This window comes from Cupressus sempervirens, chromosome 10 (assembly GCF_028749045.1).
Source record: "Cupressus sempervirens isolate cs-2001-9-10 chromosome 10, ASM2874904v1, whole genome shotgun sequence".
Taxonomy (NCBI): Eukaryota; Viridiplantae; Streptophyta; class Pinopsida; order Cupressales; family Cupressaceae; genus Cupressus; species Cupressus sempervirens.
The window spans coordinates 14792883-14934074 of record NC_143127.1 but is presented as its reverse complement, the minus strand read 5'-3'; the positions used below and the strand labels follow the sequence as shown (position 1 = coordinate 14934074).

Below are 141192 nucleotides of genomic sequence, written 5' to 3'. Positions count from 1 at the left end.
AGTTTTGTGCAGAAGAAACGAACAAGAAAATATGTAGCACAACTAGAGATAGATGATGAGAAGACAAAGTCTGAGAACACAAGTTGGTTTAGAATGGTAAGTCATGCTCCCAAACCTGATCTTGAAAACATTTGTGATAATGTTAGGGATAATGCAAATTTGACACGATTGGAAAAAATTGAATTTGACAAACTTGGTAGAGAAGACTAGAACATGATAGAAGAGTTAGTATATGCCATGAGGGAAAAATTCAAAAACACTCTTCTTGACTTTGATAATACAATGCCCAAAGAATTGTATGCAATTGTTGAGAATAAGTGGCATTATTGCCTAAACATGAAAAAAGAAATAAGAGAATCAACATTAGCACAAGTGATGTTAGAGTTGTCAAAGGGACAAATAAAAAAGGCCAATAAGAAATATGGTAGCAGATTTGCACCAAAGTATAGGGCATTCAACATTTTGCATAATAGAATTGAGGATGTTGCAAAGAAATCCACACAAATGTGGAAATTGATATATGACCTAACCACAATCAAAGTAGGAGATATAGATCCCTTTGAGGGAGGAAAAAATGAGGACAAAGGTGAGGACAAGGAAGAAGAAATAAAAAAATAAAAAGAAGACACCATTGTGGAGGAGACACAACAGAGGGAAGATGAGATGGCAATAGCTGATGAGCAACAAACAAGATAGAGTGTGGAAGACTCAGAACTGCTAGCCATGAGCCCTTCACATAACACAAACACACCTACAAAGACCATAATAGTGAAAGATGTTCTTGATAACTCACCTCAGAACATTAATCCATTAATTGCAGAGGATGTGAGAAAGATACTTGACCAATCCACATTACAAGAAAGACTATATGAAAATCCTATATTGGTCAGTGTGGATGAACTTCAAAAGGTAGTAGCTGATATAACAAGAGAAAAGGTGAACACACAAGAACCACCTTCTACCATCCCTACAACTACCAGTGCTTAACCAATAATACAACCATAAAATAACTCTACAAAGGTTGACATTACTAAAAAATTTGATGTTGTTAATACAACTTAGACTATAGAAGTAAAGAAGCCTACAAAAGAAAAAAGCATGACAAATAGATGATTCTGTACCTAATGCACAAACACAAGGGGCACCTCAATTGATTGTAATGATCAAGGTAGATCTAATGAAGAAAAAGATACACCCAAGGAGAAGGAGCATGAAGCCATATAGACATTGGTAAACTTACTAACATCTGGCACTCCTACTCAAGTCCTTTAGAGGCCAAGCACTAATGCAATACCATTGCAAATTTCAGCACCAGGCTCTAGCTCAACAAAGGTTGCTAAGGTATTTCACTATGGTGATGCACTTTTAGATGAAGAAATAGTGAAGAAGCAAGAAGCTTTAGAGAGAAAGAAGAATCAAGAAATACTCAAGAAAGAGTAGAAATAGAGGCAAACACTTTAGGAGATCAAAGACATATTTTTGGATTCTTTTAGCTTCCAAACACTCGTTGAATCTAAACCTATATTGGAATAAAAATCAGAAATTGTTGAACAGGTGACTAATGAAGACTAGGATACTAATGTTGAACTTAGGGAATTGTCTAAAAAGAAATTTTATAGGAAAGTCAATGAGAAAATATTTGGTGAAATAGCACTATCACAAGTTGAATTGGCTAAAAAAATTGAGAAAGTGAAGAAAGCACTTGAGAACATATTCTCATTGTATACAAAATTGTGTGATCCCACACTCTTCACACAAGAAATGACTCATAGAATTCTAAGTTTGGAATGAAACTTGAAGATCTCAGGTATACAACTACCCCAAAATCTAGCTCAAAGTGAGAAACACTTTAATTCAATGCTTCATACACAAAATCAACTAGTTGTGTTAACAACAGAAGAGGCTAACATAAGAGCCAAGTTGATTAATATACAAGCCTCACTTACCCTTCATATGGAAATACTCCAAAAGGAATTAGCATGTGTAGAAATATTATTAAAGAAAGATCCCAATCTTTCAACATTAGATGGACTAGTTGATCTTGCAATAGAGATAGCCATCCAAATAAAATCTTTAGATGTTGCATTAGACAACTGGGATGCTACTTTGAAGATTATAATGGATGTGCACAAAAACTTTTTGAACAAATACACAATTAGTATATAGACCCTTTTAACATTTGTGTCAAAAAAGGGGGAGATATTAAAAAATAAAAGGGGGAGACAAATATGAAAGAGGGAGATAACCCAAAAAGGGAGAGAGCAAACAAAGGCGGAGCAAAAAATCAAAAGAATAGAAGCAGAGTAGATCAGACAGAAATAGAGTCTTAGAACTTTTGAAGAAAAAGAGTATCAACATGAAGCAAATAAGAGAAGAAATTTTGGACATAGAATGGGCACATTAACTCAGGTGGAGTTACAAAATTTCTGGAAAAAATTTGAGGTATATGAGTCTATTATAGAGTTTCAAAAATTTTGAAGTCTTGTATATATATGCCGAACTATGTATATATTATACTCGAGGAAATTAGATTTGTTATGTATAGTTAAGTGTTCTTGACACTCATGTCAAAGGGGGAGATTGTTGATCTCAGATTGGTTTTGACAATTGAGTGTCAACACACTTAAGATATTTACTAAGTTCATGCCAAGCTAGTAACACATGCTAAGTATAATATGTAGAGATGCCAAGCTGCAATGAGTGCTAAGTCACTCATGTGCCAAGCAATTCGTGCTAAGTCACTCATGTGCCAAGAAATTCAAGTGCCTAGTGAACAGTTGATTCCGAGAAAGTTCAAGTGTCAAGCAAGATAGAATTATAGTAAGTGTCAAGCATTAGTATGATCAAGTGCTGAGTAACATAGAATGTACCTAGTTTTTTGTGATGGCACAAACAACTATGTAAACCATTTTTATGTTGACTTATGGATGGATCTCAAAGCTTTGAAGATAAGATCAAATCTATTTGGTTTTCCTATGTGATCAACATGCAACCAATTAGAAAAATGAAAGGACTAAGTGGGAAAATGAATTAATCTTAGTTGTAGATTAATACCTAACCCTAAGCCACAAAGTCTTATTAAGGAAGATGAAACCCCATAATTTAGTATGAACAAGTAAGTGATGTGAGAAAAGAATTAAAAGGATATAAAAGGGGTGAATTTATCAAAAAACATTCAAGGTGACCTAGAAGTGTGAAAGGATTACAAAATTAGTTTGCAGAATAGAGGAGAAGATATACGACATTGTTATAATAGATCAAGAGGATCAAGATGGACAAAACTATGATCTAAAATCAGCAAGGCAAAGTTGTTAGTTATCATATCAAACATTCTACTATTACTTTCTAACAACTATATCAGCAAGGTGAAATCCTTTGGACTAAGGTTGATTTGACAGTCATTGTAAAATCTTTTAATAGGGTGACATGTCAAGTGAGTGTTTTAAAGTCCTTTAACTAGGCACACTTCTAATAAGGTGTTTCAAAATCCTTTGACAAGGTAGGATTTAAAAATCCTTTGTAAGCATTTAACAGGGTAGGCCTTTCACAGGGAAGATCATGAAAATGGTCAAACTATGTAACCTTAATAGGTGACACTTTATTGTTGTAGTAGTGAAAAATTGTGGGTGTCATCCCCACCCCAGTTTTACCTTCTCATTGGAGGGTTTTTCGGTAATCATATCTAGTGTCAAGTGTTTATGTTGATGTATCTACTTTACATATTATTTCAATATGTTAATGTATGTTAACCAATAAAACTTTTATCTTAAAACAATATATACATTAACATATTGAAATAACATGTAATGTAAATGCATCCACATAAACACTTGACACTATATATGATTAAACAAAAACCCTCCAAATGAGAAAGTAAAATTGGGGTGGGGATGATACCCACAATTCTTCACTACTATAGCAATAAAGTGTCACCTGTTAAGGTTACATAGTTTGAGCATTTTCATGATCTGCCTTGTGAAAGGCCTACCCTATTAAAGCCTTACACAGGATTGTTAGATCCTATGCTATCAAAGGATTTTTAAACACCCTTTTAGAAGTGTGTCTAGTTAAGGGACTTTAAAACACTCACTTGGAATGTCACCTTGTTAAAGGATTTTATAATGACTGTCAAATCAACCTTAGTCTAGAGGATTTCACCCTGTTGATATAGTTATTAGAAAGTAATAGTAGAATGATTGATTTGATAACTTACAACTTTTCCTTGCTAATTTCATATCATAGTTATGTCCATCTTGATCCTCTTTATCTATTATAATAATTTTTTATATCTCCTGCTCTATTCTACAAATTGATTCTGTAATTATTTCACACTTCTAAGTCACCTTGAATGTTTTCTGATCAATTCACCCCTTTTCTCCCTTCAATTCTTCACTTGCATCACTTAATTGTTCATATTGAATTATGGGGTTTTGTCTTCCTTAAAAAAACTTTGGTGGCTCAAGGTTAGGTATGAATCTATGACTGAGATTCATTCATTTTCCCACTTAATCCATTCATTTTTCTAATTTGATGGCATAGGAAAACCAAATAGATTCGATCTTAGCTTCAAAGCTTTGAGATCCATCTATAACTTGGCATAAAAATGGTTTACATAGTTGTTTATGCCGTCACAAACAACTAAGTCCATTCTATGTTACTCGACACTTGATAATACTGATGCTTGACACTTACTATAATTTTTTCTTGCTCAACACTTGAATTTCTTGGCACATGAGTGACTCAACCCTCATTACAACTTGACATCTCTACATATTATACTTGGCATGTGTTACTAGCTTGGCATGAACTTAGCAAATATCTTAAGTGTGTTGACACTCAATTGTCAAAACCAATCTAAGATCATAAATCTCCCCCTTTGACATGAGTGTTAAAAAACACTTAACTGTACATAAAAAATCTAATTTCCTGGAGTTGAATATATGCACAGTTCAACATATAGAAGACTTCAAAATTTTCATAACTCTATAATAAACTCATGTACTTCAAAATTTTGCTCAAAATTTTGTAACTCCCCCTAAGTTAATGTGTTAATTCTGTGTCCAGAATTTCTTCTCTTATTTTCTTCATGCTGATACTCTTTGTCTTCAAAAGTACTAACACTCTATTTTTGTTTGATCTACTCTATTTCTATTGTTTTGATGTTTTTCTCCCCCTTTGTTTGCTCTCTCCCTTTTTTGGGTTATCTCCCCATTTCATATTTGTCTCCCTTTTTTATTTTTTAATATCTCCCCCCCTTTTTGACACTAAATTCAAAGGTCTATACACTGAATGTGTATTTGTCTAAAAATTTCTTATGGACCTCCATTATAATCTTTAAAGCTATATCCCAATTGTCTAATACAACATCTATAGCTTTCATCTATATGGTTGTCTCTGCTGCAAGATGAACTAGTCCATCCAATGTTGAAAGATTGAGATCTTTCTTTAATACTATTTATGCATATGCTAATTCCTTTTGGAGTATTTCCATATAAGGGGTAAGGGAGGCTTGTATATTAATCAACTTGACTCTTATGTTAGCTTCTTATATTGTTATCAAAGCTAGTTGATTTTTTGTATGAAGCACTAAATTAAAGTACTTCTCACTTTGAGCTAGATTTTAGGGTAGTTGTATACCTAAGATCTTTAGGTTTCATTCTAGACTCAGAATTCTATGGCTTGTTTCTTGTGTGAAGAGTCTGGGATCACACAATTTTGTGTACAATGAGAATATGTTCTCAAGTGCTTTCTTCACTTTCTCAATTTTTTTAGCCAATTCAACTTGTGATAGTGTTATTTCACTAGATATTTTCTCATTGAATTTACCTTAAAATTTCTTTTTAAACCATTCCATAAGTTTAACATTAGTATCTTGGTCTTCATTAGTCACATGTTTAACAATTTTTAATAGTTGTTCTAATATAGGTTTAGATTCATCAAGTGTTTGCAAGCTAAAAGCATCTAAAAAGATGTCTTTGATCTCTTGAAGTCCTTGTCTCTATTTGTACTCTTTCCTAATTATTTCTTGATTCATCTTTCTCTCCAATGCTTCTTGCACTATATTGATCTATTTCAATGTCATTGTTGCATAATCATATTTGGGTATCACAATTTCTTCATCTAAAAGTGCATCACCATAGTGAAATACCTTAGCAACCTTTGTTGAGTTGGATCTTGGTGCTAAAATATGCAATGATATTGCATCATTGCTTGGCCTTTGAAAGACTTTAGTAGGAGTGCCAAATGTTGGTAAGTTTACCAATATTTGTATGGCTTCTTTCTCCTTCTCCTTGGGTGTGTCCTTTTCTTCATCAAATATACACTTGATCAATTACAATCAATTGAGGTGCACCTTGTGTTTGTGCATTAGGTATAGAAACATCAATCTATCTTTCTTGTTCTCTTGTACACTCCTTTACTTCTATAGTCTAAGTTGTATCAAGTACATCAGCTTTTGTAGTGGTGTCAACCTTTGTAGATTTATCCTCTAGTTGTATTATTGGTTGAGCACTAGTAGCTATAGGGATGGTAGAAAGTGGTTCTTGTGCATTCACCAAGGGTCAAATAACAAAGGCTAGTAAGAAGCATGGGAGCAAATTTGCACCCAAATACAAAGCCTTCAAAATTTTGCAAAATCAAATTGAAGATGTTGTGCAAAAATCCACACAAATGTGGAAATTAATATATGGTTTAACAATTGTAAAAGAAGGACAAGAAGACCCATTTGAGGGTAGGAATGAAGAAGAAGAAGAAGAGAATGAGAAAGAAGATGAAAGAGAGAAAGAAAAAGATGAAGGAGAGAAAGAAACAAAAAAAGAGATAGTGGAGTAAGAACATGGTGAAGAGGCAACAACTGAAGAGCAACAAACTGAACAAAGCATCCAAGACACCCAACTGCCACCACCAAGTCCTCCACATACAACACTTGTAGTTATAGTCATTGTAAAGGATGTTTGTGACACTTCAGCTCAGAACATCAATCCTTTAAATATAGAGGATCTCTAGAAGGTGCATTACTAATCAACATTACAAGAACAACTTTGCACAAATCCAATTTTGGTGAGTGTTGATGAGCTGTAGAAAGTTGTAGTAGAAATAACAAGGGAGAAGGAAAGTACATAAGAACAATCCTCACAACCTCCCACATCTATAGCAGATCAACCCAAAGAGAAAGAATAACAAGACAAAATTGCTAAGGTTAATTCTACAATAAAGGTAACAATAACTACCGAGGAGCCACCAAATGAAAAATTAGAACAAGATGTTCCTGTAGCACAAAGCCAAGGTGAACCTCCTCAAATTTTCATCATTGATCAAGGTAGTAGACAAGAGGAGAAAGAAGTAGAGAAAACCCCTAAGGAGGAGGAGGCAATACAAATGTTAGTAAACTTGCCTACATTGGGGACTCCCAATTAGAAGTCGAGCACTGATGCAATATCATTGCAGATATCGATACCAGGGTTGAGCACTACCAAGGTTGAAAGGGTACTTCACTATGGAGACCCTGCACTTAAGGAAGAAATGGTCATACCAAGCTATGACTCAAGAACCATGAACTTGTAGAAGATAAATGAAGTGCAATAGGCACTAGAAAGGAGGAAGAGGCAAGAGATATGCAGAAATGAGTATACATAGAAGCAAGCATTGGTAGACATCAAAGAAATATTTCTTGATGCAATTAGCTTGCAAGTACTTGATGAAAACCAGCCCATCATGAAACAACTATCCAATATTGTGGACCAAGTATAGAATGAGGACCTAGAAACTAATGTCAAATTATTGGAATGGTCAAAAAATAAATTTTAAATGAAAGTAAATGAGAAGATATCAAGTGAAATAGCACTTTCATAGGTTGAATTGGAAAAGAATATTGAAAAAGTAAAAAAGGTACTTGAGAATGTATTCTCATTGTACACCAAATTATGTGATTCCTCATATTTCACACAAGAAACCAACTAAATAATAATGATCTTAGAAAAAAATGTAAAGATTTCTAGCACTCAATTGCCAAGAGATCTAGCTCAAAGTAAGAAGCATTTAGTAGCAATGCTTCACACACAAAAAGAGTTAGCTGCGTTGACAGTAGAGGAGGCTAATATTAAGGCCAAATTGATGCAAATTCAATCCTCCATAACTCCACATCTGGAAGTACTCCATAAGGAGTAGGCCTATGTATAAAATGTACTAAAGAAAGACCTGAATCTTTCTACTTTAGAAGGCCTTGTTCATCTTGTAGTAGAGACAGCCATCCAACACAAGTCATTGGAAATAGCTTTAGACAATTGGAATGCTTCTCTCAAGATGATTATGGAGGTAAATAAAACATTTTTGGCAAAGTATTCTATTCATCCTTAGGACCCTTTGACATAAGTTTCAAAAAAGGGGGAGAATAAGAATATTAATTCATAATTTATTGCATCTAATAAAAGGGGGAGAATATACTTAAGGGGGAGTATAATTCATTGAATGGGGAGATTAATGTTACATTATGCATTCTTTGATGGAAACAATCAAGAAGATGTGAGAGAGAATAGATTTAGAAATAAGGTACATAGATATAGTAAAGGAAAATAAGGAAAAGAGTATCAGATATATCAGCAAAAGACACATTCAGCACAAAAATTTACATTCAGTAGAAAATAAGTTCTTGAAGTCTTGTACATATGCCAAACAAAATATGTACTATACTCATAGAGATCAGATTCATAATTTTTGGTTAAGTGTTTTTTCCACTCATGTCAAAGGGGGAGATTGTTAGTCTCAGATTGGTTTTGTCATTTGAAGTGTCAACACACTTAACCAAATTCTCAAGACAATGTTAAGTATAATACAGAAGCTGAGCTACAATGTATGCTAAGCTAGATAATTCAACAAGTGTTGAGTGAACTTTAGGTGTTGAGCAATCTTCAGGTGCTAAGTAAAGTTCAAGTGCCAAGCAAAGTATAGATGTTGAGTCACTATAGATGCTGAGTGAAACAAAATTGCTCTAGGAGCCAAGTGAGCTAGTTTTTCTATATATGCAAAGCATCAGCAACTAGTATGTGTCAAGTAACATAGAATTAGAATATAAGTTTGTGCCTTCAAAAACTCAGATGTAAACCATTTTTGGAGCCGACATGGAGTGAATCTCGAAGGATCTCAAAGATAAGAATGAATCTTTCACATTACCAATGCAATCATCATGCAACCAATAAGAAATTTGCAAGTAATGAGTGGAAAATGAAGATTTAATATTGATCATAGATTCATACCTAACCCTAAGTCTTAAAAATCTTTACAAGAAGGATGAAGCCCTATTATGCGAGAGCGAGGATGTGCAGAAGAAGTGTATGGGTGAAACATAGCAAAGTGCATAAAGGTAAATGACTTAGTGGAGAATAGAACAATATTGCATAATCTAGTTATTGAAGAATAGAGTATTAGAACCATGCATAGTGTCATATCAGATCAAGTAAGGATCATATCAGCAAGAGTAGAACAAGGATCTAGAATCAGCAATTGAAGATTGCAAAACTAATAGGTCAAAAGCTTTCTAATACTCTCTAGCAATTGTATTAGATATGGAAATCCTATCGACTTAGGTTGGCTTAGCAGCCATTTGTAAATCCTTTAATAGGGTGGCATTCCAAGTGAATGTATAGAATTCCTTTAATTAGGACTACTTTTAGTAGGGTAGTGAAATCCTTTAACCATGTCACTTTTGATAGTGTAAAGTCTTTAACAAGACATGCCTTTCACAAGGTAAGCCATTGGAAGTGGTCAAACATTGTAACCTTGAATAGTTACACATTGTTGCAGTGATATTTTGTGGGTTTCATCTCCAACCCAGTTTTACCTTCTCATTTTGGAGGTTTTTTGGGTTACCAAATTTGTGTGTTGTCTATTTTCATACATGTCTTTACTTTTATGTTTATCTAGTAAATTAGATGCATGTGAATGGTTTTAGATAAATGAATTTAAAAGGGTTAAAATTAGTTACTTCTGATTGACCCTCCCTCTCAAAAGAAAATCTCTTGACTTGTTATTCCAACAATCGGTATCAGAGCTAGGTTCTTACAAGAAGGATCCTTACAGCTTGAAGAAAAGATTTGGAAATGGAAGTCTACAAACTTGGGAAGATCATAGAGAATCAGGCAATTGACATACAACTTACTTTACACACTTTGGAAGAAGCTAGAGGAGAACTCAGGAAATCCTTAAAAAAAAAAAAAAAAAGTTGCCATAACTGAGAATGACACAAAGTATAGGGAGATTGGCACCTCAAATCTATATTCAAATGGAGATTCCAAAGAGTTTGATGCAGTAATAGTAGATCTAATGGAGAAAAATAGAGTTCAAGTAGAAGAAATCAGAATAATCAAGCTTGAACAAGAATCACAAGCCATGATGCTTTGTGAAGTAACTAAACAAAAGAAAAGAGCCATTGAAGACAAGGTTGTGCTAGAAGAAGACAAGAGAAACCTTGCCAATAGACTAGAAGAAAAATCAATTAAACTTGCAAGAATCTCAAACATGCAGCTAAACACCCTGAGTTAGATGATGAATGCACATCATGAACTAAATGCCAAGGACATTGAGATCTCTACACTAAAGATGCAAAATGATCTTAAAAGATAAGAGGAGATTGCAGAAAGCTTCAAAAAACCTAATAAGGCCATCAAATACTTTCAGCAGCTATTGAAATCACCAAGGGCCAATAATGATACTTTAGGATTGGGTTACATCAGCACTGAACAAGTAGAGTCCTCCAAGACTACAAAGGAAAGGAGTAACAAAGGTAAGAACACTAAACCTACTTGTCATTTTTGTGGTAAAAATGAACATACTTCTAATGTATACAGGAGAAAGAATGCCCATCAACATGACAAGCCTAAGAATGCAAGTTATTGTCATAAGTACAAAAAGCAAGGACATCAAGCACATAACTATAGGACTAGGACTATTAGAACACCAAATTTTGAAGTTCACTACTACAATTGCACTAATTATGGACATAGAGCTTTTGAGTGTAGATCAAAGCCTATGTGGACATCAAATTAGGTAGCAAAGGAAGGTAACCATGGTCATCACTAAAATTGGGATTATAACACCAAGTATAGCTATCATTACTATTAGGAATATGGACACATTCCTGAAACTACATAAGGACACATTTTAGAGGGAATTATAGCAGATGGTTGAGCCAAATCACATGTTTCAGTTGCTTAAAGACTGGTCATATTAGTAGGAATTTCCCAACAAAGTCAAAGGCACCCAACTCAAAGAATGACAAAGGTAAAGAGAAGGTAGATGCTAAACACATCAAAGGAGAAAAGAACAAGACATGGAAGAAAAAAGATGGGAGTACCAAATCAAATGAAGGGATCACTTCACCTAATAGGTCAAGTGGTCACACTTTATCAAACTAAGAAAAAGGAGGCACAAGGGACTAATTTAAAAAGTTTCATCATGCATTAGTTCCTAGAAAAGAAAATACTAAAAAAGAATAGATCACCATAAACAAAGATGCAAAACTTTAAAAATAAAAAAAAATTCAAGTATTGCCAAGTTGCCCCTAGATGCTGAGTAAAATTTAGTACAAGTTGAGTTGATTGTCAAGACTATAAGAGTCATGATTGGTTGAAGCCAAGTTGGTAGAGGAAGTCGAGTTGGTAGAGGAAGCTGAGAGAAGAAGAAATTTTAGTTGAAGCTGAGTAGTGGAAAGACAATGGAAGCCAAGTAATTTAGAATCCTTTAGAAGTTGAATGAACAGTTGTAAATGTACTGAGCATTAAATGCGATGAAAATGGGGTATAATATTGTATTTTCATTCATTTTTCTTCTTCAAGAACAAAGAGCAAAGATGAGAAAGAGTGTAGAGCGAATCCAAGGCAAAAAATTCAGCATACAAGAAGATTTCAATATTTCAAGCATGATCTCATCAATTTTAAGGTATTTTTGACTTTTCCATGCTACATAATTTCGTTCTTTCATTGTGTTGAAACCCTAGTTTGAGTAAAATGGCATCTAGCTCAAGAAAAGCTTAGGAGAAGGAAACATTTGAAGTCCAATTAGAATCAAAAGAGGTTAGGAAACCTAATTTTCATCCAATCCTAGAGGTTGCATACAAAAATGACCCAACCAAAGCCCTTTCCATTATACCCTCAAAATTTGTGATGGTTCAAGACGTAAGGAAATGTTATAACTGCAAGATAGGAGCCATAGGTGATATGGAAATGAGGGAAGCATATGAGAAATTGTGTGACAATGGAGTGTTGAAGGAAGAATACAAAATTGTTGAGAGGAATGGTTTAACACATGCCCTAGAATTTCCTACCATGTTTAAAATAAAATGGATTAGGCTAGTGCTGAGTCGAGTGCATGATGGTAGTTTATAGTTGGAAGATGACCCCATAAAGATCATAAAGAGGATTGTTCATAGAGTGACAGGGTACCCAACCCTAGATCGGTCAAAGACCCTTAGAAGTGACTCTAATGAGGCAATTGAGAAGAATATAGGTGCAAAATGGAATAAAAGAGAGATGACAATTGAAGTAATCCAAGACCCTCTAGTTGACTTTGTAGTAAGGGTCATTGTACACAAATTCTACTAGTCTAGTAGACTCAACAATGTGCCTTGTATTGCAGTGGATATAGGATATAAACTGGTGAAGAAGGATCATACATATGATCTTGCAGAGTTGCAACTACAACAGATCAATGAAAATTGGCAACAATTAGAAGAAAAAAAGGAGCACAGTGTAAATTTGGTGCAATTTTGATATGTATTTTCTTTTGTGTATAGAATGAATTCCCTTCTTTTGGAAAAGTCGCATGGAAGAATGATAGGTCAATCATAGCTCAAGTAAATGAATACATAGAGAAAATGGGAGCCAATTTTGAGACCTTGATGACTAGTTATTTTGAGGATTTTAAGAAATCAATGAAACAAAGGCTCATAATTCAAGTTTATTTGGTAGAGAAACATGTAAATGAAGTTTTTTTTCTTGTAGATATTGATTGCACATACATACAAGCGTCCATACCAAGAGTGAGATGGTTAAGACCTCTTCGATATGAGATAAATATAGATGAAGCATATATAGCAATAACTACTTTATTAGTAGAGGAGATTGACAAGGATGCACCACACTTTGGAACATATGATGTGGTGAGATCCAAAGTGGATATGGAGTTGAAGACTACCTCCACTTTGAAGAAGAAAGCCAAGCTTTTCAAGAAGCTTAAAGCAAAATTTGGAGAAGGCACTGCAGAGGAAGTAGAGGAAGAAGGTGAAGATGCTGAAGGTGAAGAAGAAGAGAAAGATCAAGGGACACTTTATCTAATCCAAGGTATGGGAGAAGAAGTAGATGAAGAAGAAGGTGCCAAGCAAGAAGCACCAAAGGCTAAGAAAAAGAAAAGAAAAGATCAAAAGTAGCCAGTTGCCCAACCTAAAGGGAAGAAGAAGAAACCTGCAAAGCCAAGTCCAGCCAAGCCAACCACAAGGGTTGACACCAAGGCCACAACACAAGGGGAAAAAGAACAAGAAAAATAGAAGGCAATAGAACAAGGAGAGAAAGTGGAGCAAAAAAAGAGGAGGAAGTATTTTGCACCTCTAGAATCAAACAAGGAAAGAATAGAATCTGATGAAGATCAATTTAGATTGGTAAGACACTCTACCACATCTAAATTAGAAAATATTTCCAATAATATTAGAGATAATACAAATTTATCTAGTCTAGAGACCATATATTTCAATAAGATTCAAAAGAACAACAAAATATAGTGGAAGAGTCTATCTACACTATGATAGCTAAGTTCAAGACAACCCCACTTGAACTAGACACTTCAATGCCTAAGGAGCTAATCTCATTAGTGGAAAATAAATGGCATTACTATCTTAAGATGGAGAAAGAAAGAAGAGAGTCTACATTGGCTCATGTAATGCCTGACCTCACCAAGGGTCAAATAACAAAGGCTAGTAAGAAGCATGGGAGCAAATTTGCACCCGAATACAAATCCTTGAAAATTTTGCAAAATCAAATTGAAGATGTTGTCCAGAAATCCAAATAGATGTGGAAATTAATATATGGTTTAACAACTATAAAAGAAGGATAGGAAGATCCATTTGAGGATAGGAATGATGATGAAGAAGAAGAGAATGAGAAAGAAACTAAAAGAGAGAAAGAAAAAGATGAAGGAGAGAAAGAAACAAAAAAAGAGACAGTGGACAAGGAACATGGTGAAGAGGCAACAGCTAAAGAGAAGCAAACTAAACAGAGTGTCCAAGACACCTAACGGCCACCACCAAGTCCTCCACATACAACACCTATAGTTATAGTCATTGTAAAGGATGTTCGTGACACTTTAGCTCAATACATCAATCCTTTAACTACAAAGGATCTCAAGAAGATCCTTCACCAATCAACATTACAAGCACAACTTTGCACAAATCCAATTTTGGTGAGTGTTGATGAGCTATACAAAGCTGTAGAAAAAATAAAAAGGGAGAAGGAAAGTATAGAAGATAATCCTCACAACCCCCCACAACTATAGTAGATCAACCCAAAGAGCAAGAAGAACAAGACAAAATTGCTAAGGTTAATTCTACAATAAAGGTAACAACAACTGTTGAGGAGCCACCAAAGGATCAAACAGAACAAGATGTTCCTATAGCACAAACCCAAGGTGCACCTCCTCAAATTGTCATCATTGATCAAGGCAGTAGACAAGAGGAGAAAGAAGTAGAGAAAACCCATAAGGAGCAGGAGGCAATACAAATGTTGGTAAACTTGCCTACCTTGGGGACTCCTCATAAGAAGTTGAGCACTGATGTAGTACCATTACAGATATCAGTAACATGCTTGAGCACTACCAAGGTTACAAGGGTACTTCACTATGGAGACCCTGCACTTAAGGAAGAAATAGTCATACCAAGCTATGACTCAAGAACCATGAACCTACAACAAATAAATGAAGTGCAAGAGGCACTAGAAAAGAGGAAGAGGAAAGAAACACTTAGAAATGAGTATAGGTAGAAGCAAGAATTTGTAAAAATCAAAGAAATATGTCTTGATGAATTTAGCTTGCAAGTATCTAATGAAAACTAGCCCATCATGGAGCAACTATCCAATATTGTGGACTAGGTACAGAATGAGGACCTAGAAACTAATGTCAAATTATTGGAATGGTTAGAAAAGAAATTTCAAATGAAAGTAAATGAGAAGATATCAAGTGAAATAGCACTTTCATAGGTTGAATTGGCGAAGAAGATTGAAAAAGTGACAAAGGTACTTGAGAATGTATTCTCACTATACACAAAATTGTGTGATTCCTCATATTTCACACAAGAAACCAACTAAAGAATAATGAGCCTAGAATAAAATCTAAATAATTCCAGAACTCAACTGCCAAGAGATCTAGCTCAGAGTGAGAAGCATTTTGCAGCAATGCTTCACACACAAAAAGAGTTAGTTGTGTTGATAGCAAAGGAGGCCAATATTAAGGCAAAATTGATGCAGATTCAATCCTCCATAGCTCCACATCTAGAAGTATTCCATAAGGAGTAGGCATATGTAGAAAATGTACTAAAGAAAGACCCAAATCTTTCTACTTTAGAAGGCCTTGGTCATCTTGCAGTAGAGACAACCATCCAACACAAGTCATTGGAACAAGCTTTAGACAATTGGGATGCTTCTCTCAAGATGATTATGGAGGTAAATAAAACATTTTTGGCAAAGTATTCTATTTATCCTTAGGACCCTTTGACATAAGTGTCAAAAAAGAGGGAGAATAAGAATATTCATTCATCATTTATTGCATCTAATAAAAGGGGGAGAATATACATACTTAAGGGGGAGTATAATTCATTGAATGGGGAGATTAATGTTACATAATACATTCTTTGATGGAAGCAATCAAGAAGATGTGATGGGGAACAGATTCAAAAATAGGGTACACAAATACAGTAAAGGCAGATAAGGCAAAGAGTATCTAATATATCAGCATGAGTCATATTCAGCACAAAAATTTTGGTTACAGGAATGGAAATGGCACATTAGCTCAGGGGGAGTTACAAGATTTTGAGGTATAAAAAATTTTTGAATAATTTTTTCAAGTCTTGTACATATGCTAAACAAAATATGTAGTATACTCATAGAGATCAGATTCATAATGTTTAGTTAAGTGTTTTTGCCACTCGTGTCAAAGGGGGAGATTGTTAGTCTTGGATTGGTTTTGATGTTTGAAGTGTCAACACACTTAACCAAATTCTCTAGACAATGCCAACTATAATATAGAAGTTGAGCTACAGTGTATATCAGTCTAGAGAATTCAACAGGTGTTGAGTGAACTTCAGGTGCCGAGCAATCTTTAGGTGCTGAGTAAAGTTCAAGTGCCGAGAAAAGTATAGGTTATGAGTCACTATAGATTCTAAGTGAAAAAAAATTGCTATAAAAGTCAAGTGAGCTAGTCTTTCTATATGTGTTGAGCATCAACAACTAGTATGTGCCGAGTAACTAATAATGAGTGTAATAACTAGAGTCCACAACCTGAAGTTGACCTTAGTGTTAACTATATGATTGTTGATAGTGATAAGGAGCCTAATGAGCTTGAAGCATTTGAGGAATTTGAAAAAAGCACTATTTTGAAAGATATTGGTGAGAATCCAAAAGATCTTCCTTTTGAGGACTATCTAAAGTTTGGGCAAGAAATTGTTGAGGAAGTAATGGAAAATATCAATCAAGGTGGGCTAGATACATTGGCCACAGTAGCAACTGAATCTAGTAAGGAAGAGAATGTGGTGACAAAATTGTCATAAGTGAAGGAGAATTCTCCACACCACAAAGTGTCAACAAAATTCATCATTTGACATCTAAATGGATAGACATTTTTAACCACGAACCATTTCCACCACCCAATTTTCCCACACCTTTGTCTGTGGGAATCAATTTGTTTCAACAGTTATTAAGGGAAAGTGCTCAATCAAAGTTGGAAAAAGAAAAATTGAAACATGTTATTAATGAATAGAGCTATTAGTTGAAATAGAGCTCAAGCCATAATGAAGTTTTGAAAGGGAGGATTGAAAAAGTTATAGGATTGATTCTTGAACTAATGGAATGCAAATCACCACCATTAGTGTATGCATTGTTTCTCAAAGTGCAGCTTGTAAATTTTAAGTTGACTAGAATTATGGAAGGGCTTAATCCCTCTATTGAAACTTTGCATGAATTATATGATGCATTCCAATTTATTCCAATGCCTTTAAAGAATTTATTTTGTTAATTACATCTCCATTATTTGGTAGTGCCTAATGACTCAAAGTGGAACTCACTGTTGTATATAGGGGATGCATAGTTGAGATTAGTGATGTCTTGGATGCAAAATGATATAATTAGGGAACATCAAGCTGTGCCTTATATGAATAGTGAAATGACAATACCTCTACTCATGAGACTAGAAATTCAACACTCTAGACGAAAATTTCTAGATTAGATTTCAATTCTAGGAAACCCTGCTAGAGTTGGTAAAGTATGCTCAGTCAAAGAATAAGCTTTTGCAGATTGGGAACAACACTCCTCTTGAGATGTTGAGATAGCTATTGTTTCTTTAAGAAAAGATGGACACGGATGCCACATGACCTAAAGATAAGAGAACCCCACTCTCCTCAAATTTTAACTCTTGCTACTATTAGGACTCCATGGTATATTGATTTGGGAAGAAATCACTCCAAATATTGGCTTCCATTAAAGTATCAGCCCCCAATTCTCCTATAGCCACAACGAGCAGTAAGCGACAATGTAGAGGATCATGCTATGATAGCAAAAGTTTAGTGATGGAGAAGGCTCAAGGAAAACTAATGGTGCTTTAAATATGTTAAGAATGAGACAAGGAAGAGGACAACCAATGATTTGAGAGTTTGGACTAGAATTAGAAACTCCATGGTTGTTGGGGACCAACAATAGCTCAGTTGGGGAGAATGATGGACCTCTAAAATACCATTGTTTTAAGATCATTTTATCTTTTTTTTGTAATTATCTTGCATAAACAATTATGACTTTATGGTTTTGAGAAAATGAACTTATGTTTTCATGTGTGTGTGTGTGTGAGATAAGACGTTAAGTAGAAGTATGGATAGTTCAAATATGCTATAATTGGTTGAATCTATGGACAAAAATGATATAATCAAGTGGTGTTGCATGCTGATAAATGTTTCCTCATTTATGCTATGTCTTGGGTAGCTTTCCTCTTGTAGCCATAGGATTTGCAAGAGTGGTAATTTGAACTTACACATGTGTGTGTGTGTGTGTGTGTGTGTGTGTGTGGAAGTGGTGTGCATATTTAATTTTTTTTAGGTACTTGCCGTAGATATTCAAGGGTCAACACCTTAGCATTAAAGTCAAAGCCAGCCAAATTATTGAATCATTACGAGTGGAGCAAGTCATTATATGCTTTCTATTGGAACAATGCATGAATGTAGATTCCACAACCTACTATATTCCTAGAGGATTTATTCATGGTTAATGGTGATTATGTTTCAAACTTTATGAGTCTATAATTCATCCTCATTAATGGAGTGATCATAGAGTTAGGGAACAGTTGTAGTTTCCTTTTAAATAACATTTTTTGTAGCTTTAAGGGAAATTTTTGGAAAGAAGAAGATAATTTCATTTTCATAGAAGTGAAGTATGATTCAGTCTTTAATCAAGTGTAATTCCTTCACCGTGAATGAATAGAATGATCAGTTCAAGTTCATTTCTCTTATCATGATTGTATTTTCTATAAGTTCATCCAAGGGGGGGCACTTGGTGAGTGAAAAGTTCCATTAAAATAGATTTTGTTTCCTTTTTTATTACCTTTCAAGGTAGAATTATGTTGCTCCTATAGCCATTGATAATAGAATCAATTGTTCCTACAACATAAGTGAATAGATAAGTTTACTATTGTAGTATTACTTTCAAGATTTAAGTAAAGTTGTTTCAGTTGCTACCATAGAATTCCTCCAACATTTCCTTCACATTAGTTGTAATGACTTAAAGGAGAATCAGAGCATAGAATTTGTAGCCATCCTCTCAATTTTATGCTCCCAAATTGACAAATTAAATAAAGTCAATGTATTATTTTAAGTAAAACACATGATGTTGTCTGACCATGGAATCACTGTGAAAGAATGTCCAATCCTTTGTTATTAAGGTAATAAGCTGGCTAGATAGTGTGCTCTACCATATGAATACAACTAAATCCCATGCATTCATCTAGTTAGGATGAGTTTAGATTAATCATTATCTAATTCACCCTGCTTTATTCTGATCTTACCAACAAGTCATGCAAGGCCTTCTTTTAAGCCCTTTTTCTTCCCTTTTCCTTCCTATGTCTATTTTTGAGAAAATGGAGCAAAATATATTCCTTTTAAACCCTAATTCCTTGGGGGGCACCCTCCTCCCTTTTTGTCACTATGGCATGAATCTTTCCACTCCTCTCCTCGCTAAGGCACACTATGTTTTCTTTTCTTTGATGCAATGTCGTCCTGACACTACATCAAAGAGGGGGAAAATGTAGACACTTAAAATCGTCCCAAAACACTATATTAATTGATTTAATATCCCCCTTGACACTATAATTAATTATTAATTAATTAATTATATTTTTTGTATTCATCTACTTATTTAATTAAATAGGTTCACTTCCCTAATGTATTTGAATTTATTTTAAATACATCCCTCTAATGTGTTAAATTTATTTAATGCATAGTGTTCCATAAATCCCCTTTTAAATAAATTCCAATTTATTTAATTTCCCTCCACTTTATTAAATTGTATAATCCTATGATTAAATTAAATCCTATTTGATTTAATCCCAATCCCACCTAAAGCCTAGCCTATCACCCATCACTCTCATCCTTCTAAGTCTACCCACTAGTTAATCTCACTTTATTATCCTAAATATCCTCTTAAACACCTTTTAGCCCCTAAGTGGTTTCTCACACATGTGTGAGAAACTCAAATCCCAACAAGCCCCCCTTTCATTAATTCCTCAAAAAAGCTTCTTACACACATGTCCCCAATTCCTTTCTCCAAGGTTGCTCACACATGTGTGAGTACACCTTGAGCCATCTTAATCACAAAAAGACTTATGTTGACCTTTACATGGCTTGTCCCCTTAGCCAATGTGTCTCTATTGTGGCACCTATGTGGATGCCACATATATGCTATGTACTCAAGGCCTCTCTCAAGTTAATAAATAGAGCTCTTGTCTCAAACATTCTTCATCTCCTCCATTGCATTGTTATCATGCTAGTTTAAGTTTAGAGTTTTTTAGAGATTATTGCTAACCCTTTGGTAGTTGTTTAATTTCTTGCATTTTTCTTGCATTTTCACTTAGTATTGCATCATTATATTTACTTCTTGCATTCACCTTTACATTCTTGAATGATTTCAAGAATGGTTTCTGCCATAGTCATTCCTTTAAGTGTTCTTCACTCATGTTAGCATAGGTTCATTATCTCCTTTTCATACTTCCCTTATTGTGGGATTCAATCATAGTTGTGTTTGAGGAGAGTACATCCACATTCCTCATTATTGAGAACACCAACAAGGCATCTTGTGGGCACCCTTGTTGAGCTACTCTAAGATTGTATGAGAATTCTTATCTTTCGGTTGCAATAAATTTTAAAACTCAAGTAGAATAGTTGTATTTTGATTTACTTCAATTGTTGATATACATGTACAACTAATGTTTCCTTGTTTATGCATGCTCCTAACAAGTTGGGTTTTCACATATACAAAAATAATGTACTACAGACATACAAATTAAAATGCATTAAAAGATGTATTTATCTTTGGGGGAAATGAACTCATCCAAGTGAACTCAAATTAACATCATCATGACCACTCTAACTTTGCATATGATCATGTAACAAGCCAAATTAGTTAATTATTCATTTGTTTAATAAATAAACATATTCAATCGAATCAAATTAACATACAAATGAATATACCTCTACATGAGTGATATGATACCTACACTTATAGTCCAATGTGAAAGTTGACGCTTCAGCACAAAACTAATGGACATGGATAAAAGTATTGAGTTAACCTTTCATATGGTTACATTATAAATAGATGTATTAATTTAAATGAATACATCGATATATATATATATATATATATATATATATATATATATATATATATATATATATATCTATATATATATACTTTTGGATTCATCAATGTGGCATTAAATGAGGCATGAGGATCAATGCTAGTGCCTACAACACTTGGGCCCTAAATTTTTAACAACATTAATACATAGTAATTTATAAGTCATTCATGTACATATGAGATGCTATCAAAATAATTTATAATATAATTATTTATATTTACCTATGTATTGATTCCAAATGTGGTGTTGAAGAAGTTATCTTCCATCATCCCATTATCACCATCCTCTCTACTTGAAGTGCCAAAGGTGCATATAGCTCCACATGACATGCACATGTGACTAGTAGTCTGATGAGGCTCATTTGCAACCAAAGTAGTAGCACACTAAATGGGGATATAAGTAAAAGCTCTAGTAGTGCCTAGTGTGTCAGCCTCTATGTGTTCCTTCACAATAGAAGGAACAACAACATGCTCCACCTATGGCTTGCCAATAGGTTCCCTAACAAAATTAGGGTCACAAAGCTCCTCCAACCTATCAAATGATGATCCCCCACCTCTACCATAAGAAGGAATAATATAAAAATAATTGGGAATCTCCCCAAGGATAAACTCACAATATAATTTCACCAAGAAATACATTGGAACCTCAAGATTGTTACAAGGAGGGACATCAAACACCATCCACCATCTATCCCAAAAGTTATTTTTAATACCTTCATGAATGCAACAATGGATGAGGAACCTTTTAGTTATAATTCTCAATGTGTTTTGTTCTCTTGGATTTTTAAACAAAGCACATATGTCATCTTTGGTAATCTTTTTATTTTTTACATCTTCACACGATGATTTATCAGCATATTATATTTTTTGTTCTTCTCTTGTATTATATCATAGATTCGATTGACCACTAACTGATGTTACCTAACCCACAATGGTCTCAAGGGATTGTGTCAATTGTGCTCTACCAAGATTATATTGAAGATAACTCTTTAATCTCCTAATAATTTTTCCTATATCATTTTTTCCTCTTTCAATTTCATTAAAAAAAAAATTATGGGTCCCTAAACAATGTCTTTCAATTGGTGAAGGTTGTGGAAGTGGTGTTTCTTCATTTTGAGGGTTTTTAGGTTGATCCTATGTAAGGCTTGGTGGCAATTTTGTGGTGGATTATTCATGAGGATTAGGGGGTAAATTTTCTACCTTACATGACAATTAAATAATTCTTATTTAAAAAAATAAATAAACCCAAATCAAACTTCATAAAATCCATTAAAAAACATAAAATTTTTAAAAAAACAAGAGTTAAAATTCATACTGCTTTGACCAATTTTGGATTTCTGACAACATGGAGCCATTTTTTATGCAAATTGGGGTTGAAAAATACTATGAACATATTGTACATGCTTCTTGGAAAATAAGAAAATGCCAAAGTCACTAGAGAGAAAATGGAGAGAAATGAGAAATGACTCTCTAGTTGTTTTTTTATACAAATTTTTCAACAATGTAACTGTGCAATCTTATTATTTAATTTTTCAAATAGAACGATCATTCTATAGCATGATTGCACTACCATTTTAATTTCACAAGCTATAGTTGCACTATTGCCTAGATAGGAAAAAAAAATGTGGCATATGTTTGGTACCACAACTTCATGCACTTACCCAACAATTATTATTAACTTCTTAAATAAATAGGATATAGATGCTAATAAAGAGTTGGCATCCATCTTGAAAGACTATTTACTTAATGTAAATTGATTTAATTTGATAATCAAGATTTAATGTTTCCACGTCCAAGATTTTGTTAAATTTAGTTGGAGGAAGATGTGAAGACCAAAAGTTTACCCATTCCATATTTATAACTTATAAGTAATCAGGACCCTCCAAATCATTACATAAATATAAATAATATTTTAGAGCCTCTTTATCTGATACTTAAATTATTCAAATGCCAATTTTACTTAGAGAATTAATAACATATTTTTTCTTATTGAGCTAGGGATTTGAAAAATAGATAATGATTCAACATGATAGAATTGATGCATAACATGTTGGAAACTTACAATTGGAACAATTGTCATTTTTTTATTGATGTCAAATCTATTGATAAGACATATTTCTTCCTAATTTAAATGTCAAATATATTTTATTGATTAAGAGGATTTGAGAAGTTGCTCATAATAATAGTACATAGAGGAAAGGTTAAGTTATGAAGAGGAAGTTATAATGGACATTCCATTTGATAGACTTTGATAAAGCAAAGTGCTTGTTTATGTCAAGAAAGTTAATCCAAGTTGATAAATAGAGTAAAATTCTAAGGAATGTCAAGTAATGCTAGTGTCAACCGAACTATAGTTGGTGTTGTACAAATCTAGTGTTGACCAAGCATTACTATTGATCGAGTGAGATAGTTGATGCCAAACCAAAAAACATTACAGTGATCAAGTAATTCATTGATAACTGAGTGTCATAATTTAGAGATTGTTGAGTGAAAGTGATGTAGTGGATAAGCGTGATGGGCCAAAACAAGTTCATAATGCAATAATTGTAAGGGAAATGTAAGGTTCCCCAAACCTACAAAACAACAACTATCCCTTCCAGAACTCCAACACCCTCCCAAAGGCTATGGTAGATGTGTTTCACCTACCCAAGATGGATTCAAGAGGTTTCAAGTGGTTTTAGGACCTCTCAACCCACTCCTAGCACTCAAACTCTCAAATATTGCCTAGTTATAGCCCTAATTGCCCCGAACTAGATCTCCAGTGAGAAAGATGTAAATTTTTCTAACAAAATTTCCATAGGACTTTACAAAAAATAGGTTTCCATCTACCCATTTCAGTCTTCTTCAAACTATCTCAACCTTCCTATAGGTTGTTTTGGACTAACCATCATATCCTCTAATGGTGCACCCTTTTTAGGCATAAAATGGGGTCATTTTCCAAAGAAACTACCAATTTTACTTTATTCTAGCACTCAATACTTTCAATAGTCTCTTCAAATGGTTCAAATCCAAGGAATATCAAATCAATTTGATACTCCAGCATTTGCAAGTAAGAAACCATTAAATTAGTCTCCTACAAACCCTCAAATCTAGGGCTTCCTCAATGTGTGACTTCCTAATCCAATCTGAATAAAATAAAGGTTTATTCACCATATATAGTACATGTATATACATCTTACATTGTAAAATCATACCCTCCAATTGACAGATCTCATGTTGCTACTTGAAACCCATGTATTACATGCACCTACGGTCACCTAGAATTCATTAGAGGCCACCAAAATTACAAAATCCTATTCAAACATAGTTAGGATGTTTAATTACATAGAAATATAGGTTCATTCCATGGGAATCAGACTCCTACATCCATGGAATGACCAAATGCTTCCTAGGTGCCCAAAACCTTGCAAGAAATGTTGGAAACTTACTTACAATCAACACTTTTGTAAAAAGAAAATCCTATTTATCTTAATGCACCAAAGATGGATTAAATACCATTCCAATAGGTTTAAAATATAATTATAGCACTATAGGACCAATCCAATCAATAGATCAAATACAAAATTTCTCAAAAATGGAGTTTTATTGCATCCGCTAACACCAATTCATACAAATGTTGATGGATCTATACTACTGCTCTCCTGTATTGATCATATGCCTTTACTAGGATATATAGGATGTAATAAAACTTCCCAACCATATTCCATTGGTTGGAATCTATTAAAAATGTTAAATCATTCAAAAACTTGTTTTCCCTCCTAACTAGGATATGATCGTTAGGATTCAAATTTTGAATTTTAAACGTTATTTAATTACTTTATCTCCTAACTCATTACTTCCTACCACTTATGACTTGTTCTAGTATTCCCCTAGGACCTATTTGACTCCTCTAATCAATATAGATCCCTTGTTGGCACTATTGGCCACACTTACATCATTTTTGTACCTAAATCCCTTATCAGGACTTTTAGGAATTTTAAAGTTTAGATTAAATTGATCATTACATATTGCTATTATAGGCTTCAATATATTTGAATCCAATTTTAGGGATGTCACTAAAACTTTTTCTTTTCTTAGAACCAAAGTGTACCTAGATGTTTTCCTAGGTGCTCCTACACCAGAAAGTATGAGAATGAATTCGAAAAAACTGTGAGATCAAGAAGACATGGCTGATTTCTTGGGAACTATAAATCACATTGAAGATAAGATTGATGATATAGATCATTAAATTCAAGGAAAATATTAGTTAAAGACCTAAAAAATGGATTCTAGAGAAGTTTCTATAAGAAGATCAAGAATATGGATAGATACAATGAATCGAGTTGAACTTGATCGTAAACCCTAAGATCTATGGTGGATGTAGAAAATGATAAAGCATGAATTGCCTATTTAAAAATATATAGAGCCAAAAATTTGGTGTTTTGTGTGTGTGTGTGTGCAAAGTGAAAGCATATGTGAAAGAGGCATATAGAGAAATGATTATTAGAAACACACAAGTGTGAGTGAATGTGAAGCTAAAGGAGAAAGCTTGTAGAGATGATGTTGATGTTGATAAGTGAATTTGAGAAAAAGGCTTAAGTGTTTTTTAGAAGAGTAGACTGATTGCTTGAAGGTTTTCCAAGAGAATCAAAACTATATCTCTTCTAGAAGATATAATAGGATTAGTAGAAACTTCTTTCCATGCACTCTGTCTCTGCACTGCTCTCAATAAATCACTTATAGCTTCTATACATCTTCAACTTAGACTCTGTGCATTTAACCTCATCATTAGGGCATAGGGTACAAAGTTTCCTTAAATGTGCTTCACTTGTACATCAAAACTATGTTCATACAAGTATGATCTATGTCTACTACTATGCCACTCTTCATAGACTTGCTGGTATGTTGACATTAATGACAAACCTATAGAAGAACAAAGAAGGAAATTTCTTGTACTAGAAAAATATGTGAGAATACATCATAAACTTGAACAAATAATGGGTGATTTTGAATCAAGTGTTATGACCAGAAAAAGTCTCAAAGATGATACATGCTGACTTTGTGAGTTTGAGCCCAAAATAGTAAAGGATGCTTTAGATAATGAAGATTGGATTCAGGCAATGAACAAAGAAATGGACAAGATTGAGAAGAACAATACGTGGACCTTAATGTTAGACTTAAAGACAAAAATTTCATTGGGACAGAGTGGGTTCTTAAGAACAATCTCAATGAGAATGGAGAAGTAACAAGAAACAAGGCAAGACTAGTATTCAATGGTTATGCTCAAGAAGAGGGAATTAATTATGGAGAAAATTTTTCTCTTGTGGCAAGACTTGAAGGAGTCAAAACTTTTCTTGCATATTTAGCCTATAAGAATTTCAAGGTATATTAAATGGATGTCAAATGTGCATTTTTAAATGGTATACTAGAGGAAGAAGCATACATTGAAAAACCTGAAGGATTTGTGGATCCAAACTAGAAGAACATGGTATGTAAACTAAACAAAGCCCTTTATAGATTGAAGAAATCCCCATGAGCATGGTATGAAAATTGCATAATTATTTCCAGGTGAAGATCGATTTTGAAAGGAAAAATGATAATAGCAACCTATATTTGAAGAATGGTAAGAACAATGAAGTAATGCTATCTAAAATATTTGTTGGTGATATCATATTTGGAAGAAGAGAAGCATTATGAAAATTATTTGTTGATGAAATGAATAAGGAATTTGAAATGTGTATGTTTGGTGAAATAAAATTCTTTTTTGGATTACAAGTATGTCAAATGAAGTTTGGTATTTTCATTACACAATCCAAATATATCAAAGAGATACTAAATAATTTTGGTATGGAATATCCTATGCTAGTGAATACACCTATGTCTATAGAACATAAGCTATCTAAGACTGATGATTCTACTGATGTGAACCAGACCCTATACAGATCCATGATTGGAAAACTACAATATGTTGTTTACAACAGACCTTATATTGCTTTAGCACTTGTGATAGTCGTTAAATTTTTAAAAAATCCTAAATAGAATCACATGATGGTAGTGAAAAGGATCATGAGATATCTGAAAGGTACAAAAGACTATGGATTCTATTACAAGAGAAATTATAAGTTTGAACTAAGAGTGTTTATTGACTCAGATTTGGCAAGAAATATTGATGACAGAACAAGTACTAGTGGAGGTGCACTCTTTCTAGGAAAGAGATTGGTGTCATGGACAAGCAAGAGAAAAATTGTATTTTCCAATCAATAGTTGAAGTCGAGTATGTGGTAGCTGCACTAAACTATTCAAATATTATGTGGATCAAACAATTGTTGAAAGGTATGAAAGAAGAAATTATAGATCCAATGGTTATCTATTATGATAATGCAAGTGCTATCAACATTTCAAAGAATCTAGTGATGCAAACTAGGACAGAGCACATCGCTATCAAGCATCACTACTTGAGGAAATTAGTTCAAGACAAATAAGTGAAGCTATAATATGTGAATACTAAGAAATAGATTGCTAACATGTTCACAAAACCCTTACCTAAAGATGCTCATGAATATCTTAGAGGTAAATTAGGGGTGATTCCCCTAAACAAAGCTACTTAAGAAGACAAGGTGCATTTCATCACATGTGTTAATCAAAATATCCTACACAGTGATGTAATATGGATCTACTTTGGGAAATGCCTAAGGTAGATAATTTTATACAACATAACAAATCAATCATAGACAAATGGTAGAAATCAGCTAGACATGCAAAATCTACATAATTCAGATGTATGAAATAGCATGCAATATCTCCTTTTTATTATCAATGCTACTTATGAATGAATTAGGACAATTAAATTTGTTAATCAATGGAAGCTCCCTACTAATACTAAGGTCCTAGCTAGTTATAAAGATTATTTTTTTTTCTATTCATAATCTACATACATTGATTGGAAATATAAAATTGAATATCAAAGAAAATCCCCATATATCAAAGGATTTCCCCCAACCTTTCAAGCTTTGATTCAAGCAATTAGAGGTTCCCTTTGATCAATATACCTAAACTCGTAAGCTTAAATATTTTATTCAAGCAATCAAAAGTTCATCTTGACCAATAAGAAAACCTTCTATACATTTTTTACTAACTATTTCCTTGCTTATTACTCTTTGTATGCAATTTTCATTGACTGGATGACATATAGTCTCATCTTTTCCCATATATTTACATAATGCTAATGAAAAGTATAAAAGAAATTAATTTTGATGGGAGTCTCTTTGTTTCTATTGTTTTTATTTTCTTATATCATTCTGGGACAACAAGTAGAAGCTAAGTTACTAATTCTTGCTCAGTAACATTAGATGTGGATGCCTGGTGGATTTGAAAGTCATGTGGATGCCACCAGGATGCCACTCATAGGCACCTAAAGTCTAGACAAGGATTTATGTGCTTTCTACTTGATGATGTTGGCATCTTAAGAGAGAAATTACGAGATTGAAGATCTTGTACTATGTCATATTGTGATAATATGTCTAGGCAAACTATGAATTGATTTGTCTATGGTATTGTGGTTGGCCAAACTATTAATAATTTTATAACTTTCCTTCATTGGCTAGGCATCTAGCTGTCTATGGTAGTTGACAATTCTAGGCAGTTATTTACATGTTATCCAATGATACTACACACACATAGAGAGGAACATCATACACATCTATTTTTGGTTCTACATCTGAATCGGTAACTTAGACTAAAATTATATATAATATATTGAGAATTAGAAGTGTGAAGATTATATTTATATGTATAAGGGTGTTGATGTAGATGAAATGGTTCTCCATATCAAAGCTTCTTCTATTGTAGTTAGAGAAGCCAACTTCTTAATGAAGAGGGAATAAATGATACAGATCTCTTGAATATATTTTTAGTTTTTTTTGCTCATTACTCCTTGCATGTAATTTTTCTTGATCAAATAGCACATAGTCTCATCTTTTTATGTCTATTTACATTATGCTAACGAAAAGTACAAAAAAATCAATTTTAGCATAGTAATCTCTTTGTTTTGTCTTTTTTTTGTGTTTTCTTATATCATTCTTAGCTGACAACCAAAAGAACATATAGTATATTAAGAATTGGAAGTGTGAACATATAACACATTAAGAATTGGGAGTGTGAAGATTATGTTGTTATGTATAGTTGGCTATTAAGGTAAAATTTCTTTCATCATTCAAAGTTTAGAAGTTAAATGTGAGGTTAAATGATATTTTATAAATCATTTTATTAAATATTATTTTTAATCTAAAAATAATAAAATAACTTAGGTTTATAAGTCAAGTTGATATACATGGAGATTAAAATTATATTGTAAATCTTATGTAAGTACTTTGAGGAGTTGTAGCATTCATGTGAGAGCTTTTTAGTCCTTTTGGGTTGGAGAGGACTTTGAATTTACATTAGTCTAATTTGAATTTGAATTTAGTTCATCCCTTTTCATATATGACTCCCTTCAATTTTAACCAAAGGGGAGTTTCTACATACCTGAAGAGAGAGAGAATGGTGATCTTTTAGTTCCAATTCAATTGGAGATTGGTTCCTTTATTTACCTCCACCTCTTTGTGGATTTGAGCCTTTTATTTTAAATTTGAAACAAAAAGAAATAGAGAAATGGTCATTTATTTAGTCAATTGTGCAACCAATTATTTAATTATTCGTTTACCCAATCACCAAATTAGTCATTTGAGTTATTAAAAAAACTTAGAATTTCATCATTTTTAAGTTACAACAAAAATTAAATCATTAATAACAAGTTGAAGAATTTTAGAAATGATTTATAACAATCCTCACATCAAAAGACTTTTTTGCAAATTATATGTATTCAAATCGACATCCAATTTCAGTACAATCCTAACAGCCCCTAAATACTATAAATATATTAATTTCAAAATCTTCAAATGAATTTATACATAATAATTAAAACAAAATTCCAAACCTAAAACACTAGTACCGAACCCAAAAAAATTGATGAATATTAAATAAAACAAAATCTATAAAACAAAAACTCCGGCTGAAACACAAATGAAGAGCGAAATTGTCAAAAAGGAAAATAACATAATTTGCGCCTTCATTTATGCAAGAGAACAATGACCAACGTCACTAAAGAGAGACATGGCATTGTTTAACTTGATGAGCTGCTGACTTTCCTTGAATTATTCTTTGATGGGGAAAACAAAACTCTACTGTCCATTCATATTGCTTTTTCCCACTTTAATGTGAATGCTTTTGCTCTTTCCAAGTTAGACTGGATATGAAGGTTATTTTGTCACCATCAACGGCAGTATGGAATAAGAATTTAAGGAAAATTCAAGACCAAAGAACAAAGAAAATGGGTGCTTCTCATCACCGAAAGTGTGGGAATATTATTGTTATGTTGCGTTACATGCACGCTCATCATTAAAACCTTTCTAAAGAAATCAAGAAATACAGCATACTGGTTTTTGCCCGTTTATGGTTGCTAACAACAAGTGATAAAAAAGAAATGCAGTGCCTCATGGGACCCTGTTCTCCATATCTGCAGCTGCAGACTCTGTGTTCCAACTTAGGTGAGAAAAAATAACTCCTCGTTATCTATTCAAATGATTTAGATGCACGTCTGTGTCTGTGTCTGTGTATGTAGTTAGTTAACTGAAAAGGAAAAGAAAAACTGTGGTGTACAGAGATGGTGGATTACATTGGACTATTAAAAGTGCGTGTAAGAGAAGGTAAGAATTTGGTGAAGAAGGATTTCATCAGCAGCGACCCTTACGTCATCGTTAAGCTTGGTCATCAAGTGAGTTGACTCCCCTCCTTTCCACATTTTTTGGTGTTTGAACAAATATATTATTGTTATCAATCATCTATTTTGCCTTTTCTTATCAGAATTTTCTTGAAGTGGTGGACTGTTGGAACGTTTCATTCATAGTATCCATAGGAGTGCAGTCTAATAGTCTTATATTTTTACTTTTTATGTATTCAACTTTAAAATTACTGATTTTTAAAGTTAAAAAAATTATAATTCAAAAGTTGATTTGTAAATTTCATATATTTTTAGTTTTCTTGGTTAGTATTAGGATATTTGTAAATGACTATTAAGAAATTTGTTTTGAAGTACTAGTAATTTTGAATACATGATAATTGGGGAATTTAAGTAGTTTTTTTTTTGCAGATATAATATGTTCAAAATATAGTATCAATTTGTCAATTCATCAACTTGATCATTCCAGGATATTTCTTATACAAAAAAGGGTCTTATGGTTGAGCATCATGAATACATGTATAGATTGTGACAAGCAACTTTGCAATACCATCATTGTACATGAATAGTAGATCATATACAGAACTAGCATCAACAGTGTAGAAGATAACTCATTTCCATCTCAATCCACCCATGTCACCCATCCTAGTTGTCCCTTTATCGATCTAAGGGTGCAAAACTCGCTTAGAAACTAGGACCTAGATTGGGGCTAGAGGAATGGAAGCTAAAGGGATTGATGCAACTGGAAAAATTTGTTTCTCTATTATGTCTCTTTTTCTGGTGGTTCAAGACTACTTTAAAATTCTCCAAAGCAATTTGAAATGGAATTCTTTCCTGTGTCCATCTAAACCAAGTGTGCATGTGAGATATCTCTCACATCCACACCCTCAACATGTCATCTTGTAGTAAATTGTCAAACTTATTTTTATCCAATCTCAAGGTAAAAAAATACCTACATATCAACATTATAGAAAATGAGTCTCCTTTGAGACTTGGTAAGAACTTTAACCCTACAATTGAAAAGAATGTCATTTCTAAATTTCCAAAAAAAACTCCACAAAAAAAACAAGATAATAAAACATTAGAATTTTTCCCAAGGCTGATCTAAAATTTCCATATACTAACTTAAACATACTAATATTTTCTTTATAGAAAAGCCAATTAGGTTTCAAATCTCTCTAGCAAGAAACACTCAAAGAACAAGTGGTTCAAAGTATCAACGATTCTAAATTCTATAACGAACTACTCAAAAGTTAAAAAATATTGTGTAACTAGCTAAATTTGTCAAAATATTGTGTAGTCTAAGCTTTGTTGGCACTTAAAGTAAACTATAACAATTACTCTATGCTTCCCCTATTATTATTGAAGTTGTCTTCTTTAAAAAAATATTTCTAATTATTTTACAAGACCGACACGTATTAATTATATATTTTTTATAAAATGTATAATTTTATATATTTTAAATGAAAATTAAGTTTTTTTTGAAACTCTCAATTTATATAAATATTAAACATTTTATAGATTTATTGTATGAATAAAATTATTTTTATTATCATGTACAATATTTAAATGAGTATGTGTGATATTTAAAGAGTTTTAAGTAATCTTGTGATATCAAATTTGAGTGGAATTTCAAATTCTTGTCAATCCTCTCAGAGTTTTGAGCCTTGAAATGGCTAGGGTTGATAAGGTATAGAAGAGAGCTACCTTCCTTATTTTGTACAAGCAATCAAGAGATCCATTCATATCCATTATCAAGCAAGAAAATAATGTCCAAGCATTCAAGGAGAAACTAAGCACTCTTCTTCTTCAAACATTGTACAAGCATTTATCAATCACCATATTAGCATGTTCTTTTATGTCCTTTTAAGTCTTTTTGGAGTCATGCTATTGTGTTAACCCTTGTGACCTCATTTCAAGAAAAATTTACACTAATCATGGTATAGTTCTTTGTCAAGTCTCTACTACTTACAACATGCTTGAACTTCTTTATGCAATTTCAATTCAAGGCTAATTTCTATTCATGTTTTTAAACTAAGCTCCTTTCAAACCAAAATTTTCCTTTTATTTTGTGTGTAGGTTACAAGATATAGAGCTATGAAGTCAATAATAAGCCTACTAACTATCTACTTCATATCCTACCCCTTTTGATTAGTTTTTGGCACTTCAAGAGTGCCTCTAGGGGTCAAGGGTGACTCCACCTACCTCCTACATTCAAACTCATCATTGACAATCCATATTAGGCTTAATTTTATAGCATAGGAAGTTGCCTCATTTTTCCTTTTGAATTTGTAGTCAAATTTTAACTACTAGTTATTGTTTGTTCCACATAATTAGAAAGTCTTCCTTTTTTTCATATCATCTTGTTCCATCTCCTTTCAATGCATCTTATCATTCCTAATGTAATTGGGCAAGGAAATAGTCCTAAGCTTCACTACTATATCGTCACAATCTATTAGTGAACATTATTTTCTTCACTACCAAATTCAATCACTATAAATAATTAACTTGATTTTATGTTTCATTTACTACATATATATACATTTAATTGCGATTAATAGTCTAAATATTGTTATGGTTTATATTATTAAATATTAATCAAGTCAAAAGGAATGGGTGTTCAAGTTTCTTAATTTTCATAATTTACCTTTAAGAATGTAAAATATTTTCTTGCAAAGGAAAAGGAAAGAAAATTGAATTGTCAATATTCTACAAAGTAATGGAGATTATATTGATGAGATGAAAAATACCTTTGAGGTGTGATGTCCCCAATTTAATAAAATACTTTAAATAATTAATGGCCCCAAAAATTAAACAATATTATTTGGACCTTTAGTTATTTAATAAAGGGGGGCAATTTTTATTAATTATCTGTAAATGTTTGTCATGTCAGCATTCTTTTGTAAACCCTTGGACTTTTCTCTGAAGGGTATTTATGTGCAGCATGTAGGAAGTTGTTAGTATGTGATTTGGATTATTTCTTTGTGCTATGAATTCATATTAGACTTCTAATTTGTTTGTCATTTTGGAAGTGGAAGATCTTCCCTACTTGGCTATTCTAATTTTGGTGGGATTCAAGCCTCACCCAATTCCATCTCTAGATTCCTTTGCTTTGGATTTGGCACATCTGGAGCACCATCTTTATCTGAGAATATACTCTCTTTTTTAATTGGAATGGAATATACATTTCTTAACTTGATTGAAATTATCTATGCAATTGAAATTTATCAGTATGATTGGTGAATGTATTTCTTATATTATTACTTCCATCTGCACTAGGGCTTGACATCATTGATGACTACGTAGGCCAAGTCTAGTTTATTCATCCATTTCCTTCAATGTATGCCCATCCACTTCCTTACCTATACATCCATCTATTTCCTTCCTTGTCCATCCATCCACTTCCTTTCACATACGACCATCTAGTTACTTCCCCATATGCTCATCCAGTTCCTTCCTTAGACACCCATTCAATCCCTTCCCCATGTGGTCATCTTGTTCCTTCCTCATACCTTCCATGTGCACCCATCCAGTTCATTCCCTGTATGACCATCCACTTCCTTCCCTATACGACCATCTATTTCCTTCCATGTGTGACCATCCACTTCCTTCCTTGTACAGCCATCAAGTTCCTTCTTCATATGACCATCCACTTCCTTCCCCATACAACAATCCACTTCCTTCCTTGAATGACCATCCACTTTCTATTGTACAACATCTTTGAGCTCGATACAAAATTAGAGATGCATCCTATCAGATTTGGAACATTACAGTGCTATCATAACCATTGATCTTTACATTTGATGGGGAGGTCACCTTCCACCCTGAGTCCTAATCTCTTCTAGGACTTCTTAGACTCACTATTAGGTCCCTAGGGTTACTACCTGACCCAAGTACTAGGGGAACTAATCTCTCCCACTTCTCAAGGATTCCTACCCAACAAAAAGACTATCAAAACACCACTTCTCATGATTGATAAAGATCAATCATGCACTCTCCTCTCACTTCTCCTCTCTTAGCAAGTTCCTAACTAAGACATGCCTTGCTTGCATAGACCTTGCTTTGAATTTTGAGCTAGCTCCATCACACACACAAACAAAAAATAAAGGAACATATGTGTAGAGGATTCTTCTTGACTCAAATAGTCCATTTGACTAAACATAGAGATCAAGAAGAATTCATTTATTGAGCTCTTCCCACATAAAAAATTCTACTCTACTAATCTCTACCAATAGAAAAAAAATTGTAGACTGAAATTGATTAACACACTAGAAATATCTTCTATTGAATTCTAAAATTACATTACATTCAAGTAAACTCTATCTACTAAAATTTACACTCTACTAGCTTCTACAATTCTTGTTCTGTTGATTCTCTAACTCTCTAACTCTCTTGTATCGTTGAGGGCCTTCAACTTTTATATCCATGCTAGCTTCATTCAACAAATCATCAAGATTCATAGAGATCAAGAAGAATTCATTTATTGAGCTCTTCCCACATAAAAAATTCTACTCTACTAATCTCTACCAATAGAAAAAAAATTGTAGACTGAAATTGATTAACACACTAGAAATATCTTCTATTGAATTCTAAAATTACATTACATTCAAGTAAACTCTATCTACTAAAATTTACACTCTACTAGCTTCTACAATTCTTGTTATGTTGATTCTCTAACTCTCTAACTCTCTTGTATCATTGAGGACCTTCAACTTTTATATCCATGCTAGCTTCATTCAACAAATCATCAAGATTCAACCTCAATGACCTTCTTCAACTCTGCAACTTCTTTTTTCATTTGTAATAGCTTCTTAGCTGATGTGTCATTTTTCTTACTCCGCATATTCTCTTTTCCTCTTTTTAATTTTCTAGCTTGCAACTTTGCAAACAAGTCTTTATTTCTCCATCACATCTCTTTCTATGTTGACTATGTTCCAAGTGGCAATGTTGCACCTAGCTGTCTTCTTAATGTTTCCACACCTTCATGACTTATCCCTTAACTTTCTACTTCATCATTGTGATGTTGTGAACACTAGTCACAACTTCACATCACTTCCTTCTAACTATCTACATAACCTTGTGATCATGCAAAAATAGGTTTGGTGCAACTTCTCAACTATCTTCCTTAATTGTCTTTTTCCTCTTGCAACCTTGTGATCCTTTGAGCACATATTCGCCATGGTTTACCTAACTTAACATTTATGGCTTATGAGGATGCAAAACCATCTCTTTGCCTTTGATTGTTGTTTCGCTATAGTTATGTTTCCTTAACCATTAGCAGTTGTGATGATGTGATCTACTATCTTTCCTTCCTTTGCAACTTTTTTGTCTTTATTTGATGTTTTTCATTTCAAGTTACATGATCATGTGCTAAGCTTCCATCTTAACTATTTTACATCTTCACATGTCTCATTTTCTATTAGCCTTTGATGGTTGTGATTGTGGATTAACCCTTGTTCTTCACTTTCTTGCCACTTCACATGCCTTTCATAGTTCATCTTGCTAACTATTGAGATCATGCAAAACCTCATTATTAACAGTTGTGCAACTTTGCATAGTTAATGAACTTAACTGGTCTAGCTATGAAAATGCAAAATAAAATGAAAATTTTAAAGTCCTCATGACACTTATTTGAAATGCTTATTCAATGTGATCCAATCCTTGAACATGAGCACAAAAATAAACTAGGGCTTGGAGTAAAACCTTAGAGTGCTCCACACCATTCTCCCCTTCTACGAAAAAGAGTTTAAGTTGGCTTAGTCGGCAACAATGTCAGACTAATGCCTCATTTCTTGAAGTCTTCTTCATCAATACAAGTAGATTCTATAATAGGTAACCCTTTCCATTGAACAAGATACTCCATGTATATTCAATGCCTTGCCATTTTCTTTACTCTAGACTCCAATATCCTTTTTGCTTGCAGTTTCTGTTGTACTAGTATTTTGATCTCTTCAAAATATTTCTCCATTTCTATTTTCTAAGTATCCTCTCAAATCTCAGGTCTATTGTATGCAATTAGGTCTTTCACATTGAAGACTAGTGATAACCATAAGTCCTTAAGTAAATCAATTTTATAAGCATTTTTTCCATAGGTCTCTCCAGAATTCTGCAAGGGCCAATTCTTCTCATCTACAATTTTCTAGGCATTCCTTTCAGTAACCTGGATTTATTCAAGTGCACTAATACCAAGTCACCAATTTGGAATTGCACATCCCTTCTTCCTTCATCCACCTTTTCCTTCAATTTCTGATTTTCCTCTATCAGAGTTCTCTTGACCTGATCATTTATTTCTTTCATGGACTAAGCAAAATATTTAGCATGTGCATTGATTGATCTTAGTTTTTAATTCTCTGAGTTCAAAAACTCCTCTGGGGTGTTTTCCATAAATAATCTAGAATGGACTCTTACCAGTAGTTCTATTGATATTGTCATTGTAAGAAAATTTTGCCTATGATATAACTTGATCCCAAGTTTTTGCATATTCCTTTATTGGACATCTGAGAATATTTCCTAGTACTTTTTTTACCACTTAAGTTTGACAATTAGTCTAAGGATGGTATGCAGAGCTATTGAATTTTTTTTTTCCCAATCTCCTCCATTATGTTTTCCAAAAATGACCCATGAAATTCACATCTCCATCAGACATTAAATATTGACTAGTAATCCATGAATCCTAACTACTTCTTTGAAAAACTATTGTGCTATGTAGCTTACATCATGAGTGGTTTTACATGGTATAAAATGACTGATTTTATTGAATCTATCCACTACTACAAACACACTATCAAAACATGTTTTAGTTCTAGGTAACCCCACAATGAAATCCATACTTAGACATTCCCAAGGTCTATCAGGTATGGGTAATGGTTGATACAAACCAGTATATGATGAGGTTCCTTTTTCTTTCTAAAAAATGACACATTGTTTAACATACTTTCTTACATCTCTCTGCATCCTATGCTAATAATAATATCTACTTACAAGCTCTTGGATTTTTTTTAATCCAAGGTGTCCACTCAAACATCCATTAGTCTTTCTTGGATAAGGTTCTCTCTCATTGAACCTTTTGGAACACAAAGTTAATTTTCCTTAAACAATAAACCATTTTGCAATGTCTAATTAGCAAACTACTATTAAGATAATTTTCAAAAGATGATCATACCTTCTAGGCTTATGAGAAATCTTCATCTCCTACATAGAGTTCTTTGAATTCCTCTACTGCAATGCCTTTTAACTAAATTTCCTATGCTTTCAACAACCTTCTACTTAAAGCATCTACTACTTTGTTACTAATACTCTTCTTGTTCTTAATGGTGAAAGTCTAGGATTGTAAAAATTTGATGCAAGAGCATCTAGTGGTGTAAGGGCAATCTTGTATCACCCAAAAAATATGCTTAGTTTCAATTTTTGTTTAAAGTTTTTTCATTTCTAGATACCCATTTGGGTCAAATAAAGGTTCCAACTCTCATAGTTCCACTATTGGTTTTCTAGGTTAGAGTTTTTAAACACCTTGGGATATGTATCAATATAGAAAATTGGTTATTTTGTAATTGAGTCATAATTATGATGAGTTAGAGGGTGTAAGTTGGAGGGATTATTACATTTTTAATTTAAAATACTCCACAAAAAGAATTAGGTCAAAAGGCTTTACGGTTTGAAAGTTATTGTAGTTTAAAGTTGCTTGGAGACCCGTAAGAATGCTTTTGAGTTAGATTTGAGGCATTAAATGACCTCATACATGCCCAAAAATGGGGGATGAGAAAAGATGTTCCATAAGGCTATAGATAAATTTGAGAGCTTTCCAAAAATGTAAATGGTTTATCAATTAGAGTCCCAGATCAAAAGTTATACCTCCTAGAAGTTCAACTACCATTTCTAGATTCTTCTAATTTTACACTAGCTTCTAACATGATTTCTAGAACCTTTTTTTTTGGTAGTGGATTCCAAATGGAATACTCTAGAATTTAATCCTAACCCTAAACCTAATTAGGGTTTATTTAAGAACATTTATGGCATTGTAAAGGAAATTTTTGGTGGAGTTTGAGAGAAGGTACTATGAGGAGGATTTTTCTCCAAGATCTGACCATTGTAAGCCCACAGGGCATGTATTTGGGTCTGTTTACATGTACTAAATGTAGTAACATATTTTACTAATAATAATATTTCCCTTTTCCCCTATTGCATTCATTCTAATTGTGGTTAGTGTCTTCATCAAGTGGTATTAGAGTAGGTTTTCCTGAGTGTGTAGACAGAGTGCCGACTGTGAGGCAGTTTGCACCAGGACTGTGTGGTTGTCAGTGTAAGACAAGAAGATTCCTCCATGAAGGGAGCATGGTGGATGGGCTGGAGTTATTAATCTTGAGGTTAGAGCCCTCTAGAGACAAGTCCAAGAATTGTAGGAGGTGATCCATAGAGGGATGAATGTTGCCACAAGCAATGAAAGTGAGGAAGAAAATGAAGAAGAAGGAAATAGGGAAGGAGACAGAGAATTCCTAAACCAAGTAGAGGTGAGACATTTTAGGGCCATTTCTAAGCTTGTAAAAAGACCTAAAATTGATGTAGGTATGTTTTTGAGAAGTCTAAACCTAGATGAGTTGATCGACTGGATCAATGAATTAGAGGAATATTTTGAGTATGAGGATATTGGGGACCTAGATAGGGTTAAGTTTGAGAAAGCCAAAATGAAAGGCCATGCAAAAATCTAGTGGCAAGAGGTTTAGTTGGAAAGAAATAGAAGAGGAAAGGAGAAAACCACAAGATGGGATTGCATGGTGGACAAACTAAAGAAGCAGTTCATTCTTGTTGATTGCGAGCTTGATTTGTTCAAGAAAATGCAAGGGTTAAAACAAGTAGGAAAACCTATCCAAGAATATATAGAGGAATTTTACTAAGCTCTTATTAGGGTAGGGCATGCAGAAGAAAAAAAAGAGAAGGTTTCTCGTTACCTTAATGGGTTAAGACCTAGCATTCATGAGGAGTTAAGTCTGGTTAGAATGACTAGTATTGAAGAGGCATTCCAATTTGCCTTGCAAGTTGAGGAGAAGCTAAACAAAAGGTTTGATGGAAGGCAAAGAGGGCATAGTCAATGAGGAAGGGGTGGTGGTAGGTCATTTGGAGGCCAAAATGAGAACCAGAGGAAAAATGAAGATGTGGTTACTAGTCAAAACTAGAGGAATGAGGCTTTCAATCGCTCCCATGATCAAAACTTTGGAGATTAGATATGAAGAGGTAGAGGATGTGGAAAAGGTTCTAGAAGAGGAGGCTTTTGTGGCACCTATTTTCACTGCAATGAACAAGGTCATCGTGCCTTTGAATGCCCTCAATGCCAAGGAAGGATAGATAGGAGAGCTAATGGACAATCAAGGGTTGCTCATGTGGATGAGGATGCATAGTCATCACATTCAAAGGATATAGAAAGAGGAGAGATTCTAGTAAATTAAAGGGTCTTACTAAGAAATGATATTCAACTTGGACAAAGGAGGAGTTTGTTTCGTACCAAGTGCAAGTGTGAGGGTAAATGTTGTGATTTGATTTTTGATGGTGGAAGCACTGACAACTTGGTGTCAAAAGGGATGGTTTCAAAGCTAAAGCTCAAGAGGGAGAAACACCCCCAACCCTATCGGATTGCTTGGGTGAAGGATGATCATAAATTTTTGGTTAGTGAACAATGTCTAGTGAAGTTCAATATTGGGAGTTACAATGATGAGGTTCTCTATGACATCATCCTAATGGATGTCTACCATTTATTATTGGGAAGGTCATGGCAGTTTGATAGGCATGTTGTACATGATGGTCATACAAATACATACTCTCTAACAAAGGATGGAATTTTCCACAAACTAAAGCCCTTGATAAAGGAAGGTGAAAAGGTATGTGGTAGTGCTAGGGTATGTTATCTTGATGGAAGAAAATTTTTGGATGGCATGAAACATCAACGTATGTGTTATGCTTTGATTCCTAGAAAAGATAAGGAAGGAAGTAGTGAAATTCAACTTGAAGTTTTAGGCGTATTAAGTGAGTATGGAGATGCCATCTCTGATAATGTTCTAAAAGGGTTGCCTCCAGTAAGGCAAATCAGTCATCAAATAAATTTAATCCCTAGAGCTAGTTTGACTAACAAGGCTTCTCATAGGATGACTCCTACTGAAATTGAGGAGCTAAAAAAAAAGTCCAAGAGCTGTTGAGGAAAGGTTTGATTTAGGAGAAGCCTGAGTCCATGTGCAGTACCTACAATGCTAGCACCAAAGAAGGATGGAGAGTGGAGAATGTGTATAGACTCTCAAGCTATAAATAGAATAACCGTCAAGTATCGGTTCCCTTTTCCAAGAATGGATGATCTTATGGACTATTTGAGTGGAGCTCATTACTTCACAAAGATAGATCTCAAGAGTGGCTATCACTAGATATAGATATGAGAGGGAGATGAGTGGAAGGCTACATTCAATACCAAGGAGGGTCTATATGAGTGGTTAGTCATGCCCTTTGGACTGACCAACGTGCCAAGCAGCTTCATGCAACTTATGAATGAGGTACTAAAGAAATTCTTGGGAAAATTTGTTATTGTATCTGGATGATATTTTAATTTTTAGCAAGTCTTTGGATGAACATTTATTGCACATTCATAGTGTCCTTAAAAGGTTTATGGAAGAGAAATTGTTGATTAATTTGAAGAAGTGTAGCTTCGTCAAAAAGGAGTTAGTCTATTTGGGGTTTGTTATATCAGCTGAGGGTCTCAAAATGGATCTAGAGAAGGTAAAGGCCATCTTGGAATGGCCTACTCCAAGGTTTGCTTCTATTGTGATGTTATTCCATGGTCTAGTTATATTTTACATGAGGTTCCTTAGAAATTTCAATGGCATATGTGCACTCCTGACTGAAACAATGAGGGGCGATAGAAGAGAATTCAAGTTTTGAATTGTTGAAGAAGAAGGTGATAAAGAACAACCTTCTTAAGGTAATCAATTTTTCAAAAGAATTCCTTTTGTGGAGGCATTTTTGAAGATTTACAGACAATGGGAGTTGTCCAAGAAAATCATTATGGACAACCTTCTTAAGGTAATCAATTTTTCAAAAGAATTCCTTTTGTGGAGGCATTTTTGAAGATTTTAAACTTTGAAGATTTTATAATACCATGTAATCTCACAATATCACAATGATTTTATAATACCATGTAATCTCACAATGATTTTTGAAGATTTTTCTGTAATTAACTTTCTAGGAATTGGATTGAGATACTAATGACAGTGCTATTGGGGCTGTGTTGAGCCAAGAAGGTAAGCTTATTGCTTATTTTAGTGAAAAACTGAATGATGCAAAGAAGAAGTATTATGTTTATGATTAGAAGTTCTATGCAATAGTTCAAGCCTTAAAGAAATGGAGGCATTATTTATTACCAAAAGAATTTGTCTTGTATACTGATCATCACACATTGCAGTACCTAAATAGCTGAGGTAAATTGAATCAAAGACATTTGAAATGGGTAGAGTTCATGCAAAGCTATACATTTGTGTTGAAACATAAAAGTGAAATGTCTAATAGGCTAGAAAATGCATTGAGTAGGAGATAGTTTTTGCTAATAGTAATGTAGGTTAAAGTGGTTTGGTTTGATGAACTCAAGAATCTATACCCTGGGGATCCTAATTTTGCTAAAGCATGGAAGGTTTGTAAAGAACTTGTTACTCTAGATAGGACCAGGTGGCTAGATTATTTGATTCAAGATGGTATGTTGTTCAAGGGTAGTCAATTATGTATTGCAAGGAGTTCCATGAGGGAGAACTTGATCAAGGAGAAATACACTGGAGGAATGGTAGGACACTTTAGTCAAGATAAGACTATTTCCATTATTAGAGAACATTATTTTTGGCCTCAATTGTCATAGGATGTGAAGAAGTTTTTGCAGAGTTGTCAAGTATGTCAAGCAACCAAAGGATTTATTTACAATACTAGACTTTATCAACCATTGCATATTCCATCAAAGCCTTGGGAGGACATAAGTATGGATTTTGTTCTTGGATTTCCGAGGACACAAAGGGGAAATGACTCAATATTTGTGATGGTTGATAGGTTCTCCAAGATGGCGCATTTCATTCCATGCCACAAGATTCATGATGTAGTACATATTGCAAATTTTTTTTTCAAAGAAGTGGTGAGACTACATGGTCCCCCAAAGAGTATTGTTTCTAACGTAGATACTAAATTTGTGGGGTATTTTTGGAGGACTTTGTGGAAGAAGTTGATGATGGAATTGAATTTTAGTTCTACACATCATCCATAGACTAACAGACAAACTGAAGTGGTGAATAGAAGTCTAGGCAATTTGTTGAGGTATTTAGTGGGAGATAAGCCCAAAGGATGGGATTTAAGTCTACCAAAAGAAAAAAATTCTTACAATAATTCTATAAAAAGAAGTACTGGTAGATCACCATTCCAAATTGTGTATGGGAATAGTCCAAGGACTGCACTAGAGCTGAGAAAGATGGAGCAAGGCGAGAGGACAAGTGCTGAGGTAGAAGAATTTGCTGAACATGTCAAGAATCTACATGAGGAAATACATGCACATATTATCAAGATGAACCAATAGTATAAGGCTAGGGAAGATCAAAAGAGGAGACATAAAGAGTTCCAAGTAGGAGATCTGGTTATGATATACTTGAGGAAGGAACACTTTCCAGTGGGTACCTACAACAAGCTGAAGATGAAGAAATTTAGTCCCTAAATTTTTTTGAAGAAACATGTCTCAGGCAATGCATATGAGGTGGAGTTGCCAAATGAGATTCAGATTTCTCTCCTATCTTCAATATTGTAGACTTAACAAAATATCATGATGATGGTGTAGATAAGGGGTTAATGCTAGAGTCATGTCCAATTCCTACTTTGATTAAGGAAGAGATTGAAGACATTTTGGATAGTCGTGTGGGCCAGAGTACCAAAAACATGCAGTATGAAGGATACTTGGTGAAGTGGAAAGGACAACCAATAGAAGACTCAACTTGGATATCCGCAACAAAGTTTTCCCATTTGGGTTTTCCTCTACTAGCTATAAAGTGATAGGGTCACTTTTCAATCTACCCTAGGTGGTTGATGCAAGAGCATCTAATGGTGTAAGGGCAATCCTGTATCACCCCAAAAAATGCTTGGTGTTAGTTTCTATTTAAATTTTTTTTATTTTTGGATATCCATTTAGGTCAAATAAAGAATCCAACTGTCATAGTTCCACTATTGGTTTTATGGGTTAGAGTTTTTGAGCACTTTGGGATATGTGTCAATGTAGAAAATGGGTTATTTTGTAATTGAGCCATAATTATGATGAGTTAGAGGGTGTAAGTTGGAGGGATTATTATATTTGAAATTAAAACACTCTAAAAAAAAGAATCAAGTGAAAATGCTTTACAATTTGAAAGTAAGATTTGAGGTGTTAAATGACCTCATACGGGCCCAAAAAATGGGGAACAAGAAAATCTGGTCCATAAGTCTATAGAGCACTCTGAGAGCTTTTCATAAATGTAAACAGTTCATCAATCAGAGTCCAAGATCAAAAGTTATGCCTCTCGAAAGTTGGACTACCGTTTCTAGATTCTTCTAATTCTACACTAGCTTCTAACATGATTTCTAGAACCTTCTATTTTGGCGGTGGATTCCAAATGGAATATTATAGAATGTATTCCTAACCCTAAACCTAATTGGATTTTATTTAAGAATAAATCTAGCATTGTAAAGGTAGTTCTTGGTGGAGTTTGAGAAAAGGTACTACAAGGAGGATTTTTCTCCAGGATCTAACCCTTGTAAGCCCATAGGGCATGTATTTAGGTTTGTTTACATGTACTGAATGTAGTAGCATATTTTACTGATAATAATATTTAACTTTTCCCCTATTTCATTCATTCTAGTTGTGGTTAGTGTCTTCATCAAAATTCCATCCATTTTATGTGCCTCAAACTTAGTGTCTCCTGTGAATTGATGAAGCTTAAGGCCTGATTGTCTATGAAGACTTCAAATTCCTTGGGAAATAGATAATGTCTCCATTTCTTGAGTCCTTGTACTAATTCATATAATTCAACATCATAGGAAGAATAATTGAATTTGGTTTCATTCAACCTTTCATTGAAAAATGCAACAGGTCTTCTTTCCTGACTTAAGACTACTCCAACAAAAATGTTGCTTGCATCACACTCTACTATAAATAGTTTCTCAAAGCTAGGTAGTACCAAGATTTAGTCTTTCAAATCCTTCATCTATCCTTTTTGTCCACACAAACTTTGTCTTCATTCCTTCTTTGATAGTGTCCATAATAGGATCACATATCTCACTGAAGTTTCTAATGAACTTCCTATAAAACTATGCTAAACCATGAAAAAATCTAATATTTGTACCTATCTTTGGTGTAGGAAAAGTTAAAATTTCTTTGACCTTGTCTTTATTTATCTTTAACTCACCCTGTGATACAATAAAACCAAGGTAAACTAGTTCCTCTTTCATGAACTCACATTTCTCAAGGTTAATGGTTATCTTTTCTTCTTGTAGCCTTCTCAAAAAAATTTCAAAATGTTTCTAGTGCTCTTCCTTACTCTTACTATAAACTAGAATGTCGTCTAGGTAAACCACCACAAAATTACCAATATAATGTTTCAACTCTTCACTCATTAGTCTCATAAATGTGTTTGGTGCATTTGAGAGACCAAATGGCATGACTAACCATTCATATAACCCTTCAGTGATTTTGAAATTTGTCTTCCACTCATCACCTTCTTTCATTCTGATTTGGTAGTAACCACTCTTCAAATATATTTTAGAGAAGTATTGTGCACTGCTTAGACAATCTATTAAATCTTTTATTCTAGGGATAGGAAACCTATATCTTATGGTTATCTTATTTATAGCTCTAGAATCAGTACAAAGTCTCCACTTACCTCATTTATTTGGTGCTAGCACAACTGGTACTATACATGGACTGATGCTCCCTTTGATCAATCCCTTATCTAGCAATTCTTGAATCTACTTAGCAATCTCCTTGCTTTGTTCAAGAGTGATCTTCTAAGTAGCCTTTTTTGGTAATGAAGTGCCTAGTATAAAATTAATTTGATGATTTACTACTCTCTATAGAGGTAGTGTGGCTAGTGTGCCATCACTAAAGATATCTCTAAATTGATTCAAAACAACTTGTACCTCCTTTGGAAAAATACTAGGTTTCTTCACCTCTTCTTCTCTAGGCTTCAACATGACAACAAACCCGATTTCTTCTTCTTTTATGTCCTTTAGGAACTCCTTCCTGCTCATCAAAAGTATTTTTGTAGTAGCCTTTTCTATCTTCTCTTCCTCTACTATGGTCTATATCCTATAAGTGATTCCATCCTTCTTAAAAGCATACTTATTTTCCTTCCCACAATCTACTACCTCTCTATCATATTTCCAAGGCCTTCCAACCAATAGATGACAAGAATCCATGGGGAACACGTCACATATAATTTTTTTCTTATACTTCCCAATAGTGATGTCTACCCATACTTGTTCATTCAATAGGATGTTCTACCCTTTGTTCAACCAAGTCACTCTATAGGGACACACATGTGGTATCTTTGTTAAACTAAGCTTTTGTATTGCTTCCTCTAAAATTGCATTGTCATAAGGCCCTAAGTCTATGATTTCCTCTAAAATTACATTGTCATAAGGCCCTAAGTCTATGATAACTTTGGGCACTTTACCTAGGATTTTTCAAGTAATCCTAAATAATTTCCTTCCCTACTTAGGTTCCTCCTTTACTAGTCCTTTAACTAAGACCCTCCTTAACATGAAGTTTTCACCCTTTTCTACATCAAGATCCACCTCACTTGTTTTTTATTATTTTCCTCTTGGATGTAGTAAATTTTCTTCTCTCTATAAGATGATGATGCCTTCTCTGGACATCTATAGGTAGGATGCCCTAACTTGACATAGTTATAACATTTCATATTACTAAAATGTTAGCCTTTGCTATTGTTGTTTCCATTTTTACCTCTACCACCATTATTGAATCCTCTTCCTCTATTAGAACCACCTCTATGATTGGTTTTATTAGTTTTCTCTTCCCATTTGGAATCATTGAAATTTATTTTCTCATTGGTTCTTCTATTAGAACCTTCTCTAGAGCCTCCTCTGAAGTCTCTACCACTACCTCTATTCTTGGAACTTGAGTCCCCTTCTTTCCTCAACTTATCTTCCACTTTCCTAGCCATTTTTAATAACTCTATAATGTGGTGAGACTAAACAAGCTCAACTCATCTTGAATAGAATACTTAAGTCCATTCAAATGCCTTTCCACCTTGATACTCTTTGTCTCCTATACCCTCAACCTTAAAGCCAATTTTTGGAACTCCTTAATGTAGGTAGCCACATCAAGGTCCTTTTGTAGAGATTCTACCTCTACTTGTGCAAATGAATCTCACAATCCTCTAGAAAATAGGTTTCTTTTATATTTGTTGACATAGCCTTCCAACTAGCTATTGGTTTCTTCCCTTCACTTTCTCTTTCTTCTTGCACAAACTTCCACCAAGTAAGTTCTTTTCCTTTCAATCTAGATTTTTCACATCTCACCTTTTGTTCCTATGTTGTCCCTTCACATTCAAGGTATTTTTCTATACTCTCAATCCATTCTTGAACCACCTTAGCATCCATATTACCATGGAACAATTAGATATTTTCTAGGCTCTTTCCTCCAAATTCCTTGAGGGCTCTGATGAATGGTTCTCCTTCACCAAGTGGAGGATCTGGCTCAGGTATTTCATCCTCCAAATCTACCTTCCCTTTACCTTTTGTAAATTATTAATCTTCTTTTTCTTGGAAAACATCTTACATCTCTTTCAACTTGTCTTTCATCTCTTGTATGGCCTCATCAAGGATCCTAGTCTCCTCTTCTAGAAGTTTCTTTTGCTCATCTACTTCCATAGCTAATTTAACATTGGTCACCATTTTTGAAGACTCACTTGAATCTATAATATACAACATACCACACAAGCTACAAATCTTATGGCTCTAATACCAATCTTGTGGTGAGGTCATGTTCCACCCTGAGTCCTACTCTCTTCTAGGACTCCTTACTATAAGACCCTAGTACTAGGGGAGCTAATCTCTCCCCCTTCTCAAGGCTTCCTACCCACTGAAAAGATTATCAAACCACTATTTCTCATGACTGATAAAGATCAATCATGCACTCTCCTCTCACTTCTCCTCTCTCTACAAGTTCCTAACTCTGACATTCCTTGCTCGCCTAGGCCTTGCTTGAATTTTGAGTGAGATCCATCACACACACAAATAGAAAAGAAAATAACATATGTACAGAGGATTCTTCTTGACTTAAATAGTCCATTTGACTAAACATATAGATCAAGAAGAATCCATTTATTGAGATCTTCCTATGTATCAAAATTCTACTCTACTAAGCTCTACCAACATAAAATAAATTGTAGACTAAAATTGATTAACACACTGGAAATATCTTCTATTGAATTTTGAAATTACATTACATTCAAGTAAAAACTATCTACTAAAATTTACACTCTGCTAGCTTCTACAATTCTTCTACCACTAATTCTCCAACTCTCTAACTTCCCTGTGCCATTCGGAGGCCTTCAACTTTTATATCCATGCCAGCTCATTCAACAAATCATCAAGATTTGGCCTCAACCACCTTCTTGAATGATGTATCCTTTTTCTTAATCCATGTATTCTCTTTTTCTCTTTTTACTTTTCCAGCTTGCAATGTTGCGAACAAGTCTTTATTGCTCCATCACATCTCTTTCTATGTTGACAACATTCCAATTTGTGATTTTTCACCTAGCTCTATTCTTAATGTTTTCACACCTTCGCAGCTTATCCCCTAATTGTCTGCTCCATCATTGTGATGTTGTGAACACTAGATGTGACTTTGCATCACTTCCTTCTAATTGTCTACATAACCCTATGATCATGCAAAAATAGGCTTGACACAACTTTGCAATTGTCTTCCTTAACTGCCTTTGTTCTCTTGTGACCTTGTGATCATTTGAGTGCATCTTCATTGCAATTTACCTAACTTAACATTTATGGATTCTAAGGATTTGAAACTATCTCTTTTCCTTTGATATTTTTTTGCTCCAGTTATATTGCCTAAACCATTAGCAGTTATGATGATGTAATCTACTATCTTTCCTTCCTTCACAACTTCACTGACTTCATTTGATGTTTAGTCATTTCAAGTTTTGATCATGTGTTAACCCCTATTCTTCACTTTCTCATCACTTCGCACACCTTTCACATTTCCTTGTTCTGACTTTTGCGATCACGTGAAACCTTAATATTGACAATTGTGCAACTTCACACAATTAATGAACTTAAATGCTCATCTGGATGTGAACATGCAAAATCAAATGACATTTTTGAAGTCCTTGTTACACATATTCAAAAAATTTATTCGTTGTGATCCACTCCTCAACCACAAGTAGGAAATTGAACTAGGGCTTGGATTAAAACCCTAGGGTGCTCTGCACCACTAGCCTATTAGGTATTGAGTTTCAATCATTATATCAAGTGATGGGTTGGTTGATGCACTAAGATAGCTAAGAAGAAGTTAACAAAGTCTCCATAAACTGGAAAAATAAGCAGTCAACCTCTTGATGTACACAAGGCCATCAATGACAATATTGATTCCTAGTGCAGAATAATAGGAAATGAAAATTCCCATGTTTGTAGAGACATTGAAGAAAATCAAGCAAGATTGGGTGTTAGTGGATGAGAGAAAGACATATCTATAAAGGATTATATAGAATTGTGAAATAAGTATCCATCATCTCAGTACAATAAACTCTTCAACAATGTTCAAAAAATGGATAAGTGGCTGCATGATGAAGTCACATAAGCACAAGAGGAAAATGAAGACTTGCATGAGGATTTGTAAGATTTTGTTTCTATGCCTATAAATGGAGAGCACCTGAAACTTCAAGATGATAAAAATGGTGAATGAGATGCCTTAAAACCAATACTCATCAATGAACTTGATAGAAATTCTCTACCAAAAGTTTTTCAACTTCATAATGATGTTATGAATTATTCCTTGTAGGAGAAACCACAATTGGTTCAATATAGAATTTATCCTTCACTTGTGTCTGAGTCAAACATGACTCCAATTTCTTCATGGAAAGGGCTCCTCATAAAAATAATAGGATCTACATAGGATATGAAATTCCTACAAAGGTAAATGATTACATGAAGATTGTGGATCTAGGCATTGATGTAGTTTATGATTGGATTCTTTGGGATCCCAACGACTTTGGACATGACAATGTAGCACAACAAAAATTTGACAGGAATGTTTATAGAGTAATAGAAGCTAGTGTCAGTCTTTAATAGTGTGATGGTAGTGCTAAAAAATATGGGTACAGTGATAGTGGTAGAGAGTGATGTGCATTGATGTAAGACTATCCTCATGGAAGAGGAAAGATTCACTTGACTGGTGAGACACTAGAGGAGATTGGTGTGTGTGATCCCATGAAGGTTTTTGATTAGAGCCTTGATATGTTTTATGGTTTCTTCCATGGGGATCCTGGTGGATTTGGACATAGCATTAGCATTATTTATATCAGAGTGCCGAAGCAGAGGCTTGGTGGTGGTCTACTCATCTCAATTAAATTAAATTATACTTATGTTATCCTAAAGGACCATGGAGTTTGTAGAAGATATAGCTATCTATGTCTGCACCTGGTTTGGGATCCTAGAGTTTGCAAATTTCTTGAGGAAAAGAAATCTTTGGGTAGTGAGGATTGGTAATGTCCCCAATTTTAATAAAATACTTTAAATAATTAATGGCCCCAAAAATTAAATAATATTATTTAGACCTTTAGTTATTTAATAAAGGGGACCAATTTTTATTAATTACCTGTACGTTTTTTCCATGTCGGCTTCTTTTATCAATCCTCGGAGTTTTCTCCAAAGGGGTATTTATTAATGACATGTAGGAAGTTGTAAGTATGCAATTTGGATTATTTATTTGTACTAAAAATTCATGTTGGAGTTCTAATATGTTTTCTATTTTAGAAGTGGAAGATCTTCCCTACTTGGCTATTATAGTTTCGGTGGGATTCAATCATCACCCTATTCCATCTCTGGATTCCTTTGCTTTGAATTTAGCACATCTGGAGTATCATATTTGTCTAAAAATATACATTTCTTACCTTGATTAAAATTATTGGTATTGATAATTATCTGTGTGATTGGCATTTTTTAGTGCGAGTGGTGAATGTCTTGTTTATATTATTACTTCCATCTACACTAGAGCTTGACATCATTGATGACTATGCACTCCAAGTCTAGTATCTTCATCCATTTCCTTCAATGTACACCCATCCAATTCCTTCCTCATATGGCCAACTAGTTCCTTGCACATCTGACCATATAGTTCCTTTCACATACGCCCATCTCGTTCCTTCCCTATATGCCCATCCAATTCCTTCCCTATATGCCCATCCAATTCCTTCCCTGCATGCCCATCTTATTCCTTCCCCATATAGTCATCAAGTTCCTTCCCTTTATGACCATATATCCACATCCTTCTACGTACAACCATCCAATTCCTTCCCCATGTGTCCATCCAGTTCCTTCCCCATATGATAATCTACTTCTTTCCCTATATAGTCATCTATTTCCTTCCATGTATGACCATCCACTTCCTTCGCCACAAGGCCATCTAGTTCCTTTCTCACACAACCATCCACTTCCTTCACCATATGACCATCCACTTTCTTCCCCATATGTCCATCCTATTTCCACTGTACGACATCTTTGAGCTAGATACAAAGTTAGTGACCCCTTCTACTAGATTGGGAACCAAATATGAGGAGACAAAAAAAGACATTCATGAAATAAAATGACATTAGTTGCTTGAATATTATATTGAAACAAAGTATTATTTGTCACATTTTAGCAAATGACCATTATTTATGGTCAATGTAGATAATATTTATGTGATGAACCTAGTTTAAAGTAAATATTTATATTATGATATATTTTTCAAAAATCATAATTTAAAATTACTTTCTTTGTTTAATTTTTGTTTGTAGTAAACACATATTTTTTAGCTTTTCGAAAAACTTAAACTTGTTATATATCATAGATTTACTTTTAGTTTTTATTTGAAAAAGTATCAATTGTTTATCAATATCTTTAACATTTTATTTTATTTTAAAATAAATTTAGAATAAGTATGTTCATAATTATTTTCTAATTATCTTGAATAGCATTTTTTGGTTGTAGATGGTGAAAACAAAGACAATAAAGAGTTCTCTTAATCCAACTTGGAATGATGAGCTCACAATTGGTGTTCCATCTTCAATCCCACAACTAGAAGTGGTATGATATCTCAAACTTTAGGTTTCCTTCTAATCCTAGATAATAAATTTTAATCTTTTTTTTGTGTTTTTCTTTACTAAGAAATTTATTGGGATACAATTTAGCTCTAAACCCTATGCAACTATTTTCTTTCATCAGCTTAAACTTTACAATTTTTATATAATCATGTTCAAGATTTGTAAATAGATTTAAAACTTAAGAACATATAAAAAAATTCAACAACTTTAAATTTATTGATTTAAAATTTTAGTATGCTATTTTTTAAAATTAAAGCTACTTAAATGTTAATTTTTTATAATAAATTATTTGTTGCATAAATTCCTTATATGAGTATTATCATAATAACTATGAAAGGATTAAAATACATTAAAAGGTTTTAGAATATAAATAATCAATAATCGCATATTTGACTCATCAATACATGAGTGAGAAATATTTATATTAGAGGCTACAAAATAGTGAAAATGGTCTACTACTAGATGTGTGTAAAAATGTTAGTAAGAGAAGGGATAAATTATCCTATTAAGAGACCACCTAAGAGTAAATGGAAAATAAGGAGGATGATCATGGACTTCCCAACTATCTTGACATATATGACCAAGTAATAATAGTACCTCATAAGCTAGTGGTGTGTTGAAAATTGATTGATATAAGTATGAGAATGTGATTCAATCATTATTTTTTCACTGATATCAAACTTGCTACTTGTTGGTAAGACAATTTATTAGATTATTTGAGTACTATCATTTTTTTGATTGATGAAGAGGATTTGGTCAAATGAGGTAACAATAACACCTAGAGGAAAGGTTGAGTTATAATATGGACAATGTTAGGATTAAACCATGGATAGAAAATAAAAATTAGATGCAAATATAAACAATATCAAAAAATAATAGATCACACAAAAAAGAACACAAGACACCAAGATTTAATGTGGTTCATCCAATCCCTCGACTATGTCCACCAAACAGCAAGTCTGATATTATTACAATCCAGTGATTACAACCCAATTATAATCTATAATCTATTATAGCTCAATACCACCGCAAGAACCAATTTTTGCATCACAACAATGAAACAATCCCTAACCCTAAGCCCTTTTATACAAGAATTTTTACCATTTTAGGGTTATAATTAATAATTACATGTCAGCCCAAAATCTTGATAAAATAGGGCCCAAAAATATATTTTTTCAAGGCGATGCCTCGAGCCCCAAAGAATTTGTGAAGTATGTACAGTACTTTCTTGATCAGTCACCACAAACTAATAGAAAAGAAGTACAAAGATCAATTAAGATAGCTGATATTATGGTGCATTTATTATTTACTTAAGGTCGCAAAGGATGGATACACTAATCAAGTTCAAAAGAACAAGTAAAATGAAATATGTTTACCAAGCTTAACAATTTGCACAATAGGTGCTGAGAAAATTTGGTGTAAGCTGAGCAAAAAATTAGTTGTAGCTAAGAAAAGTTAAATTTTAGTGTATGCCAACTAACATAGTGTAAGCCGAGTAAAGTTTAGTTGATGCTGAGCACCAGTAAACTTTAGTTCATGCTGAATGTTTTGATAGTGGATGTTGAGCAATGTAGTTTGTGTTGAACATCAAAAGCAAGTTAATGCTGAGTGTTAGCATTATGAGAAAGATCATGAATTCGATAAATCTAAGCCAACAAGATTGATTTCTTAGATTGTGTGAACCATGTGGAAGCTTAAGCTTGATGAGCTAGTGGCACTGGATTCTAGAAGAACCATTTTGAGGTGATTTTAAAGAGGATTAAAGGAGAACTTTCTAGAAGGGAAAAAAATGAAAATATGGGTAGATTCATTGATTCCTACCTAAATATAAAATGGATAATAGAAGATGAATGAAAACAAATCTAAATTTTCTATTTATAGAGATAACTAGTCAGAAGCAAAGGTTGTCACACACAAACCTAAGATAAGGAGTCTAAGATATTGCTTTATTTAGTGACCAAAGAAAAGAGATTGTTATTGGCAAGAAAAGAAAGAAGGCTTAAGGGTATGGATGCTTGAAGGGTGGACAAGCTATTAAAGCTGAAGTGTGTTAAAACCAAGTAGAATGGAGGATAGAAATAGAGATCTATAATCTAAAAAGTGTGTTGTAAGTTGTTATTAGATCGAGCCTTATTGTTACTTTCTAATCATTGTACCAATCTAGGGTAAATCCTTTGGATTAAGGTTGACCTAACAGTCATTTTTAAATCCTTTAACTAGGTGACACCTTCTAAGAGACACCTTGTTAGAGTATTTTACAATAATCTTTCTAATGAAGCTTTCCCTATTAGGAGCTTAAAAATAGATGCAATGGTAAGAAATCATACTAAGTGTTTGACCTAGATGTTGTGCTAGTTTTTCATATAGATTTCTTATTTGTTTTCTAGGAAGATGCATTGATCTTCTTTCTCTCTTAATGAATGGTCTTTTTTTACCTCTTCCTTAGTTTCCTACAATAGTTAGTCACTTTTCTCTTCCTATTTTTTTCACTTGCTTCCACTACATCTCTTTTTTTGATACTTGATGTACATATCTCCCAATTGATTTTAGGGAACATTTTCTCATATTCAAACTATCTCATTAATTTTTGAATTCAAAATTTGAATTCCAAGCTTTCTTCTTTCATAGAGGACCTGTGAACCCTAGGCCTAGGGTCTAGGTTGGTAGTGTTGTGACTCTCTTCATGAGCCAATGGTGGCATGTCATCCTTGTTTAGTTGTGTCGGTCATCTTTTTATCTTCTTAATCAATGTTAATTAATCAAGTTGATCACTTGGATCAGTTTTAATTTATATCTAATTTCTTATGCCAATATGGGTATGCTAGAGTGTATGATGGTGTGTTTCTCAACTAGTACCTCTAGAATTATTTATTCAACTACTTCCTTTGATTGCTCACCTATTTTTCCAAAAAGATTTTCTTGGCCATTAATGACAACACTCAACACTTCTTTTAGTCTTGTTGCTGAAGATACATATGAGTTCAACAATCTCACCCTTTGGCATTGATGGAAAAACATTATTTACCATCATTCCCACTCTTTGAAAAAAAAATTAACATGCCTTTGCATGTTTTGATAGATGATGTCGGTAAATGGATGTGGTCACCTTTTTTGGAAGCTTCCCCTAACAATTCTTGTCCCTTTTTGTATCATTTTTTTCTATGGCTACTATTTTATTGTTCTACCTTGTTTCTATCCTTCACCTTCCTTGTTATGTATTCTCCCCCTTTGGTATGCCTCTCTTTCTTTTTCTATTTTCCATTTGTTTCCTTCTTCTTCTTCTTTTAATTTTTTTGTCTCTCTCTTTCTATTCTCCCTCTTTTGTCTCTCATTATCCCCCTTTTTGTTATCAATGAGAAAGGTGGGTGTAGGGTGACTATAGGTTGTTAAATATATCTTGATATTAATCATGTATGGTGGAAATATGGGTATCCCAAGATGTTTTTATATTTGTGGGAGCAATGATCTTACCTTTCATTTCTCCCAAGAGTGTGTTTAATAGGAGTTGGTTGATGATTGCTTCTACTTTTGCAATTTGCATCTAAATGATGCATGTCATTAGGGATAGTTTCCACTACACTTCTATAAGATTGATGATTCTTTTCTCCTACTCATCCTTGATCTCATGTATGAGGTACGATATTCCTTGATTTTTAGAAAAATTAGTTAGCAGTAGGTCAATGACTACATTGTAAGTAACTTTCAGATTTTGTAATTTTTGGTGAGTTTGCTAGTTTTTTTGTTCTAGATCCAGAGATGGGAAAATGCATGAAGTTGTGGTGCCAAAAATATGACACCTTTTTTTATCAAAATTTCTAATAGTGTGCATAGGATATGGAATGGTTTTAGGCTTGTGGAGCCCAATCTATAGCACATGCGTGCTATTGAAAATTAGATAAAATAACAACCCCTACTCTCTCTCTCTCTCCCTCTCTCCCTCTCATATCCTCCCTCTCTTTGCATCATATCATGTACTCTTTCCCTCATCCCCCCCTTTCTCTCTCTCTCTCCCTCTCTCCCCCCTAACCCATCCCCCACTCTCCCAATTTCTCTCTCCCCCTCTCTCTCCCTCTTTCCCTATCTCATCCCCTCTCTTTCTCTCTCTTTGCACCATATCATGTACTCTTTCCCCCATCCCCTCTCTCTCCCCCTCCATCCCCTACTCCATATCCCACTCTCTCCATCTCTCTCTCTCTCTCTCTCTCTCTCTCTCTCTCTCTCTCTCTCTCTCTCTCTCTCTCTCTCTCTCTCTCTCTCTCTCTCTCTCTATGCATCCTATCCCATGTACTCTTTGAACACTCATCCCCTACTCCCTATCACTATCTCCCTCTCTCTCTCCTACCCCCTACTCTCTCTCTCTCTCTATCTATCAATCTATCTATCTATTCTCACTATTGAAATGCAAGGCTTACAAAGTGTGTATGCACAATAGTGTGTGTACGCTATAGTGCATACCCACTATTTAAGCCTTGAATTTTAAAATGTTTTCTATAGTGTACATGCACCATTGTGCATACACACTGTAAAAAGCATTGGATATCAACCAGCCTAAGGCTTGGATTTTCCTTGGGGATCCAATCCAAAGGTTTGGAGGCTCTAAACTAGTCTAAGACATGTTGTGTAGGAGGCATACAAAAAATGCTTGACTTTTCTTCTATGCTCTCCTTCAAGTTTCCTTGTGGTTGAGCATCAATAAAATCAGGTTACATCATATTGTAGATCTTTGTATTATCTATATAACCATATAATTTATTTCAAATTTATACTATTTCAAGCCTTTCAACTATGATTTTTTTTTAATGTATGTCCATTTTCTCTCAAAAAACAACATGTACTAATTGGGGTGTAGATTTTAGCTCGTTCATCAAATTTTACAAGTAGTTAGATATTTAGAAACTAGACTCCATTCTATAAACTTTGAAAAAAAGAAGTTTTGATTTTGGATTAGTTTTCAATAATTTCTATGTGGAGCACATAGATATTTTACATTTTTGGGGTGTGTCCACCTACAAAATTCATTAAAAAAAATACACATTATAAATTACTCAAAAGATCTGGGATAAACTACATGGTGTCAGGTAACTTTTGACTAGAGCAATTAAAGAATTTCAAAAAATAAGCTAAAATTTGAGGTGGGGCACACTTTACACTATGTTATATTTTTTCTAAAAAAATAGTACCACTTTCTATGGCCCACTTTTTTGAGGGCCTAAAACTAAACCATTTTCAAAAAAAATGTAGTTTAGAAACTAGATTCAAAGCACTACTTTTGTTTTTGTCATATCTTAAAATTTTGAGCATAACTATCTTCAAATTCTTGTTGAAGTTTAGAAATTCCTAATCCCATTAAAAAAGTGGCCACGTATACCACCCTTTTAGCACCACAACTTTTTCAACTTACCCAAAGTGTACATGTATATTATGTCTTCTTCATATATTAGGTTGAGGCCTTAAAGGTTTCTTTTAGATTTCTATGTTTTCTTGTAGGGTGGTCCAGTTCTTTGCCACTTGTCCTTGCAAAGTGTCCATTCTCTTGATCTTGGTCTTCTTTTTGACCAACACTTCACTTCCTTGGTCATCTTTTCCCTTGTCAACCAATGTGGAGAGTTGGTTGATGAGATCTATATTAGGATCATATTGAACATCATAAGCTAGTTTTTCAATGATATTTATAATGATTACTAGTGTGCTAGCTCATTGTTCCTTCTTGAGTTTTTCTTTCCTCTTTAGCTTCTACTTGTACTCATTGATCTCTTGTAGATTCATGTCTTTAATATTTTGTTTCTTTTCATCAATGAGCGCATTCAATTTTTCCTCTCACTAGGCTAGTCCCACCACCTTTTCATAAAATGATTCTTCATCTTTGGAACTTGAGGATGAAAAAATTGACAATCTTGTCATGTGCCTAGTTGGCCTTCTCTTCTTCGTAGCATGTTATCTACCTATCATTCTAGATATACTTGGTACTTTTCTTTCTTGTTTATGTGTATTACCTTCTAACACTCTCGATGAAGATGTAGGTTTCATTGTCATGCCTAGTCCTTCTCTTTGTAGTTCTACTTCCTCTTCACTTTTCTTGATTGGGGATTCTATACCCTCCTCCACTTTTTGGGATTTCTCCCCTAGAGATTCTTCATCTAGTATTTGTACTAGTACAAGTGATCCACTCTTATCATCATCATCTTTATTTGGTAAAGATTCAATGGATATGGCCACAATCTTGATTTTTTCATCATTTTTTTGTTGATTTGCACCTTGTGGTAACTTTACTTTCTCGTGTATGGTTCTTGGTTGTTCATCCTACTTTATTTTTGTTCTGTAGCTTTTTTCTTCAGCTCCCTTTGGTGCAATATACATCTCTTGAGTCACATTGGTCATTTTGTGCTCTTCTCCTTGAGATATTTCTTCCTCTCTTTAAGGAGTGGGAGTTTCCTCCCTTCTTCCTTTCTCTTTTCTCTCTATTCTAACTCCAGTGCTAGTTGTTTCTTATGTTGGTTTGGTCTAGTCTATTCCCTTGTTTATTTCTCTTCAAGTAGATTTTCATGTTTGGATTGATCTACTTCATATGTTGGATTATAATAGCTTGGGTTTTATTCACTCAACTTTTTATAAGGTCTATAATGTCCCCCATGTCGTTATACCTTCTTTTGAGGCTCGTTCATCTTCAGTCTCAACCTAACTAGAATGTCTTCCATGATCTTTACTTCTATACTCCATTTATCACTTTCCCAAGTCTCTTGAAAACTACAACCCAACATCATATGGTCTTCTTTCTATTATCCTTAAGTAGATTAACACAACACTTGTAGCTTTTTCTTTGTTTTCTTTAGAAAACCTTGTGAATCTATTCTTCAGACTAGTATAATCATGTTTCTTTACAAATGTATTCACAACTACACCAATGGAAATTAGTTTAGATTTATTCCTACCTTTTCATGGTGTTGGTGACACTTATTCTCCCTCTACTTCATTAACCTACATGATCACAACTACTCCTACTACATCATCATCTAATTCTAATTCTTTAGTTTTTGGATCTTCTAGGGATGATTCCTTTCTCTCTAGTGCTTAGCCTATGTGAAGTGGAGTTTTTTCTAACTCTTCATCCATTTACTTACCACTAATTTCTTTGTAGGAGTTTGGTCCTTCGTTGCTTGTTAATCTTGGTGGTTTTAACTTTTGTAATGCCTTTTGTTTCATAAGTAACCTTTTTCTTATTTCTATATAGGTACCAAACCTTGCTAGGATGTCAATTTTATTTGATACTAATAGCTTCTCTATGTAGGGCCTTAGTAGTCATGTAAGGTTGGTCTAATCACAAAAAATATTTGTGAATTCTACAAAGAATGAATCTTACCCATTACTCATGGAAGAAATTGGGTATTTTCATCACTCTATTTAATGTAGACTCCACTAGATCATTGTGTTCTTCTTTTAGGGTGCCCTGTGAGTAGAATGCATCATACAACTTCCTTACTTCATTATTGCCAATATCTTATATCTTGACTTCTAAGTATGAACTCACATCTTTTGTGAGAAAGATGTCATTGCGTAGATATGATAACATGGTTTCATCTTCAATATATTTCCCTCTTGTTATGATTCCTTGGTATTCAAGATGATTTATTTCCCTACTAATAATCAGATTCACCTTGTTGATCTCTTCTACCATTGTCACACTTGATTTAAGATTCTTTACTTGTGTAGATCTGTAAGAATTTATTCTTCCAACTAATACATTTCACTTTTAAGCTTTTAATATTTTACAATATGAAAGAACAAGTGTTTTCACAATCCAAATTATCAAATGACTCTCAATCCTTGTATTTATATCACAAGACTTGTGTTGTTAGGGTTATAATAGTCAGAGAAATATTTACCCATAGGAAATGTGCCACTAAATCTTTGAGTCATTTTGCAATGGTTACTTCTTCACCACCTTGATCAATAGGCTATGCATTATTTTAGTGTCTATACTCCATCCTTTTCTGAAGCATTATTACCAATTTGAAATTACAGGACTAGTTTCCAAATTTTGTCATTTTCTACTAACCCCTCTAATATTTGTGAGCTTAGTCATTCTATGAAGTCTCATCATTGATCAGTGAGCTTTCCACCTTTTCTGGCTTTCCTTCAACCACTTGAATCTTCTTTGTCCACTTGGTGGTGAAGTCTTTCTCTAGTTGTTTGATAGTCATGGTCCTCTCCTTTCTGATTGGGGACTTCTTGTGTTTTCTTCTACTACATCTATAGTCTCTTGCAGGATGTCCTATCCTATGGAAGATATAGCAAGTCATTCTAGTACATTTCCATGGTCTTTTGTTGATTCTTGGATTTATCCCTATCTTTCATTAAGTTATTGGGTGACCTTCAATTAAATGGGTCATACAAACTAATGTTGGAAACATGTCCCTTCCAACGAGGATCATTTACTTAGGAGACTTTCAATTGTCTCAAGCTCAAGTTCAACAATATCCTAGTCTATATCCATATTAGTTGCAATAGTAGTAACTTCCATCAATTTTTTTCTCATAAAAATGAGATATACACTTATGTGTAGTGTGGCCATAGAGATTGTAGTTGTTACAATACCCTTCATAGGTACATTTTTGAACTAATGTAATCACTTTAAACCAACACACACCATATGTTTGTCTTTTCTTACCACAAAAAATTGCAGGTGGGTTTTGCAGTACCCTTAGTTTTCAAAGTCACACTTCTTGATCTCCCATTGTTTAGGTTTTTTGCTTCATAGGTCTCTCCTTTGTAATTCTTACTATTACCTTGGTAACCAAGACTAGTTGTACTTTCCTTTCCTTGTCTGGTCCTTCATTTTGTCATCAATTTTTTTAGATCTCTCATTGAATCTCCTCAACTTTTCATTTCTCCTATTTTTGCTTATCTTTTCTTCAGTTAGCTTGAAAAATTGTTGTGTCAATTATATTAATTGTTTCATGTTGTGATGGTTTTTCTCTTCCCTTTTGATCTCATCCACTCTCCTTACTATTGTAATGGATTCATCTCTTGTTGAACAGAAGCATCTCCCTCTACTTGAGGTTTAGTAACCTCTCTAGTCAGCTCTACTTTTTATTTTCTGGTAATTTCTCTTAGTTGGTATATTTTTTTCATTAGGTTAGAGATGACTTTCTTTGACTCTTCAAATCCATTGTGTTGACATTTAATGACTTCCTATATTTCTCTTAGTTTATGCATCAACTTATTTCTTTAGGCTAGGCTTTTCAATGGTGTGCAGAGCTTCCACAAATTTCCTTCTTAATTATTCTATTAGATCTTCCCTCAAATTGTTAGAATTTTTATGACATGGATCTGTGCTCTTATACTAATTGTTGGTCCTAGCCAATACTAAGAAGGGGGTGAATTAATACCATTCACAAAATAGGTTTTTCTTCTGATTCCTCTTACTAACCTTACCACAACCCATTTTATGCCTAGAATAAGGTAAATAAAGTAAGATAAAAATATGATTACTCTCACATAAAATAATTCATCAAGTTAACTCAAATATTTTATACGTGGAAACCCTCAATATGAGTATGAAAACCATAGTGTGGATAATATATCCACTAACCCTTATAATGCATGCGAAGGAGTACCATATTAGTGTTGAAAACTATAATTAGAAGAATTGTTATGTTGTCATTGATGTCAACCCTTAGTAGAAAGACATTTACTAATAGTGTAGAGTGTCATATCTATGGATTGATGAAGAGGATTTGAAAAGAGAGATAACTAGATGAACTAGTGAAATTGTTGAGAAAAGAGGAGTAAAGATGATGGAATTAAAATGGGCAATCGATCAGTTAGTATTTCACAAGATAATATTTTGTTTAATTTTCATATGAAGAGAAGAAGATAGTTGAGTTGGAGTACAGAAGACTAGAGTTAAAACAAGTCAAAAGGTATAACATTGTCGAGTTTTAATTATACTAGACTACAAAAATAGAAAATTAAGGAACTTAAGAGATATATGTGAAAATAATATAAGCTGAGTGTTAGTTATGGTTGAGCAAGATGAAGAAGAAAATGTAGTAGCAACCTAGGATAGTGAAGACTGAGAAAGGCAGTATAAGTCGAGTGAGATAGAATAGAAAGGACTAAGTGATCCACTGATGACCAAGAAGAAGAACATAGTGATGAACAAGTGTCATCAAAATAATAGTTTATGAGAGAGTCAAGATTTGAGGCCAACATAGTTGGATTTTTAGATTGATCAATATGTGTGAAAGTTAAGGATTGATGAGATGACATATTTAATGCAAGAATTGAGTTTGTCAAGTGATCAAAAGAAAGGATTTAAAGAGAGGTCAAATTCAAAATCCAAAATCCAATAACCAAATTCATTGATCTCATTTCCAAAAAATACACATTTCTTTGCCTTAGCTTCCAGCTTGGTTCTATTTTCAGAATCTATATGAGAAAATGCTTCACAATTGAAGGTTTTGAGAAAACAATAACTCACCTTCTTACCAATCCATGCTTCCTCTAGAATACCAAAACCTAAAGGAGTAGAGGGCCTCTATTAATCAAATATACAATAGTATTAATAGCCTTTTTCTACATGTTTAAGGGCAACCCAACATCCAACCTCATGCTACTTGCACGCTCCATTATAGTCTTGTTCATGTGTTTAGCCACTCCATTTTCCTATGGAGTTCTTGGAATAGTTTTCTATCTAAAATATACCATTAGTGAAGCAATAATCTTCAAATTCATGACTAAAATACTAACCACCATTATTAGATCTAAGATAATTTAATTTCCATTTCTTAAAAGTTTAAAATACTTCATATTTTTGTCTAAGGAAATAAACCCATACTTTTCTAGTTGCATCAAAAATAAATGTAACATGATAATGAGAGCCACCAAGAGAAGATACCAAGCCAGTCCCCATACATCTGTATGCACAAGCTCTAATTTCTCACTTTTATTTTCCTTCCCATTCTTCACAAAACTCACTCTCTTATGTTTTTCATACACATAACTTTCATAGAAATCCATATTAACAAATTTTAGACTTAGTAAAAGTTTCTTTGAATGAAGTACTTTCACACCTTTCCCACTCATGTGCCCAAGTCTATTGTGCCACAATGTTGTATCGAAATCTACGACAACTATTTGTTCTCCTTGCTCAATTACAACAACTATTCCTGAACATTCATTTTTCTCTTAAAAAATTAAAGTAGAATAAATAATATGACTTGTATAAATATATAAGGTGCCTACTTTCGCACCTTTTTCTACTACAATGGAACCTTTTGAAACCTTTCCAAATTTTATCAATATAAGTAACTACACAAAACTCATCATTGAGTTGCCCTACAGAAATTAAATTCTTACTTAGCCTTGCAAAATGTTTTACCTCATGCAGTAGCCAATGATTCCCATTCTACAACTTAATCTTAACTTTTCCCTCTCCGACAATCTGAAAGGGTTCATTATCCCCCAAATAAACAAGCCCAAAATCCCCTTAGACATAATCAACAAAATAATCTCTATGAGTTGTAGAATGAAATGAGGCACCAAAATCTAAAACCCATGAATCATCAACACTTTCTGAAGAAAAAAGCAAAGAATCCTCTTCGAATTTGTTACTAGCCACATTTGCCTCCTTGTCTCCATCTTGCTTTTCCCCTTCATTTTTCTTTCAATTTCAATATTTTTTCCTTTTTATGCCCTGGTTTCCTATAGTACCAATAGTCATTTGGTTCTCTCGATTGAGACCTCTTCCCTTTTGACTTTCCTCTTGATTTCCCATGATTTCTAGAATTACTTCCTCTATTAGTTGTTCTTCATTAACTTTGTGTGTTCAAAGCACTTCTAGATGTAGTTTGGCCTGAGGTTTTCCTATGAGTTTCCTCACTCAAAATAACATTGATCACATCATCATATTTTAGATTATTACACCTAGAAATGGAATTACTTGCAACCATTACTAAGTCATTCCAACTTTCAAGAAAACAACACTAAAAAATCAAGAGAGCCCTAATTTCTTCATCAAAATTAATACCCATAGAAGATAACTGACTAGTAATAGTATTAAACTCATTTATATGATTTGTAACAGATCCACCTTCTGTCATCTTTATATTAAAAAAATGCTTCATGAAAAATACCTTGTTTGAAGTGGAGGGCTTTTCATACAATTTCACTAAGGTTTCCATCAACTCTTCTGTCATCTTCACTTTTGTAATATTAAATGCCACTGATGATGCCAAGCATAATTGAATGCTTCCAAGTCATCATTTTTCATAGATCCCTGATTCTTGACTTTTACTTCCAATGGCTTCCATAAATCCTTCTAATAAAGATAGTCTTCTATTTGCATCTTCTATAACTGAAAGTTCTACCCATTAAACTTGTCAACCCTTAGCTTACCCTCATCTTTCATCGCTCCCACTCAACCATGAGACTTCCACTCAATTGTGAGACTTTCCTATAGAGGATAATTGAAAAATAGCCTCACTTTGATACCACTTGTTAGGATTTAACCACTAACAGAAATAAAAATTACATGCAAATATAAATAATATCATAAAATAATAGATCACACAAAAGAGAACAAAAGACACTAAGATTTAACGTGGTTCACCCAATCCCTACATTATGTTCGCCAAATGAAAACTCCAATATTATTATGATCCAATGATTATGACATAATTACAATCTGTAATCCCTTATAGCTCAATACCATCGCAAGAAGCAATTTTTCCATCACACATTATGAAACAATCCCTAACCCTAAGCCTTTTTATGCAAGTATTTTTGCCACTTTAAGGTTAAAATTAGTTACAACATGTTGGCCATAAATTTACGAATAAATAATAGCCAATTTGAGAATATTGGCTAAAAAGAATTTATGAAGTATGTATAGTACTTCCTTGATCAATCACCACAAACTAACATATCAAACCTAGTTGTTACTTTCTAACCATTATGGAAGTCAAAATCGTTTAATCAAGGTTTGCCTAATATTCATTTGTAAATTCTATAAACAAGCTAATATTCTAATGGAATGATCTAAAGTCCTCTAACAAGGCCACTCCTAATAGGGTGATTAAATCTTTTAATAGGATCACACCTAATAGTGTGTTTTTTAACCTTTAACTAGGTTGGTTCTTAACTAAGCTCACTTTAGAAAAGTGAAATAGTGGTAGTATGTTACTTAGTAGTTTTTCCCAAATTGGGCTTTCACATTAAATTCTAGTGCTACAATTGTCTAAATGTTTTTTTCATGTTACATGTTACTTATATTTTTTTTTAATCTATTAATTGACATATATTGAACATAGAGTTAGTCATGAATGAATAAGTTGATTTTTTGATTAGTTTTTATATTGGCTGAGTGAGTTTTTGAGATTGAATAAGTTGTTAAAAGTTGAATTGGTACATTTGGAGCTAAGGATAACTAATTCACCCCACCACCACACACCCCCCAACTCCACACACGCTCCCACCCCCATAGTTATTCTAGATATTCTAACAATTGGTATTAGAGCTTGTAGAGCTTGTAAGGAAATTTTGAAGGGACTTAAAGCTAAAGATCAAGATGTACAAGACAAATGTATGTAAGCTTAATAAAGAGAGCTTCCCAACATGGAAAAGACTAATGAGATTGTATCTTTATGGAGTTGGATATTTTTCACTATACTACTTGGACAATTAATGCATTGAGGTGCCTAAACTCATGGTAGTTAAACAAATCAACAAGAAGCAAGAGAATAATCAAATGATGATAGATCTAGGATATTCCATGAGTTATGTCTAATTTAATAATATGAATTAAGGAATGCACTATGTAAAGAAAATATGGGAAACATTGGCTCAAATCCATGGAGGTGAACAATATGTGTTGAGAGCTAAGGTAGAAATTTTGAGAGGCAAGTTTGATGACATGAGAACAAAAGGAGAGAATGTTGTACAATATTGTGGCTGAATTAAAAAGGTTGTAAATTCTATTAGAGGAGTTGGAGGAGACATATCTAATGAGACTATGATAAGAAAATTATTGAGGACTTTACTCCCTAAATATGCAATTCGAGTACCTATAATTCAATAGCTAAGATATAAACCTGGCATTGATCTGACCTTGGATAGTCCAATTGGTAGACTCGCTAAATCTAAATTGTCAAATTATGATAGCTATGCACCCTCTAGAGTTAAATGTGCTTTTAATTCACAACTAACCCTTGATGGACCTTTAAGAAAGAAAAAGAGTAATTATGTGGATAGTGATAGTGAAGAGATGATGATCTTGATGGCCTTGAAGCATTATTGGAAAGAAGGATACCAAGAGGAAAACAAAATACAAAGGTAAACTTCATATTATTATTTTTACACGTAATAAAGTTGGTCATATTGTTGCAAGATGTCTTGAAAAATATGAAAAAAGGATGAAAGGAGAGACAACAAATACCTAGGAAGAAGATAAAATAGAGACAACTGAGGTAACAAAGATTACAAAGAAAAAGATAAGAAATCTATTTACATTGTAGAAGATGGTTCTAATGAAAATGATGAAGAAGTTATTTATGTTGCAATGAAAGATGAATCTGATGAAGATGAGAAAATTGTTCTAATTTCACATGTGAATAAGAATGACAAATGGGTAATTGATAGTGGTTTCTCACATCATATGATTGATGATACAAGTAAGTTTGAGAAGCTAGAACATTTATAATGGAAGTAGATTTAAGTTTGGAAATGATGCACCATGTTATGTCCAAGGTAAAGGATCAATTGTTTTGAATGATAAGATTAGATGTGATAATGCATATTGGGTTGATGGTTTGAAATATAATTTGTTGAATTTCAAAACAACAAGAAACAGATCTATTATGTTGCTGGTGAACTAATTGGAAGTGGAGAAAATAAGAGGTAATTTTTTCTATCTAGACGTATCTGAAGATGCATGTTGTTTTGCATAATTTGAAGATATTTGGTTATTGCATAAGAGGCTATGTCATGTGAACCTTGATGATTTGGTAAGTATTAGTAAGATGAAAAGAGTAAGAGGGTTACCAAAGTTGAGAAAACTTGATAAGGTGATGTGAAAACAATTTCAAATGGGAAAAATGACAAAGTCTACTTTCAAGAGAAAGACCTATTATTTTGATTATCTTTTGTAGTTGGTTCATACTAATTTATGTGGTCCTATTGGAGTACAAAGCTATGATGTTGACAAATATTTTATTCTATTTTTTGATGATTTCTCTAGAATGATGTTGTGATGTCTATGATAGAAAAATCTAATCCATTTCAAATGTTTAGGTGGTATTTGGCTAGAGTTGAGAAGGAAACAAATAAGAGTCTGAAGTACTTGAGATCAAATAGAGGAGGTGAATTCATATTAGAGGAGTTCAATACATTCTACAATGACAAAGGAATAAGGAGACAAATGTATGGACCAATAACTCCACCTCATTATGGGATAGTTGAAAGAAGGAATATACCAGTCATGGACTATGCAAAAATACTAATGATGGAAAAGAGTGTTTCACAAAGATATTGAAGATAAGTTGTAAGTACTGTAGTTTATACTATGAACCAAGTTCAAGTCAAGAACGGTTTAAATAAAACCCATTTTTATCTATGGTATGGCTATGCACCTGATGTCAATTATTCTAAAGTCTTTGGAAGAAAGTGTTACATATTGAAATATTTAAGGAAAGGAAAACTTGATGCAAAATTTGATGAAGGTATATTTCTAGGATATTCCACTAAAAGAAAGGAATACAAGTGTTTGAATTCTAACACTAAAAAAACTATAGAAATTGAAAATGTTAGAGTTCATGAATTTGCAAAAAAGAATGAATAGAAATGCAAGAAAGAACCAAAAGACTAAAGAAACTTTGTCTACATCTATGAAGGAGAGCCTATCACACTGCTTGAACTAGATAAATGGGGTATCAAGCATCAAAAGTGATCCTCAACATGCTACTGAGCATCAAACTTTAGGAGTCAAGTCACATAGAGAAGAGACCAAACACTACATAGACAATGTCAAGTTACAACTAGAGATACTTGAAGAATATGAAGAAGAAGCACCAAGTGAAATTCCACAAGAAGATGGAATATAAGAACCTATCTTAGAAAAATATGTAAGAAAACACCATACACCATACCAAATCATTAGAGACAAAGATTCAAGAGTTGTGACAAGAAACAAGTTGGAAAATGATACATGTTTATTGTATGAGTTTGAACCTAAATTAGTCAAAGATGGTTTGGAGAATGAAGATTGGATTAAGGTAATGAATGAATAAATTTATCAAATAGAGAAGAATAAGATATGGACATTGGCACCTATGTCAAAGGATAAAAATGTGATTAGAACCAAGTGGGTATCTAGAAAAAAATTTAATGGGAAAGGTGAAGTCACAAGGAACAAAACAAGACTAGTTTACAAGGGATATGCACAAGAGAAAGGAATTGACTATGGAGAGACATTTTCTAAAGTTTCAAGGTTGGAAAGAGTAAGATTTTCTTCCATCTGTTTCTTACAAAGGATTGTAGGTATACCAAATAGATGCCAAATTTGCATTTCTAAATGTAATCTTGGAAGAAGTAGTCTATGTTTAACAATCTAAAGAATTTGTTGACCTAGACAAGAAGAGTATGCCATGTAAATTGCACAAATAATTATATGGTTTTAAGAAAGCCCCTAGAGCATGGTATGAAAGGTTACATACTTATGTGGTTAAAATTGGTTTTGCAAAAACTAATGGCAATAGCAATATGTATTTACAAAGTGAATTTGAAAGCAAGATATTGTTGGCTGAAATTTTTTTAATGATATCATATTTGGAGGACATGATTTTTTATACAAATCATTCACTAATGAGACAAAAAAAAGAATTTGCAATGTCAATGTTTGGAGAAGTTAAGTTATTTTTTGCTTTGCAAGTTTATCAAACATTTGAAGAATGGAATTTACATGACACAGTCAAAGTATATCAAGGAGATATTGAAGACCTTTGGAGTGGGAGACTCAAGACTAGTTAGAATACCTATGATTAGTAGACATGAACTTTTTAAGAATGATGATTCTACTAAAGTAAAGTAGAAATTATATAAATCAATGATTGGAAAATTGCAATATGTTATTCATAACAGACCTAATATTGAATTATCTATTGGTATTATTACTAGATTTTTTGTTAATTCTAGAGAGAAATACCTGATGGATGTGAAAAGGATACCAAGGATAAATTTAGTGGAAAATATTTGCCAAATGGATAATTTCACACATCACAAACCCTGGATTTAGCAAAAACAATTGCACTTTAGGGGTGGCCATGTCACCTACACTTTATGAAAATTGGTTTCCATGGTTTGACCAATCACCAATAATTATACATAATTAATTTTATTTTGGTGATGACTTCACCAACTAAACCTAATAATTTCACATGGTAAATTAAATATGTTTGCCTAAAATTTTTGAGGCTTGTCTTATTTGATGGTCACATTTTCCAATATGTCGTAAAACTTTAAGTAAGGTTATAAGTTAAGTACATATAATTTACACATGTCTCTATTAATGAGACTTTCTAAGTATTTTTTTATCATTTTAACCTTTTACCTTAAATAGATTTGATTTTGGATAGGTGTCATTATTCAGGAGACTTTCTCTAAAACCTTTTGTCCTTTAATATTTTGGCCTGAAATAGAATTTATACCATTGATCTGGGATCATCTAATGATTATTAAAATGGATTACCATGTTTTAGATGATATACAAATATGATATCTAGTTATTTGTACTTTTGGTCATAGATTTCTCAAATAATTAAATATTCGTCGAGGTTTTACAAAATTTTCATATGATGGAAAAAATTGGCAATGAAATCAATTTTTTCCATAGTTTGAAATTAATTTCCAATAAAAACTATTTTTTCCCCCTTAAAATAATGTTGGATTCACCAAGATTTTATACATGTTTTTTCCAAAGGGAGGTTTCCTAAAGTTATCCCTAAAGGATATTGACATATCTGAAAGGAACATAAGAATATGGATTATGGTATAAGAAGAATGAAAAGTTTGAGTTGAAGGTATACATAGATGCTAATTGGGATTGAAATATTATGATAGAGAGATTAAAAGTGGAGGAGTTGTCTTTCTAGGAAGGAGATTAATTTCATGGACAAGCAAGAAATATTTCTATATTTCTCAATCCACAACGAAGGTTGAAAATATTGTTGAGGTAGTCAATTATTCAAATATTGTCTAGATCATGCAATTGTTGAAAGGTATGAAGGACAAGATTAATAAACCTATTGTGATATATTGTGTTAACATAAGCATTATAAACATATCTAAGAATCCTATCATGTACACAAAGACAAAACACATTGCTATCAAGTATCATTAGTTGAGAGAGGTGGTACAATACAAACAAGTAAGACTAAAATATATGAACACAAAGGAGCAGATAGTTGATATGTTCACTAAGACATTACCTAAGGATTATTTTGAGTATCTAAGAAGTAAGTTAGGGTTCATTCCCCTACCTGAAGCAAGCTAAGTTGAGATGCAGCATTACATCAGTTGATAGTATCATAATATCTTACATATGCATGCAGGAGGTCACACTTTAGGAGCTTCCTAAAGATGTAAAGAGATGAATTGAAGTATTAGAAGATAAATTTGCAAGTCAAGATGATAGAGGAAGTGATTATTTTAAGATTAGTCAGAAAGTGATAAAAGAGGATGATGTTAATAGTTAATGAGTTATACAAATACAAGATATAATGGATGATTCTTTGGCATTGTTGTCAAAGAGGGAGATGTACTATAGTTACCATCCAATATCCAAAGAAGAATGTGTATGATAGTTAAGGGAGAGATGTTTTGTTACCATGCAATGTAAAAGGGATAATTTGAATTACAAGAAGAGATGTCAAAGAGGGATCCCATAGAGTTAATACTACAATTGGAATCAAAATGAAGAATTTGCAATTGATATCATAGAGGGAGAAGTGTAATGGATGAGAATCAAAATGAAAATAAGGATATTAATGGAGACATAATAAAAATTATAGAGGGAGCTTATAATGAAAATCATGAGTAAGTCTTTCACATTTTCATGGTAACTAAAGGCGTTGTCATCAATGCCAAAGAGGGAGATTGTTGGAAACTAGAATTAGAAAAATTATTATATTGTCATTGATGTCAAACCTTACTAGCAAGACATTTACTAACAATGTAGAGTGCAATATCTATAAAGTGGTGAAGATAATTTGAAAAAAGAGATAATTAGATGAATTAGTGAAGTTGTTGACAAAAGAGGAGTTTACAATTGGAACAATGGTGTTTTGTCATTGATGTCAAACCTATTGATGAGACATATTGCTACCTAGTCTAAATTTCATATCTATTTTATTGATGAAGATGATTTAAAAATTTTCTCATAACAATAGCACCTAGAGGAAAGGTTAAGTTATGAAAATGAAGTTACAGTGGAAATTTGATTAGATAGACTCTAATAAAACAAGGTGATTGTTTATGTCAAGAAAGCTAAGAAAAGTCAAGTAGAAGTAAAATATAGTTAGTGTCGAGTAATGTAGTGTCAACAAAGCTATAGTTAATGTAGAGAAAATCTAGGGTTGATCAAGCATTAGCATCAACCAAGAGAGATAGTTGTTAAAGTTTTAGGTGACTCTACAACACCCCTAGGATCGAATGAAAGACCAAGATATCTTGCACAAGAGATTGGAAAGAAAATTGCATGGAGATGCAAGAATGCTATTATTGATAATGGACTTGATTGACATCTAATGGATTGATTTGAAATGTACATAATAGGTCTTCTTATATAGGAGAGGTGATAAGAGACAATGATAAGGAGAAGATAAGCTATTACCCACACAAGGTGGAATCACATGTCCATCAAAGGTGGATCATCTTCCATTATGTAATGAACTATGTGCAATGATGAGGATGATAATGTGATATGTGCACTACAGGTGGAATGAGGTAACAACTATGACTACCTAGAGTGGAATTCTCCTACACCATGTATTTAATTGAGGTGTAAATTCCCAAGTGTCTCAATCACAAATTACTATGAAATGAATTATCCTAAGTAAGATTAAGTAAGTCTAATTAGTGAATATTTAATTAAACCAACAATACATGAAATGTAATCTCTCATAAAGTGAAGAAAGAGAGAAAACCTCATGGGAAAAACCCTCCTCCAAAAAGAGAGATGAAAACAAGATGCATGGATGGATGGAGTACTTAAGACCTTCCAAAAATTGCATACATAATGTATATACAAATAATGATCCCCCCATAGGAAGGAAATAAGGAGACATGATATCCCCCCATAATGAAGAAGCTCCAATGTAGATGAAGATTACCTACAAGAAAAATATAATCCAATGCCTACAAGAAAGATGTCTCTCCTTAGGAAGAGATAAATACATCAAATGATGATGAAGCCTCTCCATGTATAAAGTGAGGAAGGAGGAAGAAGGTATCCATGTATGCATCTCTGAAGACTAAATAGGTGTCTCCAAGCTCAAAGATTCTATCCTACCATCAAGTTGAACTATGAGATGTGAAAAATCAAGAGAACATGAACAGTTGGGAAATCCAATCTCCAAAGAAGGTGAAGAGGTATCTCAATTAGAAACCCCCTTAGATGTATTGACCAAATCTGCATTATGAGACTCATCTAAAAGAGCATCCATAAATTCATCCCACACTACAAGACCTGAAGCATAAAGATCATCCTGTTGAATAATAAAGCTCATGTCTAAAGAAGTAGGAGGTGGAGGAGTAGGAAGTTCAGCACTTGTCTCAAGAAAAAAATGAATCAAGTGTCCAATGTTCTCCTCACATGAATTATTCACCCTTGATAAAGGGTTAGGTACATCATGAATATCATCATCATTATCAACAAAATGTGCAAAAGAATACAAGTGTGATGTATGATCAACATCTCCCATATCTATGACATCTCTAGTCTCCATGTCCCTAATATAGACATAATCAAGAGTGAAGTCAATAATTTTACCTTGTGCCCCATGTGTACTTTGGTAAATAGAAAGGAGATTAGTGGTCAAGGATGGTACACAAAGAACACCATCAAATGTACCCTCTCCCATAGGAATAGAACCTTTCAAACAAACCTTCATGTATGTATTATTACCCATCAATATAGGTGAGAAGTACAAGGCTCAATAGAAGAAAACATATATATTTAAGATGCCATATGATGTGATGCACCTAAATCAAGAAACCATTTACCTTGCTTAGGATGTGTGGAAGTAATGAGTGCTTGTCCTTTGCCTCTAGATGATGATGTAGATGTAGTAGTTATCTGATATTGAGAAGAAGGAGATGACATTGATGAGGGAAATTGGATATTTCTCTTTTTAAGAATGTGAGTGATCTCATCAATCTTCTTATTAAAACATTTATGCTCATCATGTCTTAACTTTTTGCAATAAGCACATTTATCTATCTTTCTTCTAGATGGTTCCTCTCTTGAAGAGGACTTGGATTCAATATTATGTTGTGAAGGAGATCATCACCTTTTTAATGTTTCTTAGGATCCTTGTGTTGTTTCTTTCCCTTTCCTTTGGGAGCCTTTGGAGAGGAGTCATTTGCAACCAATGTTTGATGCTTTGAAGGCTTCAATCAACCCATGTGTGCTAACTTTTCTTGTTCCCTTGTGAGCTAAGCTGAAAATTCATCAAGAGAAGGCATTTTGTATGCACTACCAAGAGAATCCATAGTAGCATAGAATTTGGAAACAAAGATTGAATATTTAAGACCTAGCTTGGAAAGAATAGATAATATTGATTGCTCATCATCTTTAGTAATGCCACACTTGGAAAGCTCCAATATAATGGAATTGAGCTTAGAGAAAAAGTCTTGAATATTGTCAAAATCACATGGACTTAGACCTATAAGCTCATTCTCAAATTTGAATTTTCTTATTCTGTCAGTTTTACCAAAGATTCCTTCCAATGTAATCTAGGCATCATGAGGATGTGTGCAAGATGCAAAATGATATAAAAGAATCATTGGAGATGGTAGATCTAAGAGAGATAGGTGCTTTATCCCTTCCATCAAACCATTTCTTTCTTTTTGCAACACCTATAGCTGGTTCTAGAACCTGTCCAAGAATCATTCTAAGCAATTCAATACTCATCAACTGATTAGAAACTACTTGTTTCCATTCATGATAGTTATATGGAGTGAGTAATGGAACTTTTGAAAAATCCATAATGAATCAAAGAATGACTAAAATATACTAATAAATCCTTCAAGTTACTTATTCAATTAAGAAAATTGAAATCTAAGTATTTACTAAGTGCAAATATAACCCAAAAAGACCTATTTCTGAAAGTGGTATGCCCACTCCAAATCACTAAAATCTGATTACAAATCTGGAAACTAGAGGAAAAATCATGCACTTTAAAAAAAAAATTCAACTAAAAATGTTATTGGATGTGACTAAACAAAGCCTTGAAATTTGCAAAAAGTGGGATTTGTGATTTTTCAAAAAATTTAGAGATAGAGATTCAATTTCACCTGCACCACTATGTAGATCGTGAAATTCTACCCCAAAACCAAAAACAATTGCTTGGAAAAAGGAGTCTATATGAGGAAGATATCATTGTTTGAAAATTGCCTTTGAAATTATTTTTTGTAAGTCACTGCCACCGCACCTTCAAATACCAAATGGCTATAGATTTGACCTTGATGTCTAATTTGGATAAAATAAATTTGATTTAGGGGTTTTCAGACCTCGTCTATATGATGCCAATCTCTGATTTGCACTACAAGCTCCAATTTTCACCTGTAATAGAAGGTTACAAAATAGGACTCCCACAATCTCCTCCAAATTGTGATGTCCCAATTGTCAATGCTGCATCAACAATAAGTCAAGCCAATATTTCACTTCTTGAGAAGAATTCTTCACACATGAGATCTCTGATACCATTTTAGAGTTTTAGGTGACTCTACAATACACCTAGGATCAAATGAAAGACCAAAATAACTTCCACAAGAGATTGACAAGACAATTACATGAAGCTGCAAGAATGTTATTATTGATATTGGACTTTATTGGCATCCAATGGATTGATTTGAGATGTACATAATATGCCTCCTTATTTAGGAGAGGTGTTAAGAGACAATGATAAGAAGAAGATAAGCTATCACCCACACAAGGTGGAATCACATGTCCACCAAAGGTGGATCATCCTCTATCATGCAATGAAGTATGTGTAATGATGAGGATGATAATGTGATAAGTGCACTAAAGGTAGAATAAGGTAACAACTATGACCACCTAGAGTGGAATTCTCCTACACCATGTGTTTAATTGACGTGTAAACTCCCAAGTTTCTCAATCACAAATTAATATGAAATGCATTCTCCTAAGTAAGCTTAAGTAAGTGTAATTAGTGAATATTTAATTACACCAATAAGAGTTGATGCTGAGCTAGAAAGCTTTACAGTGATTGAGTATTTCAGTGATGACCAAGTGCCAGAATTTAAAGATTATCAAGTGATAGTATAAGAATGAATTCAATGAAAAAATGAGATCAAGCTGACTCAGTTGATTTTTTAGGAGATGCAAATTGCACTGAAGATAAGATCAATGATTTGGATCATTAAATTCAAGGAGAGGATTAGCTAAAGACCTAATAGACAAATTCTAGAGAAGTTTCTAGAAGAAGATCAAGAAGATGGACAAATATTGTGAATCAAGTTGAACCTGATTGTAAACCCTAAGATCTATAGTGGATGTAGAAAATGGTAAAGCAATAATTTCCTATATAAAGAGATACAAAGCCAAACAATTGGTGTATGGGTGGTGCATATGAGGGTGTATGAGTGAAGCTTATATTTGAAGAGAGACACATAAAGAAAGGTTGATTGGTAACATAGAAGAGTAAGAGTGAATGTGAAGCTAATAGAGAAAGATTATAGATATGATGTTGTTATCGATAAGTAAATTAAAGTATAAAGCTTAAGTGTTGATGAGAAGATTGGATTGATTTCTTGTAGGGTGTCCAAGAAAATTCAAATTAGAGATGTCAATGGAAGGCTTGTCATTAAACTAGCATAAGGACAAAACAAAGGTCTAAACCTACAAAAGTGTGTTATAATCACACAAATCAAAACCTATTGTTTTCTTTATAGTCATTAAAAATAGTTTGTATTGAAATCATTTGACTATTTAATAGTCTATGTAAATCCTTTAACATGGTGGCATTTTAAATGGAATGATCAAAGTCCTCTTACAAGTCCACTCCTAGCACGGTGATTAAATCCTCTAACTAGGTCACATTTAATAGTGTGTTTTGTGACCTTTAACAGGGTTGGCTCCTAACAGAGCTCACTTCAAAAGAGTGAAAAAGTTTGACATTTTGCTAGTGGTTTTTCCTAGTTTGTGTTTCCATATAAAATCCTAGTGTCAAAATTGTGATGAACTCTTTATGCATTTACATTTGATAATGTTTTCATTATGCAATACAAGTTATGTTTATGAAATTTTTATGGTATAGACTGAGTAACAGAGGGATAATAAGAACAAAAAAGTATTCAATGTTTAATTGGTCAACTGGTGATTAGTTAGTCTTTGATAAGATAATGTGTTGTTTAATCATCATATGAAGTAAAGAAGATGGTTGAGTTGGAGTATAGAAGAGTAGACTTGAAACAAGTCAAATGGCATAGCATTGCCAAGTATCACTTTACTAAGCTAATGAAATAGAAGATTAAGGAACTTAAGAGATAGATGAGCAAATAATATTAGTTGAGCATCAGATATGGCCAAGAAAGATAAAGAAGAAATTGTAGTAGGATCAAGCATAGTGAAGACCAAGTGATCCAATGTAAGAGGAGCAAGATAGAAAAGTAAAGACCAAGTGATCTAGTGATGATCAAGAAGAACAAAATAATGATTGAGTTTCATCAAAATAATTGTTTATTGAAAAATTGAGATTTGAGGCTGACATAGTTGAATTTTTGGATAAGTCAAAATACATTAAAGATAAGGATTGATGAGCCAGTGTATTTAATGCAAGAATTGAGTTTCTTAAGTGATCAAAGGAAAGGATTTAAAGAGAAGTTTCTAGAAGTTACAAGAAATGAGTAGAAGGACAAAATGATGGACATATTCATTGAATTTGATCAAACACTAAGGTCTACAGTGATGTTTAAGTAGCAAAAGATTAAATCTACCTATTTAAGGAGGCACATGGAATGTTTTCTAACATTGGTTCATTATTGATTAGAAATTTTATGGAGAACCTATGAAGAAAAGAGTGGGAGAGGAAAAGTGGGAAGATTGGTGAAGTGTGATTTCTTGAAGGGTTTCCAAGAAGATCAGACATGGAGAACTTAATGAAGTCTATTCAATGAACTAGAAAATGAGAAAAATGGAGATTTGAATTTGCAAAGTGAGTTGTATCTCAACAAGTCAAACCTAGATGTTACCTTCTAACCATTATGGAAGTCAAAATCCTTTAATCAAGGTTAAACTAATAGTCATTTGTAAATCATTTAATTAAGATGGCATTATAATGGAATGGTCCAAATTCCTCTAACAAGTCCACTCCTAATAGGGTGATTAAATCCTTTAACAGGTACACACCTAACAATGTGTTTTGTAACCTTTAATGGGGTTGGATCTTAACTGGCCTCACTTTAGAAGAGTGAAATAGTGGTAGCATAATATTTGGTGGTTTTTCTCTAATTGGGTTTCAATGTTAAATGTCACAATTGTGTGAATGCTATTTTCATGTTGTATGCTATTTAGAGTTGCTTATTTCTATTAGTCGACATATACTAAATAGAGAGTTAGAGGTGAATGAATAATTTGATTTGTTGATTAGTTGTTATATTGGTCAAGTGATTTCATGAGATTAAATAAATTGTCTGAAGTTGTTAAAAATTTAATTGGTACATATGGACCTGAGGATAGCTAATTCACACCCACTCTGAGTATATTCTAATAGTTAGGAGCAACAAATGCTACTTAAGGAAGCATATTATGTTAGGAATGTATGGAACCTATTAAGGTTATGAAATATTTTTTATAAAAATCTCCTTCTCAGACACATCTTGTTAGAGGATTTTACAATAATCTTTCTAATGAAGTTTTCCTTGTTAGGATCTTACAAATAGATGTAATTGTAAGAAATAACACTAAGTATTTGACCTAGATGTGAACTAGCTTTCCATATAGATCACTTCTTTATTTCCTTTGAAGATGCACTAATCCTCGTTCTCACTTGGTGAGTGCTCTTTTCTCACTTCTTCCTTAGTCACCTACAACAGTTAGTTACTTTTCTCATCCTTTGTTTTTCACTTTCTTCCACTAAATTTCTTTTTTTGGTACTTGATGTACATATCTCCCAATTGATGTCAAGGAACATTTTCCCATACTTGAATTATCCTACTCATTCTTAAATTCAAGATTTGAATTCCAAGCTTTCTCTATTCACAGATGACCTATGAACCCTATTCCTAGGGTCTAGGTCAATTTTGAACTATCAATCTCTTTGTGAGCCAATTGTGGCATGTTTTCCTTGTTTACTTGTGTCATTCATCTTTATATCCTTTGTCACATCATCGGTGACTCATAAAATTGATGACTTGGATCAATTGTAATCCATATCTAATTTCTTATGCCAATGTGGGTATGCTTGAGTATATATCAGTGGGTTTCTCAACTGGCAACTTTAGACTTCTTTCTTCTACTTCTTCCTCTAACTGGTTATCACATATTTTAGCAAGTAGATATTCTTGGCCATTAATGAGAAACTCAACATTTCTCTTAGTTTTGATCCTGAAGATGCATGTGAGGTCAACAAATACATTGGTCAATTTTTGGCTCACATGTACAATAAGAATTTTAATCCTAAAAATCCATGTGAAGAAGAGGAATCAAGTCCAAATTGGATGTGGAATAAAATGAGAGAATCAATTCACTTTTAATAGTTGCATATGTATGAGGGCTAATCTAAAAAGTGTGTCTAGAAGACATTGTTGACATACTTACTACCATTCTCTACTTAGATCCATCTAAGGACATCATTTTCTCACAACACCATATCTCACACTCACTACAGAGAGTGCCACATATCGAAGCCATGAAGTTTTAAGAAAAGGGGAAGTATCGACACTATGGAAGGATCTGACAGTCTACTACATACCCAACTCATGATCAAATAATATAAAGGATCTAATAGAATCCACCATTTAAGAAAAAATATGTTTCTTTCTCATACAAATGGAAAAGAATCAAAGTACTTTTAAATTATAGGTGAAGCTTATCCACCATGATGGTAGTAGTTTTGAGAAAAGGCACATGTTTCCTCCATATCACATGCAAAAAGAGGAAAATAATTACAATGTCAACATGTTTGAGGCATCCATAAAAACCACCATGATGATTCTTTTACCTAGCCTAAACTAGTAATCCCTTTAGAAATGTTTTCAATTTTGGTTAAGGCATTTGTTTCTAGAAACTCTTGTAAGCACTTTGAAATAGAGGAGTTTTAAAGAGCTTAGTTAGAGCTAATACTTTTATTATAAAAAGTGTTTTTCATTAGAATAACATTATAATATATCTGTATTTTTGTTCTTCCAATCTTAGTATTGTAAATCTCTACATATTTAATAAAAGAAATATATTAGACTATGCTTAGCATTTCTTTTTATGTATGTTCATCTCTATTTTGTGTATTCTTGTAGGGTTTTATTTCTCTTTTGAATTAGTATTGCTATCATATGTTACTTTCAATATCTTACATTCTACTTTGGTTTATAAATTTATTAGATCCTATCTAGTTACTATTTTAGTGCTTGAGGCCTAGGATTATACCATGTCATTATACTGAGCAACATTTTATAAGGAGGTTCATTTTGGTGGGATATTAAGATGCTTCCCCTATTGGAAATATAAGAGGAGTAACTAAGAGGGAGGGGTAAATTAGTTACTACTAAAATAAATCCCAAATCCCTTAGATGTTAGTACAAAAAATGTAAACTGAAAATTGAATACTGCTGAAGCTTGGTAAACACACATAAAATGTTGTAACTTGGTAATAACTGAATTAGCTTGGTAAATGCTTAACATATAAAAATTTTAGATAGTTTCTATGATTACCAATAGTTTTACTGAGTTACAAATATATAAAAGAAAATAGCATTAACACATTTGACACTAGGATTTAATGTAGAAACTCAATTTGAGAAAAAACACCAATTGCAACTAGTTACTATTTTCACTCTTCTAAAGTGAGACCTATTAGGAGCCAACCCTATTAAGGGTTACAAAAAAAATATTAGGTTTGACCCTATTAGAGGATTTAATCACCCTACTAGGAGTGGCCTTGTTAGAGGTCTTTAGACAATTCAATAGAACTACCACCTTGTTAGAGGATTTGCAAATAGTTGTTAAGCCAACTCTATTAAGAGATTTAGATCACTGATAAAATGGTTAGAAAGTAATAATGAGATGACCTAATTTGCATGCAACTGATTTGCTAATTATAGATCTTTGTTCTAGCTTGTACTTGATCCTTCCTAATTCAAATATAGCTTTGTTGCTCCACAAGGATATTATGCTTATCCTTCAAATTTTCTTCCTCATCTCATAACTAAATCTTCAATAACATCTTCATGCATTGCACACTTTGAAATCACAACTTAACCTTATACTTATATCTTTCACTTTCTCAATTTAGCTTAAATACAACTTAGAATAACTAATATTCATCACATTAGTCAGCTAGAATCAATAGATAAATAAATTAAGCTTAATATACCAAAATAAGGAAATCCTTCATTAGCCAACCCAGCTTGGTAGAAACTAACTCAAAAGTGATTTCCTTTATTAACCAATAGAAGCTTGGTTAACACTACAAACTCATGAAAGTCCTATGGCAATCAAGTGAGCTCGGTTAGCACTAGTTCCATCCAACTTTCCTTCATTAACTAAGTGAGCTTGGTTAACACTCACTTTCTACATCTTTTCTTTTGATGCCCGAGTGAACTTGGTAGACACTACCTTTTGAACTAGGCAAACATAGGAATGCTTGATAGACATAGAAAACTATCTTCATTGGCCCAATGAGCTTAGCATATACTAACTAATAATGATTATGACATTTGTGTAACATCAAAGATAATACAAAATTAATCAATTGTATCTAAAAATCTCCCTCTTTGGCATTAATGGCAACACAACATGTCATAGCACAATGAAATTTTCAATTTAGACTTGAGAACTCCCTCTATTAGTATGAGCTCTTCCTTTTACTAGATTTTTTCTACAACAATTGCTACCAAGTTCATTCAAAATTTTCTCCCTCTTTCAAAAAACTTCTTCTTTGGAAAACATCTCCCTCTTTTAGCAAATTTCTTCTTCTTTGGTTCCTTACTTTATTTTGGTTCCAAAAATTTCTCAGAGATATGATAGTAAACTTCTTCCTCTTTGACAACACATGCCAAAGACAATAATTTTGTAAATACCAATGTAACTTAAGTACTGATTCATTTGCAATATGCCCTTGCCAATTATGCACCAACTGATTGATCTTCAACAGGATTTGGTTGATGCATCACTAAACTTCATTTAGTGAATTTTAGATAGGGGAATGAGCCCTAGCTTACCCCTTAAATACAAGAATGCATCCTTAGGTAATGACTTGGTGAGTATGTCTGCAATCTATTCTTTTGTACTCACATATTCCAATATAACTTCTTTTTCTTGCACCAACTCTCTTAAGAAGTGATATTTTATTGCAATGTGCTTTATTTTGGAATCATTACTAGATTCTTTGATATATTGATTGCACTAGTGTTGTCACAATATATGACTACTACATATTTGATCTCTACTTTCATTCCTTTCGAGAGTTGTTTGAACCAAACAATGTTAGAACAATTGACTGTTATTGCCACATATTCTACCTCTGCTATGAATTGAGATGTACAATTTTTCTTCTTACTTGTCCAAGATACTAGTCTTTTACCAAGAAAGAATACTTCAACACTAGTGCTTTTTCTATCATCAATACTTCCTACCCAATCAGCATCAGTAAATACTTTCAAGTCCAAATTGCTTCCAAGTTTATACCATAAACCATAGTCTTCAGTACCTTTTAGATATCCCATAATTCTCTTGATTTCCATCATGTGATTTTCCTTGGAATTTTCTAAAAATCTTGCCACTATTCCAACTACTAGAGCAATGCCAGGCCTTGTGTGTACTGCATACTGCAATTTTCCAATCATTGATCTGTATGTGGTCTTATCTACTTCTTTGGAATCATCATTTTTGGAGAGCTTATGTCCAGTAGACATAAAGATTCCAACTGGTCTTGAATCTTCCATTCCAAATTTCTTCAGTATCTCCTTGATATACTTATATTGAGTGATGTAGACACCATTTCTATTATGTTGTATCTACAATCCAACAAAGAATTTTATTTCACCAAAGATGGACATCTTAAATTCTTTACTCATTTCTTTAGAAAATGCTTTGCACAAGTCATCATTTATTGTAAATAAAGTATCATCAACAAATATTTTTACCAACACAATCTTCTTGCCTGGTCCTTCCTTGATATATAGACTATTGTTATCATTTGTCCTTTGAAAACCAATCTATATTAAATAGTTATGTAGCCTTTTATACCAAGCTCTAGGAGCTTGCTTGAGACAATATAATGCTTTGTGTAACTTGCAAACCATGTCCCTTTTGTTAGGATCTACAAAACCTTCTGGTTGTTCAATGTAGACTTTCTTATCGAGAATTCAATTCAAGAAAGAAAATTTGACATCCATTTGATATACTTTAAATCATCTATGTACTACATATGGTAGTAAGGTTCTAACACCTTCTAGTCTTGCCATAGGAGAAAAATTATCACCATAGACAATACCTTCTTCTTGAGAATAACCTTTGCACACCAATATTGTTTTGTTTCTTAAGACTTTTCCATCTTCATTTAGCTTATTTCTAAACACCCACTTTGTACCAATTAAATTTTTATCCTTGGGTCTAGGAACAAGAGTCCATGTTTTGTTCTTTTCTATCTATTCTATCTCTTTAAACATGTACCTTTTAATTTGCCTCTTGTCATTGTTCCATCTAATTTGTCTCCAATGATCTGATCAGGTGCATGATGCCTTCTAATGTATCTTGCTAATAGAGGCTCTTTGGTCTTTAAATGAGTTCCACCATCTTCATATCTTAAATTTCAATTTCAAGCTCAGGTCCTTTAGTCTATGACTTGGGTCAATCAAGCTTGGTTTGAACTAGATTGATAGCCTCTAATTGTGACTCGGGTCCTTTAGACTGTAACTTGGGTTGCACTATCTGCAACTCAATAATTGTTGGTGACTCTGTTGGTATGATTTTTTGCATGATAAAATTTCCCCAATCTAGGTCCAAAAATCAGAATTGAATCCATTAATGGTGAATAGGGTTTATGGTTTTTTATTCTCTAGATTTGTTAGCCTTTGAAAAAATTCGTTAAACCCTATGTCTCATTCCTTTTAAAAAATTTGAGTGCGAAATCTTTCAAAAAAATTGCAAATATTCTATATCCATTTCAAAAAAAATTACACCCCCAAGTGGCCTTTTTCTCTTACGTTTTTCACCATCTGATTCTTGTAAGATCTATGACAGTTGCTATATCGTTATGAAAAGATGCAAGTGTTTTACCCTATGCAACATAATGACTACTGCAAAATTAAAGGATGGGGCTATAAAATGGAGGTGCAGTGATCAGAGATTGTATTGCATCTAAAGTTTTAGTCACATGCACTTTGTCAATGCTATCAGAGCCAAAAAGGGAACTAAGTTAAAAAGGGAGCAAAAGAAGTCATCGAAATATGATTTCTCCGATGATTCGCTATGTCACTGTCAAAAAAACTAAGCACCCTACTAGTAGTGACATAGTGAATAGTTAGGAAATACATGACATGATGGCCTCCAAACTTCCTAGTGGCCATAAATATTTCTAAGTGGCATGGTGAGTAATGATTTTATTGTTATGTTAGAAGTGTTAATGAGGGAAATTATGACTTGACTTGCCTTTATTTTTTTGGCATCGAGTTTTGATAAGACACTAGAGCTCACTATGTCATTGTCGTGAAAATTATGCATCTTGCCATTAGTGACATAGCAAGCTATCAGGAAATCAATACATGGTGGGACCCAAGAAATGTGGAAATGTGACTAGGATTAGAATATGGTTTTATATGCCAGTTGTGCAAGATTTTCTCATGTCATTAGTAACCTGGACCCACGCCCCATTCATAAAACATATAAAGGATTCTGATTTTCAGATCAAGCTAAGATCAATGATTGTTGCTATCTCACTATGGAAAAATGCTCGCTTTTTATGTATAGCAAGGTAGCAACCAGGGGACCCACCACATCCTATGTAATTCATATAATTTCCATGTCCTCAGATCAATTTTAAATCTACAACCATTGCTATCTCACTATGAAGAGTTGCTCGAAGGTTATGTATAGTGATATAGTGACTAAGGGCCCACCATATTTCTCTTAAGTAATGCATCAAGTGTTCTCCACATGATCAAAGTAGAATCAATGATTATTACTACTTTGTTATAGCAAGATGCTTGCTTTTTATGTATAGTGAGGTAGCAACTCAATGACATGTGTCCTTAGTCATCAGTGGGTCCAGACTGAAATGCCAACAATGAAGGAACTACACACATGGAAAAATTTCATTGGGTTGACTGCCAAGATGTCAAGTGGAACATGAGTCATCTTTGCCTACATCCCTAGATCGTAGGATTTTTTGAAAATCAATGGTGTAAATTTGAACATATAAGGTGGTGCCACTCTATGAACTTATGAGGAATGAAAGCTTCATGTGCGAAAGAAAAATAGAGTATAATACATAAGATTTTCTCAATTTCATCTCAGCGAACAAAAGATTTCAAGTTTTTCCTGAGTAGAAGCCATTACTAAAAAGGTTATGTTGAGCTTGATAGGAGTGTGAAGAAAATTTCCATTGTTTGTGAATATACTGTAGAATTATAGAAACGAACAAGCAAAGATTCAAGTAAGTAATTATATCATAATCTCTGTAGCATCTTAGTTCTACAAATTTCAATCAAAAATGCCTCCAAAGAAGGTATTTTTTTGTCAAGAGAATTATTAGGATAGGAATGTCCATTATGATTTGCTTGAGCTGCTCCCAAACTCCACTATTGAAACTATACAAGTTAAAAAGCTTACTTTATTAAACCCTAGGTTGAAAATAGTAGATGGATTGTATGACAAGCGTAATTGGGTTTGAGATGCCAGTACCACTCAAACTAGTCTAGATTTGTTTAAAAAATGGTTTTTAGAGAGGAACCTTTTTGCCCCACATGCTAATATTTGGAATTTTGATCTAGGAAAACTAGTGGTTCCTAGTGTTTTTATGGATTATGATCTTCTTGAAGCTGTAGCAAAGAACTATGACCAAGCCATTAGAGTAGTGAGAAGAACTAATGGTCAGGTCCTAATTACAATCAACCCAGATGAAATTAGGGAAGTTTTTGATTTAGGGCCTCGCATTGATTATCATGTGCCCATTGATTTGAAAGGGTTAGAAAAAGAGTACATGTCCAAGAAGGATGCCATTAGGCAAGCTACACTAAAGGCACATATAGGGAAAATTGGAACTCTACCAGAAATAACAACATCTTCTAGGGAACCTTTCAAAAGGGCATACTTCAATACCAGGGTTGTGGAGATATATAGGACCCTGTGCAGAGTTTTTGGGATATATGAAAGTTTATGCCTGTGGATTTCATGTATATGGTTATTTAGATTTCATCTTTTGGTGTGGACATAATTTTTTATTTTGCTTCTTACTTAGCTAAGGAAATTCACAATGGATTAATTGGGATTGCCAAGGGCAAGGCTGAAAAAACTTTTGGTCATTATTCTTTGTTGATGCATATATTTTTGTTTAAGGGAGCTACATATTTTGGTAAAGAAATGGAATTAAATAGAGAGGAAAATGGAGAACCGCTACTAGTCAAATTATGGAGTGCAGATATGACTTGGGATGTAGAGAATGCTAGTTTTGTCAGATTTGACAGGTATTTCACTTCCAAGCTGAGATGCCTCTTATTGAGTGACAATCTCAGAATCCCCAAGGCACTAATGGGTCTCATTAGGCCTATGGACAATCCCAGTGGTTTGAAAATTTCCCATAATTGGGGAGATATCATCCCATACTCTATTTCTATTGTATTTAGAATTTATGGTTTCAAAGGAAGTCCTCATGTACTACCTTACCAAGTGCCCTTGAAGGTAGGAGTAGCTGAATTTTTGTGGCAATTGGGAGGAGTAGAGGAGACCTTCTTGTTGAAAAGATCAACAAGGTCAATTTTCCCCACTTGCATAGTAGCCCATCATTTTGTAATCACAAAAGGGGGTTGGCTTTCTCTATAAAAAAATTTGGATCCTGACAAGATGGCTATTTCTCACCCTCATTTTTGTGATTCTGAGGGATTTTATAATTTGGCTCTAAGATGCAGAATTAAGCTTAGTAAAATCGAGCATGGATTCTATTTCCCTAAAGACATAATAAGGGATGAGTACTCCTTGCAAGAGCAAGAGACTAGAAAGGAAAAATGGAGAGCCTTCTCTAAGTTTTGGATTTCATTCATTGTTCTGATTCAAAATATAGTTCTTTGGATAATGCAGTTACAAATGTAGATAAGATAAATAAACCTATGAATACTTTTCCTAAAATAATGGAGGCAATGAATGAAAAGAAGCAATTCTTTATTAGATTTTACCCAGATAAGGCTGAGGAAGTAATGAGAAGATTGATTTTACTCCCAATATAGGGGTAGGTCAATTAACTATCTAGAAAAGGTCAGGCTATACTGTTATTCAAAATAAAAGGACTACTATGGACAAAGGCAAACACATAGTTGAGGCCACCAGTGATGTCATGGAAGAAAGGTCTTCTAAACCCTCCCTAAAAAGGAAAAAAATAATAATGGAAGAGGATCCTCATGTTGAGGAATACTCACCTTCACTAACCCCTATAAGAATTGAGGAGGAGTAGCTCACTGATGAGAAAATTGAACAAATAGGATCACAAGGGGGAGTTTTTGTTACACAATCAAAGATAGATGAAGGGAAGCCCCAGGAACCTCCTATGCCAAGTTTTGAGTTAACTATTGTAGACTATAGAGGAAGGGAATTGGACCCTATGTTGGAATAGGCAAGTCATCAATTTTTGTCTGATGAGAGTTTTGTAAAATCAAAATTTTGAGGAAAGATGCAAAAACTTGAAAGTAGAGCATCCAAAAATGGATGAAGCCTCCATCCAAAACCAAATAAAGGAAAAAATGATTCAAGTGTTCCAAAATATAACCCCTAAAGAGGGGAAGCAAATGGTAAAGGCCTAAAATATATTATTGTTTCCCAATTGGGATATTGTTGATGCATTGATTTTTAATTTTGTTTCAGATAATTTGGGATTGCAAGACCCCAACAAAAAGGAGTTCATAGGAACTACATTCAGTGATGACCAAGCTACTCTGGTCATATGGTCACTAAGAAGGGGATCTAAGGTTGTTTCATCACAACTTGATGACTCGGGGTTAACAAGAACTATTATTGTAAGGAGAGTTGCTAACACATCACATGTACAAGTAGCTATGGGAACTTCTCATTTTTTTTTTGCCACTACTGAAAGAGAGGAGAAAGAAATGTTCAAGTTACAAAGTAAGTATGAGAGTGTTCGTGAAGCTTACAATAAAGAGGTAAAAAGGAGAATTGAGCTTGAGAACAAGTTAATGGGGAGGTCCACAAAGCCAAGAATAACATACCCTCACCCCCCAATTGAACCTTTCAAATCCACCCCCCTCATAGAAATACCAGCTACACCCCAAAGGCTAGAATACTACACAATAGAAGATTTTGAAGAAGAAAATTGCAAGTTGTAGGCACTACATGTAGAGTTAAATGCACAATATGAGGATAAATTGAGAAAGGCTCTTACGTACTTGGAAAATAAGATTGAATGGTCATTGTTTTATGACCAATTAACAAGGGTGGTAAACATCTAGGAAGAATTGAAAGCAAATGAGGAGGTTTTAAAGCCTATTGTGAATGAATGGGGGAAGAAAAAGAGAAGGAAAGAAGTGACATTCTTGTGCTACTCTATCATAAGATCACCTCATGATCAAATTGAAAGAGCTCATGATATTGTCACTGATTTGCCAAATTTTGATGATAGGAGGGTTTGTATGCAAAGAATAATAGTTAGCTACTTAGACAAATATAAGAGCCAAAAGTTTAGTTTATTTCCTCATGCCCTAGACAGAAAGAGTAATTTGAAAAGTAAAGATGAATGGGCTAAGGAACTTATTTTTGTTTTGTTTAAGAATGAATAAAGTTATCAATGAAATAGGGCATGCATGGTGGGCCACAACTAGAGAAGAAATGGTAAAGATTCAATTATTCTTTGATTTGTTGAAGCATGATTGTGTTACTATTGATAAAGAAGGTGAATATATTATCAAGAAACAATAGGATATTCTTCAATTTGATTGGCCAGATGACACACTTTATGACAAGTAGATGACATATATTCTTTTTGGTGAATAGTTAGAGGAAGTTGAAACTAACAATGAAGAGATACATGAAGATGAAATACATATCATTGATTCACTTCCATCAGCGGTTGGAAATGAAGGAGACAAAATAGAGTAGTCACTCTCAACAATGGAAATAAACCAACCAGTTATAACTGCTGACAGGAAGAAAGCCAAGTAGATGATACATTAGAACATGCAAGGCAGGACAAAGAGGAGCAACCTACCCAAGATGAAAGCATTAGAGTCCCAGTTGATGATGTGGTAGAAGATGATTCACAAATAATGGTTGTTTTAATAGTTCATGATGGTGATAGTGAAGAGCCACGAATTGAAGTAAAGTTGCAAGCATTATATTAGAATTCATCATTGGCAAGCCTAATGTCTACATACTCTGATGAATCAGAATGATAAAGGAGCATATCATAGAGTTTTTAATATCCTAAAGATGTAACAGAAAGGGGGGCCTACCAAGAGAGTGATATGATGTTACCTTTCTATTATATAAGGTTTTTTCTTTTTTTGTTGTGCAAATGTAAATATATTTTAAGGACACCTATCAGTTCTCTACACCTAAAGCTTTTTGCATCTCACATTATATAAGTGAGATTCCAAGGCTAGAGAAGGGTCTGATTTCTAATACATTTTTAGTATTGCACTTAGGATGTTTTTCAGTCTAGTCTTGGAGAAAAAAACTTTATGATGTATCTTCTCTGCATATTTTCTAAGAATACATCAATATGGAATGATCTTTGTGTCTCTTTCTAAGGTCATTCTAAGTTTACAACAATTGTATACAATTTTCAAGGAAAATTAATACAAGTTTTGAGCTATCCCCATATCAATTTTTATTGAATTTTGTCTCCTTTGTTGTTACTTGGTTATTTTGAGATTGTGTGAGTAAAGCTTGCTCAATTGTATGCAATTCATTTAGGTTGCATGTCAATTCATTACTACTATTAATTTGATGAATTAAGTAAATGCTTTTTGATGAATTTGATGGGATTGTCATGGTGATAGAAAGGATGTCTATAAGAATGAATTTCAGTAAGAATTTTTGATCATATTTGTTGTAAAGCAACAAATTAGATCCATAAATTGGAGTAGACTCTGAATCCCAATGGAATAGGCATTGATCAAAGTTTATTCAATCTGCAAATAGGTATACTATGAAGAAGCATCAAATCTAAAATCACAATCAGCTTTAATTTACATTTCTTAAAGATTTTAAATGATGGTTAGCACTTGTTTGCATGGAATGTTTTAGCCTTAGTTAGCCACTATTGCTGGGAACACTTGCAAATCTATAGAAGAAATTTGACCAAATCTATTATATGGGATGTGTTTATTCAAAATGTTAGAATCATGCATGCATTTTAGGATGTGAGATGAGAATCATAATGAAACTAAAATAATTCACATACAGTAGCTTCCAGTCTTGAATCATCCCTAGGTATACCCGCCCTAATTTTGTAAAGCCTAAAGAGTAGAAAACCACCCTTGGTTTTGTTGAAGTTGGGTCTAATTGGTGTACAAATATAATTATTAATAGGATTTAGCTAATCCTTAGGTTATGTGAGTAATATCAATTTGGTGTTGAATGTTTTGTTGTTCACTAGTTTTTAAACACCAACAAACTCGAGAGGTGAAGCTACCTCTCTTTCAAATAGATTTGGTAGGGTATCAAGTTCATAGTAAACAAATCTTCTATAATCTTCTAGTTCTTTCTTACTTTCTTCTTCACTCTTTTATGCAAACTCATCAATTCTAACATGTGCACTTTCTATAATTTTGAGTAGACAAATTCAAACATTTGTATTCTTTACTTTTATAGGAGTATCCTAGAAATATGCCTTCATCACCTTTTAAATCAAATTTTCCTTTTCTAAATTCTTTCAATACATAACATTTGATATCAAATACTTTCAAGTAACTTACATTAGATTTGTAGCCATACCATAGCTGATAATGTGTTTTGTTTGAATCTTTCTTCAACTAAAATCTAGTCAAAATATGAACTACAGTGTTGATAGCTTCCTTCCAGTATTTGAGAACAACCTTCTTTTGAATCATGATAGATCTGTTTCTTCTTTCAGCTATACCATTATATTGTGGTGTACCAAGGGCTGATACTTGTTTTTTGATTTCTCTTTCAATGCAAAAATTATTGAATTCATTAGAGATGAATTCACTGCCTGTATTTGATCTTAAGCATTTCAACCTTTTTCTAGTTTCCTTTTCCACCATTTCCAGATACAACTTGAATTTTTGAAAGGCTTCTGGTTTTTCTTTTAGATACATTATTGTCATCATTCTAGAATAGTCATCAACAAAAATAATGAAAAAATTTTCTCCACTATAACTCTCTATTCAAATAGGTCCACATAAGTTTGTATGAACAATTTCTAGGACTTCTTTGGATTGATAGTTTTTCCTTTTGAAGCTAGTCTTTCCCATCTTACCAATTTGGTAATTCTTGCATAGACCCATGCCAGGCTTCTTTAAACTAGGAATACCTCTTACTCTTTTGTGTTTGCTTATCTTAACCAAATTATCAAAGTTCACATGACATAACCTTTTGTGTCATAACCAACATTCCTCTACTTGAGCAATAAAACATGAACAATCACTGAGATCAAGATAAAATAATTACCTTTTGTTTGATTCCTAGATCTAACTAGATTTCCTTTTCCATCTAGTAGTTTGGCTTGTCCATTCATGAATTCTACCTTGAATCCAATGTTACTCAATTGTGCCACACTCAATAGATTATGCTTTACTCCTTTAAACCAATAAGCATTGTCACATATAAGTTTTGTAGTCAATGAAATACATCCTTTTCCTTTTATGTTATAAGGTTCATTGTTTCCAAATCTCACACTACCTCCATCATAATATTCCATGTGCTCAAATTTTGTTTTGTCTCTAGTCATATGATGTGAGAAGCCACTATTAATAATCCATATATCATTTTTGCTAAAATGAGAGATAAGTGTCATCTTATCTCCTTAATCATCAGGTTCATCTTTCACAGTAATATATACCATTTCATCTTCATTGTTATTAGAATCTTTATCTATAAAATAAGATTTCTTATCTTTATCCTTGTAGTTCTTTTAGTCCTTCTTGTCGTTATGCTTACTACTTTTCTTCTCATCCTTGATTTCCTTATTTGGACACTTAACAGTAATGTGACCAACTTCTTTATAAGAAAAGTAGATCAGAGGAACTCTACCTTTATACTTTCCTCTTCCTTTGGAATACTTCCTTGCAACTAGGGCTTCAACAACTTCAAGATCACTACCTAAGATTTCTTTTGATATTCCTTCTTCTTCACTTCTTGATTGACTGGAATTTGATTTCTTACCCTTTTCTTTGAGTGAGTTTAGCTTTAAATGTAGATTCAATATTCTTTGAAGCAGGAACATAGTTACCATAGTTGTCTAGTTCAAAAGCTATAAGTCTTCCTATTAGAGCACCCAAGCCTAATTTGTTATTTGGATCACATCCCATTTCTTGAATATCAAAAACTCTAATTGCATAAATAGGAAGAAGAGTTCTAAGTACTTTACTTAAAATAGTTTTCTCCTTAATGTCTACTCTAGATGCTTTGATTGCACTTACACTGGCCTTGATTCTTTCCACATATTTTGTAATGTTTTCATCTTCTCTCATTCTCATTTGATCAAATTTTCCTCTAAGACTTTCTACTTTGTCTCTTCTTACATTGTCATCTCCTCCATAGATATATTTTAGTTTGATCCACATTGCATGAGAAATTTTGGAAACCTTTACCTCATCAAATTTGGCATAACCTGAGAGCAGATGCAATATCAATCATCATGATATTATGATTCTTCTTTTTAGCAATATCTTCAACTAATAATGTTCTAATGGGAGTTATGTATTCAGCATCAAGATATTTGCAACTTGAATCATTGATGGTAGCCATATGTAACCTTATAAGTCCTTGTCATGTTGCAAAATTGTCTTTGTTTAGCTTGGGAATCTCTGTTTTGTAAGATATCCTGATCTTTAGCTTAGGTCCTTAAAACGTTCTCTGTAAGCACAAAAATCTTTGATACCAATTAGTGGAAATGTAAGAGGAGTAACTAAGAGGGGAGGAATGAATCAATTACTTCCAAAATAAATCCCAGATCCCTTAGATGTTAGTACAAGAAATACAAACTAAAAATTGAATATTGTTGAAGCTCGATAAACACACATAAAATGTTGTAACTTGGTAATAACTAAATTAGCTAGATAAATGTTTAACATATAAAAATTTTAGATGTTGTCTATGATTATCATTACTTTAACTAAGTTGCAAATATATAACATGAACACATTTGGCACTAGGATTTAACATGGAAACCCAATTTGGGAAAAACCACAAATTAGAACTAGTTACTATTTTCACTCTTTTGAAGTGAGCCTTGTTAGGAGCTAACAATGTTTAAGGTTACAAAACACACTATTAAGTGTGATCATGTTAGAGGATTTAATCATCCTATTAGGAGTGGCCTTGTTAGAGGTCTTTAGACAATTCAATAGAATTGCCACCTTGTTAGAGGATTTGCAAATAGTTGTTAAGCCAACTCTATTAAGAGATTTAGATCACTACTACAATGGTTAGAAAGTAACAATGAGATGACCTAATTTCAATGCAACTAATTTGATAATTATAGATCTTTTTTCTCACTTGTACTTTATCCTTCCTAATTCAAATATAGCTTTGCTACTCCACAAGGATATTTTACTTATCCTTCAAATTCCCTTCCACATCACATCACTAAATCCTCAATAACATCTTCATGTATTGCAAACTTTGAAATTACAACTTGACCTTATACTTATATCTTCCACTTTGTCTTATATCTTCTGCTTTGTCAAGTCAACTCAAATACATCTTAGAATAAATAATATTCATCACATGAGTCAGCTAGAATCAATAGATAAATCAATTAAGCTTAATATGCCAAAATAAGAAAATCCTTTGTTAGGCAACCCAACTCAATAGAAGCTAACTCAAAAGCAATTTCCTTTGTTAACCAATAGAAGCATGGTTAACATTGCAAACTCACAAAAATCCTTTGGCAACCAAGTGAGCATGGTTAGCATTGGTTCCATCCAACTTTTCTTCATTAACCAAGTGAGCTTGGTTGACACTTACTATTTGCATCTTTTCATTTAACGCCCAAGTGAACTCGATAGAGACTGCCTTTTGAACTAGGCAAACATGGGAACACTTGGTAGACACAGAAAACTATCTTCATTGCCTGAGTGAGCTCAGCATATATTGACTAATAGTGATTATGACATTTTTGTAACATCAAAGACAATACACAATTAATCAATTTTATCCAACATCCCCATGATCCTTGATATATTTTTCTCATGACAAGATATGAATACCTTCACTTGCAATGTCAAGGATCTTTCCATTGCATTCTCTTCTAAATAATGAAGTGTTTATGACATTCTTTGTTCATTTTTAGAGCTAGCATTTTTAATATCATTTAATGGGATCTCAAAGGGTTTCAAAATATTATAGCCTCGCCTTAGTTTTTGTCTAATTTTTTTCCTTCTTTCCCAAGAGCTAAGAGAGGATTCAACTTCTACAAAACCCAAAAAAAAATTATAGGGTGTACTTTTTTCCACACTTATGAAACTTCTAGGTTTTCTTCATCTAGCAAGAGCATAGATTTTAGATTAACACTTTTCCTTGAACACCTAATTGGCTAAGCTTTTACAATTAAGGAAGTTGTTCCTTACTTAGTGTTTCTATACTTCAAGAGTCATATTCCAAGAACCCAAAAAAAATTGTAGTCAAGAAACATTTGGTTGATTCTAATTGTATGATTTAAGTTCCTAGTTTTTCTCTCCCCTATCTTTTGAGGCATTTCTCCTTCCTACCAACAATAGTAGACCATGATTCATGTAGTTATTTGGTATGCAAGCATGATGAAAGTGATGTATGAGATATATGATATTATGTGCAAGTCTTAATGTTACATCATAGTATATTCAAGCTATAGTGGGACTAACCAAACATTTTGATGTTATGTATAGTTCACCTTTGTTGTAATATTTTCATTGTAATTAGAAAATAAGCCTAGAAATTGAATTTAACCTTCACACTCAAGAAAGTGGACTCCCTTTTTTTTATTGAGTCCTACTAGATTTGTAAACCTCTAACAAGGTCTTGTCCTTTATTAGGGGCCAATGTACTAAATTCTATGTTAAAACTCCTAGCAAAATGAAATCTCCTAATATGTATATTTTTTTATTAGTGCATCATCTTGTGGGGTAAATATCCACCATGGTTTGCTCTTGGCCATGATTTTTTTGAGAAAAAATCATAGTTTTACAAGCTCTCTTTTAATGTATGATTTCACTTTTATGAATTGTGGTCTATGGATGTTTATGCTTAATTTATAAAGTGTTGAATTGGTTTAAAAGTATTACAATACATGTTCAACCCCCCCGCCTCTTAGTGTTGCTTCATGCTAAAAAGGTGATCAATCTAGTAGTTCTTTATATCTTTGAGCTAGCATTTGTGATTATTGAATTATATTAAAGAGACCTATCTTGGATCATGTTTCTAGATTCATATCTTATTTGGATCTATTTTTCTTGAGTTATGATTCATTTTCTCTCAAGAAATGGACTCTTATTTATTCTTAGATCTAATCATGGAATTTGGATTTATAATGGAGATGTATAGATTGTGATATTTGGTAGCACATGTGACTATGTTCTTGAATTGTGTGAGAGCCTAAATGTAGGACCATAGGATCTCAAATGGTTTATGTCTTGATTTCCTTATAATTTGTAATTGGGCCTATTATTATAATATGTTATCTATTCTTGGGGAATTCAATGGGCCTTAAGGATGACTTATGTGTCATAATGCCTATATATATGTAATGCAATACATCTCTAAAGGATAATTAGTAGAAATAGTAGTTTAGATGATAAGTAGAATAGTAAGAAGATTGGATTCATATCAATCTCTATATTTTCTAAGAAATCAAGAAAAGCTACATCCAACATAATGTATTTTGATTTCCTATTTAATAAAGATGGATCTAGCATTGTTCTCTCTTCCTTGTTGTCATATCATTGTGTTTAATCTTGTTTTATGCTTGGACAAATATCTTCAAGGTTCCTCTATATGTGGCTACATCAAATGATAAAGTGTCCCACAATAAATCTTGTGATTATGATTAATATACATATTCTCTTGGTATGATTAATAATACCATAGAGAAAAATATACATAGTCTTTTGAGGATTATAATAGAAACTAGATGCAAAACACTTTTTCTATGTTGTTCATTTTTTTTGTCCTTTTACATTAGACCTGCACTAATTATTTTGTGGGTTTGTGAGTTTAGGGGTTTCTATTTGGCCTCTATTGCTAATTTGGATTTAAATCCTTTTTCTAATATATTTTCATTTTTATGAGTTCTTGATTTCTTGTGATTAGATGTTAATTTCCTATCACAGTCTTTTTTTTTTTTATCCCTAGAGGTTATTTTTTTCTCTAATTACCATTTTTATGGATATATATTTGCAAAATATAATGTAGTGTATGACTTTGTTCCTATGGATTCCTTGGATGGACTATTTTTATTATGTTTGGAAATGATGACTTATTTTGGCTTGATGTAGATCTTTCTTTACTCCAATGTGGATTTTCCTATTCTAGAGCTTTAGCTAGGTAGTTTCCATAGTGCGATAGTTATGGTTCGATGACAAGATCAACTATGAGGATTTGTATAGAGAATGAGATATTGTCCCATCTTTCTTTTTCCTTTTCTCAATTTTTATGGTTGCACAAGGAAGAGTTATAGTGTGTGGTGAGGGAAGAATATTTGCAATGACCTTTATTGGCCCCTAACTCCTTGTATATGCAAAGATCTCCTACAAATTTTTGTATCATTTTCTTGACTAATGGCTAACAATTTTATATGGTTTATATTTAGATTGAGATTTCCTTATGGTCTCATTGATTGTTATAAGAATGTTGATGTTTCTTCAAAGTATCATATACTTGGAACAATTAGTTTAGATGTGGAATTTTGGTCATTTGGATAGAAGGTGTGGACTCATTTTGTGTGAGATAGTTTAGAGAAGATGCTCTATCTTTTTTCTATTGTGAAGCAGTTCATGCTCCTCATTCAAATGTTGAGAAGGGAGAATTCCATGAAAGTTTCACTTTATAATTGGGTTTTAGTCATTTCTACTTATCTGTTTCCTCTCCTTTTTCATTTTTCCTTGGATTTTCTTAATGGGCATTAGTTGGACCTATTCCTTTTCTTTAATTTTACAGTTGGTGGGGTTTGGTGCTATTGTTATAAAAATAACTTTATTTTTTTAAGGCTCTACTTTAGGCAATTTTGGAGCCATTTGTAATAATATTATTTGGGCCTTTGAGGTTGTGGTGTTTGTCTTAGATACATTGGGTCAAAGATGTGACAATTATGAGGGATGTATCTCAATATTTTTTCTACTCTTCCTCTATAAGAAACTTTGTCTTCCTATGTTGGACACTCTCCTTTCTAGGAATACATTGGGATTATGTTCTAATTTGTGAGATTTTTCTTTGTTTAGAAATGTCTCATGGTGAGACATAATATTTTTGGGACTAGAGGTGTGATGGACTATAGTAGATATTTTACATAAGACCTATGGGGTTTTGTTTCTAGCTCATGTTGTTGTTATATTAGTGATGATGCCTTTTTAGAATGTCAAGGCTTTGTATTTATTTATTTTTGTCTTTTAATTTGGATGATCTATTTTTTCTAATATGGATAGTAGTTTTTTTTTTTGTTTTTTTGATGGTTAGTCATCTATTGATAAGTTTTAATAGAGCTTCATGTTCTTTGGTTAAGGATTGATGCATACTTTGGGGCTATTACTATTGGTGTAAATAAATATTCACTATTTATAATTTACTTAAGTTTACTTAGGTCAATGCATTATTTTATTTCTTAGGTGAGACACTTAGGGTTTTGCATACTTTTATGAGTTGTAATGTTGACAACATAGAAGTAAGAAACTCTAATTTAGTATGTGGTGTCTACGACACTAGAGTTTACATAATTAATTGAGTTATCATGTAGACAACACAATTATTTGCACTCCTATTTTAGCACATGGTGTCTACAACATAATTTTGCATGCTACACCTTTGTAGGGTTATCCTCTCTTCATCACACTTACTCTTCTGCTTAATGGAGGATAATCCACTTCTAGTGGACATGTGCTTGGTTGTAAGACTTACCAGTATGCTAATTCCTAAGCATTCTAGAAGCATTCTAGAGGCCTTTATATACATGCACTCCTTCTGTACTTTTACATTTAATTGAATACTATATTTTTATCCTGATCATACTCTTTTGGTCTATTCTTGTGCTTGTGCTTGAGTTCCTTGATCTTGGCTGAATTTTACCCTAAGGAAAATCCTTACATGGTATTAGAGCTTAAGGAATTTCTCTTCATATAGTTGTTTGAGATAATTCTTGCTTTAGCACATCGACCAAGATCTAGAGTATCACAGTCATTGGGAGCGTCTAGAGCCAAAACAGACCTCATCATTGCATCCAGAATGTCAATTTAGTGAAAATTGCCTATAAATTCACCTACCCTAGTCTATAGTCAAATTTAAAGCAAATTTTTTTTGCAAATTGACTTGAAAGCTTGATTTGCAATTCTAGTATGATTGCCTTTTAGATATACAAATTTAAGTTTCAAATAGATATTTTTCTCTACATTTTCTTTAGTATTTTTCAACAATTTATGGAGGGATTTTCAAAAAATTTGGCGAGTAGTTCCTGTAGAGAAAAAAAATTGCAGCGACTGGGTAGTGAAACCCCGTCCCTTGCAAGATATTTGGTGGGAAAAATATCTCCTTTAAATATCTCCATGTTTTAGAATATATTCCATTATACCATTACTAAACACAATCATCATTTCTGGCATGTAGTCATCACATAAACCAGCATCAATTTTTGGCAAACTACGACCAAATTCGACAGACCCTGGCAGACACACAACTTACCATCGGTGACAATGTTTTTTGTTTGAAGTTTGTGGGTTCTTCTTTAAAAACACCATAGAGTCTCTACACTGTGTGCATGTGGGATTTTACCCATGATATTGCAGCCCTATTTTGACATCAATCACCATTTTCTAGCCCCTAGTAGTAGTGACATCCCTACCGAAAAAACTCTAAGCACCAAGCTTCTAATCACTGACCCTCCGTAGTGTTTCTGACACGAAAAATAATTTTCTTCCACCACTGCATTATCTACCTCCATCGTTGGCCTTCCCATCACTAGCCATCTAATGCTCTCTAATCGTACCACACAACATCATCTTTGAATAGTCAGCTTTACATGGCTCCTATAGGGTAGTCTGACATGGAAACAGGCTGCCACCTAGACTACTAACAAAGCTACCACACGTCAGCCTAGGATATTTCCACCTTGCACCATGACTCAACAAATCATACAATACAATAGCCTACTATGCAAACACATGTATTTTCTATATAGTTGCCATGTCAGCATATGGCCGTGCCATGTCAACTGGTAGACTTTTCTTGCTGATGTCAACTAGACATTGTCTTAAATTTAATGGTTGTTTGACCATCATCGGGAGGAAAATTTGAACTACTATTATAGTCATTTGATCGTCAAATTTAACCTCACAATTTGTTGCCCGGACCCCTCTACAGATTTAGTTTTGATTTGACAGTCCAACTTTGGGAGGCCATAACTCAGTTATCCAGACTCCAAATCAAGTGCATTTTTTTATATTGGGTAGAATTTCTTGAAATTTTTAGTGGTGTTATTCTTTTCTAGTTTTTCCACACAAATTTTTCAAAAATTACATTTTTGGTGACTGTACCTATCCAATCCTATATTTTACAACTTGAGACGCTCCGTATAAGGTCATCTAGACACATTTTTAGGTTCCATTTTTTTAAAGTGTTAATTTTTCATCTACTTTTCAAATTTGCAATCAAATTATAGGCTTGTACGGATAAAAATGTCACTTTTAGACTTAGGGCCTTTTCTACATTGTATTTCTTTGATTACTTTTCAAAATTGTTGTACATCTGAGCTATAGTGCTTAATGACATATTTGAGCCTCAAAACATAGTTGTAAATAGAAAAATTAGAAGTCCACTTTGTACATTTTGACAAGTGGCTTATTGTAAATGCACTCCATATAAAGTGCCAACAACATCTTTTTTGGGGGGTCTTTTGATTGAGTGAATTGGGGGGTGTCTCTTGTGTTCTTGTTTCTCTCTTTTGTGCTCTTTTTTATTTTTTGCATCATGGGTTCAACTAAAACTCCACTTCTAACTTCACACAATTATACTAGATGGAAACATATTGTATAGAGTAGATTAATGGGAAAAGGTTTAAGTCTATATGTTGATGGTAAAATTGTAAAACCCACTGATGCTACAACACTAGTTGATTGGCAAATTAAAGACAATCAGGCTTTAGGAATTATTAAGAGTTGTGTACATAGAGATCTCTTCTTTCAAATTTCTAGCTTCAAGGAAGCCAAGCCTGCTTGGGACAAACTTGAAGGGGTTTATGGTAAGGTGGATAAGGAAAAGGGATACTAGATTGAGGATGATCTCCATCTCTTGGATCCTAAGAATTTTGACACAATTCAATATTATATCGAAAAAGGCAATGAATTAAGAGTACTACTTAAAGATTGTGGTAATCCCATGAAGGATGATGAATTGATTCATCACATCTTGAAGAGGCTACCTTTAGAGTATTCATCTTTTGTGTCGAGTTACAACACTCATAGTTTTACCATGGGAAGTGCTTTCACAAAGCCTACATTTGATGCATTTACATAAATTTTGATGAAGGAAAAATCCAAGTTGATAGATATGGGTCTTCTCAAGTCATCAAAGACCATGGAATTGGTGGCTGGCAATGAGAACCAATCAAACCAAAGTGGGAAAAGTTCTACAAATAGTAAGAAAAAGTAGTGAAAGCAAAAATCTCAATCTGAGACACAACAATCTACCTCCTTATAACAAGGTAATTCTTCTTCCAACAAGCAGGGAAACAATGACAAGAAAGACAATTTTTTTTGTGCATATTGTAAGAAACTGAATCATGATGAGCATCATTGCAAGACTAAGAGAATCGATGAGTTGGAAAACCTACTCAAGAAGAAAAAAATCAATGTGCCAAATGCTTCCAAGGACTCAACTCCACCCACTTCAAAGGGAAAAGGACAAGAATTTATGGCTGGTTCAAGTTCTTTAGTAGAATGGATTCTTGACTTAGGTGCCTTGTATCATATGGGTTCTTCAAAAGGAGACTTTTCTTCATTGAAGCAATCTAAGGTACCACACATCTTTGTAGGAGATGATACAAAATTGGAAGTTCAAGGGAAGGACAAGTCGAGATGGAAAATGGGGAGTTCAAAGAAGTTCTCTATGTTCCCAACCTTAGCTCTAATCTCCTCTCAATCTACCAAATCAGTCACTTTGGAGATGACAATAAAGTTGAGTTCCTTCCAGATTTAGTAATGGTGCGTAATCTCAAAGATGATTCAATGATTATAGTGGGTAAATTAAATCATCACACAAGGCTTTATTCTTTTTCTCACTTTGTGCCTAATTCTCCTTCACATACCTTGTTACTCATCCTCATTCACAAAGTACATTATGACATCAGCGGTATGGACATCTTTCCTTCCACTACCTTCATCAACTTTGCTCCAACAATATGGTCAAAGGTCTACCTACAATCAACTTTTCTAAGGGTGATTTTTTATCTTGTTTAGTGGATATGCATCTAGAGGAGAAGTTTGATAAAAGGAAGTCTTCAAGAGCACTAGTTGTTCTTCAATTAGTTCACATGGTTCTAGCAGGTCCTTTTACAATGACATCAATTAGCAAGGGTCTCTATGTACTCACCTTTATTGATGACTTTTCATGCTATACATGGGTCTACTTTCTTGATCACAAGAATGAAGTGTTTGACAAGTTTCTAGCCTTCAAGAGCTATGTTGAAAAGAAATCAAGAAAATCCATCAAGGTTCTTTGGATGGACAATGAAAGTAGATATGTGAACACAAGACTTAAAGACTTTTGCAAACTTGAGGGTATTGATCTTTAGAATTGTAAGAGTAAATAATTATTATTTATTATTTTACTTAGGTTTACTTAGGTTAATGTATTTATTTATGAGTTGTAGTCGAGGAGTTTTTGACAACACGAGAGTTTGTTCCTATTCAAGTCATACTTATCTCCTCACCTTGATCGAGGATATTCCACCTTTTGTGGATGTATGCATAGTTGTCAACCTTATCTTCTAGAACTTTCCAGCTTGTTCTACAAGCTTCCTTGAGGCCTTTATATTTGGGCTCTCTCATTGTACTTCTCAACTCATAACTCATTTTCAAGGCATATGGTATAGCAATACTTTTTTCTTTGTTTGCAATATCTTCTCTCTTAGTCTGCTTAGTTTTTCCAAGCTCCACCTCTTCCTTCTTCAGTTTCCCTATATAGGTTATTTCAATGCAAGTGATCTTGGTGAGCTATAAAGTTGACTTTCATCAACTTCTACATGGTATTAGAGCCTCCCTGTTGCTTCCAGGCTGAAGGATTTTTGAAGCCACAATTCGGAGACACAAACCCTAGTTTGTTTGTGATTTTTTTCTTCAATTTAGGAGAAGAGGATTTTTTTGGAGCACTTTGGGCCTAAAAGCATGCTTCCATTGAGTTTAGAAGGCCCGTTACAGTGAGGTTTCACATGAAATTTTCCATTTTTGGCTTTCATAGCATCTGGAAAAAAAATTTAGCCCCATGGGAGGACTATACAAATGAGTTTCTCAAAAAAAATTTAAAAATTAAATTTCACAAGGCTACCTAGTGGCCACCATGGCCTCGCCCACACTCTACTCAATGGCTACCTCCACCAGTAGTAGCATTGTGGAACCACCAGCCTACCACCCACCTACAGGTGCCACTCTACGACCACCACCCACCGCTCTGATGCCTCCACCATTGCCACCCCTATGGCCATTGTAGCTAGCTAAGAATGCTCCACCACCACCCACTTGTGGCCCACCTACTATTGGCATGTGTCTCTGCCACCTCCCCAATCTATTAATGCATGGCACAATCAGTGAGTACCACGCTGGAACTTGCCATGTGGCCCTTGCCATGTTAGCAATTTTTTAGCCATGCTACCATGTGGCTACCACATGGTAGTCTTTTTTTGCCAATGACAGTTGTGAAGCTATCAAATTTAATGGTGTGACTTTCTGATGTTAGCATGATGTCAGCCCTAGATCAATACCTTCCTACTAGCACTCCAAGTCCTTTTTTGACCTACTCACATTTTTTGGCCATAACTTGAGCATACGGAGGTATTTTTCCAATCCAAAAGAAGCACCAAAAATCTAGTTTTGAGATGGAGACATTGGTGTAGGTATTTTATAGTCTTGATGTAGTTTAGTGGCTCATTTTTGCAATCAAAGTCCAAAGTTTTGTTTTTCACTTTGGAAAGCTTATCTTGTGCATCCCATCTCCATTTTTTGAAAGCATTATATTTTTGGAAAGCTAGTTTTTTCATCTTTTCAAAAATGTTATCATTTCCTTCATATTCTACCCCATGCTCTTTCTATCATGTTTTTGGCATTTTTTCTCTATGGTGGATACCTTGGGTGTTCCAAGTCTGAGGATCATTTCTATGTCATGAGATTTTTTTTTTGGGTTGTACTATATTTTGTATCAGCTTTTTTCTCTTTTTAATCATTATTGATATCATTTCTAAGCATCTTTATGCAAATGCACTAAGATAATCTATCATTCTTGCTTTTTGGGTTCATGAACGTTGTTTTCAGATAGTTGTACTAGCACTATTTTATAAAGCACCATGGGGGGATAGTTGTTTCCATCTTTATTCCCTCTTCCTTTGTCAAGTGAGTGTCCCTTCCATGACATTAGCCCCATGTAGAGTCGGTGACTATTCCTTTATAGGTGTTTGTACCTCTTCAACTCTCTCATCATTCTTGGTTCTTTCTATAGAGGATTTTGGACCACATTGTCAGTTGTCTGTCATCTCACCCTATCTACATTAAGGGGGGGTTATTCTGTTGTTCTAATGCTTCCTTAGTTTGATGGTTCAATAGTGTGAGCTATATATTTAGTACTTGATCCTATATACTAGGCGATTGCAATGGCTGGCTACCTATGCATTTTGGTGAGATGGATCATCTACCATATAAACATGCTCAGTTCATGCCTTCTTCTTCCATGGAGCTTCTTTAGATCAGCAGTTTCTTTTTTATGATAGAGTTTGCAACTTCTCCATGCTTTAGTGATGCTCTTCATGATCAATCTTTGTTCCTATTTAATAGAAGATTCTACTAGTTGGAGGCTTCCTCAGTCCTTCACTAGGTTTTCTTACCTCTTTTTGGGGGAGGGTTTTTCCCATGAGGTTTTCCCTCTTTTCCCACTTTTAGAGGTTGCATTTCTTTGCATTGTACATGGATACCTAACATGGCCTAGTTGTCAAGACCCATTATGCATTTCATCTTAGCTGTTGTAAGCTTAAGTGCATTCCCCTAAGTTTCACTTAAGGGGAGGTGTTAGAGTAGATAATTATTATTTACACTTTTACTTAAGTTTAATTAGGTTAATGCATTTATTTATTAGTTGTAGTTTAGGAGTTGTTGACAACACAGGAGTTTGTTCCTATTTAAATCATACTTATCTCCTCACCTTGATCAAGGATATTCCACCTTTTGTGGACGTATGCTTAGCCGTCAACCTTATCTTCTAGCACTTTCCAACTTGTTCTACAAGCTTCTTTGAGGCCTTTATTTGGGCTTTCTTATTGTTTTTCTCAATTCATAACTCATTTTCAAGGCATATTGTATAGCAATACATTTCTCTTTATTTGCAATATCTTCTCCCCAATCCATTTAGCTTTTCCAAGATCCACCTCTTCCTTCTTTGGTTTCCCTTTGATAGGTTATTTTCATGTAGGTGATCTTGGTGAGCTATAAAGTTGGCTTTCAACTTCTACAAGAATCCACTAGCATTCAGTCCACACAAGATAGATGTTTTAGCATTGAGGATACAAACTCTTAAGTCAATGGAAAGTTGCATGATACAAGCCAAGTCTCTTGATCCTACACTTGAAGTTAAAGCTATAAGTAGTGCCACTCACATACTTAACAGGTCTCCTCATAATGCCTTAAATGGGAAGACTCCTTTTGAGGCATGGTGCAGTAGAAAACTAGTTGTGAAGCACTTCAGAGTCTTTGGTTGTCCAGCATGGGAAAACATATCTTCAAGTGATTGCAAGGAACCACCACCAAGGCCTTGTACTTTCATCAAATATAAAAATAGTGTTAAGGCATATAAACTTATGGATCCTAAGACTCATGAGATCTTTATAGAGAGAAATGTTCACTTTAAGGAAAGTTCACCTAGCTTATCCTCTAATCCTCTCCACACTTTGTACACAGTAGAAACTGATAGTGACAGCAATGATAGTGATTGAACAGATTCATATATGTGGGGTCCTATTGATAGTTATATTCCAAGGTCATAGCATTAGCACATTCCACATGCATAAATTGCTATAGTGATAGGCCCATGAAAATTAAAATAGTAGGGTACACCTTGTCTTCCAGCTCTAGTATTAAGGGATGACTACATAGAAGATATTTTAAGTTTTCTTATAGATTCATACGTAGAAAATTTGGGAGACATCATCGATGATATACATCTTCTCTTTGATAATGACAATCCTTCTTCAGTTGTTGTGAGGGCCCACTCTGACCCTCTTGTCCATTCTCTACATGATCAATCTTTATAGATTGATATGATTGTGGATCCCTATCTATAGAAGTTGTAGGAGGTCTCTTTATCATTCAAGGAGATAGTTCTTTGGGATAGGTTCTACATCCATCCTTGCTAGATCTAACATTATTCTTTTCAACAGTATTGGAAGGGGTACCAATCAGTATCAACATAGGGATAGTTGACCAAGTTTCAGAGGCATCATTGATCATCAAGATTCTTTCCATACATTGGGGAAGCATCTTAGTTGTACCTTGTCTCCTTTCTTCTTCTCTCTTTTCGTGGGGACCTTTTCCTCTTTTGGGATTGTGTTCTTCTCATAATTCTCTTTTTCATATACTTGATGTATGTTGACATGGGGGGTCTTGAATACACCATCCATTCATGCATCTTTTTTTCATCCCTCTTTTTGGGAGAGGGTTTTTCTCATGATATTTTCCCTCTTTCTCTTCTTTATGAGAGATTTCATTGCATTACATTTGTTCATGAGTACCTAACATGGCCTAGTAGTTGGGACCCATTATGCATTTTTTCATCTTAGCTTTCATAAGCTTAAGTGCATCCCCCTAAGTTGCACTTAAGGGGGGGTATTGGTGTAAATAAATATTCACTATTTACACTTTACTTAAGTTTACTTAGGTCAATGCATTATTTCATTTCTTAGGTGAGGCACTTAGGAGTTTGCATACTTTTATGAGTTGTCATGTTGACAACACAAAAGTAAGCAACTCTAATTCAACACATGGTGTCTACAACACTGGAGTTTTTATAATTAAATAAGTTGCCATGTAGAAAATATAGTTATTTACACTCCTATTTTAGCACATGGTGTCTACAACATAATTTTGTATGTTACACCTTTGTAGGTATATCCTCTTATCATCACACTTACTCATGTGCTTAATGGAGGATAATTCACTTCTAGTGGACGTGTACTTGGTTGTAAGAATTATCAATATTTTGATTCCTAGGCATTCTAGAAGCATTCCAAAGGCCTTTATATACAGGCACTCCTAATGTACTTTTACATTGAATTGAATACTATATTGTTATTTTGATCATACTCTTTTGGTATATTCTTGTGTTTGTGCTTGAGTTCCTTGATCTTCAGTGAGTTTTACCCTAAGAAAAATTCTTACAATTACCATCCCTATTAATTCAAGACATTTTAGTTAGCTTTAGTGATGGATTAAAATATTTATTAAGCTCTTTCTCTTTCATTATTCCTATAGAGATGGGAGAGTCCCTTGTGGAGGTGGAGATTTACTTTATGAAAGAGGATCCTTGTAACTTTATTTGATCTTTTTTTACTTTTTTCTTGAGAAAGGGATAGATTTATGGTAGGCTCTCCTCTTTTTTGGTCTCTTTCTTTTTTATTTTTATAGAGGTAGGTTCCTTTTCTATTAAGGTAGGAAGGAGTTTTACAAAGGGAGAGTGAATTCACTTTTGGGATTATGTTTCTTTTTAGTGGATGGTTATGGGTATTATTCTTCTACCTAATGTGTGGTCTTGTAAACCCTTTCAAAATCCCCTTATGTGTAAGTCCCACTCCATGGTTTGTTAGTTGTATGTTGTCAATGGCATTTTTAGCACTAGTTTTGGCATTGGTACTCCAAGTGGCCAATCATGGTCTATTCTTCTATACACAACCTTTTTAAGGAAGATTAATGTTTCTACTAGCTAAGTACCCTTTCTGACATAATTGACTTGTAACAATTAGTGCACTAAAAGTTTGATGTTTATCTCTTAATAGCCCTTCGATTGAAATTTTGTAAGGGTCAAACCCCTTTTTTACTAGTTATCTTAATAAAAGTATTCTTTTACTTTTAAAAACTATTATATTTTGTTAAAAAGTATCATTTTTATCTTTTAATTTTTCTATTTGTAAGAGTTCTCAATCTCTATAATCTTAGAATACAAAATTTTATCATTCAAAATATTAATTATGTTTCACCTATCTATCAATCTATATTTATAATAAAAATATAATAGAACTCTCATCCTATTAATCTATTTTCATAGTTTTTAGTGAGTAATACATGACATTAAATTATTATTTTTCTTATATGAATTTTCTCAATAATAAAAAGTTAAAGATTGAAAAATATTATTTTTATCTTCACTTTAATTTTATTTTCTAACCCCTCTAAAATATATTGTTATCCTTATAACTTTGTTGAATTTTACTCTTTTAGTTTTAATTCTTTGGTATAATTTATTTTAGGAAGTCATGGATGAAGACACATTGACATCAGATGATTCAATGGGAAACATAAAAGTGGATATTACTCCTCTAAAAAAATTTGTTGATAATTATCGACAGCAAAAACTCCAAAATGAAGAAAAGGAAGTCAGTGATAGTTGTATTTTCATTGAAAATGGGGACATAAAACAAAAGGTCCATCTCAAGTTGGACAATGTTAAAAGTGGACAAGTTGAAATTGAGCTTATATGGATAAATGTATAAATCTGATCTGATAGTGTAATAAATAAATATTTTAACCTTTCCATATGAATGAATTATATCAACATTCTAATGGATAGAATTATTTATTTGATAAAAAAAAAAATTATTCCAAATCTAGTTAAAAAGATGCATGGTTTGTATTAGAAAAATAATTGTTCCTTAGTTGGATTAAATAAGGGATATTCCAAGGATCCTTACAACTAGTTTTTACTCTTGTCCAAGTGTGAGGACATGTCATATTATTTTCCTCATGTACATATGTGAGGACATGTCATTTCTATAATTATTTTAATTTAAAAATTTAGTTTATCCTCCTTACAAAAATGTTACATCAACACTTTCCACACACTTATTATGAATTGTCGCATTCGTAGGATAGGGAGTTACACATGTAACTTCTCTTCTCTTTTCTAATTAAGATATGTATGTCTCTCATTCTTCTACACATCATAATTGGTGTTATTGTAATGAGCTACTTGCTCCCTCTGTCTCTTTTTTTAGTCTACACTTTTACCTCATTCATAATAATTCACAAGAGGTTTCTCTTTAGTTTTCTTCTTTTAAAACCCTTGTATCCTCTTGTTGGCCTTTGGATGCTTGCTCCCACAGTTGTAGTTTTCTCATGGTAACATATCATCTTCATTTTACTCTCTTGGATTTATTTTTCCTAACTCTATTTATTATTCCTTATTTTGATTTAAAATGTTGTCATTTTGTGGATCTCGCCATTTTGTGGAGACATTTTAAAAAGAGAGTCAAAAGCTCATCTCTAACTCATTTTGTGTTGTGGATTGTTTGATTTAAGTTTTATAAGTTTATTTTTGAACCCTCTTTAAAAGGTTTTCTACCCAAGAATAAATTTTGAGCAATAAAATGTTGGCTAGCCACCAAACCTTTTTTTATTTCTAAGTTTTATCGTCTATTTATTTAAAAGATTAATAAATAATACTAACCTCTTTGTTCAGATTTTTCTAACTTGGTCTTTTAATTTCAAGTTTAGATTAAACTTGTGTTAAATCTACATCAATTTTTTACAATTTTTTGAAAAGTCTAACCTCAGTCATGAAAATGCAAGGTTGGAGATTTTATTTATAATTAATTTATATTGTATTTATATTCATTTATTGCACAATACATTGTTGCAAATTTATTTGCATGTTTAAAATCGTATTATTTTCTCTCCTTTGGTTCTCCATTATGTAATTTATGCATATTTAAATTTTATATTTGTTGATATTTCTAGAGATTGTTGTTATTACCCTTCACGTACCTAATCCTAATCTTTCTTGTCATTAATATTCTTAATATTTAATATATTTTTGCTCACAAATTTTTTATTTGTAGGTTTTCTCTTTGTTTTAGTTTATTTAATAAATGTAACTTTTTTATTACAAGACTAATAATTTAATTTACTTTTTCACACTTTTCTTTTCATAAAAGGAAGTCCATTTTCTATCAATGTTTTTTCCTATGTCAATTTATTTTACAACTAAATTATTTATTTCTAAAAATTTATTATAAATCTTTGTTTTGTATTTAGCTTTCATTGCTTAAATATGTGCATCTTTTCTTACATTCATTATTATTATCTACTAATGTTTTCCTTTTCTAATAGATTTATGCATTTCCTAGCTTGTTTTATAACATGTCTTAGTTGGTGTCTTTACCTCTATATTGCCTCAAAAAATAATCATTTGCTTATTCGCATAGATTATTCATAAATAGAACTAGGTTTCTCATATTTTTCCTATTTTAGCTTTTTATATTCAACATACTTTAAAAAATTTGCGTTAATATATTTACTTGTATAGACGATAGGCTTCTCCCCCTATAGAAGCTTTTGTTAGATTATTTGGACAATCTGGCAGTCTTACATCGAACTATTAAAAAGTGGTGCCCAAAAATTTGGAAATTGATAAATTTTGAAGGGTTATGTGGGCTCTAACATGGTTTTCCATTGTCACTTTTTGAAACTATTATTCTAGAATTTTTTTCAATTTAATTTTTGAAGGCTAACAATAAAGGACTATGCTTTAAACTACACTATCATTGATGTTTGCCAAAATAAAGAATAAAATGGAGAATCAGATGTTTCATCAAATCCTAAAGAATGTAATTTTAGTGAATGAAACCATGAGTGAAAACATGAAAGCCTAGCCTGTGTCATAACCAAACCCAAGTACGAAGCCAGGTGAAATATCGAGAATGTTGTTCTATTAGATTCTTAGGTCTCAATGTCCTCTTTGCATTTCTAACGAGGTAAAAAATAAAACATAAGCTAATTTTGGATGTGACTCTGCTTGTATTCATTTATAAAACTAGCAGAAGTTCAAAATGATAGAAAATGGGTCTTCTTGCAACATCTATCATGATTTGTTTGGCAATGTTTATACTCATGCAATATTTTAAATCCTCCTTTGGGAGAATAAATTAATGTTTCAATTTTCAAACACTGAGAGAATGAATTATAATGTTTAAGAAGTATAATTAAAAAGATTGACTGAAATTATCAAAAATTTAAATAGGAATATGATGACTTTCTTTTTCAAAATATAAAGAATAGGCTATCCTTTTAATAAAGATGACATAAACAATTTAATTTTGCATGATTCAAAGTTGGTAAGGCATCACCATAACATTTTTATGTCAATTTTTTTGTGCCCACCTATCATCTCCAACTTTTAACCCTACTTTTTTTCCTTGCATAATTTTAAACTTTCAAGTATTCCAATATTTAAGATTGTATATTTTTATGAATATAAATTCACATTTATACTTCTAAGTTTATAATATGGTTTTTTTAAAAAAGTTTTTATAAAATTTTTTTAATTTGAGATACAATTTAATATAAGTTGTTAATTTATTATGTTTATAACTTGAAAATATCTTAGCCAAGATGATGTTTTCATGATGTTAAATTTAAATTATGAAAGTGAAGAGCATTTCCACCATCCATCAATTTTGACTTGGAGATATTTATATAAAATTGGGTATGATTTTATGACAAATAGTAAACATGGCATCTTCGGTGGAATTGAAAAAAACTAATGAAGAGTGTGTGATGATGGGCTACTCCTGACAAAAAATAGCCCATCAACATGCAAGTGAAGACTCTCCCAATCATGGTCAATTGCATTAAGATACTCATGTCATCAATTACTAGAAAAAAATAAAGCTTTTAAGGCCATGTGAAATGAAAAGAGTAATTTTCTTAGATGTTGCAACTTCAACTATCTTGTGAGACATATATACAAACCTTGAAAGCAACCCTACCTAGAAAAGCTACATGAATTATTTGAAATAATATTTCTAAGAAAGTTATAAACTCAACATTCCAAGTTCACGTGAAATATGTTAGTTCTAATTTTTTCTATACTATTTTAGCATCCAATTTCAACCTTAAATATGTCTTTAAGTAACTCCACCTACCTTTATTAAATCATGTTCTTCTTTGATCATGATTTTGACTGAAAATTCTAGCTTAAGTGTCATATTCGGATTCCTCATTAGAAATATTTATAATTTTTTTGTATTAAAATATTGTGTTACCCCTCCTCCATGTTCATACAAGTAGGGCAATTAGTCAATTTTCTCTTTAATTTTAGAATACAAAACTAAGTAAATTAGAATTTGATACCTAAAGATTTGCTTGGAAATTATATATTTAGATTGGTAATATTCTAATTTTTACAATATAAATTAGAATTAGTTAGATCAAATTTATTACTAATATTATATTTAATAACTTAAATAGATTGTCATTTTAATTTTGACTTAAAATAATAAATCTAGATCACTATAAAAATATCTTGCTAGTAGAAAACAATCAATAAATCAAATCAATCAAAATTATTAAATTGAAAATATTCATTAAAATTACATCTAAATCATTTGTTTAGACAAATTGTAGTAGAGCAAAGATTGGTAGGGATAGTTTCAATGCCTCTATTTGTACATTTGTAGTGTATTATAGACTGATATTTAGATGCAAGAGGTTTAGGGATTAAACTAAGACTGGAAAGGCTTTCTAAAACTCCATTTTTCCTAGACCTTATACAATGGTACTATGTTTGAACATGCTAAGTATAAAAAAGTACATTTTGTTCTTTTATTTATAGAATATTATTCCACTTATTTTTTAATACATTATTGTGGTTAGAATCCAATTCCTTCTACCATTATTAGCTCTCATACTTTTATAATTGATCAAAGCAAGAGAGACAATAAAAGTGAGCACGAGCAGGCTTAATTGTCCTTTCAAACCTAGAAATAGCTCCTCCCTAACTTATAAAGTAGAAGGAAGTTATTATAAAGAAAATAGAAGCTACATTTAAATGGTAAAATCTGCCTATTATTTTTGTGAAAAATAATTCACACATCTTTTATGTGCTTCCATGTTAAAATAATAAACATCTTATAGTACTACAAGCAAGACTCCAAATTATTTTTCCTCACTCACACCATAAGATTCTAGAGGGCTTCATAAATATTATAAATAGAGTTTTCCCTCTTAAAGTTGTATGTGATAAAAAGCTTAAGTGCTCTCCTAATAAAGGTATAAATTTCCAATTGTTAATCTGCTCTTTTCAATCCTATTATTGTTGCCTTATTTTACTTTTTTTTGTTTTTGTTATTCTCTTCTATATTTTACTTTTTTATTAATAGTTCAAAATTCCACATACTGCAAGGATATCATTATGTTTTATTCAAGTTAGTGGTCTTATATACCACCAAAGAATTGTTTACCTACCAAGACATAACTAGCTAGAGAGATTTTATCAAATATTTTAAAGGAGCATAGAAGCTATCAAATATCTTCTTTATAAGAGCTTCAAACCTAATGAACTTGTGTTAGGATTTTGGAATATTCAATCAAACATCTAATATGGCTATTAGGGTTAACAATTTGTGAATGAATCATGGCAAGATAAATAAAAATAATATATCAAAGAGATGATTTCTATTCTATCATATTATAAGGTATAACAGATTTCAAATAAATTTATTGAAACATTAAGTTTCATATTGTATATTAAATTCACTATATAAGAAAGATATATTCATCTTGATGCAACTATGGAAAATTTATTATATATAGATTAGTTTTTAGTATTTCCATCTAAGTTAGTTTTAAATGATTAGTTCATATGTTTACACAAACAAGTATGTTTCATATCTATCCCATTTTTTATTAATGATTTTTAAGATTATGCAATGAAGGGGTTTAAATAAGATTTAGGGTATGAGATTTGTATTTTTTAATATCATATGTTTTATTAAAAATTTATAATTTTTATGTAATATAAAGTCTTTGAATTATAATAATCTTATAGGTCAAATTATTAATTCTACACTTTGAATATTTTTAATTTTAAAATCTCCTGACATTTCCTACAATAAAGATATCCTTAGAGAACAAGAAAATGACTACCTATGCTCTACATTATGACTTTATCTAGTTCACATGAAAATTATTTGATACAATATCTATATTTTGAGCCTAGTCAATACCTATATCTTTACCATAGACAAATTAGTTATTTTTACATAGTGAACAAAGATCTTTTTTACTATCAATGCAATATTTTATGGTAGGTAAAATGAGATACGAATCAAAGCTTACATGTGAGAATAGTGAAACTAGCCACACTGTGAAACTGTTAGAATGTTTTGAATAACTAAGATGGGGGGTGCATTTGTTACTCAAGGTCCATTATATACAAAATGAACAAACAAAACATTTGAACAATTATTTGTCTTACTTATCCTAAAGCTCAATCTCTATTGTAGTCTAAATAACAATGTTAACTAGTAGTTCACTATCCTAATATAATAGACTTGCATAATGTAAAATAGCATAAAAACATTCAAAACAAGTTTGATACTAAGATTTAACATGGAAACCCAATTTGGGAAAAAAAATTAATAACATGTCGCCACTTTTTTCACTCTTCTGAAGTAAGCCTTGTTAGGAGCTAACCCAGTTAAAGGTTAAAATATACACTATTAAATCCATTCTTGTTAAAGGATTTAATAACCCTATTAGGATTTTCCTTTTTAGAGGACTTTAAAACATTCCATTAGAATGTCACCTAGTTAAAGTATTTACATCTATTGTTAAGTCCTTAATGACTATTAGGTCAACCTTGATTAAAAGGATTTCAATACGAAATGTTTACAATGATAAGAAAGAAAGTAGTGGGGTTTGATCTATATGATTATAGCTCACTTTTGTAGTTTTAGATCTCTATTCAATTCATGTGTTGATTCTCTAATAAGCCCTCCTTGTCACCTCTATCCTTGATTTGATTGGCAACCCATCAAGCATTAACCCTTCTCTTCACACCAAACTTAAGCCTTTTTCTTAGATTTTCTTATCAACCTCAACAGCTTTGTTCCATCTTATTGGAAATATGTCAAACACACACATCTTCTCTACTCTCTTCTCTTCTTTGTGTCTCTACTTTGTACTTTTCCTATGTGCCTCCTTAAATAGATAATTTTGATCCGTCATTATTTCTCATAATCATCATAGATTTTAAGGTTCGCAATTTGATTCATTAGATACAATTTATCTATCACCATTTTGTTTATCTCTCCTTTTCTAGAAACTTCTCCTTGAATTTATCTCTTAGATCATTTACCTAATCCTCTCCTAGAATTAAATGATCCAACATAAAAATTCATATCTTCAACAAATTTTGCATATCCCAAGAAATCAACTAATTTGGCTAGAAATTATTATTTCTCACAAACAATTAAAATATTGTTCCTCAGCCAACACTAAGTTATAACACTCAGTCATCATTAACTTGCTCAGTTGCTATAGAGTTTTTAGCTCGACATCAACACTGTCACTAAGTTGATACTGATACTTGGTTAACACTAAATTTTCTTGGCACTTACTATGACTTGGTTAACACTAGCATCACTCAGCATTGACTTCAAAATTTCTTGATCTTTTATTCTATTTCTCAGTCATGCCTTATATAAGTGATCTATCTTGGCTTGTACTGTCAAGAGTTGAACATAACTATCATCTTCTTTATAAATAAGATTTAGAAATCAATTTTTCTTGTTAAAGTCTAACTAATAAAATGTCCATTGTAACTTCATTTGCATAACTCAAGCTTTCACCTTGGTGCTTTTGGTATAGGTGTTTGAGGGCATCAATCCACCATTCTTTGTACCTGCACTTCTTCAATCAAGTTTAATCTCCTACTAAGGGCATCTACTACCTTGTTTGAAGTACCTTTCTTGTGTTTTATAGAGAATATGAAGGCTTGGAGTTATTCAACCCATTTCATATGCCTACAACTCAACTTGTCTAGGTTGTTAAGGAAGCTTAGTGCATGATTGTCTATATAGATAATGAAGTCTTTAGGAAGCAAGTAGTGCCTCCATTTCTTGAGGGTCTAACCCATAGCATATATTTCTAGGGTATATGTATTATACTTCTTGGCATCATTAAGTTTTTTAGAGAAGAAGTCTACTAGACTTCCATCTTGACTAAGGATTGCTCCTATGACAATGTTGCTAGCATTAGTCTCCATAGTGAATAACTTGTTGAAGGTAGGTAGTACCAAGATAGGGTATTGTGCTACTCTTCCCTACAAATATTCAAAAGCTTCATCTTCTTATGTAGTCCACTAATTTTTTTTTTCTTACCACCTTTGATGGTATCAATTAAAGGTGCACAAATGTAACTGAAATTCTTGACAAATTTTCTATAAAATGTTTCTAATCCATGGAAGCTCCTGACTTCCCCTAAGGTCTTACATGTTGGCCAATTGAGGATAGCCTCTACCTTTTTAGGCTCCATTTTCAAAGTTCCCTTTGAGATGATAAAGCCCAAAAATGTCAACTCTATCTACATAAATGCACATTTTTCTAGATTGGTTACTAGTTTCTTCTTGTGTAGCCTTTTAAGGACTAGTTCCAAGTATTCCATATGTTCTTCCTTGGTGTTTTTGAAGATCACTATGTCATCTAGGTAGACCAATCCAAACTTATCTATGAAGTTATAGAGCACTTCATTCATCAGCCTTGTGAAGGTGCTAGGGGCATTGCTAGGACTAGATGGCATTACAAGCCATTCATACAATCCTTCAATGGTTTTAAATTTTGATTTCCACTCATCTCTAGGTCTTATTCTAATTTGATGTTAGCCTGACTTGAGGTCTATTTTTGAAAAGTAGCATGCTCCTCCAAGTTGGTCTAATAGATCTTTAATTCTAGGTATAGGGAACCTATATCTAATTTTTATTTTTTTTATTGCCCCAGAGTCACTGCATAGCCTCTATTTATCATCCTTTTAGGGGCCAAAACACTAGGACTATACAAGAGCTAAGACTCTTTTGTATTAGTCCTTTGTTTGCAAATCATTGATTTGTCTAGAAACCTCTACATTTTGGTTAGGACTAAGTTTGTAAGAACCTTTGTTAGGTAGAGAAGCACCTCGTATGAAGTCTATCTAGTGTGAGATGTCCCTTAATGGTGGGAGTTCATCTAGTATGTCATCTTTGAAGACTACTTTCATCTTAGGTTTGAGGACTAGGGCATACCCTATCTCAAACTCTTATATAGTTTTTATCATTTCTTGTTCTCTTACCATGATGACTAATTATTCATTAGGTTTCTCTTGGTGAGGATTAGGGAGAGGGAGTAGGTTATGTTGGAAATCTTATTAAAAAGATCATTGTTGAAAAATGAAGAAGATTGTTTGCAAAGAGGGAGATTGTTGATAAAGAATGTTTTCAATCATTGTTTTGTCACTAATGTCAAACATGCTATTTTATGGAATGACAAATTTCTTATAAGATCCAAGTACTATCACTTAGTTGATTGATGAAGAGGATTACCTAAGGGAATAGTTGAGTTATGGTTTTGTAATGAAGTACAAGGATCAGTTAAGATAATGGTAAAATGATGTATTGATAATATACTTGAAGATATAGAGGTTGGCCACACTTAGAAACTTTAGAAGAACAAGTTGTAACAAGGGTGTCTGCAAAGCTTAACTAAGTTCATTAGTAGGTGCCAAGCAAGCTAGTTCATGCTGAGCAAATTTTGAGTTAGTACCAAGCAAATGCAAAATCTAGTGTCTACCAAGTGATATAGGAGTTGAGCAAGTTTAGGAGCTGAGCAAGTAATAGGTGTCGAGCATCAGAAAAACTTAGTGGATGTCAAGTGAATCCATAATAGGTATTGAGCATCAGTAAAATGTAGTTCATACCGAGTAACATAGTATGTGACAAGCACCAAATTTCAATAGTGTTGAGCTAATGTATTATGTGAAAAGTCAAAGATTCACCAAATCTAAGCTGACAAGTTTATTATCTTGAAATTTGTGAACTAGATGGAGGATAAGGATGATGAGCTGGTGGCATAAAATTTTAGGTAAATCATTTTTTGGCAAATTTACAAGGATTCTTCATGATGTTTCTAGAAGGAACAAGATATGGGGTAGATTCATTGAATCCTACCTAATCCATTCGATTTGAAATTAAAAGTGAGAAGATTTGAGTGGGAAAAGGATTATAGACTTCTATTTAAGGAGTCACGAGCCAAGAAGATAGAGTGATTGGGTTGAAGTTGTTGAATGGTGTCATGTGTTAGGATAAACCACGGACAGAAATAAAAACTACATGCAAATATAACCAATAACAAAAATAATAGAACACACAGAAATGAACACAAGGCACCAAGATTTAACGTGGTTCACCCAATCCCTGGGCTACGTCCGCCAAACAGCAAGTCCGATCTTATTACAATCCAGTGATTACAACCTGATTACAATTCGTAATCCCTTACAGCTCAATACCGCCGCAAGAACCAATTTCGTATCACCACATATATAAAATACCCAACTCTAAGCCCTTTTTATACAAGTATTAAACCGCTTTAGGGTTATAACATGTCAGCCATATGTCGGCCATAATATGTCGGCTACCATGTCGATGTCGGCTACTTCCAAAAAAAAGAATTTTTGGGGCGATGCCCCGAGCCCCACTATTTATGAAGTATGTACAGTACTTTCCTGATCAGTCACCACAATCTAACAATCTCCCACTTGGGGACTAATCAGGCTCCACACTAAACAACAATCTCCCACTTGGAGACTGATCCTGTAGCAATACAACTACCGCATGGGGCTCCCACTGGATCAAACCACCCTGGACTCTGCTGTTCTTTTATTCACATTTAGTCTAAAAGACCAACTGAAGCTGAAGAGGAGTTCAGCTTCTCCCTTGTGACAACCTTTGTCAACATATCTGCTGGATTTTCATTGGTATGTATCTTCTCCAGCTTTAACTGTCCATCCTCCAAAACTGACCGAATGAAATGGTACCGCAACTGTATGTGTTTGGTCTTAGAATGCAGAGCTGAATTCTTAGCAAGATGAATGGCACTCTGACTATCTGTGAACAAATAATTATCCTTCTGAGGATGTCCCAATTCTTCCAAGAAGAACTGAAGCCATATCATCTCTTTGGCTGCCTCTGTAGCAGCAACATATTCTGCCTCTGTAGTGGAGAGAGCATTAATCTTCTGTAGCCTAGAAACCCAGCTCACGGCTGCCCCACCAACAGTAAAGACATAACCTGTAGTACTCCGCCTGGTATCAATATCCCCAGCCAAATCTGAATCAACATAGCCCTGTAAATCAGTAGTAGAGCCCCTAAAGTGTAAACACTTATTGGACGTTCCTCTCAAATATCTGAGAATCCACTTGACAGCATTCCAATGCTCAAAACCTGGATGACTCATATACCTGCTAACGACTCCCACTGCATGTGCAATATCTGGCCTAGTGCATACCATAGCATACATCAAACTTCCTACAGCTGAAGCATAGGGTACCTTGGACATCTTATCCTCCTCTTCTTGTGTCTTGGGACACATCTCCTTAGTCAATTTCAAATGACCAGGTAAAGGTGTGCTGACAGCTTTAGCATTCTCCATAGAGAAACGTTGCAACACCTTCTCAACATAATCAGCTTGAGATAGCGTCAATGTTCTGTTCTTCCTATCTCTACAAATCTTCATACCAAGGATTTGTTTTTTTGCCCCCAAATCCTTCATAGCAAATGCATGTGCTAATTGGCGTTTCAGCCCCTTAATATGATCCATGTTAGACCCAGCTATAAGCATATCATCAACATATAAACATAAAATAATGTAGCTATCATCATCCAACCTCTTAAAATAAACACAATAATCTGAATGACACCTATTATATCCATGCTCATGCATAAAACTGTCAAATTTCAGATACCATTGCCGAGGTGCTTGCTTCAGGCCATATAAACTTTTCTTCAATTTGCACACTAAGTTCTCCTTACCTTTGACCTCAAAACCCTGTGGCTGAGACATATATATTTCTTCATCCAAATCACCATGAAGAAAGGTTGTTTTAACATCCATCTGCTCTAAATGCAAATCTTCAGGAGCCACAAGACTTAAAACAGTACGAATAGAAGTCATTTTAACAACAGGAGAAAATATCTCATCAAAATCAATTCCCTTTTTCTGTGCAAATCCTTTTACAACTAACCTGGCCTTAAATCTTTTCTTACCTCCTTCCTCTTCTTTCAACCTGTAAACCCATTTATTCTGTAAAGCCTTTTTACCTGCAGGCAACTTGCACAAATCCCATGTCTTATTTTTCAGCAAAGAGTCCATTTCATCTTTCATTGCAGACTCCCACTGAATCTTAGTATCCACCTGCACAGCTTTATCATAACTTTCAGGTTCACCAGCATCAGTAAGTAAAATAGAATACAAAGAGGGAGAAAACCTTTGTGGAGGTCTAATTGGCCTTGTTGACCGTCTAACATTCACTGGTGTGTGTGGTATTTGTTGTTGCAGTTGTTGCACATCATGAGGAATGGTTGGAACATCAGCTTTTGGAGTATCATCCAGCACTACATAATCATCTTCTTTCTTCTCATGTTGCTGCAACAGATCTTTGTACAACACTTTTTCATTGAATATGACATCCCGACTTCTTATAATTTTATGATTTTCAAAATCCCAAAGCCTATAGCCAAATTCATTAATGCCATATCCAACAAAGACACATTTCTTTGATTTAGCTTCTAGCTTGGTTCTATTTTTAGAGTCTATATGAGCAAAAGCTTCACAACCGAAGGTCTTGAGAAAAGAATAACTCACCTTCTTACCAGTCCATGCTTCCTCTGGAATACCACAGCCCAAAGGAGTAGAGGGACCTCTATTAATCAAATATACTGTAGTATTGACAGCCTCCGCCCACATGTGTAAGGGTAACCCAGCATGCAACCTCATGCTCCTTGCGCGCTCCATTATAGTCCTGTTCATGCGTTCAGCCACTCCATTTTCTTGTGGAGTCCTTGGAACAGTTTTTTGTCTATGAATACCATTAGTGGAGCAATAATCTTCAAATTCATGACTGCAATACTCACCACCATTATCAAATCTGAGACATTTTAATTTCTTACCAGTCTCATTTTCAACCAAGCATTTCCATTTCTTAAAAGTTTGAAATACATCAGATTTCTGTCTAAGGAAATAAACCCATACTTTTCTAGTTGCGTCATCAATAAATGTAACATAATAATGAGAGCCACCAAGGGAAGATACCTGAGCCGGTCCCCATACATCTATATGCACAAGCTCTAATTTCTCCTTTTTGTTTTCCTTCCCTGTCTTTACAAAACTCACTCTCTTTTGTTTTCCATACACACAACTTTCACAGAAATCCATATTCACACATTTTAGACCTGGTAAAACTTTCCTTGAATGAAGTACTTTCATACCTTTCTCACTCATGTGCCCAAGTCTATTGTGCCACAACGCTGTATCAGAATCCACAGCAGCTATTTGTTCTCCCTGCTCATCTGCAGTAATTGTTCCTGAATATTCATTTTTCTCTGAAACAATCAAAGTAGAAGGAACAATATGACCTGTACAAAGATATAAGGTGCCTACTTTCACACCTTTTGCTACTACAAGGGAACCTTTTGAAACCTTCCAATTTTTATCATTAAAAGTAACTACACAACCCTCATCACCAAGTTGCCCTACTGAAATTAAATTTCTACTTAGTTTTGGAACATGTCTTACCTCATGTAGTAGCCAATGATTCCCATTCTGCAACTTAATCTTAATTTTTCCCTTTCCAACAATTTGACAGGGTTCATTATCCCCCAAATAAACAAGTCCAAAATCCCCTTGGACATAATCAATGAAATAACCTCTATGAGGTGTAGCATGAAAAGAAGCACCAGAATCTAAAACCCATGAATCATCAACACTCTCTAAAGACAGAAGCAAAGCATCCTCTTCGGATTTGTTACTTACCACATTTGCCTCTTTGTCTCCATCTGATTTATCTCCTTTATTTTTCTTTCGAGTCCAGCAATCTTTCTTTTTGTGCCCTGGTTTCCCACAGTACCAGCAATCATTTGGTCCTCTTGATTGAGACCTCCTCCCCTTTGACTTTCCTCTTGATTTCCCATGATTTCCAGAGTTACTTCCTCTTTCAGTCATTCTGCCCCTGCTTTGTGCATTTAAAGCACTTCTTGATGTAGATCCACCTGAGGATTTTCTACGAGTTTCCTCACTTAAAATAACACCGATCACATCATCATATTTTAGGGTACTAGATCCAGGAACAGAATTACTCACCGCCATTACCAAGCCATTCCAGCTTTCAGGCAAAGAACACAAAATTAAGAGAGCCCTAATTTCTTCATCAAAATTGATACCCACAGAAGATAATTGACTAGTAATAGTATTAAACTCATTTAAATGATCTGCAACAGATCCACCTTCTGCCATTTTCATATTAAATAAACGCTTCATGAGAAATACCTTATTTGAAGCGGAGGGCTTTTCATACAGTGTAGCTAGGGTTTTCATCAAATCTTCTGTCGTCTTTGATTTTGTAATATTAAATGCCACCGATGGTGCCAAGCATAATCGAATGCTTCCAAGTGCCTTTCTGTCCAAAAGATCTCATTCAGCCTCTGACATAGTTCCCTGATTCTTGGCTTTTCCTTCCAACGGCTTCCACAAATCCTTCTGATATAAATAGTCTTCCATTTGCATCTTCCATAACTGGAAGTTCTGCCCATTAAACCTATCAACCCTCAGCTTACCATCATCTGCCATTGCTCCCACTCAACCGTGAGACTTTCCTGCAGAGGATAACTGAGAAACAACTAGGCTCTGATACCACTTGTTAGGATAAACCACGGACAGAAATAAAAACTACATGCAAATATAACCAATAACAAAAATAATAGAACACACAGAAATGAACACAAGGCACCAAGATTTAACGTGGTTCACCCAATCCCTGGGCTACGTCCGCCAAACAGCAAGTCCGATCTTATTACAATCCAGTGATTACAACCTGATTACAATCCGTAATCCCTTACAGCTCAATACCGCCGCAAGAACCAATTTCGTATCACCACATATATAAAATACCCAACTCTAAGCCCTTTTTATACAAGTATTAAACCGCTTTAGGGTTATAACATGTCAGCCATATGTCGGCCATAATATGTCGGCTACCATGTCGATGTCGGCTACTTCCAAAAAAAAAAAATTTCGGGGCGATGCCCCGAACCCCACTATTTATGAAGTATGTATAGTACTTTCCTGATCAGTCACCACAATCTAAAATCATGGAGAAGGCATCAAGAAGAAGGAAGAATAGAGTATAGAGACTTTGCTTTGGTAGGTGACCATATAGGAGATTGTGCTGGTACATCGAGCATGGAGACTCAAGGAGACAAAGCTTGAAAGGAGGACAAGCTATTAGAATTGCAAAGACTAAAAGCCAGGCAATGTTGTGAGCTAAATAGAGATCTGAAATCTACAAGTTAAGTTGTGAGTTATTTCAAGTCAAAAGCCCTTGTTGTTATTCTCTAACAATTGTGTCAGCTAGGGTAAAATCCTATGGACTTAGGTTGGTTTAATAGCCATTTTAAAATCCTTTAACAAGGTGGCATTCCAAGTGAATGTTCTAAAGTCCTCTAACCAGACCCACTTCTAATTGGTTGGTTAAATCCTTTAACTAAGTCACATTTAATAGTGTTTTGTAACCTTTAACAAGGCAGGCCTTTTACAGGGCATCACTTCAGAAGAGTGCGAATTGAGTAGCATGTTAATGGTGATTTTTTCCAAATTGGGTTTCCACGTAAATCACTATGTTATGCGTTGATTTTTCATATGTTGTTCTTGCATGTTGATTCTATAGTAACTTGCTAAGTAAGAAATTTTAAGCTTGGATGCATAAATAATTTAATGAGCTCACTTTACTTGATGAAAAAATTTTAATTAGACTTTTGGACCTTGAATAACTAATTCATTGCCCCCCCCTCTCAGTTATTCTAAAGCATTTCTAACAAGTTATACTTATGACCACCTTCATTTATTTGATATTTTTTGTGACACCATCATTCTTGTAGTGCCTACCCTCGTTCACATCTTTTCTGGACATATTGTTGCTATTATTATTAGACTATGATGGACTAGTTTTATGTTAATGGATTAGTGGTATTGTTTTGAGACTATCAGACATTATGTTATAGATTCAGAGGTTATGTGATAAGATCATTTAGACTTTACATTTCATGCATACATGATGATCATTATATTGTTTTCAGCTATTGTTGATGATTAGTTGATGGTTATTATCTCATGTGTTTTATTATGGATACTTACCCCATACTTGCATGTGTATGGTGTGCGTGTTTTCTTATTGTATGGCATTTTTGATGTGGTTAAGGAAGGGAGTCGTAGTCACCTGCTTAGTTAGGATCTACATGATACACCACTTCCTGCCATTGTCTATTTAGTTTAGCATTATATATTGTATGTACATGCATGGTTTTTTTGCAGGTTGCAGGTACCGGGTATCGACTTCCCTGAATTGCCAAGATGAGCGTACCCTATTATACTATCTCAATGATAAGAGAAGGGAGATAAATTCTCAAGTCCAAATCCCAAACCTTTAAGCCAATTGTCCTAGTGAGGTAGGACAAGTATCTGGATATTTTACCTACCGAATGTGTCGGATGACATAATTTGTGATTTTTAACCCTTTAGACTGAGTTTGTGTGATTTGCTCTATGATGGGTTTTCATATTTTATTTTGGAGGTCTATGGTGAATTTTCTATTAATTAAGTCTTAATAAATAGATTTAATTAATAAATTAATTATTTGAGAAAATTAATATAAAATATCATGTTATTTGATATTTTGATTATAATTAATTAAATAAGAATTAATTGAAGAAAAAGAATTAAATAAAAGAAAATTAGAAATTAAAATTAATAATAATAATAAAATAATAATAATAAGTAATAAATAAATAATAATAATAAAAGTTATAAAAATTAAAATGAAAGTTATAAAGATTTAAATGGAAATTATATAAAAAGTGAATTGGAGTTATAAGCTTGCATGAGAGTTAATGCACTTTTCTATTTCTCATGTGTCAACAACACAGAGGTTTGTGCATCAATTAAGCACATGGTGTCTACAACCCTATGGCTCATCTAGAAGATTGGAAAAGACCCATGCTTAGTTGGTGACACCTTCTAGCTATTTCTAGAGGCATTCTAGATGTTTCCTGAGAGCTCTTTATATTTAGGCATTCCTAGAAGCTTAGACATAGTGTGGAGAGCTTTTGGAGCATTGGAGGACTCGGGAAATCTGAAGAAGGGAGGAGCTTGCTTTGCGGGTTTTTTTGAGGAAGAGCAAATTAGCATCAAAATTCGGGTAGATTCTTATGATTTTACTTATGCTATTTCTGCATCTTGCATTCCCTATCTTCTTCGTGTCTTCCATATGTTTTCTGAGGATTTTTCTATTTAATTGTATGCATTCTCAATATGGGTAGTTACATTTTATTTCAGAATCTTTATATGCATAGATCTGAAGAGAACACGGGGCTAGGGTTTAAATTGTAGCCAAACCCATTGGATGAATTATTGAGTAAATTTAGAGAGTAAATATGTTATAAGAAACTCATGAAATCGTATATATATTCCTTGTGAAAAATATATATATATATAATTTCAGATAAAATTCTACGTATATTTATATATATACACACACACACACACATATATATACATATATACATTTGTACATATATGTATATATACATACATATGTATATATATATATATATATATATATATATATATATATATATATATATATATATATATATATATATATATATATATATATATATATATATATATATATATATATAATTGGAAAAGTCGAATATAGAATCGCAATCAATAATCTTTATTAAACATCCAAATTTTGTACGCATCTGTGAAATGTGATTTTGAACATGTTATAAAAAAAAATTATATTATATTGGGTGGGGGAAAATTGCACCCCCCATACCCCCCTATATATGTAAGTATGTATATATGTAAATTTAAGTTATTGTAAAAGATTTAAAAATATGAATAATAACTTATCAATTATTATTAAAATAAAGAGATATTAACAATTAACTTAATTAAAATTAGTTTAATTAAGGTTGATTATTAGAATGTGGCATAAATCGAAGTTTTGAAATATGTAGATTTTGTTGATAATATTGGAATCATTGGGAATGTTATTTTCAAACAATGTTTATATAAACAAAATATTATTAGATCAATTAGAAAATTGAGTCTAATGGTTTTTGGGGAGAAACTTTTATCTATTAAACAAATACATGGGTTAGGTAAAACATGAAATTTCTCCACTTGATATCTAAATTGGAAAACGTAAACTGAAAACCTCCACATTTAATTCAAGTATGTAATTTTAGCAAAACCAAGACATGTGTTTGCATTGTGTATTCTTTATGCTATTGTTTTGGGTTTTGGGTTGACTAGTGTCTACCAGTTATAGGACATCTACCAGAGGCTTGGGGGTTTATGTGATTGTGATGTCATGATGATGTTTTAATCTTGATCTTTATAAACCCAACCATGGTTATGTGATGGAATGCTCTATGTATTGGATGCGATTACTGATTGTTATAGTTGAGATTCTTATGTATGAGACACTTGACTTAACCATTATTTTTGGTCATCGATCAGTTATCCTTGGTTATTTTCTAGTCGCCATGATGGGATTGTGATGTGGATTTATTCTTGATGATGTCATGCTGTGACATGTTTGACTCAACCATTTTTGAAGTCTTTGATCAGTATGATTGAGATATATTTTGGTTATTGAGAACCATTGGATACTTTGATTATCAGTGATACTTCAGTTGCCAATAGAGAGCTATGGTGATCATGATTTTCTATGGATGTTTGCTCATGGAGATTTGATGCTTTTATGCATATTTGATGATATTATTATGGATTATCTTTTGTAATTTTGAGATTTATGATTCCATGAGCATTAGGGTAGGATATCTGCATGTAGTGACGGGAAGTGGCTTGCAATGGGGGTCGGGGCCCTAAGAGGCTGCCAGGGTAATTCATTGTAAGTTGGATTAATAAGTGATAACATTCACACCTAATACTAACTAAATGAACCTAGAAAGATAAGTGTTTTGTTATTGATCATGCCTTGAGTGCTTGTACAGGCTAGGATGGGAGTAGTGAGAATGCATGGTTGCAACCTTGCATTCCGTAGTATGCCTCGTCAGTATGAGAGGATACTAGTGGCCGCATGAGATCAATATGGACCTATGGAGTTTAGCTAACTACCAGGGTAACTTGTACGTGATAAATGTGATGACACTTTCCTGCTTGCATAGTAGGTTCCTACATGTCATTGTGTGCCTCTGGGGATTAGATGTCAGATTTTGTGTTTGGAACCTTTGAGTTAGTATACTTTTAGGATTCCTGGACTTATAGAGATTTGTGCTATGTGATTTTGTTAGCCTGTTTGGGACTTGAGATTATCTCCTCAGCACGATGGGAGTGGACCACTTAGGTACCATGCAGTTGGGTGGTAGTGTATTTTTCACTCTTATCATTTGAGATTCATTGAGACATCGTGGTTGATGCATCCTTCATGATGGTGGATATGTATCCTTTTCATCGATGATTAGCATATGTTAGATGATGTTATCTTATGCTTATATTTGCATGGTAGATTACTTTCTACATATGATGTTATATATGTTAGAAGTGACATTCCTACAATGTTAGTACTAATGATCTCTTCGGTGATTTGGAATGTTATGCACGGAGGAATGGCTAGGATCCACTATGGTCTAATGATGCTATTAATAGTTGGGAGGAACCATGCACTTAGTTATTATGTTTGATCTTTATGATGGATGTATATGTCTTCTATGATGATGTATCATGTGATTATCTTTACTTTGATGTATCATGTGATTATCTTTACTTTGATGAATCATGGATTAGAATGGGATGATGTACCTTATTCTATGTATGTGTATTCTTTGAGCTTGTCATACCCTGTGACATGTACAGTGGATGATTGAGCATTTGGAAATGTAATGTATAAACATTGGACTTATGATTACTATTTCATGTGGATGTTGTACTAGATGGATTCATAAATGTTAGATGTTTGTAGATGTAATTCAACGTTAAGGGATCTTAAAGAATGTAATCTATTATGTATGTTATGTTTACTATCAGATGGACATTGCTATTTCTTCCATTATTGTGCATAAGTTATATGTGGTATTTACTTTCATGAAGAAAAAAAAAATTCTACTAAACTTAGTGAAAATTTTAGGTTAATTCTTTGGATCCCTTGGTGGGGCATTACAATTCTTGGCATTTAAATCATACTACCATGGATGCCCTAACAAAAGGTGATAGACATCCATGTCTACAACATCACAAAGGACTCTATCCTTGTAGTCTTTGATTGAAAAATCTACCCAAGCTTGTTCATTTATAAGGGTTTGTTGTCCTTTTGTCAACCAAGATACATGGGAGGGATTTGGGTGGGGTATTTTCTCCAAACTTAGTTTGTCTACCATTTCTTTAGATGCAATATTTTTAGTAGAACCAAAATCAATTAATACTTTGCATACCTTTCCATGGCTCTTGTAGTTGGTCTTGAAGAGAGTCTTTCTTTGAGAGGTTCCACTGGTATAGGTTCTTGGATCAAGGTTATTTTTATCATGAGGGTAGCCCTTTCTCCACAAATATAGTCTCTCCCACAACCATCATCATCTTCTTGCACAAGATTTGGTCTTCTCTCTCCTTGGTTATTCTACTTCTTAGGACACTTGTTAGTAAAGTGGCCTATCTAGTTGAATCTATAGCATTTTATTTACCCATTATTTCTTCCACCATTTCTTCCTCTGCCATTACCTCTCCTTCATTTGTATACACCTCTTGAACTACTTTCTCTTGAGGTGTTCTCCTTATTGGAATCTCCTTGTGGCCTATTATTTTTTGTTCCTCTTCCTCCATAGTTTCATTTTCCTCTATCATTCTTCTCCTTGTTTCTACCACCTTTTTCATTTCTCCTCTTGAACTTTTCTTCAACCTTAAGTTCTAATTGTTAGTACTAGTTTATTGTGGTAGGACTTGTTATACTAAGTTCATCTTGAATGGAAATCCTTAGTCCTTGCATATATCTTGTAAGTTTCACACTTTTAGGTTCAACAAGATTAGATTTCATCACCAATTTATGAAATTCTTCAAAATAGGTGGAGATATCCATCTCCTTTTGTCTCAAGCTCATCCTCTTTTTATCAAGTTGGAATTCATAATCTTCAGGGACATAAGTCTCTCTAAGTAGGGTCACCATCTTCTTCCATGCAGTGACTAGATTCTTTTTATTCTTCACCCTGTCATATTGAGTGAAGTTCCACCATGTGAGTGCAAATTCTTTGAGCTTAGACTTGTAAATATTCACCCTTTAGTTCTCAAGGATGTCTTCACAATCAAAGAAACTTGTTAGGGCATCTATCCAATCCATTGTAGCATCCAAGTCCATCTTCCCATTATATGTAGGAAAATCAAGCTTAAAAATCAATGCTTCTAATCCCCATAGATTTTAGAGTCTTCACAAGAAGCCTCTAATTAGTAGGTTATTCTTCCTCCTCCTTCTCAATGGGTTCTTCATCACTCCCTTGTATGACTTCTTCAAAATTTTCACTACTTCTATGATGAAACTATTTCTTATTATTTTCCATCTATTGCCTCATCAACTACATCTCCTTGTTCCTTTGTTCATCTTGCCTCATTTTTTTCTCTCTAAGGTATTTCACTATCTCTACATTAGTCATCCTTGTAGACAACCCTCCTTCATCTTCTACATCCATGGTATTAGTATACTTTTACCCTATGAGATCTTAGGTTGCTTTGATACCACTTGATGTAGAGCTCCCTTGACTAGGCAACTTTGATGTGGTGTGGCCTTATAGTTTCTTCTATACCCAAAAGTGGGTTTGAGAGAGGGCTCTACACCTTTGTACAATCCCAAAAAAAAAAATCAATTAGGAACTCCTTTAGAGTACTACCCTTTTGGAAGTTGTTTTAGAATCCAAAGCTTTAGACTCCCAAATAGTAAGATGATCACCAAACCCTAAATACTTCAACTAGTGCTAATAAGCCTAATTGATTAGGTTTGTAAAGGAAGTCCACACCAATCTATTGTCTAGGCTTAACTACCACTTGAGATTCTTGGAGAGATATATAAGAGATCACAATCCACCATTAGACATGTTTTATCCATCCCCAAAGTCCCTCTGACACTTCAATGCCCAATGTCCTGAACCAAACACATAGAGATGTTTGGCCTAGGGTTGGGTTGCTAAATTAGGAAACACAATCCCCATCTCCCATCCTTATGGAATCCTATAGTACACCAACCTAACTTTTATTTGCCTAAGTGGGAGGGAAATCCCATGATGCAAAAGCCAGTTAGGGCATTTTTGCCAAAAACTATCAATGGTGCACTCGAGAGAGATGTTTGTATATCTTTTGACTTAGAACTTTTTAACACTGCAAACCAATTGCATTCTCTTCCTATAACATCCTATATATTGTTCTAGTCATTACTTTCTTTTTTCAATCTATACTAGTCCATACACACATGCGCAATAGTCAATTTACAAAGAAAATAGGTATTTTTATTTATTTCAAATGAAAAATTACATTATACTCTTCTACTCTATCTTCCACCTACCTAAAAGGAATATATGAAGACCTTTCCCAACTAATCCAACTGATTTTCAAAGTTTGTGACTATTGGGGAGTGATTATGTAAAATTTGTTAAATGTTATCACAAACTATCAAGCCTTTACCAAGCAGTCAGTGATAACTAAGCTCACTTGGACATCGAAGACATATTCTCATATGTGATGAGTGTTCAATTATAATCGAGTTCAGAGATAGTATTGACCTAGTTGGTTTGGTTAACAAAGGAACACCTATTCTAACCAAGTTGGGATAGTTAATGAAGGGATCCTCTTTGTTAACTGAGTACACATGTATAGAAGTCTAAGAACACACCTACCTTATCCTAGGACTAAGATGTGCCTAGTGACCATTGTCAAAAACCCATGGTTTATAAAATATCAATGGTGACTAGGGCTTACAAGTACGCTTATTTGCAATGAAAAACTACTAAAACTTATCAAAAACTCTTAGGCATGAATTCCCTTGAGTGAAACTAATGAAAAGCTTATTGTAGTGGATGCCTTTGAGAGTGGAGGTATAGGTGCTCTTGCACCAGATACTTCAACAAGGTGAGACCTAATAGTCTATAAAGATTATAACAAGGTAGACCCCTCACAGGGTAGATCATATCTTATGATCAAACATTATAACCCTAACAGGTTAACTTTATTGTTGGAAGGATGAATATTTGTGGGTTTTATCCCCACCCCAATTTTACCTTCGCAATGAAGTGTTTCTAGGTTACATAATCATTGTGTTATGCAATGAGGTCTTTTATGGATGTGATGTATTTCATTTATGTTTTAGTATCATAATTTTAATGGTAGATGTACTATATGTGATGGATTAGGAGTGAATTCATTAAATTAGTTTTGAGGTCAAAAGTATAAGATCTTGATTCATGCCCCCCCACCACCTCTTAGTGTCTTATTTCCTATTAACTCATTCCAATAGATATTTGATAGCAATGTGCTTTTTTAGTGTGTGCATCATAAGATTCTTTGATGTGTTGATAACACTTGTGTTATCACAATAGATAACCATTGGCTCTGTAATCTCTTCCTTCATTCCTTTCAGTAATTTATTGATCCACATAATATTTGAATAATTCACTACATCTACCACATACTCACCCTCAGATTTTGATTGGGAAATATAGTTATATTTCTTTCTTGTCCATGAAATCAATTTTTTTCCTAGAAAGAATGCACCACCAGTAGTTCTTTTTCTATCATCAATATTTCCTACCCAATTAGAGTTAGAGAATACCTTTAGTTCAAATCAATCACTCCTCTTATAATACAATCCATAGTCTTATGTAGCTCTCAGATATCTCAATATCCTTTTTACTACCATCATACTATTCTACTTAGGATCTTCCAAAAATCTAGCAACTATCCCAATAGCTAATGTAATATCCGGTTTGCTATGAACAACATATTGCATTTTTCCAATAATTGATTTGTATAGTGTTTGGTTCATATCACCAAATTCATCACTTTTAGATAACTTATATCCTATAGACATAGGTTTACTCACTAGTCTTGATTCTTTTATTCTAAAAGTTTTCAGTATCTCCTTGATATATTTGGACTAAGTAATGAAAATACCAGATTTCATTTGATATACTTGTAACAAAGAATTTGATTTCACTAAATATTGATATTTTAAATTCCTTCTTAATTTATTAGTAAATTATTTGCATAATGTTTCTTTTCCTTCAAATATTATCTCATCAACAAAAATTTAGACAGTAGTATCTCATTTTTCTTGCTAGTCTTCAAGTATAGATTACTATTATCATTTGTCCTTTCAAAACTAATCTTCACCAAGTAATTGTGTAGTATTTTCATACCATGCTCTTGGAGCTTGTTTCAATCCATATAGAGCAATATGTAGTTTATGTAATACCCCAAAATTGGCTCATTGCCATGATACGAATTCTGGTCTATTTCTAACCAATCCTAAAGTCCTATTCCATTAGGCAAATTCTTATTCGACTACTTGCTACTTGACTTAATTGTCGGATGCAGAAAACCCTAATTTGCATTCATCGTGCTTATTATTTAATTCCTATACTATTTACTCATATTGGTCACATTAAACCTATTGATTAATATTTAATTTAATTACTAAATATTTATACTTTAATTAAATTAAATTATATCCTAAGGCTAATGTACTATGGAATTAAATTTATTTAATTTAATAAATGTGCATATTTTAATTACATAAACAAAATTATTTAATTAAATGGAGAACTTACTTCTAATTAATTAAACAAAGTTATTTAATTAAATGGGAACCATTCCTAATTAATTAAATGAAGTTATTTAATTAAATAAGAAAAGTGTCTCTAATTAATTAAATAGAATTATTTAATTAAATAGAAAATGTAATTATGAGAGCATGTCTCATTTTATTAAATTAAATATCTCACCAAAATCTCTCTTCAGTTCAAAAAAGGAAATTCCTAGTTCACTGCTGATCAAATTAGAAGTGACCCAGATCACTTGCTTTTACACTAAAGTCTATCTAAGTTGACTAACTCTTACGCTCAGATCTGAGTTAGTTAACTCCCTTTAATTTGGGAATCTTCCTTTATGACTGAACTTCATCTTCAATCCTGACCGTTGATTGAAATCAATCTCGACCGTTGATGGATTCCAAGAAAGTCTATTTAAGAGACCTTCATCTCTTTATTTTGGGAGGTTGAATGTGAATTTGCATCGAATTGCTGCTGGATTGTGCATTCATTTGAGCTCATTATTTTCATAAGATATTCATTTTCTAGTTTAATCTCATTTAGCATAATATGCATACATTTTAGCATAGCTTTGTTTTACATGTTCTTAGATTAAACCTGCATACTCCATCCTAGATTAATTTGCATTCTCATATAGATTAGTCACATTTTCTTTCAAATCCTTCATTCTTAGAGGGTCTGGTTGCTTAACACCTCAAATCTAAGGATATCTAACAAGAAAAATCCCTTTAGATAGAAGGCAATAGGTTGCCTTACCAGCTAATTTTTGGATGAACAATCCTATGTTCATTCTGAGATGAATCTGCAAATAAGGACCATGTTGAAGTGTGTGTGTTAGCATAGGCCACATTTCACACATACAGTTTACATACCATATTCTTCTTGTTTTGTTCACAAATTCTTCAAGTTATTCTATGTACACTTCTTCCTCAAGTATACCATTCAAAAATATAGATTTGAAATCCATTTGATATGCCTTAATAATTTTGTAGGCTAAATGTGTAAGAAGAGGTCTAACTCCTTCTAGTCTTGCTATATGAGCACAACCTTCTCCATACTCGACTCCTTATTCTTGAGCATATCCTTCATATACCAATCTTTCCTTTTTTATTATAACTTCACCTTTTTCATTTAGATTATTCCTAAACACCCACTTTGCTCCAATTACATTCTTGTCCTTTGGTCTAGATACTAGGGTCTAGGTGTTGTTCTTTTCAATATGTTTAATTTCTTCATTCATTTTCTAGATTGTCTAGAGCATCTTCACTGATTTGGGCTCAAATTCATAAAGTAATCATGTATCACTTCTAAGTCTCTTCCTTTTCATAACACTAGATTATGCATCTCCAATAATTTGATCAAGTTTATGATGTCTTCTTAGATGCTTAACTAGCACAAGTGGTCTCCTTCTCTATTCTTCAATAGGCTTATCTTGAAAAATAATCATAGGCTCATTATCTCTTTCTTGTTTAGGTTTTGATTCTAATTATGCATGCTTGAGATTGTCTAATTGATGGTCAACATCATCTATCTGTGACTTAGAATCTTCTGCCTAATGCTCGACAATTTTTTGTTGTACCTCAACATTCCCTATCTACTAGGAAAATGCATCATTTTTTTCTTGTATAGTAGGAGTACTAGGAGCATCATCGTCCACATATATGAATGTACTTTAATATTCAAGTTCTTTCTTATATTCAACATCATTTTTTTTTTCAAATTCATTGACTTTCACATTTGCACTTTCAACAACTTTCTTAGTGTTAAAATTTAAACAATTGTAAGATTTACTATTGGTGGAATATCCTAGGAACATACCTTTATCACTCTTAGTATCAATTTTTCTATTCCTATTATCTTTGAATATGTAGCATTTTCTTTCAAAGATTTTGAAATATTTCACATTAGGAGCATATCCATACCATTTCAAAAGGTGTAGTATCTATACCTTTCTTGACTTGTACTTTGTTCAAGGTATAAACAACAGTACTGATATCTTCTCTCCAATATTCTTGTGACATGTTCTTCTCCATCATCAATGTTCTAGCATAGTCCATTATTGATTTTTTTCTTCTTTCAGCTATTCCATTTTGAGGAGAGGTCCTTGGTGTTGACATTTATCTTTTAATTCCTCTGTCATTGTAGAATGTGTTGAACTCATTGGAAATGAATTCACCACCTCTGTCAGATCTCAAACACTTTAGAATCTTCCCTATTTCTTTTTCAATTTTGGCCAAATGCTACTTAAATAACTAAAAATCATTTTATTTAGCATTGAGAAATATTATAGTCATCATCCTAGAGTAATCATCAACAAATAGAATGAAATATTTATCTTTATAATAGCTTTAAACATCAATAGGTCCACAAAGATAAGCATGAACCAATTCCAAAATTTCACTAGATGTGTATGTTTTGCCCTTGAATCTAGACTTTGTCATTTTTCCAATTGACATTGTTTACACATAGCATTATTAGGCTTCTTTAGTTTTGGAAACCCTCTTACTTTCTTTAATTCTCTAATGTTCACCAAATTGTCAAAATTTACATGACATAACCTCTTTTATCATAACCAAACATGTCTCATTAGATAAATCTAGATAGAACAAGTTACCTCTTGTAAGATCACCACTTCCAATCAGCTTGCCATTAACATCATATATCTTGGTCTTTCTATGATGGAATTTAATTTTGTTCCCTAATTTTTTTAATTGTGAAACACTTAATAGATTGTAGTCAAGTCCTTCAACCTAGGAAAATATTGTCTCACTTGATTTTTTTAGTTAATTGAATTGTGTCTTTACCTTTCACAATACATGGAATATAATTACCAAATTTAACATAGCCACCCTTGTATGGTCCAACATCCTCAAATTTATTTCTATCACCAGTCATTTGATTAGAGAAACCACTATTAATTATACATCTATCACTTTTGTTCACATATGAAATTAAAGTAGGTTTCTCATCTTCATAAGAATCTTCTTTCATAGCAACATGGATAGCTTCATCATCATTACTTTCATATTCAATGTCAATTTCTTCTTTAGTAATGTAATAGGATTTCTTACAATTTTCATCCTTTTTCTTCTTGAAGTCTTAGTCATCTGTCCTTCCTTTGTACTTTCTTTCCTTTCTCTCATCCTTGTCATCTGTATCAAGACATCTTGTAGCAATATGACCAACCTTGTTTCATGAAAAACAAAAATATGTAATTTATCTTTATATTTACCTCTACCTCTTCCAAATTTTTTTCAATAAGTGCTTCAAGTTCATAAAGTTCATCATCAAAAGTGTTAATGTCACTCTTCACATGTTTTCCTTTTCTTTTGTTAAGAATAAATTGTGACTTGAAAGAAGATTTAATGGTAGCAGGTGTGTAGTTATCAATATTAGACATCTCACAAGTAGTAAGTCCACTAATTACACCTTTCAAAGTCAAATGGTTACCTCAAGTTCATCTTAGATATTGAATTTCATAAATCCTAATGGCATATACAAAAATTAGAGTTCTCAATACCTTTTTTGCCATTGTTTTATCTTCAATCATTCCATTTGTACCTTGAATAGCATTGACAACTTCCTTGATTCTTGTGTAATACTAAACTATGTTTTCACCTTCTATCATTCTCATTTCATCAAATTTTCCTCTCAAGATCTCTAATCTGGCTCTTAAGACATTGGCATCTCCTCTATATATGGTCTTCAATTTCTCCCACATCTATTTGACACTATCACTTCATTTATATCATCAAAATTCGCATATTTGATCTAAATCATTTTGTCAATTTAGAGGATAATACTAAAAGAAGAAATAATGATATTGTAAATGCATAATAAACAATATCAAGAATTCAATTTTCCCATAATATTAAATAAAATTTTATACAAATGTGGACATTCACATAAGTGAGATGTATTCCTACAAGTCAATCAAATTTGGACAAACTTGTGGAGGAAATATGTGTCTAAGCTCATAAAAGTTGGGCTATCCCATGAATGAGGTGTGTGCCCATGAACTCTATAGGAGTTGGGCAATCCCATGGTTGAGATGTCTACCCATGAACTCCATATATAAGATTTGATACAAATTGGCAATCTCAGCAAGAAAAATGTATGTCCATATCATTCTGCTATTCAATTCATCTTGAGTCTCTTTATACATCTTCATGGACATTGAAAGGTCACTTCATCTACATCTTCATTAGAAATTAAATAGACAATTCAAAACAAATTGAAAAGTCTTTGTGACTGAATAGAGATAATAAATAATTAAAGGATTTGATTTAATCTAATATGCCAGTCAATTCTAGTCATTCCTCCACTCTTATAAGGAAATGGGCCCCATTGCCTCATCATCTTCTGCATGACATAGACTAAATTATAATTTTTCCATGTAGCTTGAAATATAGATATACCAAGATAAGTTCCCCTCTGATTTATCATGATCTCAATCACTTTAAGAAAAAAAAATGGTAAACTCATCTTCCCTTAATGTATTCTTTGGCTTCCACATGGATACATTCTAACCACAAGCATGTTGAGATATATCTAGTCAAATATATTACACCAAATTCCATAATAGATCTACTATGCAACTTGAAAGTTATGTTGAGACCATAGCCTTATCAAGATACCTTAAAGTTGTAGATAGAACAAATTTCAATGAGATTTATTCATACTAACAAAAAAATCTTGCACTAGACTATCAAACTGTGCATCTTTACTGAAGCTATTTATCATGTGACATCCAAAGGTCACAACAAATAAATTGTCTTTAATATGCATACCCTCAACACTAAAGAATAGACCCTTAAGCTATTCTTCATATAGTTTGGCATGGAAGATGCATTATGAGAACAAAGATAAACAAGGGAGATATTGGAAGTTGATGTATCATAGGATCAAGTAGAGGCATTATTGGACCTGGCAATATAGCTTCTAGTGGTGGATTATCTGATGGAAATTTCCAATACTAATACTCTAGATAAGCAACTTGTTGATAAAGTGAAACTTGATGTTCTGATTGATAATCGTAATAAGCATTTTCTATGCCAACTGGAGTGATTAGCATCTCTTCAAGGCTATAATAGGCCTAAGGTTGATTTCCTCCATCAATTGAGGGATACAAAAATAGGGCATCTTTATTCTAGTAAGCCAAAAAATGATAACCATAGCCAATCACAAATGTGGGCTATCGATATCCATTTGTCCCTAGTATGTGTGGATTATTCACCCCATAGGAATAGACTATTGAAGAAGGATTTCCACTAGGTGAAACATACATAAATGTAGTATCATTCCCTATGACAACAAGTATAGGTTGTGAAGTTGATGGCAATTTAGACACCATTATTTTTTGTATCTCTTTTGCTGGGACTTGGAAGCTTATTCAATGTCCTTGTATCCTTTGTATCTGAACTAGGTTTTGAATTTATATCAAGAACCTCAACTTGATACCAATATATGGCAAGGAAGTAAATTATAACCCAATAATAAATAGGAACCATGTTTATCCCTTCAATATCCATTCAATAAATTACTATTAGAGGCATCTCATGAAGTAAAACAAAACATGCTTCAACAAGTTTATCAATATATCTCCATTCACACAGTTTGATATCTATAGATTATTATTTTATTCATAAGTTTTTTTTTGAAAATCTCCCTAAAAAATCCTTTGGAAGAGTTGTTCAAAATTAGTCCTTGTAAAACATATCCAAAGCTGATTTCTTTACATGTTATGGTCTCTATATCGAGACCCATTTTGATAGTCATAAACTAGAAAGGATATATGTAACCTTCCATAACAAATCCAATATCATTCATAACAAAAACACCAAATGATCCCAAAATAATTTCATATTAATATATAATTATTTTATTTTTGAAATATTTAATCTATTAATTCTTTCAATTCATAAATCATTTTATACATGCAAATTTGTGCCGACAACTCTATTGAAGATATTAAAAAACTAAATTCTACTAAAAGATTCATAACTTTCACAAATATTCATAAAAATGACCCAAACAAAAGAGAAAAGAATTATTATTTGTATGTATTTCCAATGAATATATTTATAGTTCATAACTCATTCATGTGTGTCCGTACCAAGTTCTGCAACGTGACTGCTGTCAGGGAATCTGAAATTTGCAAATAACCTCTTTCACCAAAATATACATAACTTCTTCAAAATAGAATGAAATTAATCCAAACCAAAAGGATAACGAAGATAAGTCATCTTACTATCCAAAAATATAACTTATATAGTGTTTCCAAGCTGTAACTATCTATAAAAGGCCTAGAAACAATATAAAAATAGTGAACACCAATCAAAATAACTAGGAATGAATGCACACAATAATAGCAAAATGTTCTCTTCCTTCTCATTTGATTTAGAATGACCAATACATGGTATTTATAAAAATTTTAAAATTTTGAAACCATCGAAATACTCCTATAACCTTTCACCTTCTCTCTTGCATCATATTTTTCATATTGCCACATTTTAAGACAATATTACTTACATATTTGACAACTTTTACAATTTTGTCTTTTAACCTTACATTATTATTAAAATTGACTCAAATTTACTTAATACATCATGAATGACCAAAATAAAATAAAATAGATCATAATATGAACTCTGGCCTTGTATTTGTCTCTTCTTAGGTGCTCTTGCACCATACTCTCCAGTTTGAAATTCCATGTCCCATGGAAATGCTCTGGTGAGAATTTGTAAACAAATTTGTTTCCTCTTTTTCTTCATCACTAGATTTATTTCTCTACTACTTCCTTTTGATTCTTTCAAATGTGACTCCTATCTATGGAGTTTATGTTGGCTACCTCCAAGGTGCATCTCTCATCTGAAGTTCACTCCTCCATGCTACTACAAACACCAACTTTTATCCCTCACTTGGGAGTCCTCTCTTATCTCTCTCTCCAAACTCTTGGTGACACACAATGTACCATCTCTTATGGCCCTTTTGGTAGACCTCCATGTCCACCTATCTAAAATGAGTGAACCTACACTTACAACTAAGTAACTTCACAACAAGAATCGAAATACCCAACACTGTCTAGTGTAGATTGTCTTCTATCTACATGCTCAAAATCTTATGAACTCTGATACCACTTATCTAAGTTGTTTTTTCAATTCATAGGATAATACTGAAAGAATAGATAATGGTATTTTAAATACATAATAAAAAATATCAAGAATTCAATGTTCTTATAATATTAAATAAAATTTCATACAATTGTGTAAATCTTGTAAGTGAGATGTATGCTTGCAAATCAATCAAATTTGGACAAACACATGGAGGAGTTGTGTGTTTGAGCTCATAAAAGTTGGCTTTCCCATGAATGAGATGTGTACCCATGAACTCTATAGGAGTTTAAAAATTCCATGGTTGAGATGTCTACACATGAACTCTTTATATAAGATCTAATACAAATTGGCAATCTCAACAAATGATATGTATATCTATATCATTTGTTGTTCAATTCATCTTGAGTCTCTTTATACATCTTCATGGAAGTTGAAAGGTCACTTCATCTACATCTTCATTAGGGCTAAAGAAATCTCCAACATTTCCTAATTATGTTCTTTCTTTTCTTTCAGTTGTTGAGCAGTCAGAGGAATGGTTGTTATCTTCACATTTTCATCATCCACAAAGTTTATTGCAGCATCACCAATATCAGCTATATGTAGCCTCATTAAAATTTGACATGAGGGAAAGTTCTCTTTGTTCAGCTTTGGTACCTCCCTTTTGTTAGTTGTGACCTTTTACTTTGAGTACCTTCAAACTCCTCTTTATAACCACAAAAGCTATGGTACCAATTGTTATAATGTTTAGAATAAGTGAGAAGGGGGACAAGTGAATTAGTTACTCAACGTCTATTATGTACCAACTAAACAAAATACTTGAATAGGTTATCTATCTTACTTATCCTACAATTAGGTCTCTATTATACTTTGAATAACAATATTAACTAGTAATTCACTATCCTAATATAACAGACTTGTAGAATGTAAACATGAAAATGTAAAACACCATACAAACATTCAACACAAGTTTGACACTAGGATTTAACATGCAAACTGTATTTGGAAGAAACTGCCAACAACATGTCACCACTTTTTCACTCTTTTAAAGTGAGCCCTGTTAGGAGCCAACCTTGATAAATGTTAGAATACACACTATTAAATATGACCTTGTTAAGTATTTAATCACCCTATTATGACATTCCTTATCAAAGGACTTTAGAAAATTCCATTAGATTGTCACCCAATTAAAGGATTTACACAGACTATTAAGTCCTTAATGACTGTTAGGTCAAAATTTGATTAAAAGGATTTCAACACAAATTGTTTATAATGATTAGAAAGAAAACAATAGGGTTTGATCTATATCATTACAACTCACTTTTTCACACTAGTACATTTCCACTTGTTTTTCTACCAAAATTTTTGGCCAAAGGCCATATTGGCCTATGATTTCATCTTTATTTTT

General features: G+C 33.2%; 1 protein-coding gene across 1 annotated transcript; it reads left to right on the top strand.

The window, feature by feature from the left end:
• Positions 1 to 30531: 30531 nt before the first annotated feature.
• Positions 30532 to 108326, top strand: LOC149532333 (GTPase activating protein 1-like). Its single transcript, XM_089805111.1, has 4 exons — positions 30532 to 30703; positions 30818 to 30930; positions 52150 to 52245; positions 108014 to 108326. Exons 1-4 carry the CDS (start codon positions 30640 to 30642, stop codon positions 108254 to 108256), a joined length of 516 nt encoding a protein of 171 aa, XP_089661237.1. The 5' UTR covers positions 30532 to 30639; the 3' UTR covers positions 108257 to 108326.
• The last annotated feature ends 32866 nt before the right edge of the window (positions 108327 to 141192 follow it).

What these genes read in the sequence shown, in the direction of transcription:
- LOC149532333 (XM_089805111.1), top strand. Translation starts at nt 30,640, where the DNA reads ATGCAGTGCCTCATGGGACCCTGTTCTCCATATCTGCAGCTGCAGACT. An exon ending in GACTCTGTGTTCCAACTTAG is followed by an intron (nt 30,704 to 30,817) that starts GTGAGAAAAAAT and finishes TGTGGTGTACAG; the next exon opens with AGATGGTGGATTACATTGGA. An exon ending in CAATCCCACAACTAGAAGTG is followed by an intron (nt 52,246 to 108,013) that starts GTATGATATCTC and finishes AATTTATTTTAG; the next exon opens with GAAGTCATGGATGAAGACAC.